The 121,896-nt window shown below is 46.7% G+C and overlaps 1 protein-coding gene and 1 pseudogene across 1 annotated transcript; one reads left to right on the top strand and one right to left on the bottom strand.

Moving 5' to 3' along the window:
* Positions 1 to 226: 226 nt before the first annotated feature.
* ANKRD33B (ankyrin repeat domain 33B) lies at positions 227 to 105,955 on the bottom strand. Its single transcript, XM_049861075.1, has 4 exons — positions 105,293 to 105,955; positions 47,822 to 47,951; positions 24,617 to 24,757; positions 227 to 9,707 (listed from the first exon to the last, which is right to left on the bottom strand). Exons 1-4 carry the CDS (start codon positions 105,632 to 105,634, stop codon positions 8,860 to 8,862), a joined length of 1,461 nt encoding a protein of 486 aa, XP_049717032.1. The 5' UTR covers positions 105,635 to 105,955; the 3' UTR covers positions 227 to 8,859.
* On the top strand, positions 20,514 to 20,682 carry LOC126063042 (40S ribosomal protein S29-like; annotated as a pseudogene).
* Positions 105,956 to 121,896: the final 15,941 nt, after the last annotated feature.

Genomic DNA, 121,896 nt, shown 5'->3' with positions numbered 1-121,896 from the left:
AAAACTGCGTGATGGCTTTTGCATATGTAGTTTTGCATAAGTGAATGCATGGAAAATGCCCGAAAGGATGTCTGTCCGCCAGGGGCGACTTCTGAGAAGATGGAGCTTATCCAGAGATGATTTTCATTATGAGAAAGTACTCTTGGATAATTCATTAATTAAAAAAGCCTACCTTTGAAAGAAACCCTGGTGGCGTCGTGGTTAAGTGCTATGGCTGCTAACCAAAAGGTCAGCAGTTCAAATCCGCCAGGTGCTCCTTGGAAACCCTATGGGGCAATTCTACTCTGTCCTCTAGGGTTGCTATGAGTCAGAATCGACTCGACGGCAATGGGTTTGGGGTTTTGGGGTTACCTCTGAAAGATTTTGTGAAGGTGTGTCAAATGAAGTACAGCTGTATTTCAATTAAAATAAGCAAGTAACAATAAAAAGACTGGTTATTTCATTGTACAGTTTTCTGATTTATACACATTTATGTTTATTTAAATATCACACTATTGTACAATAATAATGTGTTTATTTCACAAGCGATTTTTAAATCTGTAGCCATAATTTCCCCACAGGTTTACATTACCACATCTTTTTATCCTGTGCTTTTTAAATGTTAGATACAGAATGTCTTAGACGTCAAAGGAGAAAAACACATTCTTTCTGCCGAGTCACATCACAGATTATGTAACTGAAATTATTAACCTTTTGAATATCAAGAATTGAGGCTGTTGTGGGGCACATTCATTTGTAAGTCCCCAAATAACCCTGAGGTCCAAATAGGAAAATATCTTTTATAAACTGTAACAAAACTCTCTCCTCAAAATAAAAATACTATGAAATTTACACAATTATATCCATATTCAACATTTTTTTAAATACCCCAAAACCTACTGGATTTGTGAAAATAGCATTACATTCAGAAAACAGAGCTTGTGCCAGGACCCCCTATCTTGAAACCTGGTGCTGCCTGAGCAGGTTGTTCAACTCCGAGGCTGTCACAGAGTCACTGTTGTTAAAAACACGGGTTTGTGGGCACCCAGGAAATGCCAGGCGAGAACAACAGATTGAATGAGGGAATTCCAGTGCAATCAGCCGTTATGTCCATTTGAATGGGATGTACTGTTCACATTCCTTAGGACGCCCCAAAGGCTAGTGGGGAACATTTGCTCATGACGTTTCCGGGTCTATAATGTCCTTTTAAGGAGTCTCTGGGTGGTGCAAACGGTGAAGCACTTGCTGCAAACTGAAAGGCTGGCAGTTCAAATCACCTAGAGATGCCTCAGAAGAAAAGCCTGGCAATCTGCTTCCGGAAAATGAGCTATTGAAAACCCTATGGAGCAGCTCTACTCTGACACACATGGGGTCGCCATGAGATGAAATCAACTCAACGACAACTGGTTTGGGTTGGTTTTTTTTTTTTTTTTTTTTTTTTGCTGATTTCATCAAGTGTATACATAAACTGTCTGGTTCTAAAACAGCTCCTAGAACTTCTACTCAAACACCAGTGTCAAAACAACTCGATTCCACCTCCCAAAACTTCATAAAGCAGCAGGTCCATACCAGTCACTGCTCTCTCTCCCTGGGTTGACTGGTTCATTTGTGTTTCCTTTCTCCATTTTCTTTAAAAACAATACGAAGATGTCACATTATGACTAACGATTTCTCTCAAAAAGGAAACTGGATTCGCTTTAAGTAAAGCGTCTAATACTTAGCCTTGGAAAACTCCCAGAGCTTCCTCAGAGTAAGGTGCTGATTTTATGGCTGTGACAAGCTGGTGCCAGACGTCAAGGAGTTCCGCCCACACCTTGTGCGTGGACCCCACACCTTGTGGCGTTCTCCAAAAGGAGAGTTCTCTCCATGTTGGGGCCTCGCCAATGCAGAGTGTACTCGCCAAAGGCAGAGATGACCTCTCTGTAGGATGCCGGCCTGCAGAGAGCTGGCTGGGGCAACATCGCCTTTGGATAAAAACACCTGGGTTAGGACAACCCCAGCCCTTCACCTGTTGTCACCCTAGATGGAGTGCTCCCGGTGGGCCCTCAGGTCGTCCAATCCTATTTAAATACTCATCATCAAGCAGGTCACATCTGACATTCCCTGAGGGCCACAGTGGAGCCACGGTTGTCACCTCTGAGCACAAAGCCCTATATCTTTCTAACCGTGTGGCACCTGTGTTCACTCACACTTTATTATCCACTGTCCACTCTGGGACAGCCTCCTGCTGAGGGACCAGCAGGCCACAGCAGCGCTGACCTCTCATAAAGGCGTGTCCTCGGGCGAGGTCATAGTGAGGAAATACTGCACACAGTCCTGGTTGCAACCGAGTCACTTGAAAGTCAGTTAAATCAATCCACGCCGTTATGTGGCTTTTCTTTTTCCCCCTCAGTTTCTTTCCAAAAAACAACCTCCAGAGGAATTTTTCAGCCACTTATTTAAAATGTTAACGAAGAAGCCTATGAATTCAAGGGCACAGAAGTGAGTAGCTGACCCGAGAGTTATACTGACGTATGATGCAAGTTCTGGATGCATCGAAGGTGTGAAATGGAGACAGCAATCAGCGTTCTAGGGAGAGATGTGTTCTTGGAGGCTCTTTGTGGCTAACAGCACTCCCGTTGCTAGGATTATTTGCCTAGTTCTGGTTGCTGTCATAAACGTGACTTTGTCTTTTTATAGGAAACTATCTGTCCTTCCTTGCCTGAAGACTGCGGTGCTCCACCTTCCTTGCCTGAAGACTGCGGTGCTCCACCTTCCTTGCCTGAAGACTGCGGTGCTCCACCTTCCTTGCCTGAAGACTGCGGTGCTCCACCTTCCTTGCCTGAAGACTGTGGTGCTCCACATTCCTTGCCTGAAGACTGTGGAGCTCTACCACCTGCCAGGGTGGAAGCCAGGCTCCTGCACAAGTCCTGGTGAACTTCCGTGAGTGGAGTATCTAAACGGTTACCTGCACCAGGAGGCAAGGGTCCCAAGTGAACCCTTTGATCGAGCATTAGAATTCCCCCAAATACTGAAACAGAGAACAAGGGCAAGAACTTTCTCACATAAAAGAGCCACTTGTGACGAGGCATTTACAACAGTTCCCGATTAATCTGAGCACTGCGGGGAGCGACTGTACCGTACGAGAAGAGAAAGCGGGCTAGCGTGAGTCTCCAGGTGAACTGGGGAAAGGACAGCACTAGGCTGGCATCAAGACCATGGCTTGTTTCGCAGCACAAACCGAGGCCCCAAAGTCAATGACGAAGTATAGCTGGGCAAGGGGCAGGCAGACAGTAGGGGGCTCTTGCCGGCAAATCGTACTCATTTCTGTGTTTTGGTGAATTCATTTACTTCTCTGGGAGGCTTTCCTTCCTAATAACCTGGTACCCACGTTCTTCCCACTGCTCTGCATACATTTAAGACCGGAGCCCAGCCTCACATCCTGGGGTTTAGCTTTACTGACAGCAGCCTTGTCTCTATTGGAATGCTTGACTTGGGAGAAGCGGACACCCATGGGCAGACACGCATCCACCAATTCCATTTTCCAACTGATCGCATGAAATCTCTCTTCACAAAATGGGGATGCCCAAAGCTGAGATGATAAAGGCATTGAAATTTCTCATCTTCAGCTTTCTGAGGTATCTGGGGCTGCCAGGAGCCTGTTGAGAGGAGCGGCAGATCAGACAGAAAAAAGATTCATAATGCTGGGTGGTGTGTTTCTCTGGAGAAGCCAATGACACAGACAGAGCACTGAACCCCACGGTGGCTCCAGGTGGATTTCTCTGAGCCTCTCGCTCCACCTTCCCAGCGGTGAGTGTAGTGCTGAGCTGACTGTAGAACACTTTATTCACATAAAACCAGTTGATTTGAGTCAACTCCAATTCATGGTGACCCTAGGAGTCTCAGGTAGAGCTGTGCTCCACAGAGTTTTCAATGGCTGAGTTTTTGGAAGTAGATCGCCAGGCTTTTCTTCCAAGGTGCCTCTAGATGGACTTGAACTGCCAACCTTCTGGTGAGCAGCTGAGTGCTTAACTATTTGTACCACCCAGGGACTCCTTATTCACAAAAGCAAATAGAGAAACTTCTTCCTCACATGACATAGCCCAATACCGGTACGTGAGCAACCAGCTCTGGAGGGCAAAGTGATGGCTGGCCAGCCCATCTATGTTATCCAACAGCCGTCTCTACTGACGTGGAGGATGATTGTTTTTAAATGCAAGGATTCGTATCTATAAGAAGCAACTGTGAAGCACTTCACACACATCCCAAAGCCCTTTTGGCTGCCACAAACTGGGGTTTCCAATAGCCAAGGAAACCTCAACTGAGGGACGATTCCCAAGAATCTTTTCATAAAACAGCAGCATGGAAAATTGTCTCGAGGTATCTCTTCGATTCCTTAATCCAGTTTAATCATAATTCACTCAACCACTAAAAAATATTAAAATATGCATCAACTTTTCCTGTAACTATATTTCTATATAAATCCCTGAGAAGGTACCCGTCAACTTGAAACACATTATTTAGAGTTGGTAGATACCAAAAGTGCAGGCCGACCCACCACCCCACCCCACTTCCATTCTGGACTGTCCCGTGTCTGCAGCAAACAGGCCTCCATTCCCGAAAAGGAGGGAGCGGGAGCTGAGCCAGCCTCCACCCCACCACAGAGGCCCACTGGCCCCCGGACATTTGCAGCTGAGGAGGTGGGGATTCAGCAGGGATACTGTGCTGTCTTGCCTGGTCCTCTGCATTCTCTGCCCTCTTTCCATCTCAGAGGAGGGGCACCAGGAATGAGCAAGGGACTTAGCCAAAGCCGGAGAAGAGAACAGGAAGAGGAAGGAAAGGCAGGGAGAGAGAAGAGAGGCAGCCAAGGGGCCGGCAAGTGGCAAACGTGGTGATGAAGCTGGAGAGGACCCTGCGGTGGCTGCTGACTGGAGAGATGGCCCCTGTCCTTCCACGACTGACAGAGTGGAGAGAGTTGGAAGGAGGGGTTGATCACTCGGTTAATAAGTACAGTCGTCCAAAGCAACAAAAACAAAAACCGTCTCAAAGGGCGGCGACCTGGAGCATCAGGGAGACCAGAAGGTGTTTCCACCTCAGGGACCAGATGGCCCATCTTCTCTAATGGACCATTTGCCCAAAAATAGTAGCATAATACTGTTGCTCAAGAACAGACCGACGCCGTCAGATCACCTTGACTCTAATCCCAGGCTTCTTCTCAAGGTGCTCAGTTTGTCCCTTCTCCCAGAGAGGAGGACAACGACAAGAGCACCTTCCGCTCTGCTGCCTCTGTCTCCCCTCACTCTTGGGCTGACACCATCATTTCAGATAAGCACGTGCGCCTGCCCACGTCCTCCTGTGCAGAGCCTCCAGCCTGCAGGGAGGGCAACCCCAGATGACTGCCCTGCAGAAAACACCTGACTTCCCTCCTGGAGTCTGGGCAAGGGACCTACCTTGCCCTCCTCCTGCTGCCTCCTCCAAAGAGAACAGAAAACAAACTCAAAAGCCTCTTCCCCTCCCCCTGCCTCAAACAAGGGAAGAAAGTTGGCGGACGCTTCCCTTGCCTTGGAAAACTCCTCTGCTAGCAAATCTGCTTACCCCAGCAGAAATGAGAACCGCTGTGCTAGCTGGGTGTGAGCAGAGCTGCAGAGCAGCCTGGACCCCTCGGGAGACCATGAGAAGGGCGAAGGGCTTCCCTGTGGGCAGGCAGGCCATTAAATCATGGCGGGAGGGGCTGGGTAAGAGATTGCACCCAAATTGGGAACAACCTTCACTTGTATCTTGCAGGTTTTCTCAATCAGATTCTCCTCACACAAAAGCCCTCCAAGAAGAGGGACATCCCCATCCTTCTGCACTTTCGCTGGACCCAGGACTTGTTCTTCTCCTTGGCATTTGCTAACCCCAGCCAAACACCATCAGTTTCCACTCAACAGGGAAAGCAGCAAACTCACCTTCCAGTTTGCCAAAGAAATCACAGCCTGACCCACTCTTGCTGGCTCTGCAAGCTTTTGTAAATGTGTGTGTCTCCTGGCACATTGTTAGACACACAGACATGGCCCCAATGTGCCCTGGGCACCAGGGGAGGCTGGAGCACCCGTGGGTTAGGGCTCAACTCATCCACTTCAGAACAGCCCAGGGCCTGAAGGAAATCTCCAGGACATTGTGCCACATCACTTGTACCCTACTCATAACTGAAGACTCTGAAAATGGGTGGTGCTGAGGTAGAGGGCTGAGGGCAGGGTTGACCAGAAATATAAGTTCGTGACAGGTAAGCAACTGGAGACCTAAGACTTGGGGTAAGGGGGACCCCGTACTACTCTCAATACAGGTTTCCATGGTGGAAACGGGCAGGAGCATTTATCAACCCGCTGAGAGCAGAACCTGCCTCACACTTGCTCTACCAGGGACAATTAGACATTCTTACGCAGGTGAAGCCCTTGGTGGCAGCTGGTAGGCTCCACGTTTGCATCTTGCAAGACTCGCCTAAGGAGTACTGGGGCCCTCACACTCCCGATGTGTGATAGCTGGAGCCCTCAATGCAGGCTGCACAGCACAATCCCCTGGGGAGTTTTTACAAAAATCTTGGGGTACAGCTCCCCAGACCAACCCAATGGGCATCTCTGCAGTGGTGCAGGGGGGTGGCGTCGATGAAGAGTTCCCAGGTGATCCTCAGGGGCTGCCAGAGTTGAGAATCCCTGGGCCAGCAGCCATTTGGCACTGTCTGGCTGGCTCTGTGGCTGTCAGAGGTGAGGGCAAAGCCAGCAGCAAGGTAGATGATGCTGTGACTTGTGTGTGTGTGGTCGAAAGATGTCACACCGCAGGGGGCAGAAAAGACAACCTGCAAAGGTAACCAAGGTCTGTCACAGCCTTCATCACCCGCAGATTGCTTCATTCGAGCCAATCCCAGCTCCTGGGCACAAGTTTCTCATTGCCAGCTAGTACCAATGGTTCCCAGGCCTTCAGCTTGGTGCCTTTCTGGAGTGAAGCAGGAACTCACTAGAATCTGATTTAAAAGCTGTACCATTACCACGCCAGGCTCCCGTCTGCTGGGTGCAGCTTGATGTCCTGTTTCACCTGCTTTTGGAGAGGCGCTTATGAGACCCCTGACTGAACAGTGCCCTGAAGGTGCCAAGTGGGAGGGAATAGGAGTCAGTGCCCTGCTCCTTCTCCTGCACACCACAACCTAGCAGGGAATGCGATTTGTCCGGAACATCCAGGGTTAGAGTAAAGACTTCCCAGTCAGTCTGTGCTATTGTAAATCTATGCTTCCAAGATAGGAGAGCATTTAAATAAAGTGCAGACATGATAGGCACAGCCCAGACAGACAGGCAGATTCATCACCATTCCTCACTGCTGGGGGTAAAGGTGGGGGCAGAAAAGTCCATGGAGAGCTTGGTTCCCCAGGGCAAATCATATACACACTTTGCCAAGGGCCCCATCTTGGAAATTGTATAGTCGGCCTGAGGAGGAGCTGAGCGCCAGGGGCGTCATCAAAGAGAAAATAAAAATAAATGCACACCAGGGGATCTTTAGAACAGAGTTAGGAGGAGGGGGGCTGTCCAGCCCACTCCCAGAGAATTTGCCTAAAACGAGGTCACTTAATACTCAATTCTAATAACCTGATCCTTCAAAAACTACCCCTCCTATTTCAGTAGTTTTGAAATATTCCGGGTTTCTTACTTTTTATTTAAATCTCTTTTACATTTTAAGGATATCTGAATTCAATTTGCCTAAGAGCACAAATGACTTAATTTTGTACTTCTAGTAATCAGTTATGAAATTTGGCCCATCTTATCAAATGATAAGTTTTTCTCTATTACATCTATTTTTCATGTTTTAAGAACTCTGTATCACGTTGGTCAAATGTTCCTTGCTTAATGGGCCGAGTTCTAGCAATAAATACATGTTTATCTATGCACTGTTTTATAATTGACTTATTTAACATAATCTGACAACATATGTATGCTTTTCTTCCTTATTAAGGATAGAATAATAATGTATGAATACCCATTGCTGTCCAGTCGATTCTGACCCTATAGGACAGAGTAGAACTGTTTTAGAGTTTCCAAGGGGTGCCTGGCGGATTCAAACTACCAACCTTCTGGTTAGCAGACATATCTCTTGACCACTGTGCCATCAGGGTTTCCAATGTATAAATAGAGCCTAAAAAGCAAGGTACAATGACGTGGGTCCCTCTGTCTCACGTGATTACTTTGCTGTAAAAGTCCACGCCTCCGTCAGAGAGAAATGGCACCTGTATCTTAATAGAGTTACTGTGACCACGCAGCTCCACAGCACCCACCCTGAGAAGGGAGGGCAAAAGCAAAAACACAGCAAAACAGAGGAGAGTTCCACGCAGTCTGTATGAAATGACACAGATATCATAAATATTTATTGCTAGAGACAGCATTTTCAACAAACGTTCTTCAAATACCTGTACTCAACTTGCCTTATCTACAAAGAGCCCCGTCATTCCTAAAGTGCTGCAAATTTGATAAATAATCATTAAAAATACAAAATTGGACAGAAAGTGCCCTTTGACAAGTTGGCCAAAAAAATTCAGTTGAGGTTCTAAAACAGGTAGACTTTTCGGCAAACTGGCCACTAGGTGTGTTGATGGCTAGGTGAACTGGTTTTAGGCAAATCAATTGGTGGGAACCCCAATTCACTCTGGGGTGCGGCTGGAACAAAGCAGCAAGGATCACTTTGGGGGTCCCCAGGAAGGAAGCAGACGGTGAACACGAGGGTGAGCGCAGAGCTGGGCGCCCAGGCAGGAGAGATGTGCCCCTTCTCCGCGCAGACCGCGCAGTCTCTGACCGCCGCCTCTGCGGTGTCCGGACGGTGGCCCCCACCCGTCCCGGCTGCGACTTTGCGTCCGGCCGCCCCTTCCTCGTGCTGACCCCCTCACGTCCTTTTCCTCCAGCGAGACGCCCGCCGCTCCTTCTGTGCCTCCGCTGCGCGCTGCCTCTCCGCCTCCTCCGCCCTCCTCTTCTCCTCCTTGGCCTCCTTGTAGCGCCACTTGGGGATCTGCAGGTGGGCGCTGTCCTTGGTGCTGCTCTTGGCCCCCGCCCGCTCAGGCTGGAAGGTGGGCGCCGGCGCCTTGCTGATGCGGACCCTGGGGATGACCACGCCCGGCCGTACGCTGCTCCGCCTCAGCAGCTGCAGGGGCAGGAGGCTGGCCCTCCGCGGGGCAGCGGTCACCTGGACACTCGGCAGGGGGGGCGGCGGCGGGCAGGCTCTCGGGGACCCCTCGCTGGAGACTTCCCCGGCCTGAGAGGTCCGGCATTGTTGCTCTGGGTCCTCCACCTTGTCTCTGTCCTGGACATGGGCGTCCCGGTCCCCCCGAGCTGCCAAGATTTCCTGCACCGCCAGCCGCCTTTTCCCCACGCAGGGGGGTTCCTCGGGGCACACGGTCTGACAGACGACTGCCACCGCCGGGCTGTAGAGGCTTGTGGTCATCTTCACCATGTGGTCCAGGGCGCCCCCATCCTCTAGGCCCTGGCTGGAGCGGGAGGTCATAGCGGACCGCAGGAACTCGGCGAGCCTCTGCAAGCAGTTTTTGGAGCCCGAGGGCTTCGGAACGGCCTCCGGGGCCAGCTGTAACTCCGGCTTGTACTTTTCCGAAAACTGCTCGGGGCAGGGGCGTTCCAGCAGCCTCTGGATTAGGCGAACCGCCTCCGTGCGTCCGGTGTAAGCCGCCCACTCCTGCGACGACAGCCCGCGGCGGGGGTCTCGAGCATGGACATCTGCCCCTACACAGAGAAAACACAAACGAGCATGGGTGGGGGCAATAAGACCTGTCCTTTCAACAGGCAGAGAACTAAAGGCATGGGCTGGAACAATAGCAAAACCTCCACAACCTAGTAACAGACTCCACCCTAGAGCTATCTGTTCCTGCTCTGACTGTCCCCTAATGTGTTACTGTTATAATGAAACCACTCTCAGTGCTCTTTTTATGGTTTATCTTTCCTAGATTAAAACAAATAAAGGAAAGGAAAACCTTCCTGAATTCAGCACCTGAATCAGAGAATTTTTAAAATATTTTATTTTATTCTGTTGTTGTTGAAAATACCCACAGTAAACATACACCAAGTCAACAGTTTCTACCCCTACAATTCAGCGACATTGATGACATTCTTTGAGTCGTGCAACCGTTCTCCCCTCCTATTCTGAGCTGTCCTCCTCCATTAACATGCTGTGGCGAAGAACACTGCATATACCATGGCCTGCCAGAAGAATGAATAAATCTGACTTGGAAGAAGTACAGCCAGAATGCTCCTTAGAAGCAAGGACAGCAAGACTTTGTCTCACATAATTTGGATGTGTTATCAGGAGGGATCAGTCCCTGGAGAAGGGCATCAAGCTTGGTAAAGTACAGGGTCATCAAAAAAGAGGAAGACTTTCAACGAGATGGATTGACACAGTGGCTGCAACACTGGGCTCAAATATAACAACGATTGTGAGGATGGCACAGGACCGGGCACAATGTTTCATTCTGTTGTACATAGGGTTGCTATGAGTTGGCATGGACTCAACGGCACCTAACAACATTAACATAAACTCACTGCCCCCTAAGTTTCCTATCTAATCTTTCAAGTTGCTGTTATCAACTTGATCCCAGGTATATAGTTCTTAAAAGAGCACAAGGCTCAAGGCAGACATTCTTTACTAGGTAAACTATTGTTTGGTTTTCAGATGATTTCAGGGGATATTTTTGGCTTAAGGTTTAAAGATTATCTCAGGGTAACAGTTTCAGGGGTCAAAGAATTTTTTTTTTTTAAAGAAATGGTTCCATTGATTCTCAGTGATGGAGAGATGACCTAGACAACCAAGGTACTTTATGAGCACTAGGAGGATGCTACTAGAATGTTCTAAAGATAACAGTAACAGTCACTTGCAAGGCACTTTGTGTCCCATTCATCCTCCCATGTTTTCCTCAGATATTCTGTGAGGACATCAGTGGTTCCCATCTTGCAGGAAACGTGTGGTCCTTCCCTTCCTTCTTCTCATAAGGGTGCTTAGTTGGGTGAGGTCTGTCGTCTTTACCAGGGTGTGGGCTTCTCCAGCACACACAGTCCTGGCTGGGAGGAGGCATGCATTTAACAAAGGCTTCTCACAGCATGGATGGTGGCCAAAGTGGTCGAAGGAAATGCCTGGGGTCGACCGGCTGGTAAACAAGAGAGCTGGCCTCAGACCCAGATCTCTGACCCTCCGCCCAGGGCACTGAGTGGGCCTCTTCATCAAAGTCTTACACTAGTCCCTTCCTTAATAAATCTCCCCTGTGCCTCCCACTGTCCCCCAAATATCACAAAGTTAAACTTCATCTCCACTCGGTGGGATCTGCAAAAACTTTAGCTCGGTAGTATAGAAATGGAGATCCCTGGATGGTGAAAATGGCTTGCGCTCAGCTGCTAATCTGAAGATTGGCAGTTGGAACCCACTCAGCGGAATCTGGAAGAAAGGCCTGGCGATCTGCTTCCACTAAGATTCTTGTTGTTAGTTGTTGTCGAGTGGCTTCCAACTCATGGCAACCACGTGTGTGCAGAATAGAATTGCTCCATAGGGTTTTCAAGGCTGTGACCTTTCAGGCACAGACTGTCAGCCCTGTCTTCTGAGACGCCTCTGGTTGGGTTCGAACCACCAGCCTTTTGGCTAATATTCAAGCACTTAACTGTTTGTACCACCCTGGGACCCGTCTTCATTAAGATTACGGCTGAGAAAACCCTACGGAGCAGTTCTACTCTGTAACACATGGGGTCGCCATGGGTCGCAGTCAGTGTGATGGCAATAGGTAGTACAGAAATTAACAAGGAATTGCTGTTCAGTTAATCTTGGTCCAATCACAGCCCCGCATGCAGTTAAAATCATTCTGGATTCCAAGTCCCGTTAGGCGTGTTTGCACTGGCAAAGCAACGAGAAGAACTAGGGCAATTATCTCCTGCATGGCTCCCAGGGGACCGGGCCCGACTGAGGCCTCTTCCCTTCCCTCCCACACAGTGTCTGACATGCAGCGCCTGATCAATATGTGCTGAACCGGGAGACGCAGGGAGCTCAGCCACCTTCTGGCCCACAGTGCCCCACAGCCCACCTGAGCTCTCCTGGTCACGGTCCAAATTCGGTGACACGTTAAAGAATCGGCGTATTAGAAGAGTGGTAATTATTTAGAGCTGGAAATCAAGACGGAACTCATTACCTGAAGTATCATTTATAAACTGACTAAAATGAAAAGGGAACATTAAAAATGTCATTGCAAAAAATAGATGACACATTAAACCTTAATTAATTGCATGTCACTTAAAAAGGAACACACTGCAAAATTAAAATCTTAATGAACACAGCTCCAAAGAGACATTTTTCAAATGCTAATGGAAGACAAAAGGAACAGCTGTCCCAAGTTTCCCGGTCATCTTCCTGTTGCTCGCTAACCTTGTCAAAATCATCTTAGAAAATACAAACACTCTAAAGAACAAAGGCCGTGCTGACTACAATACAGCCCTAGTACCTGAGTTACGCTGTAAATTAGGGATTCTTGTCCTCAAGAAACTACTAGTAAAGGTAATATTAATGACCTAGACATAGTGAGTAGGAAGAAAGGCCTGGCAATTGACTTCTTAAAATCAGCCAATGAAAACCCCGTGGTTCACAAGGTCTGATCATGGGGATGGTGTAGGACTGGGCACCGTTTCTTCCCATTTTGCATGGGGTTGCCATGAGTCAGGTAGTGGAGTGAGATAGACTCAACACCCAGCTCAAGCCCCTTCTGATTTATAACCTGACCTCTTGGAGCCTTACTCTCCCCGTTCCTGACGTGAAGGCAAAAACTACAAGATCCTACTTCAGCGATATTTAGCCGAGTGCCTGGCACATGATGGGCACAAAACAAACGCCTTTATCACCCTCACTGTTATTACGATTATCGTAGGTTTCAGCTGCAGGAACGAGACCAGTGGAGTCTGGACTAGGCTACACTGCAGTGGTCAGCACAACCCAGCCACCAGGAGGAGGTGTGCAGCTGCCTCCTGGACACCTCTGGGGTAGGAGCTTTGTGAGGTCACCCACTTGGCATGCACCGAGACCCCAAATCGGTCTCAAGGATTTGCTGGGTCAAGCCTGTGTTTGCTTGTGAACTTTTGTTTGCTGTGGGCCTTGGACAAATACTGCCACCCCCTCAGGCTTGTGGGGAGAAATGCAGAAATTGTGGAAGTAAGACTTGACCAATTTTTTGGAACTAGATTGGCAGGCCTTTCTTCCAAGGCACCTCTGGGTAAACTCAAACCTCCAACCTTTTGGTTAGCAGCAGGGTGCATTAACTATTTGTACCACTTGGGGCACAATTTTTAAGTTACCAGTGGAATTCTCTGAATGTACCTTCAACAAAATGGATAAAAGCATGACAGTGGATAGTAAGAAGAAAAACTTAAAAGCATAACCCAGTAAACCAGTAGCATAGCACCTTCATAATATTTTAAATGAATGCTTTTTAGAAATAACAAAAAAATACACATGTCTCAGTTATCTAGTGCTGCTATAACAGAAATATCAGAAGTGGATGGCTTTAACAAACAGAAATTTATTCTCTCACAGTTTAGGAGGCTAGAAGTCTGAATTCAGAGTGCCAGGTCCAGGGAAAGGCTTTCTCTGTTGGCTCTAGAGGAAGATCTTTGTCATCAATCTCCCCCTGTGTCTAGGTGTTTCTCAGCACAGGGACCCTGGGTCCAAAGGACATGCTCTGTTCCTGGCTCTTCTTTATTGATGGTAGGAGGTCCCTCCCGGCTTGCTTCTCTCTTTTATATCTCAAAAGAAATTGGCTCAAGACACAACCTAATCCTGTAGATTGTGTCCTGCCTCATTAACATAATTGCCTCTAATTCTGCCTCTTTAACATCATAGAGGTAGGATTTATAATATATAAGATAATCACATCAGATCACAAAATGGAGGGCAACCACACAATACTGGGAATCGTGGCCTAGCCAAGTTGACACATATTTTGAGAGGGACACAATTCAATCCATAACAGCCTGTCAAAGATATTATTGTTCTATTTGCCACTTGTAAATGGTTCCCAGATCACAGGAACCACATACGCCGAAGGTTGTTATTCAAAGTGCCACATGCCCTGCACCCAGCCGGAGTCCACTGCTCTGAGTCAGGCAGTGGCACATCTTAGGACCTGACCAGCTGCCTGCTGTGCTCCAGCCCATGAGGTCCCCTAGAAGACACACGCCTGCAGACTTCACGAAATGCCGCAAAGAGCAAGTGGCCAATCTAAGATGCATCAATTGGTCTCAGCCAACCTGGATCAAAGGAGAATGAAAAACACCAAAGACATAAGGTAAAGATGAGCCCAAAAGACAGAAAGGGCCACAAAAACCAGAGACTCCATCAGCCTGAGACCGGAAGAACTAGATGGTGCCCGGCTACCATCAATGACTGCCCTGACAGGGTACACAACAGAGAATTCCTGATGGAACAGGAGAAAAGTGGGATGCAGACCTCAAATTCTACTAAAAAGACCAGACTTAATGGTCTGACTGAGACTGAAGGGACCCCAGAGGCGATGGCCCCCAGACTCTCTGTTAGCCCAAAACTAAAACCATTCTTGAAGCCAACTCTTCAGACAAAGCTTAGACTGGACTATAAGACAGAAAATGCTACTGGTGAGGAGTGTGCTTCTTAGCTCAAGTAGACACATGAGACTGTGTGGGCCGCTCCTGTCTGGAGGTGAGATGAGAAGGCAAAGGGGGAGAGCAGCTGGTTGAACAGACACGGGAAACACAGGGTGGAGGGAAGGAGTGTGCTGTTACTTCGTAGGGAGAGCAACTTGGGTCTCATAACAATGTGTGTATAAGTTTTTGTATAAGAAACTGACTTGAACTGTAAGCTTTCACTTAAAGCACACACACACAAAAAAAAGAGTAAGCAGCCAGCACTTAATGCTAACAATGATAACAACTTCCACAGTGTTCAGAAAGTATCTGCTTTTCACACCCGCCCTGTCCAGAATATTGTAATTGCCGTTGAGTTAGCTCTGACTCTTGGCGACCTCACGCACAACAAAACGAAACACTGCCCAGTCCTGCTCCATCTTCATGACCGTTGGTGTGCTGGAGTCCATTGTTGCGGCCACTGTGTATTTCGAGTACATTCCAACCTAGGGGGCTCATCTTCCAGCACTGTATCAGACAGTGTTATGTTGGGATCCACAGGGTTTTCACTGTTTAATTTTAGAAGTAGATTTCCAGGCCTTTCTTCCTTGTCTCTCTGAGTCTAGAACCTCTGCTGAAACCTGTCCTCCATGGGTGACCCTGTTAGTATTTGAAACGCCAGTGGCATAGCTTCCAGCACCATAGCAACACGCAAGCCACCACAGTCAAGTGGTGGGTCTGGTAGATAGGGCTGTAGAAATGTAGCCACTTTATGGATGCAAACACGGAGGCTTGGAGTGGTTGAGTCCACTGTCCACAACTGCATCGTGTTTGTCCAATGCACCCGACCAGCTGCTTCTTGGGAGATCTGTGGGTACGTTGCCACTGCCCGTCTGAGACTTGGGGTGCGCAGACATCAGTGTATGCGTGGCTGCACACTGCAGGCCAGTGGCATTTGGCCCTGAAGTGTAGCCCACGGGCCTTATCTCATAGCTAAGATTGCCAGGATGTAAAGGCAGCGTCAAGATTATTTATGCTTTTAACAAAGGTCTGGTCTGACTGGATGGTACAAACAGCTACTACACTTAGCTGCTAGCCAGAAGGTTGGAGGCTCCACTCCACCCAGAGGCACCTCAGAAGAACAGCTTGGCAATCTACTTCCAAAAATTCAGCCACTGAAAAACCTGTGGAGCCCAGTTCTACTCGGACACATATGGGGTCGCCAGGGGTCAGAGTCGACTCGACGGCAACTGGTTTTATGGTCTGACTAGAACGGAGACCCTCTTTCCTCATCGTCTGCAGCAGATGCTGCCGAGTCCCTGTACATATCTCTCTGACCCACCTGAGGTCAACTGTGGCTTCCTGGCGGACAGTCCCATACACGCTGGTGGCTGGTTACCTTGGCCACTTGCAGGTCTCAGCAGGGCAGGAAGAAGCGTCAAGGAGTTAACACACTCAAGAGCCGCTCTTCCTCAGCGAGGAGCAGGGCTTGGAGGATAGATACCCCAGCTTCCTTGCCCCTGCATGGGGCGATTCTGAGGTGTCTTCCACTTGGTCTTTCAGAAGCTTCCAGGAGGACTGAGTCTCTGTTGCCCACAGTGATCAGCTGTCCATTAGCACATATTGTATGAGCTTTCTCCCCTGCCTGGTCTCACTTCCTCACCCCTCACATCTCTTCCTGGGTCACCTTCCAGAAAAACTACTTGCACCCAAGTCTTGTATCAGGGTTTGCTTTTGGGAGACACTGTGTTAAGACGCTGCTCTTGGTGGTTCGGAATGCCTGGTTTTGAGCCCATTTTCTAACTAATAACTTGAAATTATTCCAATCTAGCAAATTCTCAGTTCATGCAAAATTCATGTTTGTCTTATAAAGAAACTTGTTTGATGCCTTATCCATTTGGCTTTCCAGAAGCATAAAGTCAGTCTTGCCTGCACTAGAACCACTTATGTAATCAACCAGGGGTGTGTCCAGCTCTTTGCAGGCCTCCTACATCTTCATTTACATCTACTTTGTTCCCTGGAATCACTGTATCTGTTGCTGTGGAAACCATTCCGACTCAAAGCGACCCTACAGGACAGAGTAGAACTGCCCCACAGGTTTCCAAGGAGCGCCTGGTGGATTTGAACTGCTGACCTTTTGGTTAGTTAACCTTAGCTCTTACCACTATGCCACCAGAGTTTCAAATTTTTTGTTTGCTTGTTTTTGCTTCCCAAATGAAGCAATCATTACATCCCACTTCAGGCATAAAGAGGGAGCCCTGGTGGCGCTGTGGTTAAGAGCTCGACTGCTGGTGGAAAGGTTGGTGGTTTGAAGCCCCCAGCTGCTCTGAGGGAGAACAATGTGGCAGTCTGCTCCTGTAAAGATTACACCCTCGGAAACTCTATGGGGCAGCTCTACTTAGTCCTCTTGGATCACTGAGAGTCAGAAACGGATTTTTTCAGGCATAAAGTAAATTTGCTTAAGCAAGCCTGGAACCTGCTGACCTACACCGAGTTCTGCCTCTTCAGACAAATCACGTCCTGGGTCCAGTTTCCCAGAGTCACTTAAATACACCTGTCACTTTGGAGCATTAATATTCTGCTGAATTAATGATATTTCAAAGCCTCTTTTACAAATCTCATCAGCAGAGCCAACATTATTTCCGTACTGGGCTGGAAGGCCACAGAACCAAGATCTAGTAAATCGGCTTTTCAGACCCTTGCTATAGTTCCTACTAAATTCCAAAGTTCTGATATTTCAAACATTACATTGTTCTACCTGACAAGGCAGATTAGAGCAACTGCTGATAGGCCCTGTACGTTAGGAACTCAGGTAAACCTACAGTTTAGGGAGGTCATCCAAGTCAGTGATTCGTCACTGCGAGGAAGAAATGGTTCCTATTGAGTATAATGAAATCAAAACTTGAAAATTCAACTCAGGTACAGGAAGGTACTCAGGTACAGAAGAATAAGGTGTATTGCCATCAAGTCAATTCTGGCTCCCAGCGATGCTATAGGACAGAGTAGAACTGCCCCATAGGGCTTCCTAGGCTGTAATCTCAACAGAAGCAGACTGCCACACCTTTCTCCTGCGGAGCAGCTGGTGGGTTCAAACTGCCGAGGGCTTCACCACTGGGCCACCAGGGCTCCTCAGAAGAGTACTGCCCTTAAAAAAAATTAGGATGAAATGCACATTTTCACCCTGACCACTAAGTGGTAATTATTGTACCTCTTGCTTCTACAATTATCACAGGAGGATGTTCATAAACAGGCCATCATCCCTCGAGGCCAGGGTTTGAGGGTGTAGAACATTTCACACCTTTCTACCCTAGAAAATTCTAGATGCTTTCACTGTTGACTAGTTCAGAAGCAAAAACAGACCCTACAGCCCAGCGATTGCTCACCGGGGGAACTTGCTCCCCCAGGGGACATCTTGCAATGCCTGTAGACATCTGGTTGTCAGTCATCTAGTGAGCAGAGACCAGGCACACTGTCAAACACCCTACAAGGCACAGGGCAGCCCCCACAACCAAGAATCAGCTGTCCCAAAAGGCCAGTGGTGCTGAGGTTAAGAAACCTTGAGTTATGTGCTTATTACCCTCAATAAGAAAGTTTAAGTATCTCATTGCAAGGATATTTTTCAAAGGAAAAAATATATATGTTTTTTCATTCACTTAACAAATAATTACTGAACACTTAAATTCACTAAAAATAACAGTAATAATAAGAAGTAATATTGATAATAATAACAGCCACCACGTTTTCCCGGAGGCTTCCCCGAAGGCTCTCCAGATGTGACTCTTTCAGGCCTCACGTGACTCCCTCTGGGAGGCACTGACATCATCCCCATCTCACGGAAGAAACGGAAGCCTGGAGCCCTGAGTGACTTGCCCAGATAGAGATGTAAGTGGAGGAGCTGGGGTGTGAGGTCAGGTGTCCTGCTCTGTCACTTCTCTGCTCTGCACCAGGTGCAGGTACAGGGCTGCTGGAGTGGGGGGAGGGGACCCCACCCCTGTGGATTATTCTAGACCTTGATGGTGGGAGGGAAGGTTCAGAGAGGAGGGAACAGGGAAGGGAGAGCACAGGAAATCTGAATCCCAGATTTGTTATTCAAGTGACTGAGGGATAAAACAGCCCCACTAAAATCTAACCCCCTGCCTATAAATTGGAGCCCTGGTGGCACAGTGGTTAAGCGCTCGGCTGCTAATGAAAAGGCTGGCAGTCTGAATTCACCAGCCGCTCCTTGGAAACCCTATGGGACAGTTCCACTCTGCCCTATAGCGTCGCTATGAGTCGGAATCGACTTGACGGCAATGGGTGTGATTTGGTTTCCTATAGTGACCCTATAGGACAAAGCAGAGCAGAACTGCTCCATAAGGTTTCCAAGGCTGTAATCTTTAAGGCAGCAGATTGCCAGATCTTTTCTCCCAAGGAGTGGCTGGTGGGTTTGAACTGCTGACCTTTTGCTTAACCACCATGCTACCAGGGCTCCTCTACCTATAAACAGGTCCATCATTTTCAGGAGATCTAGAAGGTGTTCCTGTAACACTGCAAATGTTGTAACAACCACCGGGAACCTCCCTGAGACCCAGGGAATCAAGCTGAATGGCAGAGAAACAGAGCCCCGTGCATTTTCTAGAAGGCGATTGGACTAAAAAATGAGTTCGTAACTTAAACTAATTCATCTGGGAAAAATGCCACGATGTGCGATTGACACCAGACACTTTCAGTTAAAAAAGTAAATGACTAAAGATCTACACACAATTGTAACTAGATCCAGAAGCAGTAAAAACAGATGGGGCTTCCCAGACAAAGGCATCACACAACCCGCACTGAATTAGGGGGGCAATGTCTCATCCCTATAGGACAGCCAGCGCCCAAGCTCGGTTGAAACCCTTGTGTCTTTTTGAAAAAGCTGACAGTGCCACTGAGTCGAAAGCACCTTCTATGGAATTAATTTTAATTATGCTTTTTATTTCCGAGAAGGCTGACCTCTTCAAAGCCTCTATCGTCACAATTTACTTTACTTACATACTCCCTAAGACACTCAGGTTAAAGCAGGAAAAAGGAAATCCAGGACGAGCTGTTAAGCCTGTAACTCCAGTTTAATCACAAGGAAAAGAGACAAACTCAGTTTGGGGGACGCTGCACAGAGTACCTGGTCAGTATCAAGACAGTCAGGTCAGGGAAAATGAGGAAAGACTGAGGCACTGTCACAGAACAGAGGACGCTGCGAGACGTGACATCTAAGTGTAATGTAATACTGTGGATGGGATCCTGGACAGAGAGAGGGCATTCATGGAAAAACCGGTAAAATCTCTAGTAAGATGAGGTCGGTTAATAGTACTACCACTCGTCTGTCAGTTTGTCGTACTGTGGGTGCTTGCGTGTTGCTGTGGTGCTGGAAGATATGCCATGGGTCACCCATGGTGGACAGATTCCAGTGGAACTTCCAGGCTAAGACAGACTAGGAAGAAGGACCTGGTGGTCTATTTCTGAAAACATCGGCCAGCGAAGACCTTATGAATAGCAGTGGAACAGCAGAAATCGTCGAAACAGAGGAAGACCCTCAACGAGATGGACTGACACAGTGGATGCGAGGATGGGCTCAAGCATAGCACGATCATGAGGATGGCACAGGACTGGACAGGGTTTCATTCTTTCACACACAGGGCTGCTACGAGTTGGAACTGACTTGACAGCAACTAAAACAACAAAGGTAATAATAATGTTGGCTGGTGTCTCAGCTGTGGCAAAGGCACCCTGGCAACGTAAAATGGCAACAATGGGCAAAACTGCGGAGGGGGGGTGTACAGCAATCTCTACACTATCTTGGAAACTTTTATGTACATCTAAAGTCACTGCAAAATAAAAAGTTTGTTAACAAATAGCAAGTTGTCACGTTTGCCTTGGTGTGTCCTTCAAAGCAAGATGCGCCACCAGCAGCTGTACTGGGGCCACCCATAAAAGTTCAGCGAAGGTTCCTGCTTTCACCGCATGTTCTCAAACTGGCATGGTCCGTCTGATTCGGAAAGAGGGCCTCAATACGAGCCAACACTGTTTCTGTCAGTTTGAGAAAAATATTGGCTTCATCAAATAGGGCCTAGTGATCTTCCCTGAATGGATTTTCCAAGACACCTACCCAACAAAAGAAACATTGCTAACTCTTTGTACATAAAATTAAAAATTTCAATTAAAAAAATAGCAAGATATCTAAACAGTACTCTTGGCAACTGGCCGATGCCTGAAAGAACTTTGATTCTGTCCTCGGGATAATTAAGATGGAAGGAAAATACTGCTTCTCCAGGAATTCGGAACACCAAGGGGAATTGGCTGAACTCTATACAAGGATGAAAATTAAAATAACAATTCAAATAACACCACCTGGTTGTTACTTCGTGTGTGCTTTATGCTTATTTTCTCATTCAAGTCTCAAAACAACCCGATGAGGCTAGTGGATCCTCGGTATTTGCGGTAGTTAGTTCTATTACCCACAGCTATAGAGTCAATTCCAACTGCTAGCGACCCTCAAGGACAGAGCTGAACTGCCCCGTAGGGTTTCCAAGGCTGTAATCTTAGGGAAGCTGACTGCCACATCCCTCTCCCACTTTAACCACTAAGCCATCAGGGCTGCTTTGGGGGTTACGAACAAATTTTAGCAAGTAGGTGGATTTGCAAATATGGAAATCTGCCAGCGATGGGATTGACTGTAACTGATTCCACTTAGAATTCAGAGGAACAGGAGAGTTAGAGAGAGGTTAGTTGAATGGAATTTAGCTTCATTACATCTGTACAGCCTTTGAAGGTTTTCAGAGAACCATCATATCTAATTCTCACAGCAACTCAGGGAGGTGCCCATTTCACAGACAGAGCCACCAAGGCTCAGAGAAGGAACTGCTCTCTCCAACATGATGAGTTCATAAAGCTCAGAGCAGGGGTTTCGACCCTGTTGGTCCAAAGCGACAGTCCACAAACTTGCCCCTCTATGACCTGTGTCTTAGTTACCTAGTGCTGCTGTAACAGAGACAGCCCAGGTGTGTGGCTTTAAAGTCCAGAGACTTATTTCCTCATAGTTCAGGAAACTAGAAGTCCCAATTAGGGTGTGGCTCTAAGGGGAGGTCCTTCCTCCTCTATTTCAGCTGCTTGTAGCTGCCAGCAACCCTTGGCTTGTAGATGCCTCTGTCTCCATCCTTTGTCTTCCTCTCTTCCCTGTGTTTATTTCTATTCTGCTGTTTTTATCACTCAGAAGTGATTAGGTTTAGGACCCACCCTACTCTGGAATGGCCTCATTAACATAACAAAGAATACACCTATTTCCAAATAGGGTCATATTTCCAGGTAACAAAACCAAAAACCAAACCCCTGGCAGTGGAGTTGATTCCGACTGCTAGCAACCCTATAGGGCAGAGTAGAACTGCCCCACAGAGTTTCCAAGGAGAGGACCATGGATGCCAACTGCTGACCTTTTGGTTACCAGCCGAGATCTTTAACCACTGCTCCACCAGGGCTCCCATTTACAGGTACAGGGGTTAGAATTTCCACACGTATTTTTAGAAAGGACACAATTCAATCCATTATAACCTGTCATGGAAAAAGAAAGTGCACCACTTCACACCACGTCACAGTACAACTCCTACTGCCAGCAAGTGGGGACGGAAGATGGCTACTGGCCCACTCCTTGCCCTCCATCATCCCTATGCCCACCTTCAAAAGGGCACCTTGCCTTTCAAAATCAAGGCCAGAACACACATTTCTGAAGAACAAATACAGGCAGGGCTTGGGAAGCAGGGCAAGGGGCAGGAGGAGGCCAAGGAATGAGGGGAGACACCACCCCCTTCCAGAGTCTCCAGGAAGCAGCAAGGTAACCAGTACAGGACCTTCCTCCTGGCCCTGAAGGGGTTTGTTTTTGTTTTTTTAATGGTGGTAGTATTATACCTCAAGGAAGAAATTATTTTTGTTGCTACGGCTAGGTTTTGTTTCTATAAGAACTAGTCCTCTCTCAAAATGTATGCTTTCAGTGAGCGGCCATCTATGATGCTCTACTGGTTTCACTCTGTTGGGAGCAAGGGAGCATGAAGAAAACCAAAGACACAAGTGAAAGATTAGTCCAAAGGACTAATGGAACACAACCACTGCAGCCTCTACCAGACTGAGTCCAGAACAACTAGATGGTGCCCAGCTACCACCATTGACTGCTCTGGCAGGGATCACAATAGAGGGTCCCAGACAGCTGGAAAAAAAACACAGAACAAAATTCTAACTCACAAAAAAAGACCAGACTTACTGGCCTGACAGAGACTAGAGAAACCCTGAGAGTATGGCCCCCAAACACCCTTTATCTCAGTAACGAATTCACTCCTGATGTTCACCCTTCAGTCAAAGATTAGATAGGGCCATAAAACAAAAGAAGACTAAAAGGGTACACCAGCCCAGGGGCATGGACTAGAAGGCAGGAGGGGATGGGAAAGCTGGTAATAGGGAACCCAGTTCAAGAAGGGAGTGTTGACATGTTCTGGGGTTGGTAATCAGTGTTGCAAGCCAATACGTGTGGTGAAAAATGAGAAGCTAGTTTGTTCTGTAAACCTTCACCTAAAGTGCATTAATAAAAAACAACAAAAAAAGTTGGTTTTCAAGAGGAAGAGTCAGCATTTACCGCCAACAAGGAGCCTACACAGCACGTGGCCCTGATGGGGTAATGGCTGTGATAGATGTGTGGCTCCAGCAGGGCCGTGGCTCTGACAGGGATGTGGCTCTAGGGGAGACAAGGCTGACAGGGTATGGCTCTGACTGACAACCTGGCTGCAACAGGGGCTGGCCTGAGGGGGTCTGGCTCTGATGGGGCGTGGCTCTGGCAGAGTGTGGCTCTTGTGGGTGGGGCTTTGGTGGGGCGTGGCTCTTCCTGGAATGGATCTGGCAGGACTGAATTCAGCGTGGTACGGCTCAGGCGGGTTGGGGCTCTGCGTGGTATGCGTCTGGCGCGGCGGAGCTCTGGTGGGGCGGGGCTCTGCGCGATAGGGCTCTGGTGGGGCGTGGCCCTGCGTGGTAGGGCTCTGGCGGGGCGAGGCTCTGGTGGGGCGGGGCTCTGCGTGATAGGGCTCTGGTGGGGCGGAGCTCTGCATGATAGGGCTCCGGTGGGGCGTGGCCCTGCGTGGTAGGGCTCTCGTGGGGCGAGGCTCTGGCGGGGTGGGGCTCTGGTGGGGCGGAGCTCTGCGTGGTAGGGCTCTGGCGGGGTGGAGCTCTGGTGGGGCGTGGCCCTGCGTGTTATGGCTCTGGTGGGGCGGGGCTCTGCGTGGTAAGGCTCTGGTGGGGCGGGGCTCTGGTGGGGCGGAGCTCTGCGTGGTAGGGCTCTGGCAGGGCGGGGCTCTGCGTGGTAGGGCTCTGGCGGGCTGGAGCTCTGGCGGGCTGGAGCTCTGGTGGGGTGTGGCTCTGCGTGGTACGGCTCTGGTGGGGCCTGGCCCTTAGTCGTAGGGCTCCGGTGGGGCGTGGCCCTGCGTGATAGGGCTCTCGTGGGGCGAGGCTCTGGTGGGGTGGGGCTCTGGTGGGGCGGAGCTCTGCGTGGTAGGGCTCTGGCGGGGTGGAGCTCTGGTGGGGCGTGGCCCTGCGTGTTATGGTTCTGGTGGGGCGGGGCTCTGCATGATAGGGCTCCGGTGGGGCGTGGCCCTGCGTGGTAGGGCTCTCGTGGGGCGAGGCTCTGGCGGGGTGGGGCTCTGGTGGGGCGGAGCTCTGCGTGGTAGGGCTCTGGTGGGGCGGAGCTCTGCGTGGTAGAGCTCTGGCGGGGCGGGGCTCTGCGTGGTAGGGCTCTGGTGGGGTGGGGCGGGGCTCTGGTGGGGCGGAGCTCTGCCTGATAGGGCTCTGGCGGGGCGTGGCCCAGCGTGGTAGGGCTCTGGCAGGGCGGGGCTCTGCGTGGTAGGGCTCTGGCGGGGTGGAGCTCTGGTGGGGCGTGGCTCTGCGTGGTACGGCTCTGGTGGGGCCTGGCCCTGCGTCGTAGGGCTCTGGCGGGGCGGGGCCCTGACCACAATGTGGCTCTGACCTACCTGCCAGCATCAGGGCTCGGATGCACTCGGTTCGGCCCTGCATGGAGGCTTTCATCAGCGCTGTGAGCCCGAACACGTTCCTCCTCTCCAGGTCAAGGCCAGGGAAATAGTTCAGCAAGTAGTTGGTGATGATGGCGTGGCCTGAAAAGAGAATTGCACACACGCATAGGTACACACGCCCACAGAAAGGGCTCGTCCAGCAAGACCCCCTCAAGGGACGAAGACACGTCCGCCTCTGGGCAGCACTCTGCGTGCCTGTCTTTCCACAGAGCTCAGGAAGCGCGGAGACGTGGCGCTGCTGTTCCTGGTTGGTTCTCTGTCCCCTCAGCAGACCTGCTGGGCTCAGCTCTCCAGTCAAACCGTTAGGAGGGAGCTATTTTAGGAGGAGTGTGGGGGCAGAGCGGGGGCGCCTCGCAGACACTGGCTGGTCGGGAAGCAGCCCTTGCTGCTGTCAGCTCGCAGCAGGAGACGCCAAATGCAAACAGATGCAAACCCGCAAATGAGTTTCAAAACCATGTCTAAGTGCTCTCAAGCTTCAGGAAGAAAAAGGCATCATCACAGCAAGATGATATTGCCTATTCATGCTGGCATCCCTGTTAGCGTTCAGGCTCAGAAGCGTCAAATATACACACCACACTCAGGCACACACATGCGCACACACCCAGCACACATGAGCCGTAACCCTAACTAGGGGATATTCCCGAGTCCTCCCCTTTCCGGCCTTGCTACTTACCTGCACCTCAACAGTACCTCGTTTTCTGCTCATCCCCACAGGGATTACCCAAAGCCCAGAGACCCTCTTAGCAGTTGAACAGGGAGAAGGTCAAGTTAAAAGCATGTTCCCAAAAGTCTCTAGGCACACCCACAGAAAAACAAATGGAGTGGGAAGGTGTCCTCAAATAGAGCTAGAAACCTGTTGAAGTCGAGTGGATTCCGACTCATAGCCATCCTATAGGACAGAATAGAACTGCCCCATAGGGTTTCCCAGGAGTGGCTGGTGGATTCAAACTGCGAACCTTTTGGTTAGCAGCCGTAGTGCTTAACCACTGTACCACCAGGGTTTCCAGTGGAGGTACCAGGCCACAAAAAAGAGGCCATCTATGACGCCTCAGGCCAATGAGCCATGTTAGTTGAGTCCTTGTGTGAAACGACTCCTGCCCTTCCCACCGCAGTCCCTGGGGCAGGGTTCTTGGCACTGTCATTTGCAGCCAGATAATTCCCTGTTGTGGGGGCTGTCCTGTGCACTGTAGGATGTTTAGCAGCATCCCTGGCCTCTACCCACTAGATGCCAGGAGCACCCCCCACCCAGGTGTGACAATCAGAAAGGTTTCCAGACATTGCCAACACCCTCTGGAGAGCAAAATCACCCTGGTCAAGAAGCAGTGTCCTAGAAGCCTCAGACTTCACTGCCTCAAGACCAACCACACAGGGGTAGAAGACAGCTTCTCTGGCCCTCACACCCTCCCTTTCTTTCCCTGCTGCCTCCCCTCAGCTGCTGCCTCCGTCCTAGCCCTGGGGATGTGACACCATCCCCCCAACACGTCATGGGGAATGTGAGCCACCCACACAAATCAGCATTCCTGACCCCTTCCTGATGCTTGCTGGAGGCACTGGCCACCCTGTCTCCATCCTTACACACCTCTGAAACCCCCTCCACTCATTCCCACTGTCACGGATTGAATTATGTCTCCCAAAAATGTGTGTGTCAATTTGGCTTGGCCGTGATTCCCAGTATTGTGTGGTTGTCCTCCATTTTGTGATTGTAATTTTATGTTAAAGAGGATTAGGGTGGGATTGTAACACCGCCCTTACCCAGGTCACATCCTTGACCCAATGGATAGGGAGTTTCCCTGGGGTGTGGCCTGTACCACCTTTTATCTCTCAAGAGATCAAAAGGAAAGGGAAGCGAACATAGAGGGGGACCTCCTACCACCAAGAAAACAGTCCTGGGAGGAAAGTGCGTCCTTTGGAGGGTCTCTGCGTGGAGAAGCTCCTAGTCTGGGGAAAGACTGATGAGAAGGCCGACAGAGACAGAAAGCCTTCCACTAGAGCTGACACCTGAATTGGGAGTTTTAGCCAACTTTACTGTGAGGAAATAAAACTTCTCTTTGTACAAGCCATCCACTTGTGGTATTTCTGTTATAGCAGCACTAGATGACTAAGACACCCACCCACGCACATTCATTCCTTTCCAACTCCCACTGTCAGCTGAGGTCTGGGATGTTGTGGTGGACATTGTGGTGGGCGTTGTGATACTGTGGTAGATATTGTGGTGGATACCATGGTGGACATTGTGGTGGACATTGAGGACACTGTGGTGGACATTGTGGATAGTGTGGTGGACACTGTGGTGGACATTGTGGATAGTGTGGTGGACACTGGTGGACTTCGTGGATACTGTGGTGGACATTGTAGATACTGTGGTGGACATTGTGGTGGACGCTGTGGTGGACATTGTGCTGGATGCTGTGATGGACATTGTGGTGGACATTGTGGATACTGTGGTGGACATCGTGGATACTGTGGTGGACACTGTGGTGGACATCATGGATACTGTGGTGGACATCATGGATACTGTGGTGGACATCGTGGATACTGTGGTAGACATCATGGATACTGTGGTGGACATCATGGATACTATGGTGGACATCATGGATACTATGGTGGACATTGTGGACATTGTGGATACTGTGATGGAGATTGTGATGGACATTGTGATGTGCTGTCTGCCATAAACTCACCTCCTCTCCTTCTCCCAGGGAAGCCAGGAACCCACAGGTCCCAGATTGCTACACTCCATGGATTTTAGGTTGCCATGGCAGCACTTGGATGAGCTTTGGGAAGCAGGGGAGAAGCTCTCCTGAGGCTCCTGCAGACAGGGTGGCATGAAGTCGAAGCAGCTCCCAGGTGCTCCCCAAGAATTGCCTACCATGGCCTGCAGACTGAGAAGCAGGCTGAGTAAGCTTCTCTACTGTGGCCGAGACCTCTGGGTTATGGGGGCACCCTCGGCCTTTGCTTCCCAGCCCTTTCCATGGTTGTGCAAGTCCAATATTAAACCTCCCAATACATAAGGCAAGGAGCCCTGGTAGAATAATGGCTAAGCGCTTGGCTGCTTACTGAAAGGTTAGTGGTTTGAACCCACTAAGTAGCTCCATAGGAGAAAGACCTGGCAATCTGCTCCCGTAAAGATTACAGCATAGGAAATCCTATGAGGCAGTTCTACGCTGTTGCATGGGGTCGCTATGAGTTGAAATCGACTCAATGGCACCCAACAACAACCACCACCACCATACTTAGGGCGGCTCTGTCTTCCCACCTGAACCCTGATGGATACAGAGGTCCAGGCCAGAATCCAGTCTCCTTTTCCAAGTGAGACACACGGCCACTCCAGGATTCTTAAATCCCACGCCACATTAAATCCTGTGCATTCGTTTCTCATGAACTTTTCATCAACCAAAACAAATGTCATGGGTTGAATTTTGTCCCCCAAAAATATGTGTCAACTTGGTTAGGCCATGATTCCCAGTATTGTGTGGTTGTCCTCCATTTTGTGATTGTAATTTTATGTTGAGAGGATTAGGGTGGGGTTTTAACACCACCCTTACTCAGGTCACCTCCCTGATCCAAGGTAAAGGGAGTTTCCCTGGGGTGTGGCCTGCACCACCTTTTATCTCTCAAGAGATGAAAGGGAAGCAAGCACAGAGTTGAGGACCTCATACCACCAAGAAAGCAGCACCAGGAGCAGCGTGCATCCTTTGGACCTGGGATCCCTGCACCTAAGAAGCTCCTCAACCATGGAAAGATTGAGGACAAGGACCTTCTTCCAGAGCTGACAGAGAGAGAAAGCCTTCCCTTGGAGCTGATGCCTTGAATTTGGACTTTTAGCCTACTTTACTGTGAGGAAATAAATTTCTCCTTGTTAGAGCCATCTACTTGTGTTATCTGTTATGGCGGCACTAGATGACTGAGACAACAAACAACAAAAACTGGAGTGCTGACTATTCTAGAAACACGGCTGTCTACTCACCATTGGCCTCTGCCCACCTCTGAATGAAATATGTGGCTTTCAGAGAGAGAAACCCTGACTCATATGACAGTGTTGCAGGGTTAACAAACAGAAAACCAACAGGCAAGATACCCTACCTATGTGACTCACAGTTTCCAATCAGTTGGATGGTGTTTGACTCAGTGACACCTCTGCCCTCCGTCGGCATTTACCAAGTGAGGTTGGGGTCCAGGCAGGGGGTGATAATGCCTAATGCCAGCTGTCAGGTGCCCGAGGCAGCTTAATGGCTCTAAACGGCAGGGGAAAGGAGGGCCTTTGATCTCAGTTAGATTTTAGTCCACTCGAACATGTAACTGCGGCACGCGTCAGATTTAGCCAGGGTCATAGCTGAAACAAACTGCCATTTGTTTAGAGTCATTTTTTAAAACTATGAAATAGGATGCCCATTGCAGCTTTCAGCATGGATACATCCTAAATACTTTGAACAGAAGGGAGAGGAAAACTGGAAATGCACAAAACAAGCTGCCCATTATACAGATCTGTTCTGCAAGGTATGTTGAGTTCAGAGAAACCAGTATGCAGCCAGCTGGTTCTGGCCACAAGCTGGAGCTGCCAGTGGCCACGAAAGCACTCCCTGCTCCACAACGGCTCTCCCAAGACAGCAAAACAATACTTTATCATATAGAAGACCTAGGTCAATGGAAATCAAGGTGGGTCCATGCTTCTAAGAATGCATAAATACTAACTTTTCTTCTTAAAAACCATGCCAAGTATTCTAAGGGAGCTTTCCTTTCCTCTAGTAATATCTACATAATACCATAAAATAAACGAAGTCTTCCTTGCATAACACAGCCCTAACATGTACCACTGGAGTCCCTGGGTGGCTCAAACAGTTAAGCACTCACTACTAACCAAAAAGTTGGTGGTTCAACTCCACCCAGAGGCACGTCGGAAAGAAGGCATGGTGAACTGTTTCCAAAAGATCACAGCCATTGTAAACCCTATAGAATGCGGTTCTACTTTGGCACACATGGGGTCGCCACATGAGTTGGGAATGACTTGATGGCAACTGGTTTGGTTTTATTTTTTTGGAACATGCACCATATTGAAATCTAGTCTGAGCTGAGTCCAACTTAGACCTTCTGGAATGGGATTTGATTCTTGAAATCCTCAGAGGAAGTTCTTTCGAAAGGTGGGCTCCCCAGGCTCACCACAGAGACTGTACGAGTATCTTCCCAGTGAGCCTTAGCCTGCCTGAGAGAAGGGTACCAGTGACTCAGGGACTGGGTGGGGTCTGCATTGGAAACAGCTTCAGTGGTTTGGTTAGACAACAGGCCAGCCAGAGATCTCAGGAATACGCCAAGTTCAAGTCCCAGACCCGCTACTTAAAATCTGGGTGACCTTGGGCAGGTGAATCAGCCTCAGCAAGTCTGTTTCCTCATCTGTAAAATAGGGGATGATAGTATCAACCCCACAGAATTGTGAAAACTACCGGAGATAAGGTATGTAAAAATCATCTGGCAGAACAGACAAATCTCTGTACAGAAGAATTCTAAACAATGTAGACATCCCACTCAAAGAGGTGGAGACTGACTCCCTCCCCTTAACTCGTGAATTGCACACAGGGCCTTCTTCACTAAGAGTTCACTATGGAAAGGGGGAGAAACAACTTCACAGCGGAGAAACCTGACAAACACACCTTAGCCAGGTGATCAAGGTCAAGGTCAACAGGGTTAAGTCATGTCGAGAGCATATACCCTGGATACAATGTGATGGGAATGACACTTCAGTTCTGTGGTCTTCCTCCCCAAACCCATAACCGCAGTCTGATCATAAGAAAATCAGCAGACAAATCTCGATCAAGGGACATTCTGTACATCCTATGATCGTTACTCCCCCAATCTGTCAAGTTATCAAAACAAGGAAAGTCTGAGAAACTGTCACAGCTAACAGGAGCTTAAGAAGACATGCCAACAAAATGTATGGGATCCTGGATGGGATCCTGGAAGAGGAACAGGACAGGAGGAAAAACTAAGGAAATCTGAATAAAGTAAGGACTTTAGTTAGTAATAAGGCATCAATACTGATTCATTAAAAACCCCAAACAAACCAATTGCCATTGAGTCGATTCCAAGTCATGGTGACTCCATGTGTTTCAGAGTAGAACTGCTGCATAAGGTTTTCACGGCTGTGATATTTCAGGAGCAGATTGCCAGGCCTTTCTTCTAAGGTGCCTCTGAGTGGGTTTGAACTCCAACCTTTTGGTTTTGCCAAATGTATCACACTAATATAAGACCTCAACAATGGGAAACTGGGTGTGGGGTATTGGGAAACTCTACGTGCGATTTTTGCAACTTTTTTGTAAATCTTAACATAAATCCAGTAAAAATTAAAGGTTTATTTCAGAAAGCAGGGGTGGGGGTGCATAGTGCAGGACCAGTTGACAAAAGTGCAAAGTAGGGACCATGATTCCTGGCCACCTGCCTCGTGCAGCTGGATCAGCTCCACATGGTGCCCCAGCCCTAGCCTGTGATGAGGGGGAAGGGTATCAGGAGGCTGTGACGGGAATACAATGGACAGAAGATGATGGTCAGACTGTCCAGAAGGCAGGAGAAGAGAGAGGGCAGAATCAGAGCACTCGATGCTAAGGAAGTAAATGAGCAGGATTTGGTGATTGCGTGGTTGAGCCAGGTAAAAGAAATAGAAAAGTCAAAGATGACCCCTAGCACCATCCTCACCCCCAGAATTCTGGCCTGGCTGTCAATGGCCAATGGCACCTCCATTCAGAGTGTTGTTGTTAGCTGATGTTGAGTTGGACCCCAACTCATGGAGACCCCGTGCACAGTGGAACGAATTGCTGCCCAGTCCTGTGCCATGGCCATTATCAGTTGTGGATCAGATCATTGTGATCCATAGGGTTTTCATTGGCTGATTTTTGGAAGGAGACTTCCAGGCCTTTCTTCCTAGTCCATCTTAGTCTAGAAGCTCTTCTGAAACCTGTTCAGCATCACAGCAACACACAACCCTCCACTGACAGACAGGTGCCAGCTGCGTATAAGGTGTGTTGGCCAGGAATGGAACCCGTGTCTTCACGGAAGGTGAGAATTCTACCACTGAACAACCAATACCTCTACTAAAAGTGCGTTGTTGTTGTTGGGTGCCGTCAAGTAGATTCTAGCTCATAGCAACCCATATGATAGAGTAGTACTGCCCCGCAGAGTTTTCTAGGTTGTAATCTTTACGGGAGCTGATTGCCAGGTCTTTTCTCCCCCGGAGCAGCTGGGTGGGTTTGAACAGCCAATCTTTCAGATAGCTGCTAACCACTTGGGTAGAAATCCATGGTACCCAAGCTTGACTGACCTCTCAGCCCAGCCCAACAACACTTCTATGATCCCTGGATGACTATTCCCCAGGCCCCGTGTGGGAAATTTTAAACATTCCCAGCCTTAAGTCACCGAGGTCCCAGTGAGGGCCCCTCCCAGGACACAACCCACTGTCTACTTTACAGAGGGAACAGAAACCATAGGAAGGGAACCCCCTCAACTTTCCACCCTCAGACCACAAACTTCCCCAAGACAGCAAGCATCCCATCCTCCTCCCTCCTACTGAAGGGGTGGGTGCTGCTTCTCCCATTTAAAGGTGCTAATCCCTTGTCCTAGGCTCTGAAGCCTCTCTTGTCCCTCTGCCATGGAACAGCTGCTTTGTCCATCACCTCTGCTGAAGACAAAAATTAGTAACAGACATCTGACTTTGATATTAAGGCTTTTCTGGTCCATGAAACCAAATATTAACCATAAAAAGCCTGTCAGATCTGGAGCCACGGAGGGTGGGCGAACCTCTGAAACTATTGCCCTGATATTATCTTTGAACCTTGAACCAAAAATATCCCCTTCTTAAAACCAAACAATAGTTTAGCTGAACTGGTTTAAAAAAAAGGTCTGCCTTAAGCATGATGCTCTTTTCAGAACTATCTATATGGGATCCAACTGACAACAGCAACTCAGCAACTCCAAAGACTGGATGGGAACCTTAGGGGGCAGTAAGTTTATGTTAATGAGGGAGGAACACCACCAGAAACTGCCCTATAGCAATGTAAGTTTATCTTATCCTGCTAGAAAAAGACAGTTGTCAGACCTTTGCCTCCTAATTTAAATCTCAAAAAGCCTCAAAGCTGCAGGTAGGTGGAAACCAAAAAAACCCCCAAACCCTTGCCATCCGATTCCAACTCATAGTGACCCTATAGGACAGAGTAGAACTGCCCCATAGGGTTTCCAAGGATCGGCTGGTGGATCCGAACTGCTGACCTTTTAGTTACTAACCTTTTGGTTAGTAACCAAGGCAGGTGAGTGGAGGGCCAAAGTATTAGCAGCCAGGCCCGAAGTAACCTGGTCTTATCAGTGGATCTCAGTAAGGGGGACGGCGGGGTTACTCAATCACTGTAAGATTAGCCAGTGGTTGATCTCCTATAGTTTTCCCTCCTCTTCTGTTTATGGAAATCCTGGTGGCATAGTGGTTAAGGGATATGGCTACTTACCAAAAGGTTGGCAGTTCGAATTCACCAGGTGCTTCTTGGAAACTCTATGGGGCAGTTCTACTCTGTCCTACAGGGTTGCTATGAGTGGAATCGACTCGATGGTAATGGGTTTGTTTTGGGGGTTTTTTTTGGTACCTAGCTTCCTCAAGCCATTTGCTTTTTCTGGAATCAAAATGGTCTCCCTATATGCGTATAGAATAACTGTTCAGAATAAACTTCACGTTCAAATTTCAGTGAGTTCTGATTATTTTTAACACCTCCTGTCTAACCAAAAGGTCCACAGTTTGAATCTACCAGCTGCTCCTTTAAAACCCTATGGGGCAGTTCTGTGAGTCAGGATCGACTCTGCGGCAACGGCTTTGGTTTGATCTCTTCAGCCTCTCCTCCTCTGCAGGGCTGGTCCTGAGACAGATAGGGTTAACTGCGCTGGTAGAACAGAAGAGCATTTAAAAAGGTTACCATCTAGAAGCTGGGTAAACGGGAACCCACCCTGTCAACATGAGATAGGATTGGAGCAGCCGTGAATTACTATCTCCTTCTTAGTGTCTTTCTAGTCTCCTCCTCCTTTGCAGGCTCCGTATGCGCAGAGCAGCAGAGCCTGACCACTGTTTGACCTTCGTTAGCCCTCCAAAGATGGCGATGTAGTGCCAAAGATCAAGTGCATGTGCGTTATATCCCATAATAAGTGATGTCAAGGGCTGTCAAGGGGACTCCATCTTGAGTATCAGTGGGTTCCATCTTAGATTCCAGATGAGTTAGCAACCTAATTAACATACACCACCATTCTGAGAAGTACCCGCCCCTTCAAAGAAGCCCACTAAGTATTCATTACTCTATTGTCTCCATCCCACCCATATAAGCCCTAGCCTTCCTTCCCTTTTCGCCCTAGCCTTCCTTCCCTTTTCGAGTCAGTCTTTTGGAGAGGGTTAGATCCCCCTGACTCCTTTTGCTTGACTCAAGCAAAATAAAGCTTGCTGAAGATAAAGTTTTCTTTTGCGTGTATTCTTACTCAGGAAAAGACAAGGACCCTTTGTGTCATATTGGCCATTGGTAACAGTCCCACGAACACTGGGAACTGTAATTGTAGATTGCATCAGTAGCCCCAATTCTTCACCCTGCCCTTTCTCATGTGATTCTGCATCAAGAGAAACTTTGGCCAATGGGACATGTTTAAGAGAAAAATTAATAACAGACATCTTACTTTGATTTTAAAGTTTTCTTACCCACAAAACCAAATATTAACCATAAAAAAAAATCTGGGTCAAAAATTAATCCTGCCAGTGGTCTTTTTCACCCAAAATTGCTCATTTTAAGCCAGGCTTACTTAATCTAAATTTCAAAAGATATTCTGCCTGCAGATGAGTGAAGGGCCAAAGACCACCTTGGGACCTGAAGTCAGCTGATCCCAGTAAGGAGCAGAGGAGAAAAAAGGACTCTCCTGGATCTGGATAAAGGAAAACAAAAACCTGTTGTCATTGAGTGGATTCTGACTCATAGCGACCCTATAGGACAGAGTAGAACTGCCCCACAGGGTTTACAAGGAGCAGCTGGTGGATTCAAACTGCTGACCTTTTAGTTAGCAGCCGAGCTCTTAACCACTGAAAGAATGTGCACAGAGGGGCAGTTTTGGACACTATGGAGGGAGGGCAGTTCCACCAGCTCTTGCTCTCTGGACAGCACAGGCCGGGTGCTGGCAGACAGGTGTCTGACTGAGGAGCTGGCAAAGCTGTTGAGGTGGCCTCAGCTGCCTCCTGTCCGGCCACTAGGCAGTGGGGGTGGCACTGCTGTGGCTGGTCAGAACAGCCCAGAAAACCAGTGCTTACATGAAAAGCAAGACCATGTTAGGAAACCTGCAGAGACTCGCCAAGTTCTAAATTCTTATTTGAAACAGAAGCAAGAAAACACTTCAGAGGACGAAAAGGATCATGACAAGGTCAGACTAAAATCATGATCAAATGTAAAAAAAAAAAAAAAAGCCATTGCCGTCCAGTTGATCCCGACTCATAGCAACCCAACAGGACAGAGTAGAACTGCCCCACAGAGTTCCCAAGGAGCGGCTGGTGGATTCAAACTGCTGACCTTTTGGTTAGCAGGCAAGCTCTTAACCACTGCACTACCAGGGCTCCTGATCAAGTGTAAAAAAAACCCGTTGCCATCGAGGAGGCTTTGACTCATAGGGACCCAACAGGACAGAGTTGAACTGCCCCACAGTTTCCAAGGCGAGCTGGTGGGTTCGAGCTGCTGACCTTCATGGTTAGCAGCCATAGCTCTCAACCACTACGCCACCAGGGTTTCCCTTGATCAAGTGTAGTGGTCATAAAATAAATAAAACGAAGAGGCTCTGACCAAGTCATAAATTCTCCTCCGAACTGGGACCCTCCTCAATTCCAGCTCGCAAGCCAGCCTTGTACCAGCAGTCTGGGTCGACCCACCCCCCTGGGACCGAGCAGCTCCCGTGGCTCACTGCCTTGCAGTCCCCAGGCGGCGAGAGTGCAGCGGGAACAACGCCAGGCTGCTCTCGGTGCTTCTCCTTCAGAGTTTTAAAGATAAACTAAAGGGATAACAAGTTGCAAAGGCACATCGCAGGTTATCCAGCACCGGTTGCCATCAAGTCAGCTCTGACTCATGGGGACACCATCTGTGTCCGAGGGGAACTGTGCTCCATGAGATTTTCAATGGCTGAGTTTTTGGAAATAGGTCATCAGGCCTTTCTTCTGAGGCACCTCTGGGTGGACTTGAACCTACAACCTTCCAGTTGGCAGCTGAGGGCATCAACCATTTGCACCATCCAGGGACGTCCATTACAGGACTCCCACAACATGCATGCATCATGTAATGTTGTTTTGTTAAGTGCCGCTGAGTCAGTTCTAACTCATAGTGACCCTGTGTACAACAGGACGAAACACTGCCCTATCCTGCGCCATCCTGACGACCGTTGTCATGCTCGAGCGCGTTGTCGCAGCCACTGTTACTACCTCCAAAACAAGCTCCGCCAACTCTATCTTGTCACCAGTGCAGAGACCCCTGCTTTCTCACCCTACCCTCCTGGTGACGTTCCGTTAAAGGGGTACAAAGAAAGTCCACACAAAGCTCCCTCTGTAAGACTTGTCATTCATGTCTATGGATATTTCATTTCTGTTTTTGTTAGGAAGGGTCTGGTGGAAGGCGAAATTTCTGGCTTCGTGAGATTTAGGGATTATGTAAGGATTGACTTTCATTCATTCTCTCCATGGTAAAGGCCCCAAACAGACGTGGCTGTACGTTAATTATGCATCGAATACCACGCGGTTAGGCTTTTTAGAGTACACCCAAAGGGCTGACCGACACATCTGGATCCTAGTTTATACTCACGAAGGCTGAATCCTAGGGCGAAGCCAGAGCCCCCAGCTCTCGTTCATTTCACCCAGGTAATACAAACATGTTAGCTGAGCCATGGTGACCCCACGCTGAGTGGAATGAAATGTTGTCTGCTCTTGCGCCATCTCCATGATCAGCTGTGGCTCAGGCCAGTTGTGATTCATAGGGTTTTCACTGGCTGATTTTCAGAAAGTAGATTGCCAGGCCTTTCTTCCTAGTCTTAGGCAGCTCGGCTGAAACCTGTTGAGCATCAGAGCAACATGCAAGCCTCCACTAACAGATGGGTTGTGGCTGTGCATTAGCTGGAATCAAACCTGGGTCTCCTGCATGGAAGGCGAGAATTCTACCACTGAACCACGACTGCCCTAAAATACAAACATATGACTGCTTTAAGATCTTCTTCATCAGAACTAAGTCTGCTCGAGGTGAATGTTGTCTAGACAAAGTCAATCAGGGTGGTTCTACTGCCTTGCCAGCGACTTGGAGTCCCTGGGTAGTGCAAATAGTTAACATGCTTAGCTGCTAACCAAAAGTTTGAAGGCTCAAGTCTACCCAGAGGTGCCTCAGGAGAAAGGCCTGGCAATCTATTTCCAAAAAATCAGCCATTGAAAATCTTACGGAGCACAGTTCTACCCTGACACACCGTGAGTCTGAACTGACTGAGAGACACTCGCTTTGACACCCACTTATTTGGGCCTGGGCACGTGAGAGCTAAACGACACTGTGGTGGAGGTTTCTGGAAATGGCCTTGCTCTCTGATAAGAAGGGATGTTACGGGGACTTGCTCCTCCTCTCTGGAGCTTCTGAGTGTTGCAATGCGATGACGTGGTGCTTGAGGCTGCAGGGGTCATCTTGGGGCCACATGGGAAAGGTCAAGAGCTTTCCTGAGATGCTAATCCAAGTCCCTAACATTTCTGAGCCACTCAGTTTAAGGAACCCTTGAACTGCCACCTCCAGACTTCCGGCGTGAGAGGAGGTGGTGCCCTCTTTGTTGAAGCCACGTTTAGCTGGGTATTCGGTAGATGGCAGCCACAAGCATCCTAAGAGATCTGAGGCTCAAATGCTAATCAGGGGATATGATTGAAGACAACAAGAAAATTCCATCCTGAGCTGGCAAAGACTGAAAAGGCTGGCCCTATCCAGGACTGGCAAGAACACCATCGGGAACTCGGGAAAGGAGAGATGGGATGGCTCTCTCAGAAGCCACAGGGCAGCAGCTCATTAAAGCTAACACACGCACGCCCTTGGCCAAGGCATTCCATCTTCAGGCTCTCTGTGCACTGTTGGGGGTCCCCTTCCCCTCCGCCCTGCTGTCCCCTGGGAGGCTGACTTCCACGAACCGCACCTGCCAGCTGGCACACCCTGAAGTTTCTGGTTGGGCTCCCGGGGGCCAGGGCAGAAGAGGTTTGAGAGTGGGTATCTACCCCTGCTCACATCCCCTCAGCTGTGGGACGCTCTCCCCAGGGTCCCTCCCCTTAGCCCTTCTGGCCTTAGTTCCCTTAACTCTGCCCCAGCAACCAGTAACCAGGTGTTGTCAAGTCAGTTTCAACTCATGATGACCCTATGTGTGTCGGAGTAGACATGCGCTCCATAGGGTTTTCAGTGGCTGAGTTTTTGGAAGCAGATTGCCAAGACTTTCTTCTGGGGCACCGCAGGGTGAACCAAAACTTCCAACCATGTGGTTAGCAGCTGACCACATTAACCGTGTGCACTGTCCACGCCTCTATAAAGAGCCCCTGTAGCAATTCCTCAGTGTAGCCCTCTGAGCATGCCTGCCACCCAAGCTGTCCCCTGCCAGGGCCCAGGCTAATCCTCTCCCCCAAAACATCCCCCCTCACACACAAATGACTTCGCTGCAGCATCATTTGTAATAGGTTTACTTAAACATCTGCATGTCCAATAACTGTGGGGCAGTTAAATAAATTCTGGTTCATCTATTCTGTACAATATCATCTTTAAAAACAAATATATACTAACAGTTCCTCCCTGGCCAAGCACTGGACTACATGCTGGATCTACCACAGTGAGCAGAAGCACCCATGATCCCTGCCCCCAAAAGGTAAAGTCTGGGGGGGCTACCAGCTGAACCAACAATCACGCTGACGGAGCTGTAGCTCTAAGAATAGGTAGATCTATTGATATGGAAAGATCCAGATATGTTCAGTGCAAACAAAACTGGAATCACAGTCCGTATAGAATTAGCCTATTTACGTGAGAAGTGTGTGCATGGGTGTGTGACCGTGTATGTGTTTAAAAAGAAAGAGAGAAGTCTGGCAGGGTAACGCAGCTGAAGTGTGATCACTGCCTGGTACCTGAGTACCGCTTTGTGAGCTGAAGCGTTTGGGAGCGTGAGAAGGGGCCTTTCACTTTTTTTTTTTTTTTTAAGAATTTTTTTTAGTTGTAGTGACCTATATATAACAATAGGAAACCCTGGTGGTGTAGTGGTTAGGTGCTATGGCTGCTAACCAAGAGGTCAGTAGTTCGAATCTGCCAGGCACTCCTTGGAAACTCGATGGGACAGCTCTACTCTGTTCTATAGGGTCGCTATGAGTCAGAATCAACTGGACGGCAGTGGGTATATATAACAATACATAACAAAAGGAGCCCTGGTGGTGCAGTGGTTAAGTGCTGGGCTGCAACCCACCAGCCTCTCCATGGAAGTTATACATAAGAATCACCTGGAGAGCTTATTAAAATGTAGATTCTGATTCAGTATATCTGGGGTGGAAATGCAAATCCCCAACAGGGAACTTGTTAGAAACAAGTTCTCAGCAGAGGTTCAAACTAGAATGAACCAGTTCAAAGCCACGGAAAAGACCTGGTGATCTGTTCCTATAAAGCTTACAGCCTAGGAAACCCTATGGGGCAGTTCTGCTCTGTCACATGGGGTCGCTATGAGTCAGAATCGGCTCTACGGCACCCAGCAACATATATAACCAACATTTGCCCTTTCAACCATTTCTACGTGTACAATTCGGTGACACTAATTTCATTCACCATGTTGTACAATAATCACCGCTATTAACAATGAGTGGATAAAGAAAACATGGCATGTATGTACAACGGAATATTGTTCACCCATAAAGACAGATGAAGCTCTGATACGTGCTACAGCATGAACGAACACTGAAAACAGGATGCTGAGGGAAGTAAGTTAGTCACAAAAACAAACCAATATTGCACGATCCCACTTACATAACATACCCAGAAGAGGCAAATGTATAGAGATTAAAGTGTATTAGTGGTTACCAGGGCTGGCTGGGAGCCGGGAGTGCAGGGGGATTGCTTTTAAGGGACACAAGCTTTTGTGAAGGGTGAAGAAGACATTTGGTGACGGATAGTGGTGATGGTTGCCTGTCACTTTTTGAAATACTTCTGTACTGACTTTATTTTTTTTACTGTAAGCATGTATTACTGTAAAACCTTTGTAACTAAGAAATCATCAAACAAATACAACTGCTTACAGAACTGGATTAAACTAGGACATCACTTGATTCTCTCAGCTAAAAGCCCGAACCAGGGCTTCAAACCAGTTCATTCCTGTTTGAACCCCTGCTGAGAATTTGCCTGTCCACCCCATATATACTGAATCAGAATCTACATTTTAACAAGTTCCCAGGTGATTCTTATGGATAATGAATTTTGAGAACCTCTGCTCTACTAGCGGTTCTCAGAATGGGTCCCCATCCAGAAGCATTAGCAGTGCCTGGTAGCTTATTAGAAATGGAAATTCTCAGCAGCACTTAGAAGCAGAACAAACCAGTTCGAAGCCCTGGTAACTGCCTCTCTTTAGTAAAACAGCACGCACGGGACGGTCAGGCTTTCCTTATTTTTGCTTTAATTTAATGATGGCTTTGCTTTTTTTTTTGCTTTCAGTCCGTCTGACACCATCTTGCTTAAGATCTGTGATTCCTCTGACCTTTAATGTCCGCTGAGCGGCACCCTTGCCCACCCTTCTGCTGCTGCCCGAGGGCACCTGTAAGGCACAGTTCTCAGAGTATGTCCCCCCCACGCCCTCCTACCTGCAACACCAACATCAGCTCACACTGGAGGGGCCTTATCGGAGATGCACATTCTCAGGCCCCACCCTGGACCTACAGTCAGAAACCTGGGCTGGGGCCCAGCCACGTGAGCTTTCACCTGCCCCAGGTGACTCTGCTGCCTGCTCAGGGCTCTAAGGTAACGGTGCTCAGGGGAAAAAACAGCCCGGGAGATTCAGTTACCTCCACCTTCAGAAACAAATTAGGCAAAATCACTTCCTCACGCTGAGCCAATTAAGATAAACAAGAAAACACTTCTAATCTGCAATTAAAAAAAAAGGAAACCAAACCCATTGCTGTCAAGTCAATTCTGACTCATAGCAACAATGAAGAATAGAGTAGAACTGCCCCCATAGGGTTTCCAAGGAGCACCCGGTGGATTTGAACTGCTGACCTTTAGGTTAGCAGCCTTAGCTTTTAACCACTACGCCACCAGGGTTTCCATAGAGGGATGTACAAATCGTAACCCTCCCCGTCCCCCTCCCCGTTCCCTCCTGGGTGAGGGAGTCTACTAAAGCGGGACAGGGCACACTCAGCAGGTGGGAGTCAGGGGGCTGGCACCCCTCCTCTCCTAGACACACTCACTCCCACAGCCACACAGACCAGCCGGCTTTGCGGTGCCTGGGCTGGAACTGGCCCCTGAGTCCTTGACGTCCAGCCTAGACCCCCTCTACTGGACCTCTGTCCTGAGCTCCAAGGCTGCAGAAGTGTTCTCATCCCCATGGTGCCCAGGGCATGTACCCCACCACAGTGTTCCTACCGGAGGTATCTGGCATCGGCTTTTTGTCTACTTCTCTTTGTCCACTCTCCAAGCACCAAACCAAACCCACTGCTGGTGAGTCGATTCTAACTCACAGCAACCCCATAGAGTTTCCAAGGCTGTAAACTTTTTTTTTTTTCTCCTCACTATACCAGGTCACCTTTTATTTTTAATTGTGCTTTAGGTAAAAGTTTACAGCTCAAGTTAATTTCTCATACAAAAACTTATACACATATTGTTATATGACATTAGTTGTCATCCCTATGATGTGACAGCACACTCCCCTTTCCACCCAGGTTTCCCGTGTCCAGTCAATCACTGCCTGTCCCTTCCTGCCTTCTCATCCTGCTTCCAGAGAGAAGCGCCCACTGGGTTTCATGTATCTACTTGAACTAAGAAGCACACTCTTCACAAGCAGTCTAATCTTTGTCTGAAGAGTGAGCTTCAGGAATGTTTTTAGTTCTGAGTTAATAGAGTGTCCAGGGGCCATGGCTTCAGGGGTTCCTCCAGGCTCAATCAGGCCATTAAGTCAGGTCTTTTTATGTGAATTTGAGTTCTGCTCCACACTCCCTCCCGCTCTGTTGGGTACTCTCTGTTGTGTTCCCTATCAGGGCAGTCATTGGTGGTAGCCGGGCATCATCTAGTTCCTCTGGTCTCAGGTTGATGAAGCCTCCGGTTTACGTGGCCCTTTCGGCTCTGGGGCTAATATTTTCCCTGAGTCTTTAGTGTTCTTCATTCTCCCTTGTTCCAAGTGTGCTGGGATGAATTGATGCATCTTAGGTTGCTGCTTGAAAGCTTTTAAGATCCAGATGCCGATCACCAAAGTGGGATGCACAACATTTTCTCAATAAACTCTGTTATGCCAACTGACCTAGATGTCCCCTGAAATGATAGTCCCCAGAACCCCACACCAGCTACTCTGTCCCTCTAAGTGTTTGGTTGTGTTAACGAAACTTCTTAGCTTTTGCTTTAGTCCCGTTGTGCTGACTTGCCCTGTATTGTGTGTTGTCCTTCCCTTCACCTAAGATGATTCTTGTCTACTATCTAGTGAATTCTCCCCACCCTTTTAACCATCAAAGAATGTCTTCTTCTGTGTTTAAACCTTTTCTGGAGTTCTTGTAATAGTGGTCTCATACAATATTTGTCCTTTTGCAACTGACTAATTTCACTCAGCATAACGCCCTCCAGAATCATCCACGCCATGAGATGTTTTCACGGCTTTATCGTTGCGTAGTATTCCATTGTGTGTATGTACCATAATCTGTTTATCCATTCATCTGTAGAGGGGTGCGTAGGTTGTTTCTATATTTTTGCTATTGTGAACAGTGTTATGATGAACATAGGTATGCATATATCTATTCCTGTGACAGCTCTTATTTCTCTAGGATACATTCCAAGGAGTGAGACTGCTGGATGGTATGGTACTTCTATTTCTTGCTTTATAAGGAAGCACCAAATTGTTTTCCAAAGGGGTTGTACCATTTTACATTCCCACCAGCTGTGTATAAGCGTTCCAATCTCTCCGCAACTTCTCCAACATTTCTTATTTTGTGTTTTTGGATTAAGGCCAGCCTTGCTGAGGTGAGATGGTGTCTCTGTAGTTTTGATTTGTATTTCTCTAACAGCTAATGTTGGAGTTGGAGTTGACTTGATGGCAGTGGGTTTTGTTTGTTTGATTGTTTTAATGGAACATTTCCTCACGTATCTGTTAGCCTCCTGAACGTCTTATTTGGTGAAGTGTGTGTTCATATCCTTTGCCCATTTTTTAATTGGTTTATTTGTCTTTTTGTTGTTGAGGTGTTATAGCATCTTGTAGGTTTTAGAGATTAGACACTTATCAGATATGTCATAGCTAAAAAAATTTTCCCAGTCTGTAGGTTCTCTTTTTACTCTTTTGGTGAAGTCTTCTAATGAATAAAAGTGTTTGATTTTTAGGAGCTTCTAGTTATCTAGTTTCTCTTCTGGTGTTTGTCCATTGTTAGTTATGGTTTGTATTGAATTCATGCCACGTATAAGGGCTCCTAGAGTTGTCCCTATTTTTTCTTTCATGATCTTTATCATTTTAGATTTTATATTTAGGTCTTTGATCTATTTTGAGTTAGTTTTTGTACATGGTGTGAGGTATGGGTCTTCGTATTAGCCATCTAGTGCTGCTATAACAAAAATACCACAAGTGGATGACTTTAACAAACAGAAGTTTATTCTCTCACTCTGGTAGTCACAAGTCCAAATTCAGGGCATCGGCTCCGGGGAAAGGCTTTCTCTGTTGGCTCTGGAGGAAGGTCCTTGTCATCAATCTTCCCCTGGACTAGGATCTTCTATGCATAGGAAGCCCGGATCCAAAGGATGCATTCTGCTCTGGGTGCTGCTTTCTCGGTGGTACGAGGTTCCCCTGTCTCTCTGCTGGCCTCTCTCTTTTATATCTCAAAAGAGACTGGCACAAAACACAATCCAATCTTGTAGACTGAGTCCTGCCTTATTAACATAAAACTGCCTATCCCACCTAATTAACATCACAGAGGTAGGATTTACAACACACAGGAAAATCATACCAGATGACAAAACGATAGACAATCACATAACACTGGGAATCATGACCTAGCCAAACTGATACACATATTTTTGGGGGGCATGATTCAGTCCATGACACTCTTGTTTCATTTTTCACAGATGGATATCCAGTTATGCCAGCACCATTTGTTAAAGAGACTCTTCTCCCCATTTAACGGACTTTGTACCTTTGTCAAATATCAGCTGCTTATAGGTGGACAGATTTATGTCTGGAATCTCAATTCTGTTCTGTTGGTCTGTATATCTGCTGTTGTACCAGTACTAGGCTGCTTTGACTACTGTGGCAGTATAATAGGTTCTAAAATCAGGTAGAGCGAGGCCTCCCACTTTGCTCTTCTTCTTCAGCAATATTTTACTTATCCAGGGCCTCTTCCCTTTCCACAGGAAGTTGGTAATTTGCTTCTCCATCTCATTAAAAAATGTTGTTGGAATTTGGATCAGGATTGCATTGTATCTATAGATCACTTTGGGTAGAACTAACATTTTCACAATGTCGGGTCTTCCTATCCATGTGTAAGGTATGTTTTCTACTTACATAGGTCTCTTTTGGTTTCTTACAGTAGTGTCTTGTAATTTTCTTTGTATAGGTCTTTTACATCTCTGGTTAGATTTATTCCTAAGTATTTTATCTTCTTGGTGGCTATTGTAAATGGTATTGATTTGGTGGTTTCCTCTTGGAAGTTCTCTTGGTTGGTGTAGAGGAATCCAACTGAATTTTGCATGTTTATCTTGTATCCTGATACTTTGCTAAAATCTTCTATTTGTTCTAGTAGTTTTCTTGTGGATCCTTTGGGATTTTCTGCATATAAGATCATATTATCTGCAAGAAGGGATACTTTTACTTCTTCCTTACCAATTTGGATGCCCTTTATTTCTTTTTCTTGCCTTATTGCTCTGGCTAGGATCACCAGCACAATGTTGAATAAGAGTGGTGATAAAGGGCATCCTTGTCTGGTTCCCGTTTTCAAGGGAAATGCTCAAGGCCATAAATCTTTATAGAAGCAGACTGCCACATCTTTCTCCTGCAGAGCTGATAGTGGTTTCGAACTGCTGACCTTTCAGTTAGCAGTCAAATGCTTTAACCACTGCACCACCAGGGCTCCATTCACCAAGTACAGTGCCTGACTTATATTTACCAGTAACCCATTGCCATCGAATCAACTCTGACTCCTAGTGACCCTATGTGGGTCAGAGTAGACTGTGCTCCATAGGGTTTTTAATGACTGATTTTTTTTGGAAGTAGACCGCCAGGCATTTCTTCTGAGGTACCTCTGGGTGGACTTAAACCTCTAACCTTTCAAATAGCAGCCAAATATATCGACCGTTTGCGCCACCCAAGGACTCTGACTTGTGGTCAGTGCTCAGTAAACATTTGAGAATGAAGGGATGGCTGGTTGGTCCTCTGTTAGCTGGAGACTTCCTCAAGGGCAGAATTGCCCTTCATGTCTGCATCCAGGTCCCATCCCATGCCTGACTCATGGGAGGCAATGATGCCTCTTCAATGAGCCAGGATTCTGGGAGCTACTGACTGAATCATAATATTCCTCTATGCTCTTGTTCAAGAAGCTGTGGACCTGAGCTTTCAAAGCTGGAGCACCTGCAGTGGAGGCAAACCACCACACTTGTAAAACCAAAGGAGTGAATTCTTGCAGCGTGGCCTGGGACACCTTTCTATGTTTAGAAAGTTAGTTCTCTCCCTGTGCATCTTGATGGAAAAACAGGTGCACAGACCACCACCCACTAGGGGGTAGACATTGCCAGACACTGGTTTGTCCTGCCTCCCTGCCCTCCCAATCAAATACACCCACAATGTTCTTGACACAGGCGCTCCTGGTGCAGGAAGGAGCAGGGCAGACTCTCGTTGGAGGCAAGCGTGGAGGCTTCCATACCAGACCCCATGAGGTGTGATTCCTGGCCCTGCATCTGATTCTCCAGATTCCTAACAGCTCTATGAGCTGTCCCACATTCCATTAATGAGCAAATCCCCTTTCTTCCTGATTTTGCCAAAGTTGGCGTCTTTGCTTCCAGCTTAGAACCTGACTGATGAAACAGATGGAATCTTTGGAAGCCAAGTATTTTGAACATGGTCAGCTATAATCCTGGTTCACGCCATGGTTAGAAGTATTTTGAACGTGGTCAACTATAACCTGGTTCACACTGTGGTTACAAGTATTTGAATATGGTCAGCTATAAGCCTGGTTCACACCATGGTTACAAGTATTTGAATATGGTCAGCTATAAGTCTGGTTCATACCATGGTTACAGATATTTTGAACATGGTCAGCTATGAGCTTGATTAATACCATGGGTACAAGTATTTTGAACGTGGTCAGCTATAAGCCTGGTTTACACCGTGGTTACAAGGGAAGTGTAATTCTGAAGGGACAAGCGTAGCTTTCTTGTGGGTCTTAAAAACTGTCTGGATACAATTCTGAAACAGGAGATCCACCATGCACTTGGCAATGATGGCATAAGTACTGGTCTCTCAAGATGACCATCATGGGCGGAAGGACACTTACTTGGACACATACTACAAGACCCTCTCCCTGGTTTTTCCTACCTTATTATATGGGTACTCTAAGAGCTTCCAGAGCAGTTCCCAGATTTTCTTCAAATTTACAAGGTTACTGTGTAGTAAGCAACTTAACCTTGCCCGAAAATAGGTCTGGCCTTTGCCCTGAACTCCTGGGAGGCAATCTTGTTTGCCTGTGGGCCTTGGAGTAGCCAGATAGTAACAATGTGATTTAGGATAGGGGCTGGCCATGTCAGAATGTCCAACCCTGTAATTTAGGCAAGGGACTTTGAGTCACAAGGCATCAATTGGCCTGGAGATTGAGATCAACCACATGGACAATCAATCAATCAATTATGCCTACATAATAGTCTCCGCTCCTCACCGCCCCCCCCCCAAAAAAAGACCTTTGCCGTTGAGCCAATTCAGACTTATGGTGACCCCATATGTTACAGAGTAGAACTGCTCCACAGGGTCTTCTTGGCTGTGATTTTAATGAAAGCAGATTGTTAAGCCTTTCTTCCGTGGGGATGCTGAGTGGGTCTGAACTGCCAATCTCTGGTCAGTAGTCAAGTGCAAACTGTTTGTGCCTCCCAGAGACCTGCCTATATAATGGAGCCCCAATAAAAACCCTACACCGAAGCACAGGTGAGCCTCCCTGGTCGGCAATACACCATGCATAGCATCACACATGGATACCATGTGTGATGATATGCATGATGCAATGCACCCTGACTCCTCAGGAGAGGAGAATGAAGCTCTACTGAACTCTCTCGAACTATGCCCTACTGACTTCTCCCCATGGCTGATGAATCTGTATCCTTTCCCTGTAATGTACCACAACCTTGGGCATCACAGCTTTCAGTGAGTTCTCTGAATCATCACACCTAAGGAGTAATTCTGGGAGACCCCTCAACTTGCAGTTGGTGTCAGAAGTGAGGGTGGTCTTGTGGACTTTGGTCCCTCTAAATGGAGTTGGCCAAATGTCTGCTGTTACTGTCTGTGTATGTCTGCTTTCATAGATTAACTATGGGTGAAACACACGCTAAGGTCTGTGCCACTAGTGAGTTCACCAGCATCTGCTGTGCCCTGTCCTCAAGGGCTGGGTGGGGTGCAGTGTTGTAGATGCAATGGTGCCAAGTTGGGTCTCTCGTGCAGCTGCATACCGAAAGACAGTACTGGAGCTAGATCTGCCCAGTACTGAATTCTGCACAAGTGGGTACACTTTGTACTGCCCCAAATGCAAAAAGATAATGTGTACTCATGACCATCAGCCCTTGTCCTGCACCTGTGTGTAGCAGAACGTCTTTCCTTATCAATTTCCACTCTTCCTACATCAAACTCATGAGCTAAGGTGAAGCACAAGCCCCCCATGCTGCACAGCAGCTGCTCTGGGCAGATGCTGGGGGTGGGACCAGGTCTTACCTGCCTGTGCAGCCACGATGAGGGCCGTGTTTCCCTCGAGGTCCTGCCAGTTGACGTCAACGTGGGGGCACTCTGCTAAGGCCACCACAGTATCCACGAAGCCGTGGTAACAGGCGACAATAAGGCCAGTCTAGAAATGAAAGGGGAAGTGGTCAGAGGGCAGAGACTGAGCATCACCAGTCAGCATGGCAGCCCCCAGGGAGCCCCATGCCCCTCAGGGAGGGCTGGACAGGTGACCACAGTACAGCAGTGAGAGCGCAGGGAACGCTGAGGCCCAGTTCTCAACGACAGCTCAGAGCAGGCCAGCCACTCTTTCATTCTCAAATGCATATTGAGCCAACTATGAGCCAGGCACTGTGCCTGGGAAACATCGATGACAAACATGTCTGCCCTCCTGGAGCTTGCCTTCTAAGGGGAGGAAGAAGACCTTGTGCTGTAGACATAACGTATAAATATACAGATTAGGGAGTACGTTAGAAAGTTGGATAAGGCGGGGAGGTGGGGCTAGGAGCGCAGGGCTGGGATCTGTTTCGGTATCAAACAGGCTGGCCTGGGTGGGCCTCACTGAGAAGATGACATAGGGCCAAGATGTGGAGGAGGTGCGGGAATAAGCCGAGGGGATACTGACTGGTGTGATGGTTCATTCTGTGTGTTCACTTGGCTAGGCTTCGCTGCCCAGTTGTCTGCTCAAACACTAGCCTAGATGTCGCTGCAAATGTATTTTTCAGACACGGTTAATATCTACAAAAGAAGCCCTGGTGGAACAGTGATTAAGTGCTCAGCTGCCAACCGAAAGGTCAGCAGTTCAAACCCACCAGATGCTGTACGGAAGAAAGATGTGGAAGCCTGCTTTCATAAAGACTGTGGTTGTTAGGTATTGTTGGTTCTGACTCATAGCAACCCTGTGTACAACAGGTCAAAACACTGACTGATCCTATACCATCCTTACATTTGTTATTATGATTGAGCCCATTGTTGCAGCCACTGTGTCAATCCATCTCCTTGAGGGTCTTCCTCTTTTTCGCTGACCCTCTAGCATCCATAAAGATTACAGCCTTGGAAACCCTATGGGGCAGTTCTTCTCTGTCCTCTAAAGTCCCTATGAGTCAAGATGGATTCCACGGCAAAGGGTTTAACATCTACAATGAATTGAGTTTAAGAAAAGGAGATTACCTGGGATAAGGTGGGTGGACCTCATCCAATCAGTTGGAGGCCTTAAGGAAAAAAAAGCTCTGAAGCTTCCCAGAGAAGGTAATCTGCTCTTTTTATAGCCAGAAGAGATTAGGTTTAGGATATACCCTACAATGAAGTGACCGCATTAACATAACAAAGACTTTATTGCTAAATAGGATTATATCCAAAAAAAAAAACCATCACAGCGACCCTATAGGACAGAGTAGAACTGCCCCATAGGGCTTCCACGGAGCAGCTGGTGGACTCCAACTGCTGATCTTTTTGTTAGCAGCTGAGCTCTTAACAACTGCACTACCAGGGCTTCTCCACAGATATGGGGGTGAGGATTCCAACATATACTCTGGAGGGATACAATTCAATCCATGACACTTCTGGACTCTGGTTGAAAGGAAGACTCTCCCAGGTGGATAACAGAGGGATGCCCACAGAGGTTCCTGAAGTTCCTTTTTGGTTTCCTCTCACGCCCTCTTCCACAGCAGTGCTACCTCCTACCCTGACCAGTGAGTGGGTCTTTTCTGGAACCACAGCCCCTTCCCCTCCCTCTCTCACCCACCAAAGGTAGTCTCAGAGATTTAGAGTCTCAGAAATCTTAAGAGTCTCAGAGATCTTAGTATAATCTTAGGTCCAAAATGAAGATTGCCAGAAAAGAACAGACTAGATCACTTGAAGGTTCAGTATAAAATGGTACCAGACACAGATGCAGTGACTGTCTTCCCACACCGGAACTTACATCACTATAAAAAACCATCACCTTCTCCTACCTTCTGGGGTCTGTTCCAAAAGTCAGACAGTTCCAAGTTTAAATCCTGAATTTTATACTATTTCAAACTCTTTGCTTTAGTGGGAGAGTTTTGAAAAACAAGGAAGCAAACCCAATGCTACATTAATAATATTCTCATTTGGAAATACAATGTTTTCCTAACCACTGCAAACACCTGCAAAAACAAAGCATCCTCTGGGAAGAGGGAGCAGGGGCAGATACAGAGCTAGGGCCCGGCACCGCCAGCAGGAGAAACGAGAGCTGTCCACAGCCAGGGGGAGACCGAGACACAAGCACACCCAGACCCTATAGTCACATGGCATGACAGCCAACAGAGTGACTGTCCTGATCCTCCAGAAGAAAAAGAATGCTCCCATGTTTAATGTAAGGAAAAATTCCATTACTCATAGCTATTTCCTTTTTTTTCTTTTTTTTAAGTTTGGAACCAAAAGAGTAAACTTCAGTTACTTGAAAAATCTACTCGTATAAAACACCTTTCTCCATAATAATACCACCGACAGGAAGGGAAGGACGTTTCTGTGGCTTTATGAAAGAATTTATGGAGCGGATCACTGGTGGGTCAAGGGTAGGATTCTTGCCTTCCATGCGGGAGACCTGGCTTTGATAACAGGCCAATGAGATTCATGTGCAGCCACCACCCATCTGTCATCGGAGGCTTGTGTGTTGCTATGATGGTGCTTCCAGACTAAGAGAGGCTAGGAAGAAAGGCCTGTTGATCTACTGCAGAAAATCCGCCAGTGAAAACCTTACGGATCACCACAGTCGGATCTGCAACTGTCCGTGGAGGGACAACAGGACCGGGCAGGGTTTCGTCCATTGAGCATGGGGTTGCCACGAGTTGGTGGCCGGCTCTAGGGCAGCTGACCACAGTAACGATGAAAGAATTTAAGAACGCTAATCCTCTCCAAATGTACAGAATTTCTAAAAGGCTACCATAAGTTAGTGCCAACATGTGTGTAATTTGTTGGGTAAAGGCTGTCAGATACAGTCTCTACAATCTCATTTATGGTTAAGAACCAGGGTGAGAAAGTAAATTACACTAGGACAGGGATTTTGACCTGCGTGTTCCCCGCTGAGTCCCTAGCTCCAAGAACAACGCCTGGTGTTACGGACGCTGATGTAGACCTGCTGAGGAAAGGAATGAGTATGAGGGTATTTAGCTAACTTTCCAGGTGGTAAATGCACTTGACTGTTGCTCTACCTCGGTTTGGTGGCAATGGGCATGGCCTGGACCCCGCCCCTGGCTTGGCACGTACACTTATAGACATGACTTTTGAGGTTAAGGTTGTGTGTCAACTTGCCTGGGCCATGATTCTCAGTGGCTGGGCAGCTGTATAATGATGTCATCACCTCCATGATGAGATCCGACGTAATGTGATTACCTCCATAGCGGCATCTACTGTAGCAGCCAGTCAGCCAAAAGGGAGTTTCCTTGGGGGTGTGGCCTGCATCCAATTTAGGTGGACTCTCTGGCAAAGCTTGAGGACTTTTGCTTGCTCTGAATGATGCATCTGGCTCCGGTTCATCTGAACTCTGGTTCTTGGGACTTGAGCTGGCAGCTTACCTGCTAATCCTGGGTATCACTGATCTCCGGAGCCTGTGAGCCTGTGAGCCTGTGAGCTAGAGGTCTGTGGTCTGACCGGCTAACCTTGGGTTCAGCAACCCCTGCAGCTACATTAATCAGAAGCCACAGACTTGGGACTTTCTCTCTCTATATGTTTATACACTTCACTGATTTTGCTTCACTAGAGAGCCCAGCCTAAGACATCACTATTATCCATTTGGAAAGCAAAAAAAAAAATCCAGCAACTACACTCACAATGTTGTTGCTGTTAGCTGCCCTTGAGTTAATTCCAACTCATGGCGACCTCATGTGTGCAGAGTACAGGGTTTCCAAGGCTGTGATCTTTTGGAAGCAGACCACCAGGCTTTTCTTCCGAGGCACCTCTGGGAGGGTTTGAACCACCAGCCTTTTGGTTAGCAGTCCAGTACTTAATCATTTGCACGACCCAAGGACTCCTGAAGCATTGCCTAAACTAGGGCTTTAAACTGGCTTTGCAAATCTTGTTAAAATGTAGATTCTAATTCAGTATATCTGGGGTGGAAATTCAAATCCTCAGCAGGGGGTAGAGCCGGAATGAATCAGTTCAAAGCCCTGGACTGAATTTACAGAGTTTAAACAACTCTCACCACACTGTCACTTTGTAAATTTTACTTTCCTGTTAAATCTCTAATTTAAAAAATCGCAGGTATGCGTCAGTGGGGATACGTTTTACTCTGAGAAGAGTTTCCTTGAGAAGCTGATTGGGCCAGAAGAACGATGGTACATGATCAGCAAAGTCAATAATCTCAGGAGAAGGATTGCTTGTGAGTCTGAAAATCTGTCTGGTCCAACATTACAGAACAGACAGGAGGCTGGCCTTCTAGAATTGAAGTCACCGCTATGTTTCCCTGCAATTAGCTTGTAAGAAGATGCAAATTAAAATCCTCAGGGGCCTAAGAAAAGAATATTCCATTGGTGGAGGGGCGGGGTAGGGAGGAGAAATCCAAGATAAAAATAAGTTATATCATTTGATCACGGTGAATACAATGGATAAATTCCCTGGGAGGGATTAGTGTCCCAGTTCTGCCTTACACCCATGAGACTGCCTCCAATTTTCCTTTCTGGGAGTGTTCTCAAGATGCCTCTTTACCATCTAATTAAGCGATACTCCAAAAGAGAGTACAAAGAAGGGGTATTTTATAAATGTCTTAATAATTCCAAGATCCCATAATGCCAGCTCTTAACGTAAACCAATTACAGAAAAACAATGAGTAACAAAGTTAAAAGTCTGTTATGGACTGGACTGTGTCCCCCAAAGGATATGCTGAAGTCCTAAACCCTAGTACCTATGAACATGACCGGGTTTGGAAATAGGGTCTTTGAAGATGTTATCAGTTAACACGGGGTTATACGGGAATAGGGTGGGTCCTAATCCACTCTGAGTGGTGTCCTTATAAAACAAAAGAGACACAGGGACAGATGGGGAAGACGGCCATGTGACAACAGAATTATGCCACGGCTGTCAGATAAGGAACATCAGGGGCTACCAGAAGCAAAGAAAGTCGAGAAAAAAGAACATGGCCCTCCCAACACCCTGAATTCGGAGACTCCCAGCCTCCAGAATGGAGAGACAACACATCTCTGTTGTTTTAAGCCGCGTGCTTCGTGGGAATTCATAATGGCAGCTCTAAGAGACTAATATAAAGCCCAGCTCCACTTCTCCTTTATGGTTATGCTTTTTGTGCTATGTTTAGGAAATCCTTCACATTCAAAAACCGTAAAGATAACTCCTCTGTATTTTATTCTAAAAGTTCTGAAGTTCAGTGTTTCATGGTTAGGTCTCTAATCCACACAGGCTTCATTTTCATGGCTGATACATTGTAGGATTCTAATTTTACTTTCTCCATGTGGTGAGTCAAGGTTCCAAGCCCAGTTATGGGCAAATCCATTCACATCCCACTGACTTGTAACACCAAGCTGAGCCATAGCCCCAGTTTTCCACAAATGCGTGAATCTGTTTTGGAGTTTGGTTCCATTGATCTAGTGATCCATCTCCGCCTTAAGACAGTACCGATTTAATGATACTGCAGTCTCGCTCCCTTCTAGGGAAGAACCCTTCTCTTGGCTTCTTCCCCTTTAAACTTGCTTTTGCTACTCTTGATTACCAAGCTTCTGTAAATAAAAAATCAAATTCAGTGTACCAATTCTACTAGAAGGGGTAGAAGAAAGAAGATTGTGCAAAACACCAAACCAGAGATCATGTAAACACGCCCTAAGACACGCCTAAGCTTGCAGGAATAGGCGTTTGCTGAATCTCCCGGGGAGAAACAAAGGAAACTGCTGTTGAGAGTTGTTGACTCAAGGGCAAGTTACAAATAACAAAAGGAATTCACAGAGACCACAGCAGAAAAACAACTAGTTGACTGCTCAGTATCCAGTGTATTTTGCAGTCCCAACAGGTAACCTAGGGAAGGCAGTGGTGTTCAGTGGTAGAATCCTCACCTTCCATGAGGGAGACCAGGGTTCGATTCCCAGCCAACGCACCTCAAGTGCAGCCACCACCTGTCAGCGGAGGTTTGCCTGTTGCTATGATGCTAAACAGGTTTCAGCGGAGCTTGCAAACTAAGATGGGCTAGGAAGAAAGGCCTAGTGATCTACTTCGGAAAATCAGCCACTGAAAATCCTATGGGTCACAATGGTCTGATCAGCAACTGATCATGGGGAAGGCACGGGACTGGACAGTGTTTCACCCTTTTGTGCGTGGGGTTGCCACGAGCCAGGGGGCAAATCTATGGCAGCCAACAACAACAAAAAAGAAACCAAAAACCAAACCCGTTGCTGTCTAGTCGATTGCTCACAGTGACCCTATAGGACAGAGTAGAGCTACTCCATAGCGTTTCCAAGGATCAGCTGGTAGATTCGAACTGTCGTCTTTTGGTTAGCAGCCAAGCTCTTAACCACTGCACCAGCAGAGCTCCTGAGTAACCCTCAGTATTCCTTAAAGATGTCCAAAACAACATTCTCCATTCTCTTTCATTATCCTATACATTAGTAAGCACAGGACACATTGTCACCCCCAGGTATGCTCCCATTATAGAGCTGGTGATGGCACAGACAAAATTAACAAAAAGCAAGGACAGTTCAGTCACGGCTGTCCACCCGTTATCTACTTCTTCCAGACATATGACAGAAGCGTAGTTCCCTGCCCCTTTTGAAGTCCAACTGGACTATCTGGTTTGCTTTAAGTCAATGAAATGCAAGCGAAAAACGACGCGCATTACTTCCAGCAGAAGTTTTAAGAGAGAGTGCATAATTTGTCACGTTCTCCTTTTTTCTGCCTTGACCATCCTTGAAGCTCAGAGGTGGACCACCTCTCAGTCTGGGTGTCTGTGTGCGGCAGGTAGACCAGAGTCCCGTCCCACCTGGCCAGCCTACAAGTGACACTCAGTATGGCAGGAAACCAAGCTTTGTTGCTTGAAACCCCTGAGATTCGGAGTTGTTATCACAGCAAACAGACCTTTACTGGCCACATATGTATATACAGCATTGTATATGGTATAAAGAAACCCTGGTGGCGCAGTGGTTAAGTGCTACGGCTGCTAACCGAAGGGTCGGCACTCAAATCCGCCAGGCGCTCCTTGGAAACTCTGTGGGGCAGTTCTACTCTGTCCTATAGGGTCACTAGGAGTCGGAATTGACTCAACGGCAGTGGGTTGGGTTTGGTTTTTTATATGGTATAAAAGTATACGTATATAAATGTGTCAATATAACATAGTGCTTACACGCACAGTAGTGGAAATTATAAGGAGCCCTGGTAATACAGTGTTTACCAATCAGCTGTTAACTGAAAGTTCAGTGGTTCGAATCCACCGGCAGCTCCGTGGGAGAAAAGACCTGACAATCTGTTCCTGTAAAGATTATACCCTTTGAAAGCCTACTATGCGGTAGTTCTACTCTGTCGTATAGGGTCACTATGAGTCAGCATCAACTCGACGGCACACAACAACGGCGGAAATTATATGTATATTTAACCATTGAGCTACCAGGGCTACTTCTACGTATATAACCACATTGTTGTTAGGTGCCAACAAGTTGGTTCCAACTCACAGTGGCCCTGTGTACAACAGAACGAAACAGCGCCTGGTCCTGAACCCATCGTTGCAGCCACTATGTCAATCCATCTTGTTGAGGGTCTTCCTCTTTTTCACTGACCCCCTACTTTACCAACCACGATGTCCTTCTCCAGGGACAGGTCCCTCCTGATAACAGGTCAAAAGTATGTGAGACATAGTCTCGCCATCCTTGCTTCCAAAAAGCATTCCAGTTGTACTTCTTCGAGACAGATTTGTTTGTTCTTTTGGCAGTCCATGGCATATTCAATAATCCTTGCCAACGCTACAATTGAAAACCATCAGTTCTTCTTCAGTCTTCCTGATTTCATTGTCCAGCTTTTGCATGCATATGAGACAATTGAAAACACCATGGCTTGGGTCAGTCACACCTTAGTCTTCAAGGTGACATCTTTGCTTTTCAACACTTTAAACAGGTCTTTTGCATCAGATTTGCCCAATACAATGTGTCGTTTGATTTCTTGACTGCTTCTTCCATGGGCATTGATTGTGGATCCAAGTAAAATAAAATCCTTGACAACTTCAAATTTTTCTCCATTTATCATGATGTTGCTTATTGGTCCAGTTGTGAGGATTTTTCTTTCATTACGTTGAGATGTAATCCGTACTGAAGCCTGTGGCCTTTTATCTTCATCATTAAGCGCTTCAAGTCCTCTTCACTGTCAGCAAGCAAGGTTGTGTCATCTGCATAGCGCAGGTCGTTAATGAGTCTTCCTCCAATCCTGATGCCTCATTCTTCTTCATATAGTCCACCTTCTTGGATTATTTGTTCAGCAAACAGATTGAATAAATATGGTGAAAGGATACAACCCTGACAGATACCTTTCCTAACTTTAAACCACGAAATATCCCATTGTTCTGTTCGAACAACTGTTTCTTGATCTATGTACAGGTTCCTCAGGAGCACAATTAAATGTTCCAGAATTCCCATTCTTCACAATATTATCTATAATTTGTTATGATCCACACATTCGAGTGCCTTTGCATAGCTGGATCAAACAAAGGTAAACACCTTTCCAGTGTTCTCTGCTTTCAGCCAGGATCCATCTGACTTCAGCAATGATATCCCTGGTTCCACGTCCTCTTCTGAATCCTCCTGAACTTCCAGCAGCTCCCTGTCGACATACTGCTGCAGCCACTTTTAAAAGATCTTCAGCAAAATTTTACTTGCATGTGACATTAATGATAATGTTCAATAACTTCCAGATTGGGCTGAATCACCTTTCTTGGGAATAGGTATAAATATGGATCTCTTCCAGTTGGTTGGCCAGGTAGCTATCTTCCAAATTCCTTGGCATAGTCAAGTGAGCACTTCCAGGGCTGCATCCATTTGTTGAAACATCTCAACTGATATTCCATCAATTCCTGGAGCCTTGTTTTTTACCAATGCCTTCAGAGCAGCTTGGACTTCTTCCTTCAGTACCATTGGTTACTGATTATATGCTGCCTCCTGAAATGGTTGAATGTCGACCGATTCTTTTTGGTACAGTGACTCTGTGTATTCCTTCCATCGTTTCATGCTTCCTGAGTCTTTTAATATTTTCCCCACAGAATCCTTCATTCCTGAGTCTTTTAATATTTTCCCCACAGAATCCTTCAGTATTGCAGCTCAAGGCTTGCATTTTTTCTTCAGTTCTTCCAGCTTGAGAAATGCCGGGCATGTTCTTGCCTGTTGGTGTTCTATCTCCAGCTCTTTGCACATGTCATTATAATACTTTACTTTGCCTTCTTGAGCTGCCCTTTGAAATCTTCTGTTCAGTTCTTTGCACAAGTCATTATAATACTTTGTCTTCTCGAGCCACCCTTTGAAATCTTCCATTCAGCATCTTTACGTCGTCGTTTCTTCCTTTTGCTTAAACTACTCGATGTCCAAGAGCAAGTTTCAGAGTCTCTTCTGACATCCATTTTGCTCTTTTCTTTCTTTCCTGTCTTTTTAATGACCTCTTGCTTTCTTCATGTATGATGTCCTTGGTGTCATTTCACAACTCGTCTGGTCTTTGGCCATTAGTGTTCAAAGCATCAAAGCTATTCTGAAGATGGTGTCTAAATCCAGGTGGTATATCCTCAAGGTTGTACTTTGTCTCTCATGGACTTGTTCTAATTTTCTTCATTTTCAGCTTGAACTTGCATATGAGCAATTCATGGTCTGTTCCACAGCTGGCCCCTGGCCTTTTTCTAACTGATGATATTGAGCTTTTCCATTGTCTCTTTCCACAGATATAGTCAATTTGATTTCTGTGTGTTCCATCTGGTGAGGTCCATGTGTAGAGTCACCACTTTTGTCGGTGAAAAAAGGTATTTGCAACAGAGAAGTCGTTGGTCTTGAAAAATTCTATCACGAGATCTCTGGGATCATTTCCATCACCAAGGCCATATTTTGCAACTACCAGTCCTTCTTCTTTGTTTCCAACTTTTGCATTTCAATCACCAGTAATTATCAATGCATCCTGATTGTATGTTCAATCAATTTCAGACTGTAGAAGTTGGTAAAAATCTTCAGTTTCTTCATCATTGGCCTGAGTGGTTGGTGCATAAATTTGAATAACAGTCGTATTAACTGGTCTTCCTTGTAGGGGTATGGATATTATCCTATCATTGACAGCATTGCACTTCAGGATACATCTTGAATTTTTTTTTTTTTTTGGACGATGAATGCAACAACATTCCTCTTCAAGTTGTCGTTCCCGGCACAGTAAACCATATGATCATCTGATTTGAAATGACCGATACCAGTCCGTTTCAGGTCACTAATGCCAGGATATCGATGTTTGTTTTATTTCATTTTTGACAATTTCCAATTTTCCTAGATTCATAATTCATACATCCCATGTTCCGATTATTAATGGTTGTTTGCAGCTGTTTCTTCTCGTTTTGAGTCATGCCACATCACGAAATGAAGGTCCCGAAAGCCTGACTTCATCCTCATCATTAAGGTCGACTCTACTTTGAGGAGGCAGCTCTTCCCCAGTCGTCTTTTGAGTGCCTTCCATCCTGGGGGGCTCATCTTCCAGCACTATATCAGACAATGCTCTGCTGCTATGCATAAGGTTTTCACTGGCTAATGCTTTTCAGAAGTAGATCACTGGGACCTTCTTCCTAGTCTGTCTTAGTTTGGAAGCTCAGCTGAAACCTGTCCGCCATGGGTGACCCTGCTGGTATCTGAATACCGGTGGCATAGCTTCCAGCATCACAGCAACATGCAAGCCCCCACAGTACGACAAACTATATATAATATATATGGGAGTCCTCGTGTGGTACAAATGGTTAACGTGCTCGGCTGCTAATGGAGAGGTTGGAGGTGGGAGTCTGCTCAGAGGTGCCTCGGAAGAAAGGGTTCGCGATCTACTTCCAAAAAATCAGCCACTGACAACCTTATGGAGCACAGTTCTATCCCTAAACACATACGATCACCATGAGCTGGAAGTGACTTGACAGCAACTAGGCTGGATATATATGTGTATGTATATTACTGTTCAGATGTGTGTGTGTATATACAGACACACACATACATATAAAACATTACTGTGTATATGTACGTTTGTGTGTGTGTACACATACACATTTACAACCATCAGCTGTCAGTCGGTTTGTTGCACCGTGGTGGCTTGTATGTTGCCATGATGCGGGAAGCTGTGCCACTGGTATGTCTAATACCAGCAGGGTCACCCCTGTGGGACAGGTTTCAGTTGAGCTTCCAGGCTAAGACAGACTAGGAAGAAAGGCCTGGCGATCTACTTCCAAAAATTAGCCAATGAAAACACTACGGATCACAACAAAATATTGTCCTAAATAGTGCTGGAAGATGATCCCTGTCGGTTGGAAGGCATTCAAAATATACAGTGGCCGCAACAGTGGATACGAGCATAGAAAGGACTGTGAAGAGGGAGTAGGAACTATTGTACACGAGGTGAGTCATCACGAGTCGGAGCCAACATCAGGGCCCCTAACGACAATGTACATTTACAAATATAGCAATGACTGCCAACTATTTTTTCCTGGAAAGTCCTGCCCTTTACAGTCACGCGTCACTTAACATCCACGATACGTTCTGTGAAATAACACATTATGTGATTATTATATACAGGAGTCCCTGGGTTGTGAACATCCGACTTAGGAACAATGCCTAGTCATGAACCAACCCTCTAAAGCTTATTATATTAAGAATTCAAGGTTCCTAATAACAAGCAGGCGCCTGGCAGTGCAATCACTTTGTATAAAGAGACATGAGATACACGTTCTGCATGTGGGTCCTCACTGCTATTTCCAGTTACGTGGCTATGTCCTGTTCCCCATCTGGGATTTCTGAATTTATGTGGCCATGGACTTTTATGTGGTCGGACGTTGCCCGAACAGACGTTATGCGGCACGTGACTATACTTTGCTATTATGTTTTTGTTACTTGTTTGGGGTTAAAATGTACTTTCATTTATAAAATGATAGAGATAGGAGTTTATGGCTATCTTTTTAATTTCTTTCTTAGCTAGCAAAATAGAGATTTGGCAACAATGTCAGGCCACATATTCCAGACGCATTTTACACACGGCGAATCCCCCCGCCTGGGAACAACTGAGCACCTGAACCTGCTGCCACTTCACGTTCTGAACTTTTCACGGCCCTCTCAAGCAAGTTCTTCATGGTTTGGCCTGTCCCTCGTGCCACCCTGGCCTCTCCCACGGGCCTGTTTTCTCAACTGCCAAGCCTTTGAACACATGGTCTCCTGCACGTGAAGAGCCTTCCTCCCTCCCCAAGGTCCCCACCGCCTCATGGGCCTGGCTCCTGTCTGACGGTCCCACAAGTCTTAGCTCCATCTTCTGACGCTCTCCTCGGGCCCCTTGCACATATTGCCACTAGCTGGGCAGTGAGTCCCCATGGAGAGGGACCACTTCTCCTTAACCTTGGGTCCCCAGTGCCCAACAGCTACAAATCAATTGTCGTCGAGTCAGCTCTGACTCGTGGTGACCCCACGTGTGTCAGAGTAGAACTGTGCTCCGTAAGTTTTTCAGTGGCTGAGTTTTCAGAAGTAGATCACCAGGCCTTTCTGACGAGATGCCTCCCGTTGGACTCGAGCTGCCAACCTTTCCATTAGCATGTTAACAGTTTTGCACCTACATTTGCTGAGGCATGAAAACTCCCCTGAGATGTGCTGGTCCCTCCCAGCTGGCACAGGACTCAACTACGCCCCTACCGAGTGCTGATCCATGGCAATGGGAGCCTCCAGCTTTTCATCTGGCTTCCACCTTCAAGCCAGGAGATGACCTGAGGAGTCAGGACAACCTCAGAGAAGACGGCTGACTTTCAGTGTGGTGTCACTCTGGGCTGTCCCCAGATCTGCAGCTGAATAACAGCTGAAAACCACAGCAACACGCAACGAAAATGAAAGAGGCCAAGAATGCCACCCCTGGGCATCACTTTAAGGGCATGAAAAGTACTTTAAGAAAGCTGCACAAAGATCTGCGACTGCAAAAACCTGAACATGACCCAGATACACATTGCGGGGTTGGTTAAAGAAGCCACCTCGCCCCAGCAGGAGTGAGGTTGGAATGTAGGTGCCGGGGTGGAAAGATGCTCACATGGTCAGGGTGAGAACATGATAACAACCACAGGCCAGAACAGTGTGTCTGGTTGGAACTCCTTTTGTGAAAACATTGGGGAAAAAAAAAATGTTTACAGGGCGTGGGCTTAGCTATGCTCATAAAAGATCTTTTGTTTTTCTGAAAGGAGGTATGAGAAATTTAACTGGCTATTGACGGCAATGAGTTTGGTTTTTTTTTTTTTTTTCCCAAGGCAAAAAACAAAGAGAATATGGAGCCCTAGAGGCACAGTGGTTAAGCACTTGGCTGCTAACCAAAAGGTCGGCAGTTCGAATCCACCAGCTGCTCCTTGTAAACCCTATGGGGCAGTTCTACTCTGTCCTGTTAGGTCGCTATAAGTCAGAATTGACTCGATGGCAGTGGTTTGTTTTGTTTTGTTTTGTTACCTTCAAAGCAAGTACTATGAAAGGGGGAGGCTTTTACTTTTTATTATACATTTTGGGTCCAGAGGTATAGGTGGGGGGGGGAGTGCAGAGGAGGGCGTAAGTCCAAGGGGGCGCCAGACTTGGAATGACATTCCAGGGAGCCACAAATATGAAAGGAGCCTGACTGAGGCAGGACAAGACGGGGGGAGGCGTTTCTGTTGGCGTCCCATTTATCATTTTTTACTCATCTTGAAATTGGGGATGCCCAACTTAGAGATTGCCCCTGAGTGCTCAAATTGGGGGTGAAACTTAGAGATTGCCCCTGGCCATTCAAATCGGCGGGGGTGTGGGGGGGTACGACTTAGAGATTGCCCCTGGGTGCTTGAATTGCGGGGGCAGAACTTAGAGATTGCTCCTGAGCGCGCAAATTGCGGGGTGTGACTACGAGATTGCCCCTGAGTGCTTGTTACTCTCACTATGCCTCTGTTCGGGTGTGTTTCAATGTCCTTCCCAGTTGCACACGGTGGGGTTACGGGTGATATTTTATTTTATTCTTGCTTTTCTGCTTCCAAGGAAATTTTCTGCTTCTAAAGCTGCCTAATAAGTTTAAATAAATAAATGGAAAAATATACCAAGCAAATTCTGTCCAAGGCAAGGCTTGTGGGTAATTCAAAACAACTTCCCTTTAGGCTAAATTTTGCATACAATACAAATTTTGTTGTTACTGCCAATTTGTCATTTAGATCTATGGTTTCAGGTTATTAGTAATTTTCTGAAACTACTTTGCTCAACTATATTCTCTCTCTCTTTTTTTTTTTTTTAACCCTGGGAACTTTGGTGGGGTCACTGTGGAAAGGTAGACCACCACAGTGTACGGCTTGGGAGAAGAGAATAAATGAACAGACATTACTAAAGTGGCGACAGCTTGGTAACGGGCTGCATGTTTTTCTTCCCTCCAATCCGTGATCCTCCATGTTTTCTAGAATAATCTCCAACATACAAACACAATCATTCCACATTCTCAAGTACAATCCTCCCTCAGCTGGTCTGGGGCTCACACTCCCTAACCTTGGGACAAGCTCACCCAAAAATCTCATCAGAAAGCATTTTTACCTTCACCGCCTGGGTGCAAATGGTTTGCGCTAACTAAAGGTTGGAGTTCAAAACCATCAGTGGCCCATGGAAGAAGGGCCTGGAGATCTGCTCCCATAAAGATTACAGCAAGGAACTCTGGTGGTGCAGTGGTTAAAGCGCTTGGCTTCTAGCCGAAAGATCAGTGGTTTGAATCCACCAGCCACTCCGTGAGAGAAAGATGTGGCAGTCTGCTTCCATAAAGATTACAGCCTTGGAAGCCTCATGAGGCAGTTCTACTGTGTCCTCATGGATGTTGAACAATCACGTGTGTGAATGGTTGCAGTTAGGTGCCATTTTGTCAGTTAAGCTTACTTTAAATATGTTATCAGGAGGGACCAATACCTGGAGAAGGACATCATGCTTGGTAAGGTAGAGGGTCAGCAAAAAAGAGGAAGGCCCTCAACAAGATGGATTGTCCCAGTGGTTGCAACAATGGACTCAAACATAGGAACAATTGTGAGGATGGCACAAGACCAGGCAGCATTTCGTTCTGTTGTACACAGGGTGGCCATGAGTCGGAAATGACTAGGTAGCACCTAACAACAACCATTCACACATGCAATTGTCCTCTTCAACATCCGTGAGGCCTGCACACCTGATGGCTTTTTATCACATTCCCTCCACTGGGGAACCTGCCTTCAGACAACTGCAGCCTTGGCCGCCATCTTACCTCAGCCTCAAGAGAGCAAAACCCTGAGCCAGACCCACCCAGCCAAGCTGCTCCCTCCATTCCTGATGCACAGAAACTGGGTGAGAGAATAAATGATGATTGTTCTTTCAAGCCACTACATCTTGGGGTGATGTTATGCAGCCTTGGATCAGTAACACAAATCTCAACATGTCATAAGGATAGACATTTGACCAAATCCATTACGATCTTTTGAAGCCCATACATACTCACAAAAAACTTCATATTTCTGTCTTGAGAGTTGGAGCATTAGAATAAAGTTGAATACATGTTTTTAAAAAAAATTGCACATGGAAATACATAAATAAGTTGTAGTAGCATATTCTACCACCCGTCTATCAGTTTGTCGTACTGGAAGTTATGCTGCTGGGATTTCAAATTCCAGCAGGGTCAGCCCTGGTGGACAGGTTTCAGTGGAACTTCTAGACTAAGACAGCCTAGGAAGCAAGGCCTGGCCATCTATGTACACAAATTAACTAATGAAAACTCTATGGATCACGACAGAATATTGCCCAATATAGTGCTGAAAGATGAACCCCCCTAGTCTGGAAGGCACTCAGAGCACACTGTGGCTGAACCACGGACTCTAGTTTACCAATTATCATGAGGTCTGTTGTATGTGAGCACGCCATCAGTCAGAGCCAGCATGACAGCCACTAACCACAACGACAATTAGCATTTTATTAACAATCACTACAATCTACTAAATATTATATTCAGTACAGTGAGATATAATTAATTCCACAAATCAGCTAAGAAAATTTCCCCTCTAGCCTTAAGCCAGGGTCTGCTATATTCTCAGAAGACATGAAAACAATACTACTTTTTTCTTTTTTTTTCCAAAATATTCTCCTTTTTAAATTAGAATATTTTCCTCTGGTATAATCTTATATGTTACCAAACATGAGTAAAAGTGAGGTATACAAGGAATTCCAGTCACGAGGAAAAGCTTACATTAGTATATTAAGTGAAAAAATATATAATTTCATAAGCAATTCTGTAACGTTATTTATTAACAATGCCTGGGGAAAAAATTGGAAAGAAATGCACCAAAATTTGTAGTAAAAGTTCCAATATTTTCCTACCAAAAATTACTTATATTTAATAATCAGAAAATAAAAATTTGAAGGGAGAAACAACTCTGAGAGAGCTTGGCAGCCGCATGCCTGTTGAATCACTGCACCAGCGGGGGACTGCAAGTTTGTCTGTTGTCAGAAGTACAGAAAAGAAAGCTACTTCTTATCCTTTTCTGGAAAAAAGTAGTCAGGGTACAAATACATTTTAAATCAAGCCATGAATCAAAAATTAACTGGCCTTCCTTAGTTCTATAGGTGATGATCAGCTTTATGGATTTCATACAAAAATGCTTCATAAAGTTTCAAGAGCAGAATCCAAACTGTTCAATCCTATTTGCCTCAAAGAATTAGAACCCCTGGTGGTGCAGTGGTTAAGGGCTCAGGCTGCTAACCAAAAGGTCGGCAGTTCGAATCCTCCAGCCGCTCCAAGGAAACTTTATGAGGCAGTTCTGCTCTGTCCTATAGGGTCGCTATGAGTTGGAATCCACTTGGCAGCGATGGGTTTGTTTGTTTGTTTTTTTAAGTGGCACGAGTGGTTTATGCTCCACTGCTAACCTAAAGGCTGACAGCTGGAACCCACTCAGCAGTGCCACAGAAAAAAGTCCTGGCAGTCTGCTCGCACTAAGATGACAGCCAAGAAAGCCCTATGAAGCAGTTCTACTCTAACACATGGGGTTGCCCTGAGTCGGAACCGACCTGACAGTAGAGTTTGGGTTTTTTTTGGTTTTGAATATTTAACCCGCTCCTTGAAGTGTTTCTCACTTTGGCGGACGAGGACAAAAGGCTCCCCACCACCCCCTCCCCGCCCCCCGCAGGCACTCAATGGGCCTTCTCCTCGCGATGAATGAAACTCGCACATTTTTGCAGCTATGGGGCCTATAACTCACAAATGCTAGTTCACACCACACACAGTGTGGCATAATTTAGGACAATTGAATCCAGTTGGTACAGAATAAACAATCTGCCTAATTATTCCCTCAAACAACCTAATTTACTGTCTTCTGATTGGTTCAGGCTCCAGCCTGTCACCAAGTGGGTCCCGTGGACCAGCAGCAGCATCACCTGGGAACCTGTGAGGGGCGCAGAGCCTCGCCGCCCCAGGCCTGTGGATGGGAGCCTGCAAGGGGCGCAGAGACTCACCGTCCCAGGTCTGTGGATGGGAGCCTGCGAGGGGCGCAGAGACTCACCGTCCCAGGTCTGTGGATGGGAGCCTGCGAGGGGCGCAGAATCTCACCGTCCCAGGTCTGTGGATGGGAGCCTGCGAGGGGCGCAGAGACTCACCGTCCCAGGTCTGTGGATGGGAGCCTGCGAGGGGCGCAGAGACTCACCGTCCCAGGTCTGTGGATGGGAGCCTGCGAGGGGCGCAGAGACTCACCGTCCCAGGTCTGTGGACGGGAGCCTGTGAGGGGCGCAGAGACTCACCGTCCCAGGTCTGTGGATGGGAGCCTGTGAGGGGCACAGAGACTCACCATCCCAGGCCTATGGATGGGAGCCTGTGAAGGGCGCAGGGCCTCACCACCCCAGGTTTATGGATGGGAGCCCACCTCCACAATCTGAGAGGAGGGCCAGGGAGGCTCCCAAATGAACACCAGTCCCACCCAACACTGCTCCCCGAGGCAGGCACCCAGGGTACAGACTCCCCAGTTGCTCCTTCCCGGGTGCCAGAGACATCACTGGGCTTGCCATTCCTCTTCATTCCTATCTTGATTTTTTTACTTTTTAATGGGGAGGGGTTCCACTTTTCTTGTCATGTCCTGTCTCTGTCATACATGATCCAAACGAAATTCTTACCTGGTCCCAGCCAAGGTGTCTAGAGCACCCTTTCTAATGCCACCTAACTGGTCCTGCTTGCCTCTCCCCCACCCCTGCACCCTGAGTCATCCCCACCTAATGGGGGCAAATGGCAGCCCTGGTCCCAGGCTGGGATGGAGCAGTCACAGGGAGAAGGTAAGATAACAAGATTTTGTAGGTCGCATTTTGCCTTGTAGGTTTAGAAATACTAGCCCTACAACAGAAGGAGCCCTGGTGGTACAACAGATTAAGTGCTTGGCTGCTAATCAAAAAGTTGGTGGTTCAAACCCACCCACCTGCTCCCGGGACGATTACAGCCTAGACAACCCTATGGGGCAGTTCTACTCTCTTACACAGAGCCACTACAAGTCAGAATCAACCCCACAGCACCTAACAACAGCCCTATGATGGCGTCCCTAGAAGATGCAGTTAGCAAGCTTGGCTGGTAACCTACAGGTCTGAGTTCGCCCAGAGGCGCCTTGAAACAAAAGCCTGGCAAAAAAAAAAAATCCAAAAAATCGGCCATTGAAAACCCTATGGGCACAGTTCTACACACGTGGGGTTAACCATGAGTCAGAACAGACGGACAACTGGTTAGCCCTACAGTGTGTGTACCAAAATAAACAACGTCCAGTGGAAGACGTGTGTGGGGAGGAGGGTCAGGCTGCGTTCTCAAGCTTTCTGCCTACGTACACACATCCCGTAAGCTTGTACCGATGGCCCACCCGGCACCTGGGCTGGGTGTTGAGACTGCAGAGAGGAACTTTCAAATGAGAAGAGTCCTTCCCCTCAGGGAATTCCGTCTGGGGAATGAGGCAGAGAAGTAAACAATGACACCACCCGGACCACAGGAACACAGAAGGAGCCCTGGTTGTGCAGTGGTTAAGCGCTGGCTGCAAATCGAAACATCGGCAGTTTGAACCCATCAGCAGCTCCACAGTACAAAGATGTGGCAGCCTGCTTGCATAAAGATTTACAGCTTTGGAAACCCTACGGGGCAGTTCTACTCTTGTCCTATAGGATCACTATGAGTCGGAATCCACTCAACAGCAATGGTTATGAGAACACCAAAAAAAAAAAAAAAACCAAACCCGTTGCTATGGAGTCAATTCTGACTCCTAGTTACCCTAGGAACAGAGTAGAACTGCCCCATAGGGTTTCCAAGGAGTGGCTGGTGGATTCGAACTGCTGACCCTTTGGTTAGCAGATAAACACTTAACTATTGAGCCACCAGGGCTCCTATGGGAACACAGGAGTGGAAACTAGTCCAGGCTCGGTTGCACTGACCAGACAGCTTGTCAGACAAACAAAGGCGGGGCTAGGTGCACGGGGCCGGCATGTGCAAAGGCTCAGAATTCCAGAAGCTTCCAGTTCTTCCTCATGCTGCCCACAGATGAGTGAGGGGACGGCCATGAAGGGCTTACACGCGGAGCGAGGGTGAGGAATCTCGTTTTACTCAGGCTGGCGGAGAACCACTGGAGGGGGGTCTTCAAAGGACTGTATCACGGCCAGCAGTTCAGGGCTAACCGTCTGCACCACCCCAAAACCTGGTGGGAGATGGGGTGGTGTGAGGAGAGCGCTGCCATTTCCTTTCCATTTTCAAAATATTCTTTTTAAATTTCGTCTTCTTTTCACTTTGGGATTTCAGATACGAGTGAAACTGACATCTGTCTGTTTAGGTCACGTCTGTCAGACGGGCTGCTTCATATAACATTTGGGGCACTGGGGCATTTTTTCTCCAGGTGTTCATTAGCATCTTCTAACTTGATGTTTTTAATGTAAAATTTTAAATTAGAACCTTTTATAAATGTGAAGTTGCTGAATATCGTTAATCACCAGGGAGATGCAAATTAAATCCACCATGAGATACTGCCAAACACCTACCAGAATGGCTAGTGGCTGAGCTCTTAACCACTGTGCCACCAGGGCTCCTAAAATTTATAAAGACACTACCAAACGTTGGCAAGGGTATGGAGCAAAAAGAACTCCCAGACACTGCTGGCAGGAGCGATAGAAGGAACGACTACGTTGGAAACAGGGCAGCTTCTAATACAGTTCAACACAGTCCTACCTCATGACCCAGCAATTCTGCTCCCAGCTTAGCTCCTGTTGAGTCAACTCACGGTGACCCCAAGTGTGCAGGGTAGAGCTGCTCCGTAGTGTTTTCAAGGCTGTAACCTTTCAGAAGGTGATTGCCAGGCCTGTCTTCCGAGGCACCTCTGGGTGGGTTCAAACTGCCAACCTTTCAGCTAGTGATGAAGTGCTTAACAGTTTGCATCCCTCAGGGACTGTTGTCAATTCACCTTGCACGAGGCTTTGAAATACCTTTTCTGAATTAACTCTGTTCTCAGCCCAGTGACACCATGTCAATACATCTGCGGTGATGGCAGGTACATGTTTGGTGCATTTGCAAAAATAAGAACGGGCCATGTCTTGCAAAAAGATGTTAAAAATGCCTAGTAATTTGCTTAGCTTTTATTCCTCCAGCCACCGGTGACTTCAACTATTAGTTAATGGGAAAATGTGGCCAATTAGGCAAATAAACAGAACAGGTACTTTGCAAATAAAGCTCTGCAAAGTAAATGTTGTTCCCTCATAATGACTCAGCACAAATGAAATGCAAAGGAATCAAACTGAGTTACCCACATCAAAAAAGAGTTTCCCACATCAAAACCAGGGAGAACCTCTGTTACTCACCTGAACTTGTAATTCTCTGAAATAGGAGTTCTGAATAGAGCTCATCTATATTCAGTACGCTCATCTACCCTAATGCCCTATTAAAGAGGATTTATCACATAAACAGAATATAAAACATTACCAAAAATGACGAAGAGAAACCAGATAACTGGGAGCTCCTAAAAATCAAACACCTATGCTCATCTAAAGACTTCACCAAAAGAGTAAAAAGACCACCTACAGACTGGGAAAGAATTTTCAGCTATGACATCTCCGACCAGCGCCTGATCTCTAAAATCTATATGATTCTGTCAAAACTCAACCACAAAAAGACAAACAACCCAATCAAGAAGTGGGAAAAGGATATGAACACGCACTTCACTAAAGAAGATATTCAGGCAGCTAACAGATACATGAGAAAATGCTCTCAATCATTAGCCATTAGAGAAATGCAAATTAAAACTACGATGAGATTCCATTTCACTCCAACAAGGCTGGCATTAATCCAAAAAACACAAAATAATAATGTTGGAGAGGCTGCGGAGAGATTGGAACTCTTAGACACTGCTGGTGGGAATGTAAAATGGTACAACCACTTTGGAAATCTATCTGGCGTTTTCTTAAAAAGTTAGAACTACCATACAACCCAGAAATCCCACTCCTCGGAATATACCCTAGAGAAATAAGAGCCTTCACACAAACAGATATATGCACACCCATGTTTATTGCAGCTCTGTTTACAATAGCAAAAAGCTGGAAGCAATCAAGGTGTCCATCAACAGATGAATGGTTAAATAAATTGTGGTATATTCACACAATGGAATACTATGCATCAATAAAGAACAGTGACGAATCTGTGAAACATTTCATAACATGGAGGAACCTGGAAGGCATTACGCTGAGCGAAATTAATCAGAGGCAAAAGGTCAAACACTGTATAAGACCACTATTATAAGATCTTGAGAACTAGTATAAACTGAGAAGAACACATACTTTTGTGGTTACGAGGCGGGGAGGGAGGGAGGGGGGAGGGAGGGAAGGTGGGACAGGGTTATTTACTGATTAGTTAGCAGATAAGAACTACTTTAGGTGAAGGGAAGGACAATACTCAGTACAGGGAAGGTCAGCTCAACTGGACTGGACCAAAAGCAAAGAAGTTTCCAGGATAAAATGAATGCTTCAAAGGTCAGCGGAGCAAGGGTGGGGGTTTGGGGTTCGGCAAAATAATTCTATTATGAAAACATTCTGCATCCCACTTTGAAATGTGGCATCTGGGGTCTTAAATGCTAACAAGCAGCCATCTAAGAGGCATCAATTGGTCTCAACCCACCAGGATCAAACGAGAATGAAGAACACCAAGGTCACACGATAACTACGAGCACAAGAGACAGAAAGGGCCACATGAACCAGAGACTTACATCATCCTGAGACCAGAAGAACTAGATGGTGCCCGGCCACAACCGAGGACTGCCCTGACAGGGAGCACAACAGAGAACCCCTGAGGGAGCAGGAGATCAGTGGGATGCAGACCCCAAATTCTCATAAAAAGACCAGACTTAATGGTCTAACTGAGACTAGAGGAATCCCAGCAGTCATGGTCCCCAAACCTTCTGTTGGGCCAGGACAGGAACCATTCCCGAAGACAACTCATCAGACATGGAAAGGACTACTGGACAATGGGTTGGAGAGAGATGCTGACAAAGAGTGAGCTACTTGTATCAGGTGGACACTTGCGACTGTGTTGGCATCTCCTGTCTGGAGGGGAGATAGGAGGGTAGAGAGGGTTAGAAACTGGCAAAATTGTCATGAAAGGAGAGACTGGAAGGGCTGACTCATTAGGGGGAGAGTAAGTGGGAGTATGGAGTAAGGTGTATATAAGCTTATAAGTGACAGACTGACTTAATTTGTAAACGTTCACTTAAAGCTCAATAAAAATTATTAAAAAAAAAAAAAGAGGATTTATCAATTTTCAGTCCACTCATCAATCTTAACTTCCCGTTAAAGAGAATTTTACATTCACAAGGATCATGGCTCAGAAGATGGTGCCGTGGTACTTACCACGCCTATAATTCACTAGCCTCATTGCTGCCTCCAATTCATTTTGTTTTCAGTTGTATTGTTTGGAGTTACATGTGCCTCTTGATCTTTCTAAAGTCAGCAGGATATAAGTTGATCAGGTGCTCCAAACATCCACCTGCAAAGTTTTAATACCTGGAATAATGCCTTGAGCAATGTAAGACCCATAAAAAAAAAACCAAACCCATTGCTGTCAAGTCGTTTCCAACTCATAGCGACCCTATAGGACAGAGTAGAACTGCCTTATACATAGAGTTTCCAAAGAGCGCCTGGAGGATTCGAACTGCCAACCTTTTAGTTAAGCAGCTGTAGCACTTAACCACTACACCACCAGGGTTTCCAGTAAGACCTATGCTATATCCAGAGTTCAACACTGAAGCTATAATAACTAAGATCAGTCTTTTTTTTTCTTTTTTATTAAAGGAGCATAATGACCTAATAGTTAAATCTCAAAAAAAAAAAAAAGATACACACAGAAGAAAATACATGTCATAATAATTTAAAATGTGTTATTGTGTAGAAAAGGAATGATAATCTTAGTACGTTAGTCAACTTTTCAACTAACAGTAGTTATGTATAGTTACAATGATATGAATGCTACTTGTTTTCAACCCTTAGAACTGAACTATAGGTAAAGTTGAGAATAAATAAATATAATTACAGATTAGAGAAAATGTTCATCTTTTCACTGGAAAGATAAAGAGGAGAATACAGAAGGTGGACGGTGGGGACGGGAAGTGGGCAAAAGTGAGGCATGTCTTTACCTAACAGAGGAGAAGTGAAGAAACACTGCCTGAAGTTGATGGAAAGAAATTTGGTTGAAATAATATATACAAGAAACGAGAGCAATGAATCTGAAAAGCTGTGGGTGGGTGGATCTGATAAAGTCGTGTGTCCAAGCAATAAAACTCCATCTGTCACTCCAGGGAGTCATTAGTGGTCCCAAATGGATAAATCAGGACCAGCCATTATGACCAAGTTAAACATCATCAGGGAGATGACCTCCGGAAAAAGTGAAAGGGGAAATGGTTAAAAGTGGCCACTTCTGGGGAGCAGATGGAAGGGGAAGTGGTCTGGATTGCGTAACTGCTGCTTTCCACTACCAGCCCATCTGCGGGATTCTATTTTTATCAGATACATACATCGCTTCAACAAAAATGGGTTGGAGGGAGGCAAAAAGAAAGCACAGAATACTAACAAGAGTGAAAAAATACATAATGGAAAAAAAATAAGGCAAATGGCTAGAGTATGTCCCTTGTCTTTATAGAGCAATATGTTTGAAAGGAATAATCTGGAAAATGGATGGATTAGTTAACAAACATTGTTGAAAAAGTTGATTATTGAGCTGGAGGGGATACATTATATATATATATATATATATATATATATATATATATATATGGAACCCCGGTGGCACAGCGGTTAAGAGCTACAGCAAGCTATGACTGTTAACCAGAAGGTTGGCAGTTCAAATCCCCCAGCCGTTCCTTGGAAACCCTATGGAGCAGTTCTACTCTGTCCTATAGGGTTGCTATGAGTCTGAACTGCTCAGCGGCAACGGGCTTTTTTTTATATATGCATACGTGCACACATATCAAAATACAATACGAAAGGACTAAAGAGTTAAGGCTAAAAATAAATACATACATGCATACATACTTACATCCAAGGAGCCCTGGTGGTGCAATGGTTAACTGCTCAGCTGCTAAATGAAAGGACAGTGATTCAAACCCACCCAGCAGCTTCCCAGGAGAAAAACCTGGAGATCTGCTCCCATAAAGATTACAGCCCAGAAAACCCTGCGGGGCAGTTCTACTTTGTCTCATAGGGTTGCTGTGAGTTGAAAATCAACTCAACAGTATACTTACATCCTAAAGTGTTTAAATGATCATGGGACAAGGAAGACCTTCCAAAGCACAAAAGCAATTAATAAAATAGCAAAGAAAAACATAAGTATATTTAACTATATAAAAATATAATATTCATTTATAGCAAAACCCACAAGTAAAATTAAGAGGAAATTGACAAAGAAAAAGTAATCAAAATTAATATTGACACACACATGATTACTTCAATATCAACAGAATTATATTAAAGATCAGCAGAAATATGAGTGCAATTTTTTAAATGGGTAAAGGAAAGGACAGACAAACAGGGAAATCAAAGAGCCAATAACGTGTGAACTATATGGAACTTCACTGGTAAGCAAACTGATGGAAATTAAAATATTAATGAGATACTATGTACCTAACAATAAAGATTACATTTCGGAACTGCACAGAAAATGGAATATTCAGTAGTGCTGGACAACTTGTCTAGCCATATGGGGAAAAATAAGGCTGGATTCTTATCTCAGATCTTATGCCAAAATCAATAAACATACAACTATAATTGGAAAATTTATGATGACTATTTCTATCAACTTGGCTTAGGACAAGCATTTTTAAACACGACCACTAAAGCCAGAAACCCTAAGGAAAAAGACGAATAAATTTGACTTTACAAAAATTTAAAACTTCTCAGCAAAACACAAAGTAAAAAGACCAATGACAGGGATTTTTACTTAAGAGTTCCGCTGCTAACCAAAAGGTCAGCAGTTCAAATCCACCAGCCGCTCCTTGGAAACCCTATGGGGCAGTTCTACTCTGTCCTATAGGGTCGGTATGACTTGACAGCAGTGGGTTTGGTTTCACTTCCTGGGTTTTGGTTGAATGTTGTCAGAGGAAAGAAGTAAGGATCAGAGTGTAGGTGTGAACACTGACAAGGAAAATAAAGCACTACTCAGAAGGGTCGTCGCAACACGGGAAACATTCTCCTGCAGTGAAAACTTCGTGTACACCCAACTTCATTCATTCTTGACACTCACCAAGCCAAGGCTTCTCCCAGCTTCTAGCCAAGCACATTACACTACCGAGCTGAACATCAGGGAACAAACAAGTCATGTCCCGGTTCACGGAAATGTATCGGCAAAGGCCCACATTTGCACAGCTGTCAGGTTAAAAGCGAGGAAGCTAATGAGTAACATCCCGGTACATGTAAATGTGTCGGAAAGGCCCATATTTGCAATGGCAAGGTCTTTTGCTGTTTCACTCTGGCTCTGTCAGAGACCAATAACAGTTTCCTAAATTATTGCATTAAGATGCTGCTCCGAAAAACTTGTTCAGCTCTAAAAGACTGAAGGTGGAGCCATTCTGTTGGCCTAAATGTTGTTGTATGAACTGTATGCAAAATAAAGAGGACGCAGTCCACACACACACTGAGGTACAGCACACCAGATTCAAACAATGATTTCCAGCCAGGTAAATAAAGAGCCGTTCCACCACCTGTCTGTCAGTTTGTCACACTGTGGTGGCTTACATGTTGCTGTGATGCTGGAAGCTATGCCCCTGGTATTTCAAACACCAGTAGGGTCACCCATGGTGGACAGGTTTCGGCATTGCTTCCAGGCTAAGACTTGGAAGAGAGGCCTGGCGATCTAGTTCTGAAAATTAGCCAATTGAAAACCCTATGGATCACAGTAGAACATTGTCTGACATAGTGCTGAAAGATGAGCCCCTAGGTTGGAAGGCACTTAAAATACACAATGGCTTCAACCATGGGCTCAAGAACACCAAAGATCATGAAGATGGTTTCATTCTGTTGTATATGAGGTCGCCATGAGTTGGAGCCAACTCAATGGCAGCTAACAACAACAAAGAGCTATTGGCTCTTTGGCACCTACGCCTGCCCTCTATTTTTCACATAAAAAAAAAAATTTTTTTTATACTTTGTATTATTTCTTCATGTCACATGACGGAAGAAAGAAATACTCCTCAGCCTGACAATGAGTGTCGCTGTTGGAGAAACTCTCAGGAACTCAACGTCTTCATCACAGACTGTGCTGCCATCTGTTATGGATTGAACTGTGCCCCCACCCCCTCAAAAAGATATACTGACAGCCTAGCTTCTTAATCTACATAAGAGTCACCTGAGGGTGTATAAGAATCACCTTGTTAAAATGTAGAATCATCTAAAATGAACATTCTGATTTAGTACATCTGGGGTGGAAATGCAAATACGCAGCAGGGGCTCAAATAGGCGTGAACCAGTTGGAAGCCCTGCAGCAAAGGCTGCTGAATGCAGGTGTGGGGTGGGGGGAGGGAACTGCAGGGACGCTCAACAGTCTGCTTCAGGTGAGGAAGGAGAAGAGGCTCAGGTGTCATCCTGTATGCCTCTGATTCCAGAACAATAGCTCTGCTGCTGTGTGTGTCCAAACTGATGCCGTCAGTCCCACGCGGAAGCCGTGCAACATCACAGCCTGTATCAACATACCTAGGCAGGCCTTCAGGCAGTCATGCCCCAGGGGCTGACAGGAAGCCGCAAGTACCCAGGAAGTGCCTTCCAGTTCTAGAGGTTCTCTGCACGTTTCCTTTCACTAGAGCAAAACCTCAGGCTCCATGGACCCATGTAATCGCATAACCCCAGGGAGCAAGGGCCTGAAAGACCATTAATTTATCAGCCATTTGAATCCCCTCACAGTACCCCTGTCAGCCACCCCGCAAGCACCTGAGAGCTGAGACATCCACCCACCTGCATGCCCATAACATGGCACGGTGCCCAGGTGGGACTCACAGCCTCTTAATAAATATTTGTTGGGTGAACAAATAAACTGTGGGGTGAATTTCCCGTCGACTAGAAGCTCACCCAAACCTCACTGATAGGTGTCTGTGTTTTCCACTCCCTCCCTTTCCCTAGCCTTGGAAACCTTCCCCTCTCTCATCCTCTTGAGTTTGTGGAAGACCTCATCCCCTCCATGGGGTGGGGAAGGACTTCAGATTAAACCTGCCCTACACTGTTGTGAAATTAATATCCCTGACACCCACCCAGGGCTGGATTACCCAATAAACCAGGTATGCACGGGCCCAACTGTGCCTTCTCACCAACGGCAGTGCCCAATTTCATCTGTCCCCCACATCAAAGATGTGGTGAAACTGCTCACCACAGATTAGCTAGTAAATGCAATTAAGCCTGAGCGTGCCTTGCACAATGCAAGCCGGTGCATACTGTATTTTTTAGCTAATCCTCCCCTGGGCCCATCCATACTGTCGGTGTTAGGCAGAATAATGCCACCTCCCCCCACAGATGTCCATGTCCTAGTCCCCAGAACAGTAAACATGCTAGGCAAAGAGGAACTGAGTCTGCACATGGACTTAAGGATGTTCATCACCTGACCTTAAAATCGGGTGATGGTCCTGGATTATCCAGGTGGGCCCCATGCATTCATAAGGTTCTTACAAGTGGAAGAAGGAGGCAGAAGAGGAGAGTCCCAGGGTGATGTAGTATGGACAAATGCTCAAAGACATGCAACATTGCTGGCTTGGAAGAGGGAGGAAGGGGCCACAAGCCAGGAACGCAGACGACCTCCAGAAGCTGCATAAGGCAAGGAACCAGATTTTTCCCCCCAAAAATGAAAAACCAAACCTGTTGCCATTGAATTGATTCCAACTTGTAGCAACCCTATAGGCCAAAAGTAGAACTTCCCCATAGGGTTTCCAAGGAGTAGATGGTGGATTTGAACTGCCAACCTTTTGGTTAGCAGCCAAACGCTTAACTACTGCACCATGAGGACCCCGATTCACCCCTAGAGCCTCCGGAAAAGAACACAGCCCTGCTAGCATCTTGAGTTTATCCCGGTGACACCCATTTCTGACTCTGGCCTCCAAAAGTGTAGGTCTGTGTTGTCTCACTCCACTAGAGGTGTGGTCATTTGTTACAGCGGCAACAGGAAACTAATGGACCATCACTTGAAGGTCAAGGGCAGAACGCATTTTTTCAACAGCACTGACTCAGACGTGCGTTCAAGCAGGTCTCACTGGCCATGGCTTACTGAAGCACAGCCCTGGCCAAGAAGCCATGGGCATGTTGGGTCCCAGCCAAACATTTTCTGTGTCTTTGGAATGACCATCGAAATTGGCAAAACACACACAAGCAAAGATAATGATTTTGTCTCAGCAACCTGAAAAAAACCAGTTTCAGTGTCAAAGAGTTGAGAGACCCTAGGAGGTACAAATTGTTAACATGCCCTGCTGCTCACTAAAAGGTTGGAGGTTCAAATCTACCCAGAGGTGCCTTGGAAGTAAAAGCCTGGAGAGCTACTTTTGAAAAATCAGCCACTGAAAATCCTATGAGCACTGTTCTACTCTGACACACATGACGTCACCATGAGTCTGAATCGACTTGTTGGCAACTGGTTTGGATATTTTTATCAAAGAATTGAGACCACCCACGATGTGTTCAGATATTCCTCAACTAGAGGACTCCCTGATATTCTTCAACTTCCTGTTTCAAATGGAAATGCCTGAGTTGACTCCTTTGAATTGTGGTGCTGGCAAAGAATATTAAATGGACCGTCAAAAGAATAAATCTGTCTTGGAAGAAGTCCGGCCAGAATGTTTCTTAGAAGTAAGGATGGTTAGATTCCATCTCACATACTTTGGACATGTTATCAGGAGAGATCGATCCCTGGAGAAGGACATCATGCTTGGTAAACGGTTAGTGAAAAAAGAGAAAGACCCTCAGCGAGGTGGATTGACACAGTGGGTGCAACAATGGGCTCAAAGATAACAATGACTGGGGCGATGACGCAGAACCCAGCAGTGTTTCCTTCTGTGTTTCAGTGTTTAGCTGTGAGTCAGAACGGACTCGAAGGCACCTAACAACAACAACTTGAACCTGATGTCGGACCTCAAAAATCAAAGCCTAAGAACTCTAAATTAGCAGCTTAAAATGTGGACTTGTAATTCAAGGCTACTATAGGACAGTGTTTTGAGGGCCTCAGTTTCCAACTTTATGTGTGTCTGGGAAACACTTGTTGATTCAGTAAAATGAATATTGAAGTGGCATTAATCTAATTGAATATAAGTGCCAAAAAAGAAAAACAAAAAACCAAACCCTTGCTGTCAAGTCGATTCCAACTCATAGTGACCCGATAGAACAGAGAACTGCCCCATAGAGTTTCCAAGGAGCACCTGGTGGATTTGAACTGCTGACCTTTTGGTTAGCAGCCGTTGCACTTAACTACTACACCACCAGGTTTCCAGTGTAAGAGACACGCTCGCCATAATCAGTCCCTATGAACGTCTGACCTGTATACTTTGGTGACCTGAAAGAACACTGACTTTGAACAAAGCGTTACTGAAACTTTCACTTGTGAATGGAATCAGGTCTTTTCTCTTCCCCCTGCACTCTCCTTGCTCAAGCCTGTTCCTTTCTCTTAGTGATATCACTAGTCATATCTCACTTCATCTCCCACAGCTCCTACCCTTCATTCTGCTCCACACTGACCTCCCGGCTGTTCTAGAACATTCCAGGCACTTCCATCTCACAGCGTTTTGTACTTGCTTCTCCATCTACCTGGAATGCTCCTTCCGAGACATCCACAGGGCTAGACCTTCTTTTAGGAGCCCTGATGGTGCAGTGGGTTAAGACCTCAGCTGCTAACCAAAATGTCAGCAGTTCGAATCCATCAGCTGCTCCTTGGAAACCCTATGGAGCAGTTCTACTATAGGGTCACTCTGAGTTAGAATTGACTTGATGGCAACAGGTTTTCTTGTTTTTTTAGACCCTCTTTACCGAAAACTCTCCGCCTCTGTGAGGCCTTGAGAAAACTTCAACAGGAGCCAACGCCACGCGACCCACTCCCTGCCTGCCTTATCTCTTCTCCTTAGCACTTAAGGCTTTCTCACAGGCTATGTGCTTTCTATACTTGTTTACTGTCTCCCTCCCCAATAGCATGTAACCCCAATTTGAGTAGGAACTTGTGCCTCTGGTTAGCGCTCTATCCCCTAGAATGATGCTTGGCACAGGGTAACATTCAATAAATACTTGTTAAACAAATGAATAAAACGTTCAAAAAGAAAGCAACTTCATCCAGAATCAAGAGTGTTTTTAATGCAAATAGTTTTTCTTTGTGGGTAATACTGGTTTTTAAATGAGGAACTACAGCCCACAAAGTGTTTGCTGGAAGCCTTATTAGTTAATAGAAAACCTAAAACCCAAACCCACTGCCATCAAGTGGATCCCGACTCATAGTGACCCTATAGGATAGAGTAGAGCTGCCTCATAGGATTTCCAAGGCTGTAATCTTTATAGAAGCAGATAACCACATCATTCTCCCTTGGAGCAGCTGGTGGGTTCGAAAGGCTGACCTTTCGGTGAGCAGCTGAGCACCTTAACCACTGTGCCACCAGTTCTCTTTAGTTAATGGAAGTCCCTTTGAAAATCAAAACCAAATGCAGTGTTGTTGGTAAAACCGAGTCCCACACTCTTACTAGGCTAGGAAATGTGTTGCCTCTGGCTTCTCATCATCTTCATCACCAAGTAACTTCCCACTGAGCATCTGCAGCTGCCTCCACCTCTTCCTCCACACCAACCATCCCTGGCACTGGATGAACGGGGAACGACGCCGATCCTGGAAGGCAGACTCCGAGGTCGTGCGTGCCCCCTGGAGCTAATCTCTTCATGCTATGTGTCTACAAGTGCAACTAGCCCAATTGTGACTGCAAAGAAAAATATAGACAATGCTAAGATTCCAACACCAAATACACTCCAAATAAGAAACCTGTGCGTGTTTACAGTGCCGGGACTTCTAACCCTAGGTATTCCTCATTTTATGGAATAGGAGCATCTCAGGGAAGCTGATAAATACAATTTTCCCACCACAACACGTAGAATGGGTGGTTTGTGGTAGAATTGAACCCAGAGACCCTGGTTCAATTCCCAGCCAATGTACCCCAAGCACAGCACAATGTACCCACCTGTCTGTCAGTGAAAGCTTGCGTGTTGCCATGATGCCGAACAGGTTTTGGTGGAACTTTCAGCCTAAGACTAGAAAGAAAGGCCTGGTGATATCCTTCCAGAAATCCACCAAAGAAAACTATGGATCACGATAGTGTGATCGGCAGCCAAGCATGGGGCTGGCGCAGGACCAGGCAACATTTTGTTCCATTGTGCATGGGATCACTATGAGTTGGGGGCTGGCTCGACAGCAGCTAACAAGAATAACAGCATGTGGATCTTTATATAAATACCTGACACAATTTTTGGTGAGGAAGAAGCAGGAGAGAACAACAGTCACACCAAATACTATAACCAAAAAACCAAACCCACTGTCAAATCAATTCCAACTCACAGAGGCCCTATAGGCCAGAGCAGAACTGCCCCATAGGGTTTCCAAGGCTGTAATCTTTCCAGAAGCAGACTGCCACATCTTTCTCCTGTGAAGCAGCTGGTGGGTTTGAAGCTCCATCTTTATAAGACCTCAGGAGTCTCTGTGTATAAAAGAGCACCACCGCCCACTTCTCAACAGGAACGATTTATTCTCTATTGCAGCAGCTCTTAACGGGGTAATTTTGTCCCTCAAAGGGACGATTCAGAATGTCTAGAGAAGTTTTTGGTTGTCACCCTTGTGGGGAGGGGCAGGGAGGGCAGGATACTACTGGCATCTCGTGGGTAGAAGCCAGGGTGCTAGAAGAGCCCCCTCCAACAAAGAATCATATGACCCATAATGTCAGTAGTGCTGAGATTGAGAAGAACTCTTCTGCTTTCGGGTATCATCAAAATCAAGGGTCTCTAACCAGCAGCAGGACATGGAACCCCAATTTTATTCAACAAGCACGTACCAACGACCTGCCGTATGCAACACACTCTGCTAAAGACGGCATAAGCTGAATGATACCGAGAGTCTTCCCCCAGGGAATTTACCGAACATAGAGAGAGGATGAAGATGGCAAATAATTATAAAGCCAAGCAGAGGGAAAGGAGTTTCATGAAACATTTACAAACTGTGCTGAGCATCCAAAGTCAGAGCGAAGCTATTCAGCAAAGGGGCACGGGAAAGTTTCCCAGGAAGGTGGCATCTGAGCCTGGCCTCAAGGTCAAGAGGGTGGGAAGGGCTTGTGTTCCAGGTAAAATAAGAATGCACCACAATGCAATAGTGCCTGTACTCATTTCCCACCCCACCCCCAAAAAAACAAAGAACAGCAATTGCCCTGGAGTCTATTCTCTCATGACATGTGTGTGTCAGAATATCTGATATTTTGTGTATCATAGTAGAACTATGCTCCACAGGGTTTTCAATGGTTGATTTTTTGGAAGTAGATTGCCAGGCCTTTCTTCCAAGGTGCCTCTGGGTGACTTTGAACCATCACCTTTTGATTAGCCCTGGGAGGCTTTTGAACACAGAATGTGGGCTCCTCCCAGAGTTTTGGATGCTAGAGGTCAGGGCTGAGTTCCTAGGTGATGCTAAGGCTGCTGGACACGGTCACACTCTGAGGACCTTGGCAACAGAAGGTCAACAAATTCAGCAAGAGATGAGGAAGAGGACAGCTTAGTTGCTAAAGGTGAAATGGGTCAAGCTTGAGGCTTTACATAATATTGAAAACATGTAATTCTTGATCATGCACTTATACAAAATGTATGGTAAGATACTTGAAGGCAGAACCAACATATGCCGAGTTGTCCTGTGTGGGGCAGGCACTCCTGAGATGGAGTCACGTTGTACTCTTTTAACTGAGAAAACTGTCAACATATATCAACATAACGTAACAAGGATCTAATTCTTCTCTCATAAAAATCCTTCTACAAAGAATACAGTAACAACAACAAAAAAATAGATTATGGGTTGCTTAGGGCTGAGGAGGATGGGGGAAACGGGGATGATAGCTGAAGAGTACAGCTTCTCTTTGAAGTGATGAAAATTGTTCTGAAATTGACTGGTGACGGTTGCACAACTCTGAATATGCTAAAACCACTGAAGGGTATGGCATATAAAACAAACAAACAAAAAAAGCTAAACCCACTGCCGTCGAGTCAGCTCTGACTCATGGCAATTCTACAGGACAGAGCAGAACTGCCCCACAGGGTTTCCAAGGCTGTAAATCTTTACAGAAGCAGACTGTCTCATCTTTCTCCTGCGGAGTCCTGGTGGGCTCAAACCGCCTCTCTGTGAGTTAGCAGCCGAGCACCTAACCACTGCGCCTCCAGGCTCCTTATTGTGTTTAAAAAGAGACTTCATTTTACTTTACCCTCCCTTTGAAATCACTACCTTCTATTTTGCATTTTGGGGATTTCCCATCACTAAGGACTTTAAAGGTTTAGTTTTCTTTTTTAAAAAATTCCTGTTCTAGGCCTTCTGTGACTATTAAATTTTAACTGTTTGGTTTTATTCATTATTAACCATTAAAAGAAAAATCACAGAATAGTAGAGTTCCATATTTTTCGAGCTGGAGCTCACCTGTGTGATCCCATCCGATCTTCCAACCAGAGACACACGGGGATTTCCTGAGTGAAAGTGACATTTTCAAAGTCACACACATATTGTTCCATTCAAATATTGACAAGCTGTGCCTTTTCTGCCAGTGCGATAGTATTTAAAAAATTTTTTTTAATTATTTCTTCTGCATTTCCTTTTGTATTTTAATAACAGAGGTTCAGAAATATAATTTTTTTTTTTAAAAGCTATTACTCAACAGAGACTTTTTCACAATGGTCCCATGTTACTAGCACCACGCTTCTGTCATTTTGTCCTATGATGGCGGTTTCTGTATTGCTGTGGTGCTGGAAGCTATGCCACTGGCATTTCAAACACCAGCAGGGTCACCCATGGTGGACAGGTTTCAGAGGAGCTCTAGACTAAGACAGACTAGGACGAAAGGCCTGGTGAAGCTATTACCAACAGTTAGCCAGTGAAAACCCTTGGATGACAAGATGAGTTCCCTAGGTTGGAAGGCCTCACAATAACAGCCACAACAATGGACTCGAGCACACTGATGAGCAGGAAGATGGCACAGGACCGTGCAACATCTGGTTCTGTTGTACACAGGGTTGCCATGAGTCAGAGCCAATTCAATGACAACCAACAACAATAATAACCATGTTACTGATTATTACAAATTAAACCGTGTTCCCCAAAACTATGTCAACCTGGTTAGGCATGATTCCCAGTATCTTGTGATTGTCCACCATTTTGTCATCTAATGTGATTTTCCTACGTGTTGTAAATTTTGCCTCTATGATGTTAATGAGGCAGGATTAGAGGCAGTTATGTTGAGGCAGGACTCAATTTACAAGATTAGATTGTGTCTTAAACCAATCTCTTTTGAGATATAAAAGAGAGAAGCAAGCAGAGAGACAGGAGGACCTCATACCATCAAGAAGTAAGAGCCAGGTGAATAAACAGCACATCCTTTGGACCTGCAGTCCCTGTGCTGAGAAGTTCCTCGACTGGAGAAGATTGATGACAAGGACCTTCCTCCAGAGCCAACAGAGAGAGAAAGCCTTCCCCTGGAGCTGGCACCCTGAATTCGAACTTCTAGCCTCCTAGACTGTGAGAGGATAAATTCTTTTTTATTAAAGCCATCCACTTGTGGTATTTCTGTTATAGCAGCACTAGATAACTAAAAAAAAAAAAGATACTGGTAAATAAACAGCCTTCATGTATGTGTTAAGACCCATATACAAAAATCAACCCATTTGCAAACTGGATGGAACTTACCAGACACAAAGAAAAGGGTGATAGGAGTTTTAAAATATTTTCCAAGTCTTTCCACTGAATTAAAATTCAGTGATCTAAAATTCAAAAATCCAAGGCTGTACATCTTTACGGAAGCAGACTGCCACATCTTTCTCCCATGGAGCTGTTGGTGGGTTTGAACCCCTGACGCTTTGGTTAGCAGCCAAAGCACTCATCCCCTGTGCCACCAGGGCTCCCCGAATTAAAATTAGTAAATAAAAATATAAGTGAATAATGTTTTCTACTCTGCATACTTGGAGTCAAGTGAGTTGGAACCAATTCAACGGCAACTAACAACAAGCATTTCTGGACATGACAAAATTTTTTAGTAGAGTCACTGTTTATAAGTCACTAGCTTTACCAAATGAGATTAAAAGATTTTTTGTTGTTTTTTTTTTACATTAAATCAATACACTTGTGCCTCATCCTAAACCCAATAGATTGAAATTGGTGTATACTAAAGAAAATTTAAAAATGACTATTTCTCTTAAAAAAACAAATTCACCTTCCCTAGTGCATTTTAAGTAACTGAATTTTTTTTGGACAAGGTACTTATACTACTTTCCATGCATGACAGTGGAGTCCTAATTCCCCACTCCTAGCCTCCTCTGGAAGGAACCCTGGTGGTGCAGTGGTTAAGAGCTCGACTGCTAACCAAAAGGTTGGCAGTTCAAATCCACCATCCACTCCTTGGAAACCCTATAGGCAGTTCTACTCTGTCCCATAGGGTTGCTATAGTCCACAGCAACAGTTTCATTTTTTGTTTTTTTAAAGCCTCACCGATCAAGGCCTCTCCTGATCCCCAGATGTGTCTGTCCCGTGTCCCACCCTCAGGCTCTCTCCCAGCTGGGTGACAGCTCTCTCAGTGGTAAAAGAATCCAGAGGCCGAATAAATAAAATGAAATACAACAGCGTTCCTCCAGGGTAGCCTTTCTAGATGCTGCTAAGGAAGAGGTTCTGTGGTTGAGGGGTCTTTCGGTTTCTCTTGGGGAACACTTTGTGGGCAGCCCCAACACAGGTGTGGCATTCTTCAAAGGTAGGGTGACCAACTGTCCCACTTTATCTGGGACTTTGTGGGTCAGGGCCCTTCAGAGCTAAAGTCCCAGTTCAATCAGAATGAGTTGGTCACCCTCTGAGGCCAACACCAACCTACTGAAAGCCACCTCCCCACCCATCACAGCACATGGAGGGTGAGCCCAGGGGAACCTCAGAGATGACCTGTCCCAGACAGGAAATAAGACAAACTAGAGCCAGATCCCTCATCCAGGTGACAAGACACGCCAGAGCCAACTCCCTCACCCAGGTGATAAGAGATGCCAGAGCTGGGTCCTTCACCCAGGTGACAAGACATACCAGAGCCGGCTCCCTCACCCAGGTGACAAGACATGCCAGAGCCAGCTCCTTCACCCAGAGGACAAGACACGCCACAGCCAGCTCCTGCACCCAGGGGACAAGACACACCAGAGCCAGCTCCCTCACCCAGGGGAAAAGACACACCAGAGCCAGCTCCCTCACCCAGGGGACAAGACACACCAGAGCCAGCTCCCTCACCCAGGTGATGAGACAGGCCAGAGCCAGCTCCTCCTCCTGTTGCCCTCACAATCTCTGCCAGCTTTCTGAAATGTGCCCCTTATGTTCCTTGGACTTTTTCACTCCAAAGAATCAGGCCCCCCAAAGATCAAGACCCTCTGAAGCATGGTGGCCAGTGGGAAAGTGATTCTCCAGGGAACAAAAGGACCCCAAGGCCCAGCCACAGAGGTTCAAAGCCCTCTGAACTCAGCTCAGCACAGCCTGGCTCTGTTGAAAATGGAATTAATTTCCTAGAATCCTGTTCATTATCTTAACATCAAAGAAAAAAAAAACACCAAACTCACAGTGCCAACGCAGCTGAGCAGCTGTGTCACGACTGCTATTTTTAGCAGATGACTTTTGTCCCTCATATTTTAAAACACAAAAGCTGGACAGGCTAGGAAAAAATGACACAGACCCTCCTGTAGGGCTGCGGGGGCACACCCTTTTGAATGCCTGGCCTGACACCATCAAAGAGAAGCAGAAGCAGAGATGGAAGGGACCTTCCGGAACCCACCACGGCAGCCTCTGCAGTCAGTCCCTGGGAGTCCCAGGGTAGACATGGGCCCGACATCAGGGCTCTGCACTAATTTGTACTCAAGGAAAATGTTGACCAAAAAAAAGGATGTGACCTTTGCTGGCTTAACAACGACTAACCCCTTCCTTGGAAAAAAAACAAAAACAGTTGCCATGGAATTGATTCGAACTCACGGCGACCCCACGTGTGTAGGAGTAGAATTTCACCCCACGGGGTTGTCAATGGATGATTTTTCGGAAGCAGACTGCCAGGGCTTTTTCCCGAGGCATCTCTGAGTTGAGTCAAACCTTGAAATTTAAGGTTAGAAATCAAGTGAGTTAACCTTTTGCAAAACCTAGGAAATACTGGAAACACTTCCTTTAGCTTCCATGATTCTGGCCCCTTTTGATTTTCTTCCAAGTCCCAGACAGCGTCTGCTCCACTTCCTGAGACAGCCTGTCTTCAACCAGCCAGCCCTAGTCCAAGGAGCCCCCAGGTACTCCCAGGTGTGGCCTCAGCACCTTGTCTTCTCCTTCCTCCTGCTGCCTGCGACGGCACGTCCACCCATGGCACCACCACCGTTTCTAAAGCTAGCAGAACAGTCCTCGCGCCAGGTGGACACGCCATTGCCTTAACGACTCCTCTTTTGTTAATCCTGTACTTTGCTCCAATTTTCTCCTTGGCTAAAAGTGAAACAGCAGTACTCGGAAACTTGAGACAAATTCACCCACAGAAGCAACAGTTCCATCTACTGAGCGTCTAGAATGCAGTAGGCATATTACTCACATACTTTGGTTGTGTTGTCAGGAGGGGCCAGTCCCTGGAGAAGGTCATCATGCTTGGTAAAGTAAAAGGTCAGTGAAAAAGGGGAAGACCCTCAACGAGATGGACTGACACTGTGGCTGCAAGAATGGGCTCAAACACAGCAACGATTGTGGGGCTGGTGCAGCACCAGGCAGTGTTTTGTTCTGTGGTGCAGAGTCGCTATGAGTCAAAACTGACTCAACAGCACCTACCAACAATAAATACACATACATATATGTGTGTGTATGTATGTATATATGTATATCCAGTGCCGTCGAGTCGATTCTGACTCATAGCGACCCTATAGGACAGAGTAGAACTGCCCCATAGAGTTTCCAAATGTATATACATACATAAAACCCAAGACCCATTGCCATCAAGTTGATTCCGACTCACAGTAACCCTGTAGAACAGAGCAGAACTGCCCCATAGGGTTTCCAAGGCTGTAATCTTTACAGGAGCAGACTGCCACATCATTCTCCGGAGGAGTGGCTGGTGGGTTCCAACTGCTGACTTTTCAGTTAGCAGCTGAGCGCTTAACGACTGCACCTCCAGGACTCCTTAGTTCTATGCAATTTATTGCACAAGTAACTTCCTGTAACCACCACTGCCAACAAGAAGCAGAACTGCACCATGGACACCAGGCTCTCTTTCCTCCTGCAGTCCCTTTATAGGACCACCTCCTCCCTCCCCACACCTGAGCCACCAGCAACCAGAAACCTGTCTTCCAAATCCAGAATGGCATTATTCCAAGAAGTCACATCAACGGAATCATACAGTATGTCATCTTTGGAGATGGGCTCTTTTCACAAAGCATAATTCCCTGCCAGCTTTTATTTTTTAAATCAACACCATTTGCCTTCCCTGGCCACAGAAAATGTGCTACTCTATATTTACTGGTGGCTCAGTGGTTAAGAAATCGGCTGCTTACCCAAAGGTTCACCAGTTCGAAGCCACTAGCTGTTCCTTGGAAGCCCTATGGGGCAGTTCTACTCTGATGGAGCCCTGGTGGCGCAGTGGTTAAGTGCTATGGCTGCTAACCAAAAGGTCGGCAGTCCAAATCCACCCTAAGGGGCAATATGAGTCAGAATTGACTCGACAGCAACGGGTTTGTTTTGTTTTGTTGGTTATAAATTTACTTAACACACTTTGCTGGACACCTCCCGGGACCAAAGGAGGCTGACCTGTGGCCTCCCCCACACTCCCTTCTGTGCCCGTCTCAGTGGAAAGCTCCCCATCAGATGTGTAGCCACTAATTGAAGCATCGGGGAACCAGAGCCGCAGAGAAAGGCTTCGCCTCTGCCCCATCAAACGCCTGCATTTGCTCTGAGCTTATTCAGAGCTGACATCAAACGTCTTTGGAAGCATACCTTTGTTTCAGCGTCTGCTATAACTTTGAAATGGCTCTCAGATCCCACCACCCCAACCCAATATGCCTACATCGATTGTCCCATGGGATTTCTCTTCCACCTATATGTCTGTACCTCTGACTTGGTAGAAATAAGGAAAACCCACCTTTCAAATGTGCTTCCAATTCAGGAACACCAGGTAAAAATAACCTCTTCTAAACTCATTTAGGTACACACATACCTAATGACGTCAAGAATTCTTAACAGCCTACTTCATCTTCAAATCTGATGTCATAAAAAAAAAAACAAAACACCAAACCCAGTGTCATCAAGTCGATTCCGACGCACAGCAATCCTATAGGACAGAGTAGAACTACTCCCATAGAGTTTCCAAGGAGCGCCTGGTGGATTCGAACTGCCGACCCTTTGGTTAGCAGCTATAGCACTTAGCCACTACGCCACCAGGGTCTCCCTGACGTCGTAAGATCTACAAACAGGGGCCACCATCAGACTCTCTTCAAACACAGCCAAAAATGGCAACTTCTCCTTCATACTATGCAGCGTCTTTGTGGCTACCATCAACCCTCGCCCCTGCCCACAGATTCTCATTTAATGACACACACACACACACACACCCTTCAGACACCACCCTCCCACCAGGCTGTGTCAAAGACTTCCCAGTCTTCTTGAATAAAACATTTTCTCTGCTCACTCATTTCAACAACTTCTCTACATTTTTCTGCCTTATTTTAATTAAAGACAGCCACACATTGTTTTATGTTTGTAATGGTTTAGACTTAATGTCACTTGGGTATGAGTTAGAATTACTGGTTCCTCAGGCTGTAAAGCCAGTTTCAAGAAATCCCAAAGATGTGATATCCTACAGACTGTGCTCTTCAAATTTGGTTAGAAAAAAAGAATTTTTAATAAGGCTTAAAAATACATTTTAAAGGTTTTTGTTTGTTTGTTTTCTCTTGTGCTTTAGGTGAAAGTTTACAGAGCAAATTAGTTTCTCATTAAACAATTAATCCACATATTGTTTTCTCACATTGGTTGCCAACCCCCACCATGTCAACACCACCCCCTTCTTGACCTTGGGTTCCCCGTTTCCATCAGTCCAGGTTTCCTGTCTCCTCCTGCCTTCTTGTCCTTGCACCTGGGCTGGTGTGCCCGTTTAGACTCATACACATGGCTGAACTATGTGTGTTACTGCTTGTCTTACAGGTCTGTCTAATCTTTGGCTGAAAGGTGGACCTCAGGAGTGACTTCATTACTGAGTTAAAAGAGTGTCCAGGGGTCATACTCTCAGGGTTTCTCCAGTTTCTGTCAGACCAATAAGTCTGGTCTTTTCTTGTGAGTTAGAATTTTGTTCTACGTTTTTCTCTAGCTCTGTCTGGGACCTTCTATTGTGATCCTAGTCAGAGCAGTCAGTTGTGGTAGCTGGGCACCATCTGGTTGTGCTGGACTCAGTCTGGTGGAGGCTGTGGTAGTTGTGGTCCATTAGTCCCTTGGACTAATCTTTTCCTTATGTCTTTGGTTTTCTTCATTCTCCTTTGCTCCAGGTGGGGTGGGACTGGCAGATGTATCTTAGACGGCTGCTCATAAGCTTTTAAGATCCCAGACACTACACACCAAAGTAGGACGTAGAACATTTTCTTTATGAACTACATTACCCCAATTGAGCTAGATGTCCCCCGAGATCACGGTTCCCAGCCCTCAGCCCAGTTAACTTTGTCCCTCAGGGAATTTGGATATGTCCACGAAATTACATTTTAAAGTTTTTAAGCATAATTCTAAATAACTTCTCGGTCAAAAACAAAAAAACAAGAAATCATAATGTGAATTAGGACAGAACAATTATAAAATAGTAAATAATATTATATTATACATTATCACATTATTTTATATCATAATATTCTAAAAAATAATAAAAATACTATATGTCAAAACTTGTGGGAAAAACAGAAGTAGGACTTTGAAGAGAAATTATAGGTAAAATAAACCTAAAGAAGGAAATGACAAAAAGAAAAGCAGCGATTAATGAAAGAGTGAAGATCCTGAGGCAAAAGTTGGTTGCCTGAAAAGACTAATAATATAGATAATTTTGGTACTACTAATAAACAAAAAAGGAGAAACTGAACAAATTCAAAAATACAGGAAAGCTATCTGTGAAAGATGCCCTGAGTACCCACCATCACAGTTTCGCCAGTTACCAACTGCTGTCCGGTTGTCAGCCCTGACCCATGGAGACGCCCAGCGTGTCAAAGCAGAACTCAGCTCCACAGGATTTTCAACGTGTGATTTCTCAGCGCAGATCACCAGGCCTTTCTTCTGAGGCACCGTGGGTAGACTCCAACCCCCAACCTTTTGCTTAGCAGCAGCGTGCATTAGCTATTTGCACCACCAGGAACTCCTCAGTGTGGCCAGGAAGTAAAGGCTACAAGCTCAGAAGCCCCCTGGAGAAATCACTTCAGTTAAGAGGGGCTTGGAAAGCAGCCCTGGAGTCAGAGCTAGAACCCTGTTCCTGGCTTATCCAGGACCCCTCTTTTCTGAGCCTTAGTTTCTTTTTAAAAAAAAATTTTTTTTATTGTACTTTAGGTGACAGTTTACAGAATAAACTATCTTCTCATTAAACAGTTGGTACACATACTGTTTTGCGACCTTGGTTAACAACCCCATTACATGTCCTCATTCTCCCTTCTCAACCCTGGGTTCCCTATTACCTGCTTTCCTGTCCCCTCCTGCCTTCTAGTCCTTGCCCCTGGGCTGGTGTGCCCCTTCAGTCTCATGGGCCTGTCCAATCTTTGGCTGAAGGATAAACCTCAGGAGTGACTTCATTACTGAACTGAAACGGTGTCCAGGGGCCATACTCTCGGGGTTTCTCCAGTCTCTGTCAGGCCAGCAAGTCTGGCCTTTGTTTGGAGTTAGAATTTTGTTCCACATTTTTCTCTGGCTCTGTCCAGGACCCTCTATTGTGATCCTTGTCTGAGCCTGAGTTTCTTCAACTACAAAACAATGGGTTCCATAATCTCCAAATCCCTTCCCACCTGAAAATTCCGTGATGATTATCCTTCTAAATTTCTGAGCTTTTGTTCACACAAACACAGGAAAAGTGGCATTAAACGGGAATTGTTCCATCACAATCAAACCAGACCTCCGTGAGCTGACACTGTTGAAGCTGGATGATTCTACGTGGAGGACCCTGGTACTAGTCCCTCCACTTTTATACCTATATGAAATTTTCCAAAATAAAAAATTAAAGTAAGTACATGGGTTGTTAATACAGCATCCTTCAAACAAAAGCAAGTTTACCCTTAAGAGTTTCGCTGGATCCGTTACTTATTCTCCTTAGTTCTAGGGGTGGTGGTGGTTCAGTGGTAGAATTCTCACTTTCCACGGGGAAGATCTGGGTTCAATTCCCAGCCAATGCACTTCAGGCGCGGCCACCACCCACGTCAGTGGAGGTTTGTGTGTTGCTCGGATGTTGAATAGGTTTCAGCAGAGCTTCCAGACGAAGGTAGATAAGGAAGAAAGGGCTGGTGCCTACTTCTGAAGATAGCCAGTGAAAACCCTATGGGTCACAACGATCCCGTTGTGCGTGGGGTAGCCATGAGTCAGGCCTCACGGCACAGCAGCTAACGACAACACCTCAGCTCTAAGTTTATGCCAATAGTTAAAGAGTTGGGTGTTACCTTTATACGTAAATAAAAAGGGCCTGGACAACAGCAAATCTATTGCCCTTTAAATAAAAAATGTCAAAAATTTTTGATAAAGAAAACAACTTTCTAGCTTTTTAAAGACTTTAAACATATGAGTGTTGAACCAGGTCATCTTAATGCTATGACAATGAGACAGTGCAGTGATGACATACTTAAATTTGGGACCTTCCTGTAGGTTCCCAAAGTTCACATAATGCCCCATCCATGGTCGTTTCTCCTGAACGTGAGGGACTTCTGGGCTGTGTCGGTTCCCTCCTGCAGGAACAACGGCTCACCCCACTTTCCGCCATGTTCCAGTGTCCAGGCGGGGTGCAGGCCCAGAGCGGTGGCTTGCCGCTAACGCTGTGTGCCGCAGATGGGGGAGGTGCCATGGAGAGGCTGAGCTTCAGACTCAAGGGCTTGGGTTCGGCTCTGTCTGGCTCAGCCACAGAGGCTTTATAATCTCGAAGAAGCAACTTCACCCCCGAACCTGTCACTTCATCCATAAACCACATCAGGCGTTCCCAGGAGGGTTGACTGGGAGCTCTGTGTAAGGCTTCTCCAAGGTTAAGGTGCCTTAGAAGCCCCTGGGGACCTCGCTGAAATGCAGGCCCTGTTTCTGGGCTGGGGCTTGTCTTTCTGCTCATCCCCAGCAGCGGTCCATGGCCCCCGCTGTGTACCCAGGCCCTGCAGTCAGGTTCTCAGTTCTGGCTGCACAGTGGAAATACCTGGGAAGCTTAAAAAATATGCATCCTTGTCGCACACCCAGATTCTCTCTTAATTCCTCTGGGATGCAGCCTAGGTATTAGGATTTTTTTTAACTCTCCAGGTGATTCCAGTGTACAATCACAGTGAGAACTATGGTGTCTTTGAAACCACTTGGCACAAAGTACCTCAGAAATCCTGACTCCTGTCCCCTAACAGCTTCTTCTTCTTCCTGTCTAAATTTATCCGAATTTTGTTTTTTAACTCACCTCAGAAAATCATTAACCCTTGAGACAATGGATATTTCCTCAATCATTCAAAAAACAAGGATAGAGATAAGAAGTGAAAAACCCAAGCACATTTTGGGGGTCCAGGTAGAAGTCCCAGGTGTGGGCACCTGTTAGCTCAAATAATTCTACAAGAAAACCAAACAGAACAGACGCCCCTCTTCATTCAGATTGAAGACCAGAGGAAAATATATAGAATACAGGGAAACCAGCATTTTAAAGTCCAGACTTGAATTGGGTGATTTTATCTGTTCTATTCGTTTTTCCATTCATCAACTGACCCCTAATAATAATAACATCATAAACATATTAATACCAAGGGATTTTTTTTTTAAGCTCAATGCCTATTTTCTCTTCTTTAAAATTCCTAAATAACGAAGGGTCTCCTGAGTTCATATTGCTAAAGCCCATGTTGTCCCATTAAAAAAAAAAAATGTGGAAGCAACGGGCAAATAGTTTCCTAGGTGGCCGTGCCATTCTGCATTCCAACCATTGAATATACTTTCTGTTGCTCTTCATTTAGGAAAAAAAAAGAAAGAATGTGGGAGGAATACCTGACAGCACTGGACTGTCAGCCAGCAAGGCTGGATGAGCAAGCAGATTCCTGCAAGCCTGCCTGATGACTTCTTCAGGCTTCAAGCTTCCCTCCGTGGCCTCCAATAAGCCGCACCACCCCTAAGCTCAGCAGCTAAAAGCCCACTGCCAGCCAGGTGTTCAGCTTGGGCACTCCAAGGGTAAGCTCACCAGGGTATTCCTAGCAAAACCTCATCCTTATTCTGGTAGATTGCTCACAGAAATGCCCAAATTCCTCCCCTCCCTCTATCCATGCCTCTTGCTAAGTAACTCTGCTCTGAGAAGAGGAGTCAATTTTCGTCACCATTGGATCTGGGCTTGGCCTTGTGACTTGAGTCAGCAGAAGCAACACTGAGCTGCTTCCAAGCTGAAGCCTCAAGAGGTGGTATTTGCTTGCTGTCTTGGAACCCTGCCTTGAGGACAAGCTGCCCCAGCCTGCTGGAGGACAAGAGGCCACATGGAGCAGAGCAGAGTCTTTCCAACCAAGACCTCCACCTGCCACCCACAACTGACCACCAGCTGAAAGCATGAGAATGAACAACTCCAGCTGAGACCACTGGGAAGGGTCTGGATCTGCAGAACGACCCAGGCTGCCCTTAGCAAAATGTGTGCTGCCATATACCATATTACTGGAGTTGTTTGTTATGCAGCATTAATGCAGCCATAGGTAACTGATACGCTTACATCAAAAACACATGGGCCTCCCAAAATAATGGAAAACAGGGGCTCAAGCAGATACTTACACACCAGTGTTCACAGCAGCACTATTTACAATAGCCAAAATGTGGAAATGATCCAAGCGCCCATCAACAGATGAATGGATAAACAAAATATGGTCTATCCATACAATGAAATATTATTCAGTCATAAAGAGAAACACCGTTCTGATATGTGGATGAACTTTGAATACTGAGTAAAATAAGCCAGATACAAAAGAAAAAACATTGTATGATCCTATGTATATGAATAGTGTTGGCAAAGAGTACTGAATATACCATGGACTTCCAGAAGAATGAACAAATCTGTCTTAGAAGAAGTACAGCCAGAATGCTCATTAGAAGTCTCGGATGGCGAGACTTTGTCTCACATACTTTGGACATGCATCAGCAGGGACCAGTCCCCGAAGAAGAACTTCACATTTGGTAAAGGAGAGGATCAGCGGAAAAGAGGAAGACCCTCAAAGAGGTGGATTGACACAGTAGCTGCAACGATGGGCTCAAACATAGCAACAACTGTGAGGATGGCACAGGACTGGGCAGAGTTTTGTTCTGCTGTACATAGGGTCACTATGAGTTGGAAGTGACTCGATGTGCCTAACAAAAACAACAACATGTACGTGAAATATCTAAAATGGGCAAATGCAATGCACGGAGACCAAGTTTATTAGTGGTTACCAGGCTGGGAGGAGAGGGAAATGGTGTGTTGAGTTTTTCTTTGGGATGATGAAATGCCTTTGAAAATGAATACTGGTGATGGTTATACAACATGGTGACTGTAACTAATACTACTGAATTGAACACTTACTTATAAATGGTTAAAATGGCAAGTTTTATATATATTCTAACACGTAAAATTGAAAAAAAAAAAAACATGGATCTTGCCTGCTGCTAAGGAGCCCTGGCGGTACAATGGTTATGCGCTCAGCTGCTGACCGAAATGCTGGCGGTTAGAACCCACCAGCACCTCCGAAGAAGAAAAGACCTGGCAATCTGCTCCCATCAAGATTACAGCCTAGAAAACCCTATGGGGCAGTTCTACTCTGTTATACAGGGTCACTATGGGTTGGAATTGACTCAATGGCACCCAACAAACACAACTCCTGCTGCTGGGCCCAGAGTAGTCCGTCAGGGCCAGTGATGAGGAGGAAGACAAATATGGCATCTGTAAAGCCATCCACGGCAAGCCTGGTTTCTCCAGGCCCACTTCAGCTCGCTCACACCTATGTTCTGGCCCCTCGGGCTCCTCTCAGTCTGGTTTTCTGTTCAATTCTTCCTTCTCGTCCCCTTTCCCACACTTCAGAATTTGGTGATGCAACGAAAAATCTAACATACGTTTCCAAACTGCAAAATAAGCCTTGTGTTTGATGGTCCTCCAGAGGACTTATGACCGACTACAAATTCAACATCATATAGAGGATTGAGGCCAGAGGGACTCAGGATGGGATACTGGCCTCTGGAATTTAATTGCTGGCCAAGGACCCAGGTGGAACTGGGGTCTTTGGAAGTCACTTCTTATATTAACTAAAAGACCACTGCTGTGGAGTGAATCATGACTCACAGCAACCCCATGTGCTCCATAAGGATTTCAATGGCTAATTTTCCAGAACTTTTTTCCAAGGCATCTCTGGGTGGACTGGAATCTCCAGTCTGTTGGTTAGCAGCTGATTGGGTTAACCGTTTGTACTACCCAAGCATGATCTCTGTGTACCACAAATACCTAGGCCTGGTATGTGGAATGCCCACATGTGAATTCCGCTGAATTAATTCTCGTTTTAGGAAAAGGGGATTCATTTCAGGGACCAGTCAGAAATCTTTCTGTAGCATTCGAAACGAAAGCAAAAACAAACAAAACAACATTTTCTCATTTCAAGTAAAAGGTCCCCAAACACAGCTATTTATCTATAAAATGTTTAAACTGTTCAAGAGTAAAGGATAAAGGAAGCCAAAGACTCAAGAAGAAACTAGCCTACAAGACTAATAGTCTACAAGAACCACAGCCTAAACTACCCTGAAACCAGAAGAACTAGATGGTACCTGGCTACCACTACCGACCGTTCTGATCAAGGCCACAGTAGATGGACTCCGATAAAATGGGAGGAAAATGTGGAACAGAACCTCAAATTCCTTAAAAAAAAAAGAACCAAAAACAGACTTACTGGACATTGATACTAGAGGACTTCCCAAGACTGAGATACTCTTTAAGCCTTGAACCAAAACTAGCCCCTGAAGTCACCTTTTAGCTAAGTAACAGATTGGCTCACAAAATAAAGAATTTCACCCGTGAGTATTCTGCTCTTTTAAGAAATCATCTCTATGAGACTAAATGGTAAACAATTACTTTAAAACAAAGATGAGGATGTAAGGGGCAAGGAAACCAGACTAACAGAAACGGAACAACCAACGCGGAAATATTAAGCGTATTCATGCGTTGTGAAGAAAACTAATGTCACTGAAAAATTTATGTAGAAATTGTTGAATGGGATCCTAAACTGCTGTGTAAGCCTTCATCAAAAATATAATAAAATATTACTAACAACAAAAAAAGAAAGAGTGAAAGGTACAACCCCATAGTGGGTGTATGGTGTGGGCTTCTCTGAGACAACTGAGCAAATGGGTGGCAGAGCCTTTGGAAAATATCACCCAGAGGGCTCAGAATTTTTTTTTTTTTTAATTGTGCTTTAAGTAAAAGTTTACAAATCAAGCCAGTCTCTCATACAAAAATTTATACACACCTTGCTATGTACTCCTAGCTGCTCTCCCCCTAATGAGGCAGCACACTCCTACTTCCCACCCTGTGTTCCCTGTCTCCAGTTATCCAGCTCCTGTCCCCCTCTGCCTTCTCATCTCACCTCCAGACAGGAGCTGCCCACAGTCTCATGTGCCTTCTAAAACCAAGAGGCTCACTCCTCACCAGTATCATTTTCTGTCTTATAGTCCAGTCCAATCCTTGTCTGAAGAGTTGGCTTCAGGAATGGTTCCAGTCTTGGGCTATCAAAGGATCTAGGGACCATGACCTCTGAGGTCCCTCTAGTCTCAGAAAGACCATTAAGTCTGGTCTTTTTAAGAGAATATTTAAGGTCTGCATCTCCACTGTTCTGCTCCATCAGGGATTCTCTCTTGTGTACCCTGTCAGGGCAGTCAACAGTGGTAGCAGGGCATCATCTAGTTCTTCCAGCCTCAGGCTGATGGGGTCTCTGGTTTATGTGGCCCTTTCTGTGTCTTGGGCTCATGTTACCTTATGTCTTTGGTGCTCTTCATTCTCCTTTGCTCCAGGTTGGCTGAGACCAATTGATGCATCTTAGATGGCCACTTGCTAGCTTTTAAGACCCCAGCTGCCACTCACCAAAGTGGGGTGCAGAACGTTTTCTTAATATATTTTGCTATGCCAATTGACCTAGATGTCCCCTAAAACGGTGGTCCCCAAACCCCCGTTCCTGCTACTCTGACCTTCAAATTGTTCCTTTGTATTCAGGAAACTTCTTTGCTTTTGTTTTAGTCCAGTTGTGCCGACCTCTCCTGTATTGTGTGGTTGTCTTTCCCTTCACCTAAAATAGTTCTTGTCTGCTGCCTAACCAGTGAATACCCCTTTCCCTTCCTCCCTGCCCTTATAACCACCAAAGAATATTTTCTTCTATGTTTAAACTTTTTCTTGAGTTCTTACAATATTTGTCATTTTGCAACTGACTAATTTCACTCAGCACAATGCCTTCCAGATTCTTCCATGTTATGAGATGTTTCACGGATTCATCGTTGTTCTTAATTGTTGTGTAGTTATTCCATTATGTGAATACACCATAGTTTATCCATTCATCCATTGATGGGCACCTTGGTTGCTTTCATCTTTTTGCTATTGTAAACAGTGCTGCCATGAACATGGGTGTGCATGTATCTGTTCATGTGAAGGCTCTTATTTCTCTAGAATATATTCCAAGGAGTGGGATTGCTGGATCATATGGTAGTTCATTTCTAGCTTTTTAAGTAAGCACCAAATCGATTTCCAAAGTGGCTGTACCATTTTACATTCCCACTAGCAGTGTATAAGTGTTCCAGTCTCTCCACAACCTCTCCAACATTTATTATTTTGTGTTTTTTGGATTAACGCCAGCCTTGTTGGAGTGAGATGTTATCTCACTGTAGTTTTGATTTGCATTTCTCTAATGGCTAATGACCGTGAGAACTCCCTCATGTATATGTTAGCCACTTGAATGTCTTCTTCAGTGAAGTGTCTGTTCATATCCTTTGCCCATTTTTTAACTGGGTTATTTGTCTTTTTGTTTTGAGTTTTTGCAGCATCATGTAGATTTTAGAGATCAGGCAATGATCGGAAATGTCATAGCTAAAAACTTTTTCCCAGTCTGTAGGTAATCTCTATACTCTTTTGGTGAAGTCTTTGGATGAGCATAGGTGTTTGATTTTTAGGAGCTCCCAGTTATCTAGTTTCTCTTCTGCATTGTTAGTAATGTTTTGTATACTGTTTATGCCATGTATTAGGGCCCCTAGCACTGTCCCTATTTTTTCTTCCATGATCTTTATCTTTTTATATTTTATATTTAGGTGTTGGATCCATTTTGAGTTAGTTTTTGTGCATGGTGTAAGGTATGTGTCTTGTTTCATTTTTTTGCAGATGGAGATCCAATTATGTCAGCATCATTGTTAAAGAGACTGCCTTTTCCCCATTTAACTGACTTTGGGTCTTTGTCAAATATCAACTGCTCATATGTGGATGGATTTATGTCTGGATTCTCAATTCTGTTCCAGTGGTCTGTGTATCTGTTGTTGTACCAGTACCAGGCTGTTTTGACTACTGTGGCGGTGTAATAGGTTCTAAAATCAGGTAGAGGTGAGAGGCCCCGCAATTTAAACATGCATGAGCAGGATCACATCAAGAGGAGCGCAATGTTTTCAGTTTAGCATAATTGAGCCTAATTTGGCTCCAGAGCCATGTGACATTCAAACACCGTTTCACCAAAATTAAACTGGCAAAAACACTTCCTTTGTTTTCAGCCGCTGTCCAGAGGGCTGGCAGAGACTTGGAGGGGAACCCCGGATAATAATGAGGGGAGGAGAAGAAGGGAGAAAAACTGATGGCAGCGAGCACGGTCAACGTCAGGGGAAGTGAACACCACCGGAAGTCGAACGCGCACAGAGAGGTGACCGGAGAAGCAGTGGACAAATATTTACACGGTGCGTATTAAATGATACAATCCTTTTGGAGTAACAGGTATTTTAGAGGGAGCATTGTGGGCTGGGTCACATCCAATATTCTACCAAACTCAGGAGCCAGGGAAAGATTTTTTTTTTTTAAACACATCGGATCCTTAGTTACCCAACCCGCATCAAACACCTGGCAATTCAGGCAAGGCTCCTTTCCTAAGGGACAGGGATGAGCAGCTCAACAAGTAGACCCAGGACCTGTTTCAAAGCCTTTGCGGATGCTTTCTTCCTGGGAAGCTGGCTGCATGGTGCCTGTGAGCTGTTGATCTTGCTGGTAATGCAAATACCCCTCTATTCCCCAAGGGGCTCCAGCCTTCCCCCCAGCAGAGAAGCAGCCTGTGTGTTCCAAAGTTTTTCACTGTCACTGTTGTGCATCATCAGGTCAGTTCTGACTTAGAGCGACCCTGTAGGACAGAGTAGAACCGTCTGGTAAGGTTTTGTCTTAGTTATCTAGTGCTGCTATAACAGAAACACCACACATACATGGCTTCAACAAAGAGAAATTTATTCTCTCACAGTTTAGGAGGCTAGAAGTCCAAATTCAAGGTGCCAACTCCAAGGGAAGGCTTTCTCTCTCTGTCGGCTCTGGAGGAAGGTCCTTGTCATCAATCTTCCCTTGGTCTAGGAGCTTCTCAACATAGGGACCCGGAGTCCAAAGGAGGCACTATTCTCCTGGTTCTTGTTTCTTTGTGGTATGAGGTCCCCATGTCTTCCTCTGCTGGCTTCTCTCTTTTGTATCTCAAAAGAGATTGACTGAAGACACAGCCTGATCCTGCAGATTGAGTCCTGCCTCATTAACATAACTGCCTCTAATCCTACCTCATTAATATCACAGAGGTAGGATTTACAATGCATAAGAAAATCACATCAGATGACAAAATGGTGGACAATCACACACACTGGGAATCACGACCTAGCCAAGCTGACACACATTTTGGGGGAACACAATTTAATCCTTAACAGGTCTCCTAGGCTATAATCTTTACAGGAGCAGATCACCAGGTCTTTTCTCCCATGGAGCCGCTGGTGGGTTCAAACTCCTGGCCTTTCAGCTAACAGCCTAGCTCAATGGTAAATTTCACCACCAGGGCTCCTTCCACTGTCACTAATCGTGATAAGCTCATGTGCAGACCAGGCCTGGGTAGGGCTCCTGCCTCAGGGCCTTTGCACTTGCTGCTCCCTCTGCCTGGAATGTTCTTCCTACAGATATTATCTCTACATCTTTGCTCAAACATCACCTGCTCTCTCAAACAACCACCCTATTTGCAATTTCAGCCTCAAACCTCTGAATGCCTGGCTGGCTCTTACCCAACTCCAGGTACTGCTGGCTTAGACAGGAGGTGCAGCTGGAAAGGTCTTTCTGAGAAGGTGCTTGTTATGGATTGAATTGTGTCTCAATTGTGTGGATTGAATATCTGCTGAATTCCTGGCCCTTGTACCCGTAAATGTGAACCTGATTGGAAATAGGGTTTTCTTTTGTTATGTTAGTAAAGCCAGGTAGCATAATGGTTAAGAGCTACAGCTGCTAACCAAAAGGTCAGCAGTTGGAATCCACCAGCCACTCCTTGGAAGTCCTACAGGACGCCCATACAGTTGCTATGAGTTGGAATCTACTGGACAGCAATGGGTTGTTTTTTCTGTTGTTATGTTAAAGAGGACATACCGGTGTAGGGTGGATCCTAAACCCAGCCACTTCTGAGTTATAAACACCAGAACAGATACACACAGACACACACACACACACACAGCGAACGTTAGACGCCGTGTTAGGAATGTCTGCAAGCCAAGGAACGCCCAGGCTACCAGCGAGGAAGGGATAGACACAGCAGAGACCCTGATTTGGACTTTTAGCCTACAGAACTGTGAGAAAGTAAATCTCTGTTCTTTTAAGCCCACAATACCCACATGGTACTTGTGTTACAGCAACACCAGGTAACTAAGACCAAAAAAAAAAAAAAAAATCCATTGCCACTGAGTCAATTCCAACTCAAGACAGTGCTCTTAAAGCAGGATCTGAAGGCAGTAAAGAAGCGAACCGTGTAACAGTCCAGGGAAGCCCGCCACGGCCCCAACATTAGATGTTAGCAGGCTGACCCCAGTTCCTCCCCCAATTTCCATTTGTTGGCCAGCTACTCTGGGCCGGCCTCTCATTATCTGGCCTAATAGGCCTCTCAGCTCCCTCTAAGGCCCCTCCATGCCACACCCAGACCAAAGCACACTTTCTCTGTCCTTTGGGTCCACCGGCCCGGACTAGGGTGTCTTCCTTCACTGCCTCCTCTGGCAACACCACCCTTCATGAGTCTCCACTCACTGTGCTTCTGTGACTGCCCTCGGCTCCCTGAAGTCCATGACACTTGCTTCTCTCCCCCTTAGAGTCTTCTCACTGCCTGTCCCACCACCCGTGCACTCTTCTTCTCTTGGCATCCTCTCCACTAAAAGGTAAACCAGCTGCCATTTAGTCTCCTCTGACCTATGGCCACCCCAGGTGTGTCAGAGCAGAACCGTGCTCCACAGGGTTTTCAGTGGCTGGTTTTTCGAGAGCAGACCACCAGGATTTTCTTCCGAGGGGCCTCTGGGTGGAGTCCAACCTCCAGCCTTTTGGTTAGCAGCCGAGCATATGAACCGTTTGTACCACCCAGGGACTCCAGCAAAGGCTAAGACTCTTACAACCTGGGATGGTTTGATTCACCTTTGAGTCTTCTGATACACCCGCCCAGTGCCATGCACACAGTAGGTGTGCAGTACAAGCACACAATGATTCGACCCTTCACAATGATTTAGGAAATAATATTGGAGTCATTATTTCCTGTCCTTGAGTACAGAGAATGTGACCCAGCTGGAGCTGGACTCACCAGGACTCACAAGGACACATCAACTGGGCCCTGAGATAAAGACAATAGAATAATCTTGGAAAATATATTCCTGGGAATATTTCACATAAAACGGAGCACAAACGGCTTTCCTCTCTTATCATTTTCTATTAGCATTTAGTGAAGAAAAATTTGCTGGACCAACGAAGATCCTCCTGACTGTTGTTACTGAAACTTGTACCAATGATTGTTAAGAAAGGCAATTCAAAACGTAAGACCACAGTTTCTACCCAATCGGTGAAAAAGTGAAGCTTTCAAGGGTTTTGCCGGTTTTGCAGTGTTAATGTAGACTGATGACTCTATTTCGTTCCCTGGGCTCAGGTAGACATGGCTGTGGCAGCGTGCTTGTCTGTTTTCCCATTCTTGCCTGTTCTGTAATATTTCCTTGGCCTCGGGCAGACATGGCTCTAGCAACATGCTTGTCTGCTTCCCACTTTTGTCTTTCTGAATATATGCGGAATAAAGCTTCCTTTTGCGTTACTAAACTTTGTGATGTTTCCCACTACGGACACACGCCCCTGTGGATTTTACAACACTCTGCTCTGACCCAACCAAACCCACTGCCATAGAGTCCATTCCAACTCACAGCGACCCTACAGGACAGAGAGGCCCAAGAGGGTTTCCAAGGCTGTAAATCTTTCTGGAAGCAGATTGCCACATCCTTCTTCCTTGGAGAGGCTGGTGGGTTCGAACCGTCCGCCTTCCGGTTAGCGACCAAGCATGCTTACCCACTGCACCACCTAGGCTCCTTTTCAGACAGACGGAGACTGTTAAATCACCAGCATCTAGAAGATGATGGTAAGAACAGGGGCTCCACGTCCCTTCCTTCAAAGCACAGAAGACAGCCGGCTCCTTCTGATCAGAAGATGAAAGAGTCCAGGCACTCCAGTTTGGGGGCCACGTGCCATTTCCCCATCATTACTTGGTGAGGAGCAAAGAGGCAGAGAGGCAGAGCAGAGAAGCAAAATCCCAAGAGAGCCGGCAAGGTGGCCCTTCTCCCCAGCAGCTCTCCGTCACTGTAAACAGATAGCAGAGGCTTTGCCTGGCTGGAGACACAGGAGAGGTGGAGGGCTTTGGCTTCCCAGCAAGGGGCAGGCAGGTGGGTGGGGAATGGGACAAGCTGGCCAACAGGTGCCTTGGGTGTCAGGCAGAGCTTGGTGTGCATTAGGGCATTTCCTGCTCACAGCCCCAGGTGGTCCATACTGCCATTATTCCTATTTTGCAGCCAAGGAAGCTGAGATGCTGGAAGGCAGTGGATCTATTGCCCACCCCCTGCCTCTATACTGAGGGTGCGGCTTTCAAGAAAGGCCAGGAGAGTCAGGCCTAAGCCCCTTAAAAAAAATAAAATTTTTTTTTTTTTTTTTAAGCCCCTTAGGGACGGTTTATGCCATTTGCTGGAATGTTGTTGTTTCCAAGCTTTTTATTTCTCAACTACAGAACCATTTCCCCCCTCCCCAAGGCAACATGTATGCATCAGGCGCTCCTTGGAAACTCTATGAGGCAATTCTATTCTGTCCATACGGTTGCTATGATTTGGAATCTATTCAACCTTGCGGGTTTTAAAGGCAACATGGGGGGGCGGGGGGCAGATGGAGACAGACCCTGCCAGCGCCCAGCCCAGCCCACTGGAAACCCCCAGGCCACACAAGACATTGGGAGAATGCTCCCTACACCTGTGACATTTGGGGCCTTAGTGACCTTTGGGGGTTTCCTCAAGTATGCCTGGCAGTTACGCATTGAATCGTGTCCCCCAAAAATATGTGTTGTAAATCCTAACCCCTTTATACCTGTGGATGTAATCCCATCTGAGAACAGGGTTTTCTTTGTCGTGTTAACAAGGCTGTATCACTGCAGGGCTCACTTCAAGCCAATCACTTTTGAGATATAAAAAAGCTGATCAGGCACAGAGGCAAGCAAGCACAGATACAGGGAGAGATGCCATATCCACGTAAAGATCACCAAGGAAGCATGGAACAGAAGGTGAAAACAGACAAGGACCTTCCCTCAGAGCCAACAAAGAGAGAGCCTTTCCCTAGAGCCCCTGCCCTGAATGCAGGCTTCTGAAACTACAAGAAAATAAAACTCTGTTTGTTAAAGCCACCCACCCACTTGTGGGTTTTCTACTACAGCAGCAAAGAAACGACTACACTGGGTTACCTGCTTCAGGAGGCCAATTTCTGACACAAACACCTGTGAGTGTAAACTCATCTTAGTGATAATGAAAGTAGAACTGGCAATTAGCTGGCGGGGGGTTTGCTTTGATTTTGGTTTGGGAACCTAGGGGAGCCTCCTCGCCCATGACTCTGGTGTCTGGCAGCCTCAGGAACCCCTACCCTGACCTCCAGGCAGGAAGCTGCAGAGCAGGACGGTGGTGCTGCTGGGGAGGTCCCAACCCTTAGTTCTGGTTCCCTCATGGCCCAGGGAGGGTGGCGTCACCAGGCACAAGGCAAAGACAATCACAGACCCCTCCTCCAAGTTCAAAAGCTGGGTCCTTAGAGAAACTGTACAGATACACACTGACTCTTGCCAGCTTCCTGTGAGCCTAAACCCCTTCCAGGCCAAACCAGTCTGCCCCAGAAACAAACTCAGGGCACTGGAGTCATCCCAGGTCCCCAGGTAAAAACACCCCCATTTCCTATCAGCAAAAGCACTACATTCCTGATTTTTCTAGGCTGAGTCAGAAATCACAGGACCTTGGGAGCGACGGGAGAACGCTGCCGTTTTTCCACCAGGCACAGACTAAGGAGACTTGGCCACCGCTGTCACATGGAGGTTTTTCCCTCGAAGTACGCGGTGGGTTGTGTTGGAGCGCAAGTCCTTCAAGTCTGACTCAAGCCAAGTTCTCCTTTCCTTTTCTATAGGCTTCTTGGGGTCTATGAATCTAGGCATAATTAAGTGTGGATGCGCGCCCCTCCGTTGCCCTCCCCCGGTCCTGCCTCCGAAGGACCCGGGGCTGGCCCTAGCTCTGGGCGGGGACCTTGTAGACAGCCAAGTCAGGGGTCAAGCTGACGGGAGCCGCGCCGGCCACTAGGCAGTCCGGCCGGGGGTGGAGCACCGAGCAGGGGCACGGTCGGGAAGAGTAAGGGCAACGCTAGGGGCCGAGGGGGCAGACGAGGGGCTGGGCAGGAGGGGCTGGCTCCTGCACGGATGGGGGCAGGGCCACCTACCAGGGGCCTGGGAGGAGGCGTAATGGACAGAGGCGCCCCAGATAAAAGAGACCCTGCAAGAGGCATCAACCCCTGGCGCGAGCCCCCAGGACGGGCTCGGGGACAGAAGGTCAGTTCTCTGAGAACTCTAGGGAGGGGAAAAGAGAAGGGAATGCAATAAGGACGGGGGGACTGGCCTGGTCTCCAGGGACGCTGCGAGCTCAGAGCAGGGAAAGCTCGTCCGCGACCCCCCAGCGTGGGGTGGACAGGATCCCTGTGCTGCACACGCGCTGCGCGCCCAGAGAGAGGGAAAAGGCGCGCCTGGCGGCCGCAGGGTAACCACCATACCCAAGCACAGCCGACATTGTGGTGGCACGGAAGGGAGAGGGGGAGAAGCACCCCAAACCTGGGGGACGCCCGCTTACCCGGCCGTTGCGGTCGGTCTCCCGCACCTCCTCGACGCTCGGCCCACGGCGCACCAGCGCCCGCAGCAGCTCCACGTCGTTGGCGCAGGCGGCGCGCAGAAGGGTCGCCGCCTCCGGGACGCCCTCCGCGCTCCAGGCGCCCGGCTCCTCCTCGCTTGCGGGTGGGTAGAAAGAGTCGTCAGAGGCAATGCTGCGGGTGTCGGGCAGCCGCGAGAAGTCCTCGTACTCCTCGTAGTCGCCGGGGTCCCCCTCGGCCGGCTCGCCCCGCGGTGGGGACGGCGGCTGAGGGGACACGCAGCGCGCCCCGCCGCCCTCCGGCCCGGACCCGGCCAGCAGCACCATGCTGGCGGCCGGGGCGCGGGCCGGGGGATGCGGCTGAGGTCACCGGCCGAGCCGCGTGGCGCCCCAGAGAAGCCGCGGCTCGCGGACTCCAGCCCGGCGGCGGCGGAGCGAGCACCAGACTGGGAGGCTGGAGGACAGCCCCGGGCCGGGCGGAGCCGTGGGGCTTTCCTGGCGGGCGGGGACAGGCGGGGCGGGGCGGCGCTGAGAGCGCAGAAGTTCTGAGCCCTTCGGGGTTTCTCCGCGCCCAGGGATCGTGCACCGGCGGCTCTACCCGGAGCTGGGAAACGTGCGCCAGACAACCCGGCAATGACTCCAGATGCCACGGGTCCCGGGCTCGCGGCCAGCGCCCCGCCCTCTCCCCCACGGCCCCAGGGGTTGGGCTGCCAGGGGCCCGGGCACCGCCCACCGGAGCGGCCCACGTGAGGACAGCTGGTCCCGAGTCCCCGCGCCCAGAGCGTCAGGCCCGGGGCCGGGTCGCGGGCTTCTTCGCCGCGTCGGGGCGCGGGGCCCATTTCCTCAACTCCCCCCCCGCCCGCCTTCCCGAGAACCCGGGCTCCGGGACGACTCGGCCAGGCCTGGCAGCTTTCAGACCCGGGAACGGAACCCCTGGAGCACAGCAGGACGCGAGGCAGGCCGCGCCCCCAGAGGGTTCTGAAGCCCTGGGGAAGGCTATCAACCAGACTCTTCCAGTTTAGCCTGCGCTCCTCGGAGCTGGGCATCCGCGACTGCCACGGGGGAGCCCCAACCTCGGGAAAGTCCTCAGAGTCCCAGGGACACGGCCACGCGACCGCAGAATGCAAGCCAGCTGCGGCTTGCAGGTTGATCCGGAAAGAAACCCTGAAGAACGAGGGAGGGTCTGGAAGTCTCAGGGGAGGGGGACATCTGAGTTGAGGGGGCCTCTCCCTCGAGGCCCATGTCAACACAGCCAGCTCTGCCGAGTCTTCACGGATTAAGCCGGCGAGGCCGCGACCGGGCAGTGACCCCATGGGCCGTTGCCAACCGCACAGCACAGGGCCACCAGCGCCAGCCGCTGCACAGCCCAAGTACCCCCCGCCCCCACCCCAGCCCGCCTTGGCCTGTCCCTCTAGGGCCGGGGTCCGGTTGCGGACTGGCCACAGGAAGATCCTGACCTCGGCGAGGGGACGCCCGTGGGGCAAATCCTGGGGAAAAGGCAGAGAGGGAGACGCGATTGTGAGGGCGCCCCAGGCTTGGGCCCGAGAAACTGCACCTCTACCTGAGGGGTTGCTGGTCAAAGGGGCTGATTCCGAGACCTTTGGGGGAAATGCCACCCCTCCTCCACACACACACACACAGTTTCTAACTACCAACCCTGACTCCGCGCCCCTCAGGTGCCAGCGCGTGGGAGGTGCCTGAAGCCATCCAGGACAAAGCTTGAGGGTCCCAGCGGCGGCAGGGCTAGCTGAGGGCCACTGGTGGGAAGAGGATCAAAAATACCCCCGGGCTGGCGATGTGGGAAGATGTGAAGCTGAAAGGCCGCTTCATTCCCTGGTGTGACACTTGGTCACCTGACATTCCTGTGTCCCTTGCAGAGGCTGGAGTGACCTCCATGCTGGCTCAGAACCTGCATCTGAGAGAGGAGAGGCCCGCAGAAGCGGGGAGTACTGTAAGCTGCGCCTTCTGTTAAGACAAGTCCCCGCCTGACTGCGCGCCCAGAGCTAGCCCTGAACTCCGGCTCACTAGCTTCGCTCCGGCCTCCGGAGTTTATTTCAGAAGCCAAAAATATCCCAAATCAAGTTTGTTTGTTTCAACCCTTTTGCTTTAAGGGACTATATTTGCATAAATTCCTACTGGGAATTTCCTCTTTCAAGGTTGACTGTTTTTGCGTTGCCAGAGGCCTACTAAATGAAGTTAGGGGATTTACAAGTTGCTACCCCCTTCCTGCTCATTCTCCCAGGCAGGCTTGGCACTGTGTCCTTGTGACTAAGAGCCCCAGCAAGCCTGTGGCCTCTACCCGCAGGGACGGGGTGGGGGGCGGGGAGAGGGCTTTCTCCCAGGGGCCTCAGCCCTCCCGGGAAGCCCCAAGCCAGCTTTTCTGGAGGCTAGGCCCTTTGTCGTTTTAATGACCACTGTTACGCAGCACTGGAAGTTCAAGCTCTATCTTCGGACCTCACCACTTCCTCCTTTCTTTTCTTAGAAATTAGGGTTCAAATAGCATTCAAATGGTTTTCCTTTAAAGATAACCTGGAATGGAACTGTCGATGTCTGCCCCAAATACGAACCAGCCCTGTATAAGTGGCCTGTCTAGATGCCAACGGATCACTCATCTTTTAAAAATATACCCTCTTTTACCAAAAAGACAATTAATGCATCCTCAACATTTCTGAAAGAGGGACTAAAAGAAACACAAAAATCAGTCATGTATATTTTCAATACCAAAAAAAAAAAAACCAAACCCAGTGCCCTCCAGTGGATACCGACTTACAGCGACCCTGCAGGACAGAGTAGAACTGCCCAGTAGAGTTTCCAAGGAGCACCTGGCGGATTTGAAGAGCCAACCCTTTGGTTAGCAGCCCTAGCACTTAACCACTATGCCACCAGGGTTTCCATATAAGGGAACACCTGTCCCATACAGGCAGCGTTTATGCCTTGTGCTTACAGATTCTACATAGAAAGGACAAAGTAGCTTATCAAAACTGCCAACTCACTGGATAACTTTTAACACAATAAAGTTCTGACTTACAGTGACCCTATAGGAGAGAGTAGAACTGCCCCACAGGGTTTCCAAGGCTGTAATATTTTTAATCTTTGTGGAAACAACTGCCACATCTTTCTTCCGACAGAGTGGCTGGGTTCCAAACCACGGACCTTAAAACCCTGGGCAACCAAGGCTCCTTAACGTTTAGAGAAGTTGTCTTTTCTCCAAGACTGTTCAGTTTCAACCTTATTTTAATGCATGATAAAGTAACAAATTATACAATTAGTTGATTTAGGTGAAATGATTTGCGTTTGGGCCAGGAAAAAAAACAATTAATTCAGCACTAGGTCAGTTATGGAGCCCTGGTGGCGCAGTGGTTAAGTGATCCATTCATGGTTGGAATCCACCAGCTGCTCCTTGGAAACCCTATGGGGCAGTTCTACTCTGTCCTATAGGGTCACTTTGAGTTGGGAGTGAGGGGGTGGGGCCTAAAGGTAGAACAAACCCAAGGCCACCCATTGTTTGTAGAAAACTAGAGTACCACCTCCCAGGGCTAGGAGAACAGAGTGGGAGAGTGATTTTAAAACTTTGCGCCATGCCTGGAATTTTGTTGTTGTGTGCTTTGAACTCTGACTCATAGCAACTCTGCAGGACAGAGAATAACTGCCCTATAGGGTTTCCTAGGCTGTAATCTTCACAGGAGAGAGAAGGTATCCAGGTCTTTTCTCCCATGGAGCCCCTGGTGGGTTCAAACCACTGATCTTCGGTTAGCAGTCAAGAGCTTAACCATTATACCACCAGGGCTCCTATACAATGATATTAACTATTTATTATTATTATCATTATTATTATATACGTTACAACAATAATAGTTGTAGATTTTTAAGGTTTATTATCATGGGTATACCAATATTTATTTGGTCAATCTCCGGTGACACAGTTTGGTTAGCTCGGCTGCTAACCAAAATGTTGGCAGTTCGAATCCACCAGCTGCTCCTTGGAAACCCTGTGGGGCAGTTCTATTCTGTCCTATAGGGTCGCGGAAACCCTGGTGGCGTAGTGGTTAAGTGCTACAGCTGCTAACCAAAAGGTTGGCAGTTAAGTCCACCAGGCGCTCCTTGGAAACTGTATGGGGCAGTTCTACTCTGTCCTATAGGGTCACTATGAGTTGGAATCGACTTGACGGCAATGGGTTGTTTTTTATAGGGTCGCTATGAGTCGAAACCGACTTGAGGGCAATGAGTTGGGGGTTTTTTTGCTCTCACTCTTGACATTTAGAGTATTTCCAGCATCTTCATTAGTGTACCTAGATGTGACCCTGTCCAGGTATTTCCCTAGAAGCACTCTCTACATCAAGTGGCTTGAGCTTCTTAAACACCAATATTTTGTTCACTGCTGTATTTAAAATGGTAACACAAATGGCATCAACAAAGGAACTTAAGAAATGTGGGGGAGGAGGAATTGAGTGGATGGAGGGCCTTGCCCTGATCCTAGATGAGAAAACTCAGAGCCAGAAAGATCCGACTTGTCTCATACTCTTCTAGAAACGACATGACCAAATTCCAGTAGAAATTTTTTGGAAGACTATGTCAAAGCTGGGAGCCGTGATGGCTCAGTGGTAGAATTCTCGCCTTCTGTGCGGGAGACCCAGGTTAGATTGCCAGCAACGCCCTTCAAACACAGCCACCATCCTTCTGTCAGTGGAGGGCTGCATAGTGCTCTGATGCTGAACAAGTTTCAGTGGAACTTCCAGTCTAACACAGGCTAGGAAGAAAAGCCTGGTGATCTACTTCCAAAAATCAGCCAGTGAAAACCCTATGGATCACAAGAGTCTGTTCCAAGACCAGTCATGGGAATGGTGCAAGACCAGGGAGCATTGCGTTCTGTTGTGCCTGGGGTGGCCAGGAGTCGGAAGCAGACTTGCCGTCGGTTAACAGCAACAGTGACAAAGCTGATCAGAAGCAGATCTCATGAGGTAACATATATCTAATCTCTGTTTTTTTTTTTTTTTGCTGTGGTTTAAACTTTCCGGAGGTCATTTCTATTATTACTAGCAACCACAATAAACTTAACTAATTCCACAAAAAGAACTGTAAAAAAGTAAATAAATGAAAAATGCCGGACCGAGTTACTGGGCTGAGGGCTGTGGGGACTGCTTCAAGTAATGATGGAAAAGGCCTCCTTTCCGTGAGCAAACCCTAAAGCCTCCTCCCTTGGGACTCCAGGTCCCTCACCCCCTCCTCCTCTTCCTCCTTTTTTCTGGGGTCCTTTCATCATCGTGGAGCACCTGTGCCCCTGTGTCAACAACCCCACCCAGGTCTCCTCTACCGTTGCCCACATGCTCCTCCACCTCCGTCCCTTCACCGCCAAATCTGCAAGACATATATCTTCAATGAGCCCCCTTTTTTCCCATTTCATCTTCTCACTTAAAAAAACTTTGTTTTTAAAAAGACAAGACTTAATGATCTGACTGATACTAGAAGGACCCTGGTGGTCATGGCCCCCAGACCTTCTGTTGTCCCAGAACAGGAACCATTCCCGAAGCCAACTCTTCAGATATGGATTGGACTGGACAATGGGTTGGAGAGGGATGCTGGTGAGGAGCGAGCTTCTTGGATCAGGTGGACACTTGAGACTATGTTGGCATCTCCTGCCTGGAGGGGAGATGAGGGGGTATGGGGGTTAGAAGCTGCTGAAATGGACACAAAAAGAGAGAGTGGAGGGAGAGAGCGGGCTGTCTCATTAGGGGAAGAGCAATTGGGAGTATGTAGCCAGATGTATATAAGTTTTTGTGTGAGAGACTGACTTGATTTGTAAGCTTTCACTTAAAGCACAATAAAAAATTTTTTTAAAATCTTTGTTTTAAATTTCATACTTCTTGGGCAAAAAAGACAAAAACAAACAATATAAGAATATGAGTCTATAAATAAATACAAAGTCAACGAATTCTTTCCTCTTCGATTTCCCTTTTGCTTTCTGGATCAATGTCATCTGGCTTCTGCCGCCCTACCCCCCACCCTCTGCTGTCTCAAGAGTCCTGCAGGGGCTTTTTTCCAGGAACTTCAGTGGCTATGTCCAGCCATGTGCCCTATTTGTCATTGGCACAAGCCCCATTCTCTGCCTGAATGGTGACTGTTGACTGTAGACACAAGACATGGTCACTTCGGTTCAGTCTGACCACCATGTTGTAGGTAGCCCAGCTCTCTAACGCAGAGTTGGAAAGGGTGATCCTGGCCTGCAGCTACAGGAGAGGAAGGACCAGGGGTTGTCCTCACCTGGGGGCTGCAGAGTGTGAGTCTGAGGGACTATGGACCAGACAGGATTTTCAAGAGCAGAGGCTGTTCCCCGTCATCTCCTGAAGCACGAGCCCAGCTTGTGGCCAGAATGAATGTTCAGGAAACAGCACCAAAAGAACCAATGGAGGAGAAGTGGCTGAGCCCTGCTGGTGTCCCTGTGACCCTCAAACCAAAGCCACGTTCTCCTACCCAACCTGGAAGCAGTTAGCTCATCAGTTGGCTCTTGTCAACCTCAGCATAAAGCATACCCAAAAACAACCATAGCCAGTCAAGTTGATCCCCACATAGGGCAGAGTAGAACTGTCCCCTAGGGCTTCCAAAGCTATAATCTTTACAGAAGCAGACTGCCACATCTTTCTCCCGTAGAGTGGCTGGTGGTTTCGAACTGCCCACCTTTTGGTTAGCAACCGAGTGTTTAACCGTTGTACCACCAGGACTACTAAGTATAGGGTAACTGTGTAGACACCCAGTTTCTACTTTTCACTGGCACTTGAACTCCACTGCCTCCAAACTCCATGCCTGTACCCAGCTAGATTCTCTCGAACAATCCACCAGAACATGTTGCAAAGTTCCATTCTTTCCTGTTCTAATCTGGAGTTATTCAGTCAACTGCTGACTGAGGGAAACAGATGCACCCTCAACGCCTCAATATGCTCATTTGATCACAGACTTCCTCCTCCTCCGAGTCCTCCCCCGGTGACTCATGCTTGCCTTCCTCGAGGCAGCAGCTGGCTCCACACCCCGCCTTACCAGTCTGCATGGGCAACCCACGGGCAGTCTCCTCTTTGAGACCTGGTGTCCCGTTTCTTCTTCATTAGCTCAGACCTCTTCCCCTCCATCCCTCACATTCCTCCTCAGTTGTATTGATTAAGTATTAATTTATCAGTGACTCATTTTCTCCAAATGTCTGCTCCAGGTACTGGAAGGCATAGAAAAGTGTTTTGTCACGATCCTGCTCTGAAAAAGCAGACAATTCGTCGTGATAATAAGATCCTCGTGTGTGACAACCTGCTCTTGGGGTATAAGGCTGTGTCCCGTGAGAGCTGCCGGCAGTTGCCCTAGAGATCACCCTAGATTAGTAGGGTTGGAAGATTTTATTGAAGAGGTGGGATTTGAGGAAGACTTCAACAGATTTCTCGAGTTTAGGTAGTGGAGCAGAAAGGAGACACCCATGAGGGTGAGTGGGCCGACCAGCGTCACTGGGACACCTAATGTGAGTCATGGTAGATGGGCAGTGCGGACTTTTGCTGATTAATTGAACTTGTTAAGGTCAGCGGTGGACAACAGGATTGGCAGGACATATGTTGTTGTTGATTGCTGTCTTAGTTATCTAGTGCTACTATAACAGAAATACCGTAAGTGGACAGCTTTAACAAACAGAAATTCATTCTCTCACAGTCTGGGAGGCTAGAAGTCCAAGTCAGAGCACCCGCTCTAGTGGAAGTCTTTCTCTCTCTGTTGATTCTGGAAGAAGGTCCTTGTCATCAATCTTTCCTTGGTCTAGGAGCTTCTCTGGGAAGGAACCTCAGGTCCAAAGGACATGCTCTGCTCCCGGCATTGCTTTTTTAGTGGTATGAGGTCCCCATGTCTCTCTGCTCGCTTCTCTCTTTTATATTTCAGAAGAGATTGGCTTTAAACACAGTCTAATCTTGTAGATTGAGTACTGCCTCATTAATATAACTGCCACTAATCCCATCTCATTAACATCATAGAGACAGAATTTATTACGCATAGGAAAATCATGTCAGATGACAAAACAGTGTACAATTACACAATACTGGGAATCATGGCCTAGCCAAGTTGATACACATTTTGAGGGGACATGATTCAGCCCATGACAGTTGCCATCGAGTCCATTGGTACTCATGGTGACCCCATGTGTGCAGAGTAGAGTTGCACCATAGGGTCTTCAAGGCTGTGATCTTTCAGAGGTAGATTGCCAGGCCTGTCTTCCAAGGTGCCTCTGGGTGGGTTTGAACACGAAACTTTTGGCTAGTAGTAGAGGGCATAACTGTTTGTGCCACTCAGGGACTCCTGGAAGAACATAAAAAACAAGAACAACAAAAAAAACCCAGTGCCATCGAGTCGATTCCGACTCATAGCGACCCTGTATATAAGAGGCAATAATTGGACTCAAGTCAAACCTCATGAAAGCCTAACACTGTGGGTCTCAGCAAGGTGCTGGGCTGGGGTACAATAAAGACGACCTGTGATTAGTGTTGTTGGGGTGGTTATTAATTATTATTATTATATCATAATACATAAACATTATATAATTATTGGAGCCCTGGTTGCACAGTAGTTAAGGCTTGACTGCTAATCAAAAGGTCAGCAGTTCAAATCCATCAGCCACTCCTTGGAAACCCTCTAGGGCAGTTCTACTCTCTCCTATAGGGTCACTATGAGTCAGAATCGACTCAACACCAACAGATATGTAATTACTGATATAATGAATAATATTATTATATTTATTGTTTTTATTATTACTATTAATGTGTTCTGCTAAATGATGACGTATAAACTAGGTCTCTGTACTATCCCCTTCTGCCTCCCCCAGCACTCTCTTCCAGGAGAACTTTCGTGCTGCACTGGCAGTAATCTGTCTCTCTCTCAAACACACACACACACACACACACACACACACACACACGCACGCACACACCCCTTAGAGGACAGAGCATGACAGCCGGTTTTGGTTTAAAATACCAATTTCCTTTTTGCAGCTTTCTGTTGCTCACCATCCCGATCTCCGCTCCCTTTTTGAGTCCCAGAGTCTTGGGCCCAACTTGCCCTTCCCAAGATTATCAGAGGACTGGACCAACTCTCTTCTCTCCACCTGGCTCAGATAAATTTATGATTTCAGAACCCTATCAGCCTATTTTAAAAAGCTTTTTCCCTAACTTCCTATAGTCTCTCAAAGAGAATTTAGCTTATTTCCCCTTCCCCCAAGCTGGTACTCAGGAATCTTCACTTTGGGCCTTTTGCCAATGGCCCCCCACTCTCCACCTGTCTTCACTTTCCTGACACGCTGAGCTCAAAACTCGGCAGCTCCCCTTTCTGCTGCTGCTGCTTCTCAGCCCTTCCCGCCCAGCCTTCCTCTAGCCCTGCCCATTCCACGCCAGCACCATTGTTAGACTTCCCAGGTGTTTTGGCATGATCAGGGGCCACCGTGGGTCATCATACCTCTAATTCCACCATCTGAACTAGAACCACTCCTACTAACAGCAAACATGATGGTATCTGTGCAATAAAATCACAAATGTCTCCCACCCCACTCAACACACACACACACTTTTGAATGAAGCATGATTGTCTTCTTCTAAGAACTTCCATTGTTGTTCACTTGTTACTGGTTCATCCATACAGTCATCTGTCAACTCTTGCTACTAAACAGTAAAAGTAAAGTAAAAATTTGACATAAAAGACACTTAAAATTGAGATAGTGGAGTTCTACCAGCCCCAGTTGCCATTGAGTCAACTCTGACAAATGGCAATCCCAAGTGTGTCCGAGTAGAACTGTGCTCCATAGGGTTGTCAATGGCTGATTGTTTAGAAGTAGATTGCCAGGCCTTTCTTTTGAGGCACCTCTGGGTAAACTTGAACCTCCAACCTTTTGGTTAGGAGATGAGCACTTTAACCATTTGCCCCACCCAGGGACTCTAGCAGAGTTCTATCTATCCAGTGTTTTTCTATAAGGAGCCCTGAATGGTGAAATGGTTAAACACTTCGCTATTAACCAAAAGGTTGGTGATTTGAACCCACCCAGTGGCCACACAGAAGAAAAGACCTGGCAATCTGCTCCCTTAAAGATTACAGCCTAGGAAACCCTATGGAGGAGTTCTACTCTGTCACATGGGGTTGCTATGAGTTGAAATTGACTTAATGGCACCTAACAACAACAGTATTTTTCTGTGAGTTGGAAAAGACTGTCTCATTTATTATTACTTTGTTTCTAGTAACAGACATTTCAGGCATTTCATGGAGCACGCAATCTCCATCCTGGCCTCTATCCTGACTGTTTATGTCTCTGTACCTCATTTGACCTTTTCCCTTGACCTTGCCAAGTTCTACAGCCATATAGCCCCCTCCTTTATTCCCCAGTTTCACATCTTCGTTCTTGCTCTTTTTTTCTTTTCTGTCCCCGGTTAATTCTAAGAGATCTCACTTAAATTCTTTCTTATCACACTCTCTTTCTCCTCACCCTGCCTTCCTGGACTTCCACCCTCTGCAGCCAGCTAGGCCCTACTGCCTGTCATGGTACCACCCACTTCTTAGCACCATTACCCATCTGCTAGCACTGCCCTGATCAGGCTTGAGTCCTGCCTCATTAACATAACAGCCGATAACCCCATCTTAGCAGCATGATAGGATAGGATCTACAAGACACGGGAAAGTCACATCAGATGACAAAATGGTGGACAATCACACAATCCTGGGAATCATTGCCTAGCCAAGTTGATACATGTATTTTGGGGGACAGAATTCAATCCATGACGGGAGGCATGTCTGATTTCTGCCTCAAAGGAATCAGTTTGTCCTGTTGATATTGATCCTCTTTCCTCCTTGTGAGATTAGAGAGGGTCAGTTGGTGTCAGGAGTAGGGATCATTTTACTGGCTCTAGACTCATGGAAGCATGAGTCTTTGTAAGAGAAAGAACTAAGGAAGTGGGAAGTGAAACTTTGGATTCTTAGATGTTGTTGGATTCTTAGATGTTGTTTTCTATAATGGCTGATGGCTGAAAGGAAAGTGAGAAATGTTATACCACAGCTGAGGAAAAAAAGCCACATCTAGAATAGCTTGGGGCAAAGGCCGGGCTGGTTGAAGGGATACTTGATAATGGGCCAAGGTCTTCAGGTTCCACCCAACCCAAGGCCATATGCACATAATTCGGAAGATCGGCCAGGGGTAGGGAAGATGAAGCTGGAATATTTTAAAAAGGATTACGTGTTTATTTGAATGTACTATGGGTATTGAATGTTTCTCCCACCTAATGCTCTAAAACAGACCTAAATGAATGTTAGAAATGAATATTGGGCGTTATAGGTTACAGAAAGCAAGTAACTCCTTCTTAAGCCAATACAAAAGGGAACTAAGCTTTAGCTTTACCCAAAAGAAACACAAGCTGTTCATTTCAATGCAGTTGTTGTTATTGTTGTTAGGTGCAGTCGAGTCGGTTCTGACTCACAGCGACCCTATGCACAACAGAATGAAACGCTGCCCAGTCCTGTGCCATCCCTAAAATTGTTGTTATGCTTGACCCCATTGTTGCAGCCACTGTGTCAATCCACCTTGTTGAGGGTCTTCCTCTTTCCCGCTGACCCTGTACTTTGCCAGGCATGATGTCCTTCTCCGGAGACTGATCCCTCCTGACAGCATGTCCAAAGTATGTGAGATGCAGTCTCGTCATCCTTGCTTCTAAGGAGCATTACGGTTGTACTTCTTCCAAGACAGATTTATTTGTCCTTCTGGCAGTCCATGGTATATTCAATATTCTTCGCCAACACCACAATTCAAAGGCATCAATTCTTCTTCAGTCTTCCTTATTCATTGTCCAGCTTTCACATGCATATGATGTGATTGAAAATACCATGGGTTGGGTCAGGCGCACCTTAGTCTTCAAGGTGACATCTTCAATGCAGTATCCCTGTGTATACCTGAGCCCACCCTAACCCTTCTGACTCAGGAAATTTTTGCTGTACTCTTTGATCTTCATCAGTATTGTGGGGTAAAAACATCACAGAGCTTAGTAAAGCAAAAAAAGTTTTATTAGGCATATATTCAAAAAGACAAAAGTGGGAATTGGACTAACATGTTGCCAGAGCTAATGTCTGCCCAAATCCAAGGAAATATAACAGAGTAAGCTAGAATGGGAAAACAGACACGCATGTTGCCACAGCCACGTCTGTCTGAGTCCAAGGAAGGTTACAGAGTCATCAGTATATGTTAACATTACAAATGGGCAAAGCCATTGAAAGCTTCACCTTTTCACAGGATGGCTAGAAAGTGTCATCCTACATTTTGAATTGTCTTTCTTAACAATCGTTGGTACAGGTTTCAGTAACAACAGTCAGGAGGGTCTTCATTGGTCCAAAAAATCTCTATTCACTAAATGTTAATAGAAAAAGATAAGAGTGGAAAGTCTTTTGTGTTCTGTTTGCTTGGCTTTGTGTGAAAAGTTCCCTAAAAGATATTTTCAAGATTATTTTAGCTAATGTCTTTATACCTCAGGGCCCAGTTGATGTGTCTTTGTGAGTCCTGTGAGCCCTTGTGAGCCCAACTCCAGCTGGGTCACATTCTCTATGCTCAAGGACAGGGAATAATGATTCCAATTATTATTTCCTAAAGCATCAGTAAGTTCTTCAAGTCTTCTTCACTTTCAGGAGGCAAGACTGTGTCATCTGCACTTCTAAGGTTATTAATGAGTCTTCCTCCGATCCTGATTGGCTTCTTAGATTATTTGGTTAGTATACAGATTGATTAAGAGTGGTGAAAGGATACAACCCTGACACCTTTCCAACCATGCAGCATCCCGTGAACTACAGTGCTGTGATAGTATAATATTCATATCCCTACAATGAAGACCAGTTAATACGACCACTATTCAGATTTACACACCAACCGCTAATGCCAAAAATGAGGAAACTGGAGAGTCTTACCAACTTCTGAAGTCTGAAACTGATCAAACATGCAATCAAGACCCAATGATAATTACTGGCAATTGGGATGCAAAAATTGGAAACAAAGAAAGATCAGTAGTTGGAAAATATGGCCTTGGTGATAGAAACAACCACCAGAGATTGAATGATAGAATTTTGCAAGATCAAGATGTCTTCATTGCAAATACCTTTTTTGAATAACATAAATGGCTACTATACACATGCATCCTAGATAGAATACACAGAAATCAAATCGACTACATCTGTGCAAAAAGACAATAGAGAAGCTCAATATTATCAGCAGTCAGAACAAGGCCAGGGGCCGACTATGGAACAGACCATCAATTGTTCATATGCAAGTTCAAGTTGAAACAAAATTAAAACAAGTCTGTGAAAACCAAAATATGACCTTGAGTATATCCCACCTGAATTTGGAGACCATCTTAAGAACAGACTTGACGCATTGAACACCAATGAAGCAAAATGCAGCATCAGTATTGGTGGAAGACTTATTGACAAACTTCGATATGCCAATGACACAACCTTGCTTGCTGAAAGTGAAAAGGACTTCAAGCACTTATTGATGAAGATCAAAGATCACAGTCTTCAGTGTGAATTAAACATCAACATAAGGAAAACAAAAATCCTCACAACTAGACCAATAAGCAACATCATGATAAATGGAGAAAAGATTGGATTCACCAAGGATTTCACTTTACTTGGATCCACAATCAATGCTCATGGAGGCAACATTCAGGAAATCACAAGACATATTGCACTGAGCAAATCTGCTGCAAAAGACTCTTTAAAGTGTTAAAAAATCAAAGATGTCACTTTGAGGACTAAGGTGCGCCTAACCCAAGCCATGATATTTTCAATTGCTTCATATACATGGGGAAGGTGGACAATGAATAAGGGAGCTAGAAGAAGAATTGATGGCTTTAAATTATGGCGTTGGCAAAGAATATTGAATATACACCATGGACTGCCAGAAGGAACAAATTTGTTTTGGAGTAAATATAGCCAGAGTGCTCCTTGGAAGCAAAGATGGTGAGACTTAGTCTCACATACTTTGGACATGTTATCAGGAAGGACAGTTTCCTGCTCAGTAAGGTAGAAGGTCAGCAAAAAAGTGGAAGGCCCTCCAGGAGATGGTTTGACACAGTGGCTCCTACAATAGGCTCAAACATAGCAACAGTTGTGAGGATGGCACAGGACCTGGCAGTATTCTGTTCTGTTGTAAATAGGGTTGCTATGAGTCGGAACCGACATGATGGCACCTAACAACAGCAGTAACCCCTTGTTATGTTCAAACGGCTGCTCTTGGTCTATGTACAGGTTCTGCCTGAGCGCAGTTAAGTGTTCCGGAAGTCCCAATGTTTTCAACATTATCTGTAATTTGTTATGATTCACACAGTCGGTTGCCCTTACATAGCCAATAAAACACAGGTAAACATCTTTCTGGTATTTTCTGCTTTCAGTCAAGATCCACCTGACATCTGCAATGATATCCCTTATTCCACATCCTCCTCTGAATCTGGCTTGACTTTCTTATAGTTTCCTGTAGATGCATAAATTAGTTGTGGTATATTCATGCAAAGGAACACTATATAGCATTGAAAATGGACAAACTATTACTACACACAGCATTTGGGTGACTCTCACCAACTTAATGTTGAGCACAAGAAACCAAACATTAAAAAGCACATGACATAGGATTCTGGGCAAAACTAATCTATAGTGCTGGAAGAGGGACTGGGTTATCATTGGGGAGGAGAGGCAGATAGTGATTGGGAAGGGGACAAGGAAAGTTTCTGGGGCACGGGGAATGTCCTGGAGTCCCTGGGTGGTGCAGATGGTTACATGCTCAGCTACTAACCAAAAGGCTGATGGTTCAAACCCACCCCAAGGTACCTCGGGAGAAAGGCCTGGTGATCTGTTTATGAAAGGTCACGGCCATTGAAAACCCTACGGAGCACAGTCCTACTCTGACACACATGGGGTCTCTAAGGGTCAGAGTCAACTCGCAGGCCACTGTAGGGAATGAGGGATTTGTTAACCTGAGAGATGACAACACAGATGGATTCTCTTGGAGATAATTATGATTTCTGCACTTTTCTGAATGTATGCTACGCTTCGATAAATTGCTTAAAAGCTCAGCGCTTACTAGCCTGGGCGTCATGGATTGAATTATGTCCCCCCAAAAATGTGTGTATCATTTGGCCTGGGCCATGATTCCTGTTATTGTGTGATTTTCATATATGTTGTAAATCCTGCCTTTGTGATGTTAATGAGGGAGGATGGGCAACGGTTGTGTTAGTGAGGCAGGACTCAACCTGCAGGATTGGATTGTATCTTGAGGTGATCTCTTGAGATATAAAAGATAGAAACAAGCAGAGAGGCCAGGGGACCTCATACCGCTAAGAAAGCAGCACCAGGAGCAGAGTGCGTCCTTTGAACCTGCGGTCCCTGTACAGAGAAGCTCCTAGTCTGGGGGAAGATTGATGAGAAGGCGGACAGAAAGCCTTGCCCTGGAGCTGACGCCCTGAATTTGGACTTTTAGGCTACTTTACTGTGAAGAAATAAATTTCTCTTTGTTAAAGCCATCCACGTGTGGTATTTCTGTTATAGCAGCACTAGATGACCAAGACACTGGGTAAGGTATTTAACCTCTAGGGTTAAATATCCCTCTCCAGGAATAGCTACTCCTGCCTCATAAGGTGCTAATGGAAGACTGAAAAAAACAATGCATGAAAAGGGTTTAACCCAGAACTGTAACTGAGTAAGCACTCAATCAATATGAACTCTTGTTGTTAATTAAGGAGTCCCTGGGTGGCACAAACAGTTTTTACTCAACTGCTAACCTAAAAGGTGATGGTTCAAATCCACCCTCTATAAAGAGTACAGCCAGGAAAACCCCATGAGCAGTTCCATTCTGTAACGCATGTGGTCGCCACGAGCTGGAATCGATTTGAGGGCAATGGGTTTGGTTTGGTTATTGTCGTGAATTGTTGTTGTTGTTGTTAGTTACCATGGAGTCGATTTCTGACTCATAACAACCCCATGTGACAGCGTAGAACTACCACACGAGGTTTTCTAGGCTGTAATCTTAATAGAGGGGCCCTTTGGAATCCCTATGGGGCAGTTTTACTCTGTCCTATAGGGTCACTACGTATTGAAATCAACTTGAGAGCAAAGGGTAAATGTTTGTGGAAGGAACATAAGCCCAGTGCTCCAGCTCTCTTCCTAGCCTACAGACCCCCTTGGTCCCTGAAGCTAGAGGCTCTTCCCCTACAAAAGGTAACATGGTAACCACTCTCTCCTAGAGTCATCCCCGTCTCCAACCTCTCACCGAGAATGGAATTCCTGCCTCCACCCCACTAGGCTATTAGCCCAGCTCAGTGGTGCAAGGAGAGGCCTCTCTCAGCCCTGTTTCACATTCCCTCAGGGAGAGAATTCCCGGCCCACCCCTTGGAGTTCAGGACTGTTTCTAGTGCTACTCATGGGTTAGGAATTTCTGGTTGGCTTGGGAACTGAACCATTACTCATATCATTGTTTGCTCGAAATTCCCCCCAGCCAGAGCACGGATTAGGGGATGTCCATCCTGTGCGGCCCTTGGACCTTCTGCTGCGCACTTTAACTCAAAAAAATC

The sequence above is a fragment of the Elephas maximus genome, chromosome 2 (genome assembly GCF_024166365.1).
Source record: "Elephas maximus indicus isolate mEleMax1 chromosome 2, mEleMax1 primary haplotype, whole genome shotgun sequence".
Classification (NCBI taxonomy): Eukaryota; Metazoa; Chordata; class Mammalia; order Proboscidea; family Elephantidae; genus Elephas; species Elephas maximus.
The sequence above is the reverse complement of the archived record's forward strand: the minus strand, read 5'-3'. Positions and strand labels throughout refer to the sequence as shown.

What these genes read in the sequence shown, in the direction of transcription:
- ANKRD33B (XM_049861075.1), bottom strand. Translation starts at nt 105,634, where the DNA reads ATGGTGCTGCTGGCCGGGTCCGGGCCGGAGGGCGGCGGGGCGCGCTGC. An exon ending in CATCGTGGCTGCACAGGCAG is followed by an intron (nt 24,758 to 47,821) that starts GTAAGACCTGGT and finishes TTCTCTTTTCAG; the next exon opens with GCCACGCCATCATCACCAAC. An exon ending in CCGAGCCCTGATGCTGGCAG is followed by an intron (nt 9,708 to 24,616) that starts GTAGGTCAGAGC and finishes TTCTCTGTGTAG; the next exon opens with GGGCAGATGTCCATGCTCGA.